This window comes from Odontesthes bonariensis, chromosome 19, assembly GCF_027942865.1.
Source record: "Odontesthes bonariensis isolate fOdoBon6 chromosome 19, fOdoBon6.hap1, whole genome shotgun sequence".
Taxonomy (NCBI): Eukaryota; Metazoa; Chordata; class Actinopteri; order Atheriniformes; family Atherinopsidae; genus Odontesthes; species Odontesthes bonariensis.
The window spans coordinates 14,149,385-14,293,563 of record NC_134524.1 but is presented as its reverse complement, the minus strand read 5'-3'; the positions used below and the strand labels follow the sequence as shown (position 1 = coordinate 14,293,563).

At 39.5% G+C, this 144,179-nt stretch overlaps 2 protein-coding genes across 6 annotated transcripts; both read left to right on the top strand.

The window, feature by feature from the left end:
* The first annotated feature begins 69,695 nt into the window (after window positions 1-69,695).
* col25a1 (collagen type XXV alpha 1 chain) lies at window positions 69,696-133,993 on the top strand. 5 transcript variants are annotated; one of them, XM_075451135.1, is made up of 34 exons: window positions 69,696-69,716; window positions 73,112-73,138; window positions 79,784-79,855; window positions 80,473-80,589; window positions 82,276-82,311; window positions 87,727-87,753; window positions 90,351-90,395; window positions 92,358-92,402; window positions 92,946-92,972; window positions 95,768-95,812; window positions 101,018-101,050; window positions 102,673-102,708; window positions 104,515-104,559; window positions 105,990-106,052; window positions 109,089-109,157; window positions 109,913-109,957; window positions 111,198-111,242; window positions 111,513-111,590; window positions 112,155-112,178; window positions 113,520-113,564; window positions 113,774-113,818; window positions 114,002-114,082; window positions 114,395-114,457; window positions 114,598-114,648; window positions 115,510-115,536; window positions 117,148-117,228; window positions 117,561-117,596; window positions 118,091-118,144; window positions 118,283-118,336; window positions 118,890-118,916; window positions 121,273-121,326; window positions 124,171-124,248; window positions 130,062-130,100; window positions 130,331-133,993. In XM_075451135.1, exons 1-34 carry the CDS (start codon window positions 69,705-69,707, stop codon window positions 130,331-130,333), a joined length of 1,629 nt encoding a protein of 542 aa, XP_075307250.1. In that variant the 5' UTR covers window positions 69,696-69,704; the 3' UTR covers window positions 130,334-133,993. The 5 variants fall into 5 exon arrangements, with proteins under 5 accessions (XP_075307250.1, XP_075307249.1, XP_075307248.1 ...); XM_075451134.1 differs by lacking the exon at window positions 124,171-124,248 and adding an exon at window positions 123,762-123,848; XM_075451133.1 differs by lacking the exons at window positions 79,784-79,855; window positions 124,171-124,248 and adding exons at window positions 78,746-78,805; window positions 123,762-123,848 and having other exon boundaries at window positions 131,012-133,993.
* Window positions 133,994-134,672: 679 nt separating this feature from the next.
* Window positions 134,673-143,263, top strand: etnppl (ethanolamine-phosphate phospho-lyase). The gene is made up of 13 exons (XM_075450843.1): window positions 134,673-134,855; window positions 135,183-135,301; window positions 135,616-135,775; window positions 136,783-136,857; window positions 137,045-137,138; window positions 137,948-138,064; window positions 138,381-138,463; window positions 138,830-139,055; window positions 139,641-139,795; window positions 140,345-140,434; window positions 141,714-141,844; window positions 141,989-142,059; window positions 142,171-143,263. The coding sequence occupies exons 1-13, from the start codon at window positions 134,797-134,799 to the stop codon at window positions 142,279-142,281; spliced, it is 1,491 nt and encodes a 496-aa protein (XP_075306958.1). The 5' UTR covers window positions 134,673-134,796; the 3' UTR covers window positions 142,282-143,263.
* The last annotated feature ends 916 nt before the right edge of the window (window positions 143,264-144,179 follow it).

Here is a 144,179-nt window from a genome sequence, read left to right as displayed (position 1 = left end):
CCAAGTGTCAGTATGAGTATGTGAGAGTTGGGAGTGAGCTGTGTTATGTTGTAAAAGGGTCTTGCTACGGGAAAAGAAAATCCGAACATCCTTTGTTCACTGAATATATTCAGGAAAAAGGATAATTTTGAAAGGAAAATACACCAACAAGCTTTCCCCCATTTACCGCCATCGCCCCTCAGGCCAAGCAGAGAGACTGACTGACAAGCCTTTCAGTTTCAGACCCCTCAAAGCTGTCAACATCAGACCTCAACTGCCAGTTGCTTACCACATTTTCTGACCCTCTTTTGTTGCCCAAACCGCTCTCCATATGGAACTTAGAGGGCTCATCCCATGATGCTTTAAGTCTGACACAGGAGGAGTAGTTTGAGTGCATCCCTTCTCTTAAAAAAATATTTGCCATCTCAGAAAAAAAAAAAAGCCAGTCACAAAACCTCCCGAGTGCTTCATCTTGTTCTAACCACTGTGTTCTAGATTCATAGCAGTTACCCCAACACACAGGACAAGGCGATTACTCACATGTGTCAAAACTGAACCCAGGTCACAAACATGTGTCAACTGAGCATGACACTCTGCCTGGCATCGGGATACTGGAGCGCCTGATCTTTTTCATCACTGCCACTGCTGACAAGAAAGACTACGAGTCCTTAAGAGAATGGCAGCGTTTGATTTATGACAAGCTGATTCTGTTACACTGACTATGTTTGCAGCATGTATTTACTCTTCAAGTGCTGTTGCTGGATCTACATCAGACGGTAGAGTATTGGAATAGATCAGGGAGGATGCTTCGGAGGCTGAGTCAGCAAGTATTTACACCTGTTATTTAGTGCCATATTAAATTCTTTATCCTGTGTACCATCATTACACAAGATTCCAAAGTAAATCCGTGGATGGCTTGGTGATCCTATCGCCTGAAGGACAAATGCCATTAAGGACGTAAAGATTCACATATAGAATTTAATTAGGCCACAGAAATATCTCCTTGAATTTTGCCCCCACATTCTTAATTTGATTATTGATAGGTTGGTGAATGTATGTTTCTTTGTTACACAACAGTGCTTTTATCAGACATTGTGTCCACTGGCACCTGTGAAATTAAGTGGACAGATGGTGAGGTGAGTACAGATGATAGTCAAGGTTTTAATGGGACAGCAATGACATTATGACAGTGACACGTGGGGCTGTACTTTAATTTATGTTTTATGTCTGAAACAACAGCTGACCCAGTGCTCCTGTTTTCTCTGGGTTGAGTGTACATGTCTGGAACACAGCTTCAGCTATATATGTGTGAATGAGGAGAGATGGCTGTTGAAATCTTAAAAACAAAGACAAATTTGACCTGTCATGGACATTGATTTGTGCCCACATTGTCTTTTTTTTCTTTTTTTGGTGATGTATTTGTGGTGATACATGTCATTGTTTCTTCTTTTTGATGCTTTTCTGCACCTAAAACATATCACTGCCTTGATTTATCAGAACTTTATTGTATATTGTCCTGGCTCTTTGATCATTTGATACTGTAGTTGGTTGTCAGTAGAATTTACTGGCAGTTATTTAGATAATTAATCTTAACACTGCAAATTTGATATTTTTTGGTTTGAGGATAATCTGAAGACTCATCCTCTGTTTGGGCTCACATCCACATTCACAGTCGTGACATGTCTCCCACGATACATTCTCTAACTCCAGAAAAATGCTTTTATATCTGAAATTATAAGTGTTGGAAGAGAAATTGGTTATTGAGAAGCATAAATGGTGATTCTCAACTTTGAAGATAGACCTGAAGTGTGCATGGAAAATAAAATGAACCCAATAAAAGTAGAAATGAACGAATCCAGCTGCAGAAATGCAGAAATATCTAGAATACCAGCATACATTTTTCTGCATTTGTACAGTTGAAATAGTTCACTACAATTCCCTTTTGTACAAATGCATTTGAATAAAGCTGAACATTATCAGTTTTTTGTATCTATCAGTTTTTCTGTGCCAGCAAAACTGATAAATGGAAAAGGGAACTTGTTGGCAATCCTTCTTCAAACACACACAAATTCAGTTCAGTTTCCTTGGTGTGACTACCAACGGAGAACATTCTGTTTTTTATATTTTTTCTAATATTTACTGAAAAGCATCGCATGGCCTTGTTTAATTTTGTTCAAAAACTGAAATGTGTTTGCAGCTCAGAAATTTTCAGCAATTTATTCTTTTTGAAAAATAAATGGATAATGCTGCGTGACTAGATGCCCCAAGTTTCTTTGCATCTCAAGGTTACAGATAACTCATTGAGCATGTTACAGGTTTTCTCTGGAATCTCAGTTATTCATAGCTGCTGTAATTCATGCCACTTAAAAGTGAATAGGTCCTTTTTAGCGGCTGTTGCCCTTTATGAACTGCATACTGTTGTTGAACTTTATTGCGTGGCTTGAACAATCTTAGTTTTCCAGTATCTTGGCAAGAAGATTGCAGTATATGCCTCTTTTCCTTCTTGTTTTACAGCTGGTTTTCTTACTGTGACGATCTTTACCCATGTGAAGTCAAAGAAAGTAGACTGAAGTCAGAGTCAGCCAAATGTGTCCTTAAATGAACTGTCCTCATGAAACAGTTTTCCACAGGAGTAGGTTGCAGCTTGTCTCCTTGGATTAACTGTGTTGATTACTGTATAAAAACTAATGTGTGCCAACCAAGTCAAATACAATGGACAAATTTATTGAGTGTGGGCCCTCAGGGAGAGACATAATGATTTTATTATACTGTGTAAATGCTTTGAAGTATACTTATGTTTTAGGACATAATATTGTTGGCTTACCACATCAGGAACAGATAGCTGTTTGCCCTCTAACTGCCACAAAGAGGCCATACTCATATGTTGGTGCCTTAAATGAGGTTGTGGTTCCTCACAAGTCATGTACATGATTTACCAATGTCATAATCACAATCTTTTAAGTACAATTTGAGGTGAGCATGTCCTGTTTATTTAACACAGAAACATATGCAGACATGTTGGTTGAATGGGTGGTAGAGTTATTTAATCACCAACACCTGTGCTGCTGGTGAAGCATGGGTTACATGTCGCCATTCCGACATCCCACCATGGGCCTCCAAATTGTCAGAATTCATTCATTTTCACTTACACTTCATTTTCTATCGAACGTCCCGCCATTCCGACACTTTTTTCCTCCCATTGTTGGAATGATGGTATGTTTTATTTTTATAAATATTCCTTTAATAGCCTATTAAAGCTTTTTTTTTTTTTTTAAAGGAACTCCACAACCTATCAATCCAACTATAATAAATTATTATCAAAATCCCCTGAAATTTCAAATATCAAACATGTAGATATCAAATATCTTTGCTACAAACTGCTAATTTGGCTTAGTTGCTTGATTTGTCTATGTGCTCTTTCATAAGCCACTTTTACTCATGTACTACATTCCTGAATTGTTGTAGAGATGATCCAGACCGATAACATATGCAAATGCAAATTGTCGGCAATATTTGCTTCTTAGCCTACTTCTTGCGGATATTCTCCGCCCAGTCCCTGAGGGAAAATCTCTAGAATATCAGAAGTTGACATGGTGTACAAACATGCTTGTGAGAGATGCTGCTAGTTGCTTTCCACTTGCTACATGTTATTGTGGACACATGCTGTATTGATTTCAACATATCAATGTTCATCAAGGAGCCTCACATGCTGTTTTCAACCAGTTAGAAAGAAAACACAGGAATTTCCACACTTTGTATCACATTTAGCCTCTTCTGGACTCGAGACAGATACTCGCCAGCATCCCCTTCCTTTCATTTCCAGCTATGAGAGAACTTCACAAGCAGAAAAAAATTCCTGCTGTGAAACATGTGTGAACAGCAAAAGACCGGACCAAATTGTCAGCACATTCACCCTAACATATCCGGTGCTCATATGTGAAAACATTTATAATGGGCCAGCAGTATTATAGACATCCATTTTCATGCTGAAAATAGTTGTTCTGACTTGTTCTGACTGAAACCCTGAAGCTTTTTAGCTGAAACAAGCTAGAAGTCGCCACAGACTTGATGTAACTAAGTCAGTATTCACTACAAAAAGTGAGTAACTTCTTTGCACGACATAATTTTCTTTGTCACATATCAAAATACTAACAGTGCAGATCTCTCAAAATGATTTTTAGTCTATGTCCACAAATACACTCATTTTAAAAGATTTATCAAATCGTGTCCTAGCCCTTTTTCAAAACTTGGCCCCCTCTTACATGTCGAAAATCAGATAACGATCCACCGATCAACACCCCTTCAAATGGAAATTGACAGATATTGTTGGAATAATATCTTACTTCCTGTATAGCCTATGTATGGTATGCATTACAGTTGACAACATCGCATACCTCAGAAATGATGAATTTTTGACAGTCGAGGTTGATATTTTAGGTTTTCTTGCTAAAAAAGGTCTTGTGATTGAGTCATGACAATTCAGGGAGGAACACCCAGTGACTAATGTGGGTGTCTCTGTCGTCATTTTGGAAACTCTTAGGTTTCAACATGCTCAGACAAAAACAAAATCCCAGAGTCCCCTAAACTTTGATATGCTCAGAAAGTGTTTCTAAAAGTCTCCATTTTAGCAGTACTAAACGCCAGCAAAGTCTGAATGTTAAAGCGGCACTATGCAACTTTCAGTAATACGGGGTTTGTTTACCATGCAATACACACCCCAAAGCTGTAGGGGGAGCTCCGTAGAAAATAAGGCGACAGTCTAGTCATATTATATATTACTACTCTAGAAGCTAACCACATTCAATTTAGCCGTCGACAGCTAATGGAGAGAGGTGTGTCTTATCAGGCTCCCTGGCTCGGCTCAGAGCCCTTTAGACCTGCCGTGAAGCAGTAGTTCTCGGCTCTCGTGTGTCGCGAGACTTCCAGAGGTAAACAATGCACGCGGCGCCACAGGCAAAGTTGCAAGCGCTGTTTCGGGCTAGGGCCACCAGATGGAGATGGAAATGTCACCGTTTTCATCAGAACAGGTCAGCCAAGGTATCTGATGATTGCCAAGCAATTTTATGACCATGAAAAAGTTGCATAGTGCCGCTTTAATGCGGCAAAAATGATGTGTTAAAAAGAATATATATTCGTGTGGATTTACCTGGTTGTTCTTCATGTTTTAGACACATTATGTGTCTAGACCTTCAGTGTCCTACAATGAATACTCATTCTCTGCTCTGCTGGAAGCTCATTTGTGAGCAGGAAGATGAATAAGTCAGATTTCAACATTCACAATAAGCTCTTAAAAATAAAAACATAAGAAAAAATAGTTACTAAAATCTGCGGGGCTTTCTATTTAAAAGTTGAAGGATGTTTTTTGCCAAATTTGTCTTTCAGTCAATTGTATATATTTTTTTGACCAGATGTCACTGATGGTCACACGATGACAAGCGCAACAGAAAGATAATGAAATAGGAATTCAGAATCATTTCAAAGTGCAGTTTCCTTGCGAGTGCAGAGTATTTCAATTTGTTCTTGGTCACTAATAAAAAATACTCTAAGAATTACGCACAAAGTTTCCTTTTGAGTGTCTCTTTTAAGATGTATTGTTCACAGAATAAATATAGTATATATTTCAAAGGCAACAATATCGTCCCATTTACCATGGTCTCATTTGGTTTTCGATTACCTAAAAAGTCTGTGTGGTTGGAAATATCTGTACTGCTGTGCTTCAGGTCAGCAGCAGGGCAGGAAAACAGCCTTTGCTTACAAGTCATTCTCAACAACAAAGACAGCTGCCAACATCTGGAGGCCTCACTCCGCCTTGATTGATTAGTAAAGGCTATTCAACCACTTGACATAAGGGAGACCAGAATCTTGCAGCACCCTAATATGACAAAAAGGGGCTTTCAAGATGTGTAGACTTTGTTTTTAGACTGTGTAGCTCATTGGAATAAAGATCACCTTAAAATAATTAGAATGAAATATTAATGTGGATGAAAGTATGTATAACCAAAAATTAAAAGCATTAAATCCTTGTATTTTCCATGCACCCAAACATACTCTGTGGGTTGCATGGTGCTACCACAGTATACAACTACAATACAATTCAAAATGGAGACGAGAGACAGTTTCCAAAATCTTGACGACTATGATGTGGATAACTCTATCTACAGCTGTTAAGCTCTTGTATAAACCAATGGAACAATATGATTAGAAACACCATTCTAAAATGTAAACGCTTTTTTCAAGGCAAAAATGTTCCTTTTATTTTTTGGGCTTAGAAAGTTCCCTCTTCCAAAGCAGCCCTTAACAAAAAAAAAATGATTTCAGTGGATGAGAAGACTTAATGATTTAAATGAGCCATGAAGGCGGCAATTTCAAGATAGCAGAAGCAGAAGCTTAGGGAACGTCAGTTGTAAAACTGAAGTGAGATTTATTTATTTATTTTATTTTTTTATTTTTTTGAGAACTGTTCCTGAGTAGCATTGGAAAGAATTAGGAATTTCCAAATTTTCTATTCTGACACTAATTCATTTTGATCATTTTATTCACAGTGTGACCATAGATTATATTTGAATAGCTTTGCTATCCATTGTTCTTTCATCAAGTTTAGTTAAATCTATTCTGTCCGTGTACACACACGTTTCACTTCTTAAATATGTTTATGCCTTCTCCCTCCACACTCATTACTTCTCCTGCACGCGCTTCCTGAGGTTTCTGCCTCATCCGAGATGCATAGAGCCTTTGTATGCACGCTGCAGATGAAAGGTTCGCGGTGAAGTGGCAAACCACTTAGAAACAAAAGGATTCTGTCTCTTGTGCTCACACATTGGAGCAATCTCAAAAACAGCTGTTCCCCTCCCGGGTGTCCCAAACCCTCTGACTTGATGTCTATCCTTTCTATCCCATCCATCTCGCTTAATACTGATTTATGAAAATATCAAAAGGGAAAAGAAAAGGCCCACCAAAGTGGTGCTGAGAATAAGAGACATGTTATCCAGGACATGTTATCCAGTTTACTTCGTCCGTAGCTTCATCCAGTTCAGATAACTGAGATTCTGGAGCAGTGGAGCCATCCAACCACCACAGCGTATGCCCTCCTGTCACAAGTTCCACAACTGATCAGGCTGGATGACTTTTCAGCACCCACATATCTAACCCGTGGTGGGCGGGTCTGTGCGTAAGGAAGGGATGTAAATCAAAGTCGTGCACTGTAGCTGCAGCATGTGGGTTTGTGCTTAAAGGCAGAGGGCACTCCAATTACTGGCTCTGTCACCAAATCATGATGGAAGTCATTTTTGAATGGCGAGTTAGTTGCTCAAACATGATACTCATGCTGCTTCAACCTTGTGTTACAATATTTTCCAGGAAAGGACTGCATTTGAAAGACAGTAATAGGTTTTCATTCATGCATCTTTATTGTATGTCATCACTATCTCAGTGCCTTGCGATGGAGAGGAGGCTGACAGACATGATCAATTCCAAACTCTGCGGTAGTCATCCGCTGCAAAATGCCATAATTAACTCTGCAGCGATTACAGACTATGTGAGACAAATCTGAATTACAATGAGATGAAACAAAGTCGCTTATTGATGTCATATAGTTGTAAATTTTTTTTTAGAAATTCCTGTTATTTTAAACCAAGGCATCTTTTAACATGTCATAAATTCATATCAATCCAAGCTGCTCTTACAGAAATTAAAGAAATGACTACAACCTTTTTAGCAATGCATCATATAGTGTTAGCTTGTGAAGTATAGAAATGATGAGCTGTCACCATGGGAACAATGACAGTGAATGTTAAATTAGCAGCTTTGTTGTGATGGACACAGTAGCCCCTTTCACACTGCGACCCGCTATCTTAGCGGGTCCAAATTGCACCTTCGACCCGCGTCGAGCAATGTGAACGCTTGGGGTGTCGGGGTGACCCGTGTCGCCTGAAGCCGAGTTCAGGGGGCGTTGCCTAGTGGCAGAGCGTCACACGAAACACATAAAATGCTGGGCGTGTACAATGACGTAGGCACAAGCCATGCGCCGGAGGTAGGGTTAAATACACCTGTCTGCATCAAATTTTTCAAACAAACGATGGCGGGACACCTTGAGAACTCGTTTTTGCAATGCAGTTCATGGAGATGTTACTTTACGGTGCGTCTTGCTGCGTGGGAAACCGCGCTCTCCCATCTTTCTCGCCAGCCCTTCCAGCAGAGGTCCATCCTTCACCGTCCCTGACATGTGGCGGTAAATAACGTCCTCTGCTCGGAGGCTGAGGAGCTCGCGGACCTCCTTGTCTCCCCAGTTGGCCATATTAAAAAATGTCTCGAACTTGATGTAGGCTAAAACAGAGTAAAACTTGTCCTCACCTGTCGCTGTTGTTCTGAATCAGCTGTCCATTCTGTCTTTTAAACTCCTCACGTCACGCCCACGTCCGACCCGCGTCGATTGCGTTCACACCAAACTCGGCTCGGCAAAAAGACTAGGGTCCGACGCGGGTCGAAAGGCGAGTCGAGTTGACGCGGCCAGTGTTGCCAAAAAAAAATCACAAGAAGTCGCTATTGGCTCTCTGAAAAGTCGCTAGATGTCGCTAGATTGCGTCATGACGTCATAAGTGACGTAACCACGCCTATAATATATATTTTCGCTCCTGCCTGAGCCGAAATCAGCCGGCCTGAAGCTGATTTCAGCTCTGAACTCTGTAAACTTTAGCAACATTTGAAACTTTTCAGGCCATAAAGTAGTCGTTTAGATCCCCAACGTGTTAAAAACCTGCCAAAATACCGGCTATTTACAATTTTGTTCCGACGAATTCGGCGCTACTAAAGCTAGCCGCAGTGAGCAATGTACTTCCGGTTATTTTCACAAAATAAAATACCCGTTGCCTTTTATCATAGGGAAAGCCATTACGATAAAAAGGTGCTTTTGTTTTGAAAACAGGAAGTGAACATACCCTCGTTGTAGCTAGCTTGAAAGTGACGTTTTGACAGGAAATGACGGTATGCCGGGTTGCCGCCGTCCTGCAGTGCTTCTGTCTCGGCTTGAATGGTGTCGCGGGGCAACTGATTTGTCACTCACAAAACAAGTTAAATTGTCGCTAGATTCAGCCAGATTGAGCCCGAAAGTCGCTAAGTCGCTAGATTATTTTTTTTGTCGCCAGAGATGGCCAAAAGTCGCTAAATCTAGCGACAATGTCGCTAAATTGGCAACACTGGACGCGGCAGCCCGGGTCGGCAGTGTGAACACAACAGCGGACACGCTAAATTCGCGAATTAAACGCGGGTTATTCGGCAGTGTGAAAGGGGCTATTGATTCCCTTGTTCTTCTGAGGTAGTGAAAAGACCGTGAAATAGTTCATCATTATAAGAGTGGGGGGTGGATGCTGTGGGAAAAGCACAAATGTAAAGCTTCTAGTTTCTTTTTTTAAGGAGACTCTGATTAATTTCCTGTGTGAAATCACTATTCTGTTGCCTTATCATTCAGTGTTTGTTGGGCTATAGCTGCATGTGTTTTCAGTTGCTGTCTGGTCAGGTTAAGACACCAACGCTACCTAATTTGGTTTTGAAAAGATCATGATTTATGCAGCTTAACACTACCCAAAAAATCTGCAATTACGTTTTGTGGTTTTGCAAATGATGTATATGTAAATGGTTTCAGGCATTTTCACAGAAGCAATGGTGTTGTCTCCACTGACTGGGGTGAAGGTCATTGCTATGCTAAGTGATCTCACCATGTAATAAAGTTTTAAAAGGTTTTTCTCATTTAATGAATTTCTGCAGAGCCCACTTTCACTACAAATTTTAAAGTGGGAGTTAGTATTTTTTCTCTACAGAAAAGTGATATTTTTATTCGATATATTATCACAATATCTATTTTAACACAAACCATTATGTTTTCCTGATAACAGCGTTTTTAATCCCTCTTAGATATAATGTAACAGTCGTTTTGTGACTATTTCATTCATCTCTCCTTAACTCTGCACTTAATCACTGTATTAGTGTGATTCCTGGATCCCATGCCTCACGAGTAAAGACGAATAATAGGGAAAAAAAAATCAGGTCAAAGTCGAGCTTTGACCCGGCACTTCGCCACAAATAAGCTCTGAACTAAATGGAGACGCAGTGCAGAGCACTTGCACCCTGGAGCTTGGAAATGTGCTGCTTTGGTTGCAGCTCCAGAGCAACCGGGTTTACTAGTCATAAACACAAGAAAATATTAGGAATCCAAACATAGGATTTATGGTGCTTCTTAAAGGTTTTTGGCACACCAGAACTTTATGTGAAATGTGTAAACACTTATGTAAAGCACAAGTAACGGCAGTGAACTGGTCTGTGCTACAGTAAATTGAAATGTCTATGGTTTTTCTTTCACTGTATTTGCCCAGTGGCAGCATAACTCATCTGATCCCCAACCATAGATCAAAACACAGGGTTGGAAGGAGCGGAAACCTGATCTTTTTCTAGTAGTTAGATTAAATACCTGTATATCTTTCTACATCCTTTAAAACCTCCAATACCAAGAATAAATGCTCCAATACTACACAGCTGTTATATTCTGAATATGGTTCACTGAAACCAACTATGAATACTCTGTTACTTACACCAGCAGCAGGATTTAATTTCAGGGAAATTAAAGCTGGTGATGGCAGCTTTTACTAAGAAACTGATGGAATTTATTGCAGTTGGTTATTATTCAATGTATACTCACTGTTAAAAAACTTATTTTTGAATTGATTAGTGAGGTATTCGTAGGATTTGGGGGAGATTTTAAGCCCAAGAAGACAGGAGTTTTGCAAACCCTCCATATTAATGTCTCGACCTGTTAAGCCTGATTTAAGGCTGAGTTATACCTCTTTTAACTGCCCTTGCGCTTGCGTCTTGCGCTTGTGTTAATGGCTCGAGACGTTTATGCTTCATTTTGCTTTGTCGGCGGTTGCCAGGACAGTAGGTGGAGTAGCGGGTTTTTTCAATGACAAGCCTACTACGATGAAAGGAAATTCACCGCCAGGACCTCTTCGGCAAGTCTCTCTTCGACTGGATTCATGCTTCTTCTTCTTCTTCTTGTAAATAGCCGGTATTTTGTTAGATTTTCAACACCTTGGGGGTCTAAACGACTACTTTCTCGCCTGAAAATGTTTCAAATGTTGCTAAAGTTATATATTTACAGAGTTTATAGCTTAAGGGAAATCAGCTTTTCAGGCTGGCTGATTTCGGCTCGGGCAGGAGTGAAGTGTACTGTGTGTAAACGCTCTGCATACTTTCAGATCGATGAGTATGCCGTTTTCAAGTAGTAGGCGGTTTCGAACACAGCCAGTGGCTTGCGCTTGCGTCTTGCGTGAAGTTTAGAAAATTGATTTCCCTTAAGCTATAAACTCTGTAAATATATAACTTTAGCAACATTTGAAACATTTTCAGGCGAGAAAGTAGTCGTTTAGACCCCCAAGGTGTTGAAAATCTAACAAAATACCGGCTATTTACAAGAAGAAGAAGAAGCATGAATCAAGTCGAAGAGAGACTTGCCGAAGAGGTCCTGGCGGTGAATTTCCTTTCATCGTAATAGGCTTGTCATTGAAAAAACCCGCTACTCCACCTACTGTCCTGGCGGTGAATCGCCACGCAGCACACGCAACTGCCGACAAAGCAAAATGAAGCATAAACGTCTCGAGCCATTAACACAAGCGCAAGACGCAAGCGCAAGGGCAGTTAAAAGAAGTATAACTCAGCCTTTAGTGATTTGATTGGATGGCCATTATCGGTTGAGGCTTTGAGAAGTACATACTGCTGCCTTTGCAAAACAGCTATCTGCTGCAGCTTAGCAACTATGAAACTACATAGCGACTAACCCAGTTTTTTGGGAAATCTCAAAGGTGTTTCAAAGTATGACCTGAGACTCCATTTATTTTTTTTAGCATGAACACCTTTGGACAAATTTCAATAAGGACCCTAATCAAACAAAAAATCCGTAAACTTCTGATTTGATACCAAATACCACTATCGGTTGCACTATTTTGAGAAGCTTCCAATCCCTAATTACAAACTGAAAGCTCTATAAGTGGACAGCTTCCCTCTATAGAAAGCTGTAGATTTATTAAAGCACCGCAGCATGAAGATCAATCACTTTGCTCAGTCCAGAGAAAAAACTGCACGTATCTGAGATAATACTGTCTAGATCATTTATTTATTGCAAGCAGACTTTACCGTCTAAAAACATACAAGTATTTGGAATAAGAAGGGTGTAATAAGCAGTAAAAATAAGAATAAATTTACGAGCTTCCTAGCAATCAAAAAACTAGGGAGAAGTTTGTATAGTGAGGATCTGCTGGAGATGCACACACCCATGATATCGATAACGTAAGTCGAATAATGAACAGAAACATACAGTATGCACCAGCTATATTCAGAAAGGAAAAGGCTTTCCTGAGGTGAACAGAAAAATGTTTTTAATCTGGAAAACACTGCTTATGTTCCTCCTATGTTTCTGTCTGGTAGTTATCAAAAAGGATTATGAGGTTGTTTGTGTTTGGTCAATATCCCATGTATTTATATGTGCTGTCAACAGCACAGCTACAAGGCCTTGCCAGCAAGTTAAAAAAAAGTGTCAACAAATCCATCTGGATAGTTTTTGCAGTCAGGTAATATATCCTGAATTTGACACCCCTTCTCTTGCCCCCATCCGCCCTTGAACTGTTTGCATAGAGCTGCAACGAGTGAACCAGATATTTAACTTGGAAGACTCACAGTCCTTATCTGGTATAATGGTGCTCAAAAGACATCAAAATGTGATAAATTATAGGAAAGAAGAAAGGAAATTGTGAACAATGGTCAAAGATGAAGCCATGTTTTTCCCATTAGCTTTGGTGAATCCTCAATTCGTCTCTGGAAAAGGATCTGAGATGATACATGTTTGACTCAAGAGTGTCTTGAGACCAGTCGCTTCAAATATCATGCAGCAGAGGTCCAAAGTGTTCTTAAACATTCTTGAACTGTGTTGACAACTGAGGAATATTGTGTGTATGTTTAACTGACAGTTTGTTGCACACACGCTGATCAGCTTTTAAAGGATGTCAGAGTTGCTTTACCATGAAATAAAAATGGTTTGAGCCTGTGTACTAATTCCAACCTGTTTCTCCTTTTCTCCCTACCCCTCTCTGCTGGAAAACCAACTGCTTTCCTGGATTGCCTTGAATGACTTCAGGTATGTCTCATCACCTTATACTCTTGCTTCTTCAGAAGGAATGTGCTGTATATATTTATATAGATGCATATTTGCAAAAGGAAACAACAAATGAATCGTAAAAGTGTTTAAAATGAGGAACAACAATGTCTAATTTGTGGTTCTTACTCGAAGAAATGGCAGATCACCATCATTTATAAAACTCTGCAGAAAGCTTTGCAAGCATCTTACAGCTTAAAACTATTAAGTACATTTAAATGTGATGCAAATTAACATGTTAATACAGATCGAAGGGCACAAAAGCTCAAAACAGGACAATGGCTGAGGCTTTGAAGCAGTCAGAATGTCACACAGACCTTTGATGTTTTTCCCATGTCAGTGTTAAATACCCCGTACGTTCTCAGTCCTCCTGCTTTCGTTGCAGTCAGCTCTTGTGTTCTGTGTGTCCGCATTGTGTAACCGGCAGTTTGCACTCCACTTTTCAACCAGAGAACAAACAAGTGAAGTGTGCAACCGAACTCTCATTTTGCATCCCCCCACAGTGCAGGAATGTTTTCTTATATAAAAGTCCTGATTTATGCAACAACACAGGGACGTCATGCAGAGACAGTCTCATTTGGATTGGATTCCCTTCAAACTTTGAGTGTATTTCCTTTGCATCGTTTCACTTTACGATGTGATAAGGACGTTAGCAATAAATGTAGGGAAAAGGGAATAATCTTTGCTTCAAAGTCAAGTTGATGACCACAAATAAGCGATGATGGCAATATTTTCTGGGGTAGGGTTTGTTTTGATAATGACGGAAGAGATGAAGGGATCAATTCAAAGGATTTCTAATCCTCGGGACTTAGTTGCTGGACTCCGGCAGCTGTCTGATGCAGCAAATGGCACCAACTCGTACTATCTCATCAATCTGCTTGATATGGTCATTACAATCTGGATTACAATAATGCATGTTATCCCTGTTTGCTGTTGGGTATTTCTTTTCTGCCAACATTATTATGATATGCCCTGATTCAGTTTGGAATACAACAGATGTTGCAGTGAAGAGTTGAAAAGAAAGAGGTTTATTCCTCTAAATGTACAAAACTGCTTGTAGATGGAATTTTTGTGTGGCACATATGTCAAAACAGTGATGAATTGTTGTTTGGTCAGAGTAATGAGCAGTCAAAGCCATCGGCACAAACAGAATGTTTTTTACAGGCTGGTCATTACTAAATGTTTGCCTCTTTTCCTCTCTTCTCCCACAGTCTTAACTCATTTTACCTGTCATTACATCTCAAAATCCCCCATGTTTTTTTTTTTTCCTTTTCTCAACCATCTTCTCCAGTCATTTTCCTATCTTTGCTGTATCTCTCTCTGTTTCTATTAAGATGTCTCTCTTTCTTGTTCCCCGACCTCTTTCTTATCAAGCTCTCTATAAATAATGCCACCTGTTGGGCTGTGGCCTTCATTACACTCCCAAAACTGTAAATAAGTAAGGAAGGCCAATGAGGGTGCCTGGTACAGAGTAAGCTAGTCATACCACTGGCACAGAAAGCTATGCTTGGTACTCACTGACTAATGCATTTGCGAGTGAGGCCAGAGGGAGAAAGGCGCACACAATGAGGCCAAGGTTAAAATGACCTCTGATTCATGCAGAGTGGGGATTTAGATAGAAACTTGAGGGGCTTGATAATGAAGAATGATGCATCGAGTTGTGTTTTGGACCAGACATCCCACATGTGCTCAGTGCTTTTTACAGAGAAAATATGTACTGTATGCAAGTGTGATAAAGCTGTTATCCAATATTGTTTCTTTGAGAGGCTCCTAGTGACGGCGATGATCAGCTGAGGAATTGGGTAATCGATACACACTTCACACTTTAAAGCCAGAGACGGGGCACAGGGGTTTGAAGGTTGAGCAGTTGAAAGCACGCACAGTGGGATGTGATCAGGGTGTGGGTGATGGGGTCAGAGGTCAACTCTCTCAAATAGCCTCAGTGAGTACAACGGGCCATCGGCTCCTTTGGCTTTGAAATGAGAGGCAATGCTGGATGCTCTCGCATGCTGGACCAGCTTTCAGCATACCACAGCCTGCCATCACACGCAGTTGTCGTGTCAGGTGTCTTCATGGGAGTGGTTATTTTTAAAATTATGGAGGAGGGATCTATGTGTCCATTTGATGAGCATGCGCTGTATGTGAAGTGTAATCAGGATATCAACAGTGTTTTAAAGGGCATGGAGGCTGATCTGAGCTTTGCTGCATTATTCTATTCACGCGGTATTTCAATAACCCTATAACCCTAACATATTACCGTCTGTATACTTAATGACGGTTTCCATAAATTAGCAGCTCTTTGCAAGTGACAGATGTGATTGTGGAGGCTGATTAATTATTTGAGTTATGATTGAAGAAGAAAAAACATTTCTGGTGAATGAGCTTCTGCTCCCTATTCAGAAAGGGAAAAAAAAATGCCACCCAGCTCTAAAAGAGAGAAAATCCAGGTTTTTGTTCCACGCATGTGTCTCGAGGAAACGTTTCTTCATCAGCTAATTACTGTTTAATTCATCTGCAAGGAACAAAATGGCTTCCTTTTTCTTTCAAAGCCACTCACCACTTCAGCCTGTTCTGTATGCCAAATCAATTAGCCATCAAAAGTCCCTCGGAGAAGAACAGTTAACCTTTATCTCCATCAATGTTTCATGAGTTTCTGCAAGCATCACGTTTTCTCCCTACTGAATTAGAAGCAAAGCCCTGTGGTGGTTATCATAAATAAGATCATAAATGCAGTCATTAGCATTCCCTCTGTCCTCGAACAGATATATTGTATCAGAGGCTGTTAAGAGGAAAAAAAGTTTTAATTAATTTCTTACACCCATTTGTTGCTTGAATCTTTTTTTGAAAGAAGTTCAACTAAATTAAGTTAATATCAACTCAATATTTTTGACTTGATATTGGCACATGCATATGGTAATAACCTAATATTAATGTTGTAATACAGGAGGTTTTGAAAAATTAAATATTTGGGTCAGAATGTTACCATTATCATTAATATCCTATTACAGAGGTGTAATGTAAAGTGCATCCAGTATCACTGGATGAGTCAATGAAGCAAGATGGCGCCTTTGTTTGGCTTCGCCGCTGCTACCGCTCTCATTTGTTTTGTCCATACCTGTTTTGGCCGTTTGTCGTTTGCATTGTTTCTCTTTTGTTTGGTTTTTGTCAATAACTGTGTCGCGTCTGCTGCGCGGGTTTATGACCGGGATGCGCTGTTGGCGATCAAAGATTCGCTAGCTGTTTATGGCAACACCTGGAGCAGTTCCAAGGGGAGTTGTCCACCTTCGCTTGTTTGCTGCGTACCGGACTATTTACTGCTTTGCCCCAAAAATAAAAAACGGAGAAGGGGTTCTAGAGCCGGAGTCTGGGTTCGGTTGAGACGACTGCGCAGATCTTCGGCTGGTAAATGGGGCCTGCCTTGATATCTGCGGATTGTACCTTACAATTGGGAGTCAGACGCGTCACGAGGAGCCGGACTGCTGGGATCCTTCACCTGCCTGTTTGGCTCGCCTTGCATGGATGGAGACCTCCATGCTCATCGAAGGAGAATTCATCGCTATAGTCGCTCTTCTAACAAGAACAATCTTATCCGCGTCCCGCTGACTATGGATGTAGGAGCTGCAGATCCCTCATCTCTTCGGATGGCCCTCCTCAACGTGCGCTCCATCTCTAACAAGTCTTTCGCTGTGAACAAGCTTTTTACGAAGGAATCGCTTCATTTTATGTTTTTAACTGAAACTTGGCAACAAGGATTGGATTTTATTCATCTGCGGGAACTTTGCCCAGGTAACTGTTCTGTCCTCACAACGCCCCGGGAAGGGCGCCGAGGCGGCGGACTGGCGGCCATGTTTAAAGACAGTTTCTCCTGCAGACTGGTAAATCCTCCACCTTTCTCCACTTTTGAGCTACAAATAATTAAAGTGGGCTCTAGTCATTTATTTTACTGTATTTTAGTTTACAGACCTCCCGGTGCGACCGGAGAGTTTTTATCTGAGTTCACTGAGCTGCTGTCCTCCATCATCAAGCTGGAGAAAGTTTTAATTTTGGGTGATTTTAATTTACACGTTGACGATGTTTCCTGTAAGGCGGCGGCTGACTTCATCTCTATTACTGAGTCCTTCCACTTCACTCAACATGTACAAGCAGCCACTCATTGCAAAGGCCACACTCTGGACCTGGTTTTTTCTTTAGGCCTAAATGTGGAACATGTTTGTGTGGAGGACATATTCTTTAGTGATCACAATTGTATATTTTTCAATGTGTCCTTTAGCCCTGATCCTGCTCCTCCTAGCCGCTTGATCCAAAGAAGGATCATAACTGAGCAAACCGCTGAAGCTTTTATTTCTCTATTCGACCCTGCATCCTTAGATTTTAACTCCATGAATGTGGACTCAGCGGTTGCTTGTTTTAACATATATTGTAGAGACATTCTGGACTCAATTGCACCTTTTAAACAGAGCACTGTTCGTCGCACAAGTAGTCCTTGGATTAATAATGAAATCATGACTTTGAGGAGATTATATCGGAAAACTGAACGTCTATGGAAACGTACTGCTCTGGTGGTTCACAGGCTCCACCTTAAAGACCTGATCAGCTCCTTAAATGATATGATCAAGAATGCACGAGCCAATTACTTTGCGAATCTCATTAAATTAAAAGGTCGAAATCCAAAAATCTTATTTGACACAATTAAGAACATTGTTTCTCCTTTGTGTTTATCTCTGAGTGCTTTTACACTTGCTGATTGTAATCAGTTTTTACACTTTTTTATGGATAAAATTACCAACATAAGAGCCAGTATCTCTCCAATACTTTCTCACTGCCTGGACCTCTGACCTCTGATACGTGGTCTTCGTTTACCCTTGTTTCCATTAATGAGATTACTGATCTTTTAAAACATATGACTCTGTCATCAAGTCCAGTGGATTTCTTCCCAGCATCTCTATTTAAAGACATTTTTAACTACATTGGTCCAAGTGTAGTAAGCTTGATAAATATGTCTCTCGTTTCCGGATCTGTTCCTCAGTGTTTCAAAACTGCTGCGGTCTGTCCCCTCCTAAAAAAGCCTAATTTGGATACCTCTCTACCTGAAAACTACAGACCTATCTCAAAACTTCCTTTTATGTCAAAGATCCTTGAGAAGGTTGTAGCACAACAGCTGACCGCTTTTCTAGAAGAAAATAATCTTATGGATACTTTTCAATCTGGCTTTCGCAGACTCCATTCCACTGAAACAGCTTTACTAAAAGTTTCCACTGATGTGTTGATGGCAGCAGATTCTGGAAACTACACTGTACTTGTTGTATTGGACCTGACTTCTGCTTTTGACACTGTGGATCACACTGTTCTTATCAACAGACTGAGAGATCATTTTGGTATTTCTGGTACTGTTTTAGACTGGTTTAACTCTTATTTATCCGATAGGTCTTTTACTGTTTTTATGAACAATGTTCACTCTGATGCTGCTCAGCTGTCCTGTGGAGTGCCCCAAGGTTCAGTTCTGGGCCCACTGCTTTTTGCATTGTATTTACGCCCTCTAGGTGTTATCATAAATCGTTACAGTAACGTTTCATATCATGTATATGCAGACGATATTCAAATTTATTGTTCCTTTAGACCCTCTGAATCCTATAAATTGACAGAATTAAGTAATTGCCTAGTTGATATTAAAACATGGCTTACTGATAACTATCTTCAGTTAAATGCCAGCAAGACTGAGACTCTTATTGTAGCTCCCGATGACAAAATTTCGGAAATCAGGAAGCATCTTGGGTTTTTAAACCCGTCGGGGAAAAATAGTCTCAGAAATTTGGGTGTTCTGTTTGACAGCTCTTTGTCTCTGGACAATCATTGCAAATCATTAGCTCGTAACTGTTTTTACCATTTAAGGAATATTTCGAAGCTTCGAGCTATTTTATCTCAAAAAGAATTAGAAATGATTGTCCATGCTTTTATCTCTTCTCGCTTAGATTACTGCAACAGCCTTTTAGTAGGTCTGAGCAAATCCTCCTTAGCTTCCCTTCAGTCTGTGCAAAATGCTGCGGCCAGACTTTTAACTAGAAATCATAGAACGGCTCACATTACTCCTGTTCTGGCCTCCCTGCACTGGCTCCCGGTGCATTTTAGGATTAATTTTAAAATCTTGGTTTTAACTTTTAAGGCACTTAATGGTGAGTCTCCAAAATATATACTGGACCTTCTGAAGCCTCTCTGTTCATTTAGGACTCTGAGGTCGTCTAATCAGATGCTGCTGTCGGTTCCCAGAACCCATTTTAAAACTCGTGGTGATAGAGCATTTCAGGTGGTGGCTCCAAGGCTCTGGAACGCCCTCCCTCTGGTGATGCGCTGTTCTGAGTCGACTGACTCTTTTAAAAAAAAAGTCTTAAGACTCATCTGTTTAGACAGGCATTTGGCTAAATTTTTATTCATTTCACATTCATTTATTGCTTCTGTTTTTACTGTTCTTACTGTAATTTGATGTGTGTTCTGTACAGCACTTTGTGATTTTATATCTGTGAAAGGTGCTATATAAATAAAGCTTACTTACTTACTTACTTATCAGAAACAAGAGTTCCAGTTCCTTTTCACTGGAACACTCCCTTTCAGCAACAAAGGGAAGCACTTTGATTAAAAACTTATGTTTAAACTGTGCCAAGTGCAAAGGCATTAAATTGTATGTTTATGATAACGGTTTATTGGTCAGAGTTTCATTGTTGACGGATATGAGAGTGGAATCAATATTTTCATCGAACAAGAAAGTGCAGTTTTGGAGTATTGAAATGTTACACACGCCCTGTTAAAACTTTTGCAAGAACAGTGTTTCTCAAACATTTACTGGTATGCCCATTGTAATGCACCCCCCCCCCCCCCCCCCCCCACACACACACACACACACACACACACTTTAAGCTCATAATTGGATTCCTGAAAATATTTTCCCCGACTCATACAGCTCATTACAAGGTCTGACTGGCTTTTGCACCTCTGTCCCAATCCATTAGAAAGGCGATGACAACAGACACAAGCAACAGCTCCAAAGATGGGTAATAGGACGGCTGCTTTCTTCTTCTTTGTTTCTGTCTGCCACAGACCAGTTGGGATAGGTGGTAGCCAAACAGTCTACAGCTCACTGTGCCTTGGTTGACCTAATCACAACCCCGCTCACCGAGCATTAACACAAGCATGTTCTTATTTTTTCTCATTGGAGTTTTTTCACGTCTGAAACTACTTATAGCTGACATATGACGGGGTAATGTGGGGGAAGCTGAGGTCATTAATTCTGGCACTGTCAGCACCCACACAACCACTAAACCAAGTGAAAGCTGTGGAATAACACTATCAGCCAGGCATAGAAGATCGGTGAAGACATTGCTGTTCATTCTGTGAGAACCTTTAATAATAACGTTAAACGAGAGCCTCTTTTAATAGAAATTGATATCATAATTCTGTTAGTTAAACATTGCTTTCACAAAAAAACGGAACCATGACTTTTAGATGATGAATCTGCATTTGTTTGGGAACATCAGTGCGGAATCTGCAACACTTGAATGTACCTTTTTTTTCTAAATGAAAAATCTTCACCTAATTGGTTTTTCAAAATATACTCTGAATCCACTAATGTTGTGCTCGTGTAGAGTGTCATTGAATTGATTAGTCTTTAATGCAAGATGGCATTAGCACTACATCTATTCCCCTTTCAACTCACAGACTATGTAAAAAAAAAAAAAAGAAAAAAAAAAGTTTTTATTAAAAATTTGTGCAGGTGCTTGTTGTTTTCTGATGATTTTAGAAATGTTTGATCTTGGTTTCAGGCCTGCTCTGACTCATTAGCAGCAACACAGTTTGCCAGACCGAGGCAGTCATGCGGGCGGGCAAAGGTTCAACTGATGGTCTTTGTCAACTCAAATTAATCCCGATGATGGTGATCAGAAGGAATCCGTTGCCCAAAATTCCTAATAATTGGAATGCTCATCAGGATGAGAGAAGCCACTGTCGATAGTCTTTCTTGCTTCCTTCTTTGTTGCTATTGAATTGTATCCAAAGGAAAATTGTTAAGCATTAATAACATGCCAATGGCAGCAATTTTAGAGGCCAGAGTACAGCACAACTGTGGTCTTACACTTGACAAGATTGATCAATTGAATCTCACAGTCATACCCTCAGTGTTATGTAGCAATGATAGCACATCTGCTAGTCAAAGCCAACAGACCCGACGGAGGCTTTGTTCTTTTGTTATATAAATTCTATCAGGCGTCACATCATAAACCCACCAGCTTCCATCGAGATACATAAAAAAGGTTCACTGCCTTTAACATAGTGCAAACTAGTATGTTTTGGACACACTTTTCTGACACTTTTTTGACAAGTAGTGCTCTAAGTCTGTCACAGACTTCTACCCGTTATCACAGCATTTCAAACCTAAGAACATTCACCTACTTCCAAACTTGGAAAACTGTTGTGGAGGATTTTTGTTTTTCATTGTCAGCAAACTGGCCACTTTCAGAACAAAGCCCATCAATTTTGAATGTGTGTTTTTTATTTTTTTTTTACTTTGTGGCATTCTTGTAAAAACATGGCTTCACAGGAGGTTGGCTTCTTTGCTTGGGCATTTTGCACATCTATCAGCAGATTTTTTTTTTCTCAAGTTTGTTTTTGAATAAATCCTGAGAAGTCGGCGGATGCTACAGGGGACGTGCTTGACTGTAGATGTTTGAGTGATTCCCTTTATTACAGAGAAGTTGTCAGTTTTTGTGGTCAATTTATTGCATTCCAAATAAACTGCTTGTCAGGAGGCGTTGTCACGGTTCTGTTGGCAGAGACTTGCGCTGGTAATAATTGCCTCCTGAGAATATTGTTTTAGTGGAACATCGATTTGTAACTGACTTATAATTTATTCAAATGATGCAATGAAGCACAACAGATTTTCATCTTCCTGGAGTGCTTTTTGAGGAAATGCCATTTTAGGGCTGTATTGTCACTGGTTATAAGCGGTTTCTTTGTCTAGACGAGCAAATAAGGAAAGCAGTACTAATATACTGCAATTTTCATGCTGATAACAGAAAGCTACGTGGAAGATAACAGTACAAATATAGGGTGTAAAGTGGTTATGGGAAGAATTGTGAAGAACTGACAGCCTCTCATTTGGGGTTCATGGATGCAGTGTGGTGTATGATCAGTGGTTGGGAGCCATTTCAGTGGGGTGCCATCAAGGACCCATCTGCTCTTTTTTCTAAACCACCTCAAGTGATTCATTGAATGATACTGGTGACCTAAGAAGGTTTGTGGAAGGAAACCCAAACCGCAGGCATTCCCACCACCCATTCCTCTCAAGAGATGAGAAAATCCTCTTGCTGCAGACATGCTTTTGTGGCTTTTCCCATTTTGTTTTCACCCCATGTCCTAAAATTTTGCTCTAATCCAGCGAAAAAGTCACAACTTCCCACAGACATTTCTTCAAAGAACTAAAAAGTTACGGATATTTCGTTATAATTCCAATAAGACGGCGAGAGATGTGTTATTTGTTTCTTATCCAGGGATCGGTTTGTGCTTTTCATTTACCTTTAGAAGTAAATGCTTGTTAAAAACCCCACCAGCAGAGTAGCAAAGCTGCTACTTGTCCCAGACTCTAATCTATTCGTAACCCAATCCCAGCACAGTGCCTTTTGTGTATAAACGAGCCCTCTCTGTCACTTCAGCCCTGGAGCTTGTGGTCTGCATTCCTCCTGTCGTAGACACAAGCTGTCTAAATAAATGCTCGCTGTTGCCTCTTTTCTCTGGTGGCAGCTTGTGTTCGGGGGGCCTCTGGTGCTTTCATGCCAACATCCATGGTTCACACATGCTCTCGAACATCCGCAGACCAAAACAGTGGCATGCTACCATATACAGCACGCAGCAGACACCAGCTGGGGACCTGTTAACAGCCAAATAACATTTGTTTGTCAGTGAACAGCTTGATGCCATGGAGACCTGTTCATTCTTGTGCTGAGCTGCCTGCTTTGGTGCTTATGGCTGGTATCACATGTGCTAAGTGTCAGTTCCAGACCCTTTGGCCTTGTGCATTCTGTTCAGCCCATACAATTAGCCTGGAGGACCAGTCATCCATGTCTGCAGACAGCATCTGCCGGACTCCACAGGGGATAAAGTGGTGCCTTGGCCTATTAATGATAAATTCCATCATATCTAAGGAGGAGTTGGATGCTGCTTGGTCTGCATGCTCTAAGCCCACATGTTTATATTTTGCTAAACAATCCTCTTGTCTCTGCTAATCACCTCGTTCTTCACACTTTCCTGTGTGGTCTTTGAGTATCATCTGAGATTCCACCCGTATTCCAAATGCCAAAAACTTGTCAAAGATGGGAAAGGCATGTAAGAGGAAAGCCTTTAATTTCATCAGGAATAATTACACTGTCTTCAAAAAGAGACCTTCATCCCTTTCATTATGAATTAATGATGGAAAAAAGGAACAAACTGAGCCATCCAATACAATGATGCTCCACAGATGTTCATTTTTGAAGGTGGAGCTGATGATACTTTTCTTCAAAATCTGAAAGCATCAAGGACACTGCCTTTGGTTAGTAAAACCATTTGCCGTATGATGCATAAAAATTATGTTTCCGACACGAAGAGAAGCAGATCTCCTTTGAGGTGAAACGGATGAAAGATGACAAAAGCATGTGAGGATTTCAAACAGGTCGCTTTGTTTTTGCAGCCACTGATGGTCATGTATGAAAGCTAGAAAACCTCCCATGCCAGTCCTCAACAAGTGAGAGAGAAGTCGGTATGTTTATATGACACCAGAAATAGCTCAATAATTGTGTTAATCAAACCAAAATCAGCCTTTTACAATGCATGAAGACATCTTAGTTCAACCGAAATCATGCAAAATTTAGCTCCTCAATACCGGACAAACTCCAATGTGGTTGGTGATCAAATCTCTGCATTCCAAATCTCTGCATGTTTATACTTGAGTTTACTCAAATGGGCCTAGGTACCCTGTATATGCTCTAAAGTTCCATCTTTTTAAGTATTTTTGGAAAACCAGTAAAGCCAGAGTGGATGTTGATACAGCTGAATTCCCAATAAAGCTGCTCTCATTCATGTTTTCTATTTCTTTGTGTCAGAAATTGGTAATTGAAAATCAGCACATTAAGACTATGCTTGAATTTGGGGTCGCTTGAAGCATTTCCAGACTGTTTTCCTGCTTTGTGTTTGTGACTGCACCATCATCTGATGAAATCACAGTTTAAGTATCTTGAAGATGTCTGTGCAGTGAATTCAGTGATACATATGTACATGTGTTTCCAACGAGGAAAGTTCAAAGCAGAATGTTTTGAATGTTTTCTCACACAGTCCGCTGCATCGCAGTGTTGGACATACCTCGGCCAATACCTTTTTCCCTCTGCAGGGCATGAATACGGTGACAAGGACGGTGGTCCAATTGAAGGGCACAGTCGAGCTGTAACTGTAGCTCGACTCAACTGTGCATTGAGCCGTGCTGAGTGTGATTCCACATTTTATATCTGAGGGATATGGTTTCTCTCCAAACATTGTCTGACATATATCCTTCAACAGTACAGTTAGCTCTGCAGATGTCCATGAAATTCTCAACGTCTCCCGCCGGAAAATTATGGAAAAATTATAAACCTCTTGTGTTTTGCCACAACTTTGACTGAGCACAAGTGTGCTAGTATTTTTAATGCTGTATGATGTGGATTTATCTGTGACAGTTCTGGCTCAAGCTACTTAGATTACCAGCTGACATTAAGTATCTTTGACTTTCTTGGTCAGCACAGATACAGGATACGGTGGAAGGAACTTTCTGTGGAACCTTAAGAGTGTGCGATTCTGTTTAAAAAGAGCTGCGAAAACTCTGTTAACTTGGACTCCTCTACATTTCCTCTCCTGCATCAGACCACAGAAGAAGCCAAAGCTTTGGTGAAAAAGAAGAAATTGACCCTGTTCCATCTCTTGTCATTCAGTCTCATTAAAGGCTTGGTTTTTCAGGCCACAGGCATCTGGATTTAAAAATAGGACCTCGGATTGGCTTTTTTTGTATTCGTATTTGGATTGTTTATTTATAACATGTACGCTGATCATTGTGCAAAGCATTTTCTTGGGCGTCTTTGGTTCATTTTAGTTGTTTGCACATTGTTGCACTTTGAAACAAATACCTTGATGAATCAGGCCCAGATGTCGACACTTGAATGCCAGAGGTAGGCCCTGGCAAACAGTGCTTTGGCCACCGCTCAGCCCAGATAAATAGAATGAGCATTGAGCAGGTCAATTATTTCTCCCTCTGTGGCCAGAGTCAACAGCCATGCAGTGGAGTATACAGCAATTACACATCTCGAAATTAATTCTATTATAAATCTTGACGGATGAAATAAAGTGGTAACGGTGCTGGGTTTTAAAAGTGGCTTCTAATGACTTGGATCGGCAACTGCTTTAAGAAGTGTCCCACCCGCAGGCAGCAACATTTCAGCAAGCTGCTTCAGAGGTGCCAATTAAAATTCGGCAAATATTTTTTTTATGGCAATCATTCCTGCAAAGTTGCCACAAGGTCCAGGAAACTCCAGTGATACTGTCATGTTGGCGATGGAAACTTGGATTAGGTTCTTTCTTTTTCTCACAAACGTGTAATATCTTTGGCATACGTTGTAGAACTCAGTGGGCAACAATGTGGGAGTTTTGGGTTAGAACACTGAATGCAATTTGTTTTCTTGTCGAGGTAAAAATGCTGTTATTTCTTAATCTCTGTATTGTGCTACATATTTTTAGGAGTGGAATCGAAGCAGACAATGAACAGACACATAAACTCAAAACGAGAGATTTTTCTCAGTACCTGTTCAATTTCCTCAACCTCTTTGGCTTTTTTTTTTTTTTCAATTCAGCTACTGTGTGTTAGTAGTTATTCTTAAAAAAAAAAATAGTCACATGGTTGAAGAAAGCCACAATATGCGCCTATTGAGTTTAATCCATCTTTAATAGCTCTTTTTTTTTTTTGTCTTTACTGCATCATAAAAATCTAAAACCTTTGAGGTAATGCTTATTTTCCATTCGCGAGAGCAAAGCTAGCTCAGTTTGTCACACTTGTTTTTGCATACAGTGCATTTCTCTATTTTTTACTTTGAATTTGAGTTTGAAGTTGTCAACCCAGACAAGAACCTGCTTTGCAAACCATTTTGGAAGCCCGAAGTTATAAATTTTTGGTGCCTGTGCCGCCACATCTCAGTGGATATCGTTTCATGCATCAGCAGTCTGATTTAAAAAGGGTCAAAGCCTGCTCGCGTTCTATGTCAAACACATTTCTCCAACTCTGCCTGCCTGTCTGATCTGTGCTGCAATTATGCAGTTCAGCATTTCTGCCTATTCTGGTTATTTCCATGGGTGTTCACCCACAGAGTAGCTTCCCCAATTGAATGAAGGATGGATATTATGAACTAAACATAATTCATAGCACGTATCGTCATGGATAGACTTAGAGATTTATGGCAACGAGATGCATCAGACACATATAGAATCCATGCCTTTCCCTCTTGTTCCATATGACCGGCAAATTGAAGGGGCATAATGGTGGAATTGCAGCATGTCAGGGGGTCACAGGGGTCACCACAGAGTTATTTAAGGGTTGCGTACCCATTGTGGCTTCTTGCTGTTAGTGTCAATCAGGTTAACAATAGCCCACTTATATTCAGTATTTGTAGAAAGTGTAACATCCAAAGGTCAAACTAAAGTGTAGGAATGTACATGTGGAGGCTCGGTGCTGTGATACTTACTTTTTAAAGTAAGATAATGTGACAAAGAAATATGTGGATGTTTTTCATTGTTGATCTTTTTTAACATTTGAAGGGGAATATTTTCTTTCTTAATTAACTCACTTTATTGAATTACTATTGATCTGTAAAGTAATAAAAAAAATTTAATTACACTAATATTTGGAATGTAATTAAGTAAGTCTTCATCACCTGTGATGTAAAAGTATTATATATATTGTTGTATTCTACCTTAACATTATATTATATTATATTATTATATTATCACATTTTATGTATCAGATCTTGTAACTCTCCTATTAGACTTGTATATAACATCACTATGTCTCCACATTTATCAGTCCACATTTATCAGTCCACTCACTGTTGCTGGCAGATTTTTTAAATGTGGAGTATAACTTTTTCCACGACCTCTTTTGTTCATATCTAATATCTGGACAGTCGGATATATTCTTGTTTCTTCCCTCCTCTGTCCATAATGATAAATGGTTGCTCAACTAGTACTTTAATGATGTGCAAACTACCCTGAATTTAAAGTAGTCACTCATGTAGTCTCTGGGCCAACAACTGAGTGCTCAAGGGCAATCTGCACTCCAGCAGACCTGTCTGTCGATAATTTCCCAATCCCCTTCTCACTTCGCAGAGTAAACACACGTCTGCTCCCCAATTAACTACTACAGTTCCTTGAGTGTTATTGGAGTGTGAGTAAGTGGGGCCTGCAATTATTCAGTGCACTTCACTGTCCTCCCACAGCCTTGCACTATCATAACATTTTCATTGCAGCAATTATCACTTTGGACCAGTGTGCAAATTTGGACCTTTTTTAATTGTTGGACAATTAACCTTTTTTTGGTTGACATGTAAGGTTCCAAATGCACTGGCAGAACGTATAATGTGCTTTTTGATGGAATGAATAAGCATTCGCCACCAGAAATTTCCACTTACCCGGTTACCTGCGCTACAAAGGTGATAAACTGCTTCAAAACAATCTACGTAGTCTGTATGAAAATTCAAAAAAGGCGGCTGTGGTGTGTTTTTCTGCACTGTCTGCAAAATAGTTGTCGTGGGTTTAAGGGGAAAGAAAGGGGAAATCACTGAAGTAGTGTTTCAGGAAAAGGAAATGCAAGAGGCAACAGGAGGTTGTAATTAGCAAATTAGTTAATGTTTCATAAGGAAATGGTCATTAATGCGGTGCTTTATCAGACCTGCTTCCTCTGCATGCTACCTCTATAGTGCTCTGCCCAGATTTATAGTCCCACTGCTTATTTTTCTCTGGCTCTTTCTTTCTGCTCCCTTTAACTTGGCTTCAGACACAGGAACACAAAGTCAGCCTCGTTATTTTGTTGCTTGCAGCATCACCATGGTGCACACCAGTAAATCACGTACTTGTTTTAGATAAAAAATATAGTTAAAGACTCTTTTACCACTAAAGTTATAAAAGTAAATTGTTTTTTTCACACAAATCTTTGAGCGATCTTTTCCACGTTGCTATGAATGTGTCTTTCAGTTGCGCATAAGACAACACTTGTCTTCCATTTCTGCTTTTTCTTCCCTCATTCCATATGTCTCCATCTCCAGTATCTTGCATGAAGAAGTATGTTGTTATTCTCTTTTGCCAATGAGCGTACCCTCTTTGACCCTCTTGTTTACACATTCCCATCTTTCTGGATGCTGACACGGGGTTGTAATGATTTTTCCCTTCTCAAGCTTCCTTATTCAAATCCCCTATGTCCCGTTTGTTGTGGGTGGCAGGCTCAGCGAGCACTGGAGCTCTTCTATCACATAAACAAACATTTACTGCACCGATAAAGATTTGCCTAACAGTTTTTGGGATTGCGTCATGCTGGTATGGCTATTTTTTAACTTTTTTTTTTTTTTTTTTAAAGCATGTGGTTTTTCAAAACAGAAAAAAAGCACACTTACAAATGCAAAGTTGTTGTTTTTTAAATTAACCAGGAATAATAGTTGTAATTTGAAGCATATGCAGGGCTAGGAACAAAGACAGCTTTGTTCCCCTCAACTGCAATGACTTCCCAATCATCACTGCTAAAGGCACTCTTAATTTTGATGAAAGGCAGGAGCTGCTACTCTAAATGTGAGAAAACGTCTTTGGTGGTTTTCCCTCACTGTAATCGATACTCGTCTGGATTTAATCAAGCTTGTGATATCGGCGTTAAAACAGCAACACTAATTGGCTTCCTGTACAAGAAAGCACAGTCTTAATCTTTACTGGCAATCAAAATTGACCAGAAATTATTGAAATGATTCTTAATATACAGTTTCACAGTTCTGATTTAAGATTACGAGTGTCAAACTGCAAATGTTTTGCAACACTGCTGAGCCTCATGTAACATTTCAAGGTAAGTTCCCCCACAGCCCCTCAGGTCTACTGGTGGCTTAATTCCTCTAAAGGCTCCCAGCTAATGTTGGTGAGTTTCTGAAACCTCATTTTGTTGCTGTTTGTTTGTTATAAACCTACATAACTAATGTGTGGATTTTTGGTCTCCCAATACGTTTTGCAAAGCAGGTTCTCCTCACTGGGGTGGCAAATCCAACCTCAAAAATGGGAAGTAAGAGGGGTCTCAGAGGCAGTAAATAAAGAAGGGATTGGCTTGATTCAGAAAACAGTCTCAATCTGATATTCATCAAGCTAATGTATACAGTTTGTAGCCTTTGTTAAATGTTCGACACCACTTTTCAAATGGAGAACAATAGCTGTTGATTTTAGAGTGAAAATGGTGGAGTAAATCCAGCAGTTTGTATGAGTTCATCATATATCTGACAAAGAAAAAAAAACAAAGGAAAAAAAGAACAAAAATATTTTATTTTCACTGGTTACCAAGGAGTGTAACAATGTAAGCCCCCTATGTTTATCCTTTCCAGTGGTCAATCAAAGAGGAGATCTATTATATTTGTGATTTTAGTTTTTTGTAATTGAATAATTACCTCCTACTTTTGCATTTCAAGTGGATTACTGGATTTAGATGAATCCCTTTTGGTTGATTAAATAGAATATGACCTCCAGCAAGTGAAGTTCATTCGCTGGATACAGACTTCACAGCTAATCCCTCCAGTGAACATATACTGTCCAGAAGAAGATCCCACATATTCTGTCTCATACAATTTGAGGGGAAGTTTAATTGCCATCATTTCTCTGTCTCTTGGTGCTAACCATGGTTCAAGAGAGCAGAAGTGAGATTAGTGCCTGTTTGGCTAAAATCCCGTTTTCACTGTTTACCCCGTGTGAAATATTTGTGTTCAAAATACCCTCAAAATGGCAAGTCTTTGTTGATATGCCCATGATCAATGAGCTGGATGATAAAGCTTTTAGTTGTTGTGCTGAGAAACGGGGTGAGTAGAACACTTAATCTTTATTGTGCTCCACAAAGGGCATTCAGAGCTGCTTCGTGCTCAAGTTTCAGTACACAGCCTTGGTATAATGTCATCTTACATTTTGGTCTCTTTGCTGCATTGAACGGGGTGGATGATTTGGCATGTTATTACCATTATCAGTCAGGAAGGATCATGCCTTATCTCTGCAAAAGCCTGAGACAAAATACAGCAATTACGGTAGAGAATTGAAATGTCAGAGCAGGTTTAGCATTTCCAGCGATAGAAATGGGCTTCCAGGCATACTTCCAAATTTTGATAGAGTAAGGTATTGAAGTCTGCATTCTCCAGGAAAGATGTTTTATGTAACTGTCTCAGGCAAGTTAGTAAATTGTTTCTTAAAGAATTGTTTCTCTAACTGTTTACGGTTAATGCAAAAACTTAAATATTTGCAGGTCATCTAATGCATTGCAGATTATGAGTTGAACCTCCTAATCAGTAAAATTTCTTACCAATCAAACATGGTTATGATAAGAGAAAGGGTCCAAATGAATAGAGATTGATTCATCACTAAGAACTTTGGCTTTTTATAACACTTTCCTTTTATGATATTTTAAGAGCAGCTATAATTACCTTAATAATTGCACCAAGCAATTCTATTTAATTTAGTCATGGTTCAGGAACTGTCTCATTTGAGAACAAAAATGAGTCAGACAGAGCATACTTATTATTTTCCTATGTGTATTTTGAAAAAAAACGATATATGGATCTTTGAAGCAAACTGTGAAGCGATGGGCACAAAAGCTGACCAGCGTTTGTATTGTCTAAGGAAACTTGTTCTTTCTCATTGATCGCACCATAATGACCATGCTTTATCATACTTTATCATACTTTTATTGAATCAATCCTATCTTTTTCTTGTCCTGGTTTAGTTATACATGTTTAAATGTTGAACCAGATTGTTTAACGGTGTAGTCGTCTGATTGGTGAGTCCCAGCTTTACCCAGCGTCCCTGAAAACGAGACAGTTAGAGCCATAAGCTAAACATATTTCAAGTGATGACTCCCATCCTTTGCGCAGTGATTTTCAGCTTCTTCCCTCCAGATGGAGGCTTTCAGTCCCAAAGTGTAGAACAAAGTGCTTCACTTATTTATGTAATAGAAAGTTTTATCAGTGCTTCTGGCTGATATTTTTCTCTTATATGTCCTGATTCAAGGATCTAGAGCGCTTAAATCATTTTATTGTAATCATTTCGGGATTTTAACATGTTTTTTTGTTGATGGGCCATTTGAAGGACAAAGAACACAAGCAAGGCTAAAGATTATCATCACACACACAACGAGGCTACACAGAAGATGATGTTCAGAATTCAGCTGCTGCCACTTGGACACTTGAAACCAAGTAGAAACCCCCTTTGCTGACACGCAGCTGTCACCACCTACAAGAGAATTCAGAAAAGCAGAGTTGTGAAGTCAAAACAGCTTGTGACCTCGTCTGAAACATCTTACCCCTTACAGGTCACCTGTGTTCTGTCTTTTTTTTCTTTTTTCTCTACAACCGGAAGCACCTGTCTCTCCAGCTTCCTATGAATACACTCAGGGTTTCACCCTTCACCGTTAAGATGTAGAGATTCTTTAAAAAGACTCAAGTAGCAGAGAGCTGGGAGAGGTTTGGAACAAAGGGTTGTCAGGGAGAAACATTAAGAGCGAAACGGAAATGTCTCCGGTGTGGGAAATGTCAGATGTCTGACATCTGCTTTTATGAATTTGTCAGAGTCCTTAATGACTGAAAAAAATATGATGAAAATTACGGAATTTCTTTGTTCGGAGTTATATTTGAAATTAATACACCTGCCAGAGAAATTATTTTGTTTTTACAAACATTTTAGACAGTCTCAATTCTTTTTTTTTTTTTCTCTTCAAAGTAAAAGAATAGCCTTCCCAAGAGGTTGCTGCTCTGCAGTGATAAAAGACAGATCCACTTACATCCCCTTCCGTCTCTCCACACCGACTTCAGAGCCCCTGTCTGTGTCACTGGGGTGAGCTTTGAGTGAAGACAGGTTGGAGACTCGTGTACAACTCCAAATTCCCACACCCATCTTCTGCCCGTGCCTCTTTTTCCTTTGCATCATTCGGCTGGCAACTTCACAAACTCAGCACGGCCCGTGATGTAACTCCAACTGCACAAATCACACACAACAACGGGCAAGGGGGCTTTTCATGTCAGGGGGTGTACTGTTACCCTCTGTGGTAAAGTTTCACATGCGCTTTGCTTTCTGGCGACGTCATGCTCATGTCCTACATCTTCTTGTGTGACAGGATAACAACTGAGCCGTTTACTGATTGTACAAAAAACGAACAATCGGACTATTGTCTATGCTTTGGCACAGTTTTTACAGTCAAGGGAGCAACGGACCAACTTTTAGGAGTTTTAGGCTCCCTGTCTTTTCAGTGTTATCCATTAGACTTGTTGGAACAGAGCCAGTAATTTCAAGAAGCGGACACACATATATTTTAAGAGTTACTATTTTCTCCATTTTCCATACTTATTGATAGTTGGCTAAATTGCGTATATGCTGCGGCCAATTAATATGTTAACTTGCCTTCCTTTCGGCCAAGGTGATCCCACATTCCTAAGCGGAAATGTCTGTTCTTTCTTCAGTCATGAATGATATGAGATGGAGTTTATGATTTTGTCTTTTTTGTCTTTTTTTTTTTTCAAAAGTCTGGGTAGTTAGCCCAGTGAACTAGTCAAACGCATTGTTATTGCTGTAGGTTGGGTTAACATTAAACCTGTTCTTCCCGAAGAGGATGATTTGTGATTTAAACTTGGTTAAAGGCATCTCTTCTTTGACTATATTACAAGCAATGTTGAATTTGATATAGTTTCTGACTCCTCACTGCTTTGGCTTGCAGCAGCCCGACACTGCTTTAGGGAGGGAGAGTGCTTTTTTGGTCAGACAGAAGATGTATTTCTTTTAGATTTTGTGTTTTTTCAGTGTTTCAATTCTTAATGTTTAGGCTCCAACAACAAAAGCACGGTTACGTTCGTTCCTTGGGCCGCACGTTTTGCAGTTGGTGGAGTGCATCATATTGGCTTAAGCCATGGATACTGGAGTGTTCAGATTTTCTGAAATGTGTTTATTTTATCTTTTCTTTTTTTCTGTTGGCCCTGCCTCTGAGACCAGAACTGATACTCAGCTATGGTAACTGTTGGTGGTCTTACAAAAGACAAAGGCAACGGATGTTTTCATGAAAAGTCCACTGATTCCGTCTTCTCGTCCAGAGCTTTCAGAGACTGGGTTGGGGACATATGTAACGGGCAGCACGGCGATGACAACGGTCTCTTCATCTTGAGTTACTGGAGGTTAACACGTTTTTACCTGAAGCTAGTATGTGCCACTGACGGAGAAGAGCCAAGCGGCTGCAGTTTCAAAAGCACTCACATTAATGTAGAAAAATCTCTGAGGCAGAGCCAGTCAGAATTGAAGAGTTTAAGGCCTTCTCTGACTTTGATTGACTCTGATCTAGACACTCTCACTGTGAATGACGATGTCTCTGAGTTTGGGGCACACAGAAAGACATACTAGAAAAGAGAAAAAAAATATACCTTCTTTATGCCAACACAAGGTGTATGCTAAACAGCCAGAAATTGGAATACAGTGCTTTCTTTCTGAGAAATAGATGGACAGACTGATCACATCTGCAATTTAAGTACAAAACTACTTTCTGGTTATTATGTACCTATATACTTGCTAGCCTGAAAATATTGGCTTAAAAGACCTTTAGACAAAGCTAGGCAACAGTTTCCCAGTATTTTCAGTGTTTATATTTAGCTAAGCTGAGCAGTGACTGTTGCTCACTTGATCTTTTTAAAAAGTTTGCCATACACATAGACATTGACACAAATCTTACTCTCAGCAAGTAAACAAACTAGCATAAACCATGGGATGAAATTAGATTTTTTGCAAGAAATTTTCACAATATGTAACTTAACGATCAAAGATCCAGTTAAGTTTAAGTAAGCGACACCTTGTGTTGTATTAATAATTTATTCATTTTGTCACATTCAGAATCTTAGAAGTACGGAGTCGCACACAAAGCAATGAGGTAACCTTTGAAAAAGCAGCCAAGAGACACTTGTTTGCCTGGTCCAAACCTAGCCCTTCCCAGAAACACCAATTCAGTCTAAAGTTATGTGGAAACCATTGTTGCAGTATTATTGTAGTGCAGCTGTAAATGCTGTTTAAGGCTCATTATGGAAGGGGCCTCCCTGGCAGAGCGTTGGCACAGGGGAGCTTAAAAAGATGGGGTCTCACCATCTGCAAATGGGGTTGGAGAGAGAAAAAAACACTTGTGCTTCTACTGTGTACCCGTGAACTTTTGTTTTGGTATGAGGCCAAAGCTCAAGAAAGTTTTTATTAAGAATGGTAAAATCTTTGAATATGGTGGAAAGAGCTGCAGAGATAAGTGAAACTGGCAACTGGCACGCTGAGTGAGTCATATGGTGCATCAAGACCAGTTTACCCACAGGGTTGCATAATTTCTTACGTGCCATGATGTGATAAGTGGGAAGTTTTAATCATTGTGGGAAGCAGGAATTTTACTTGTCACCACCTCTATGTTTAAACCGTGACATTGGTTAACGCAACTTGAATTTTCAAATTAGCAAACCAAATTCAGATGAATGAAAATTACTTCCTTAGATCGGACATGTTCCCTCTGGCTTTGTTTAAACTGTATGTGTTATTGCTTCAGCAATGGATTCCGGCCACACAACTGCTGCATGAAAGTTCATGAAGAAACTGTTCGTGTCTGTTAATGCTACCTGCAGGTAAAATGGGAAATAAGGCTCTCTGACGTGCTGCTCTCTGAATATTTTTAAGTTTTTCAAGTCCCTTTGAGGGCCCCTGGGTCCTAACTTGCCCTTTTCTACCTGAATGTTGTGTTAATGAGTTGATCAGAATATTGAGCTTATTAGATGTTGAGTCACAGAGAAGTGCGTATGCCTTTTTTCAGATTAGGCCCATGGAACCTAAAAACAAAAAAAATCACAGGCCTGACTACACTTAATTAACTTGATTGTTTGTTGTCAACCAACAGCTTTTGGCATTATTAGACACTAGGACAAAAACAAGATATGTTTGTCTAGTATTTTGCAGTAGAGAGATGTCTTGCTCCACCAATTTTAATATTGTCCCACTTCAAGTTGACTGACTCAACGCAACACTGTGTTAGTCTTCAAACAAGCCACATTAATTTGATTTGGTGAATAGCTGCACAAAAAGGAAGTAATTAAGGTGTCCATCTGTGTTTAGCTCTTTCCAGCCTCGAATAAGATCCACCTACTAATACCTTCAAAGTTCACTTTTGGTTTCAAATGTTATGATGCTCTTGATTTATGTCCAAAAAAGGGATGAAAATGTCATTTAACACCTTTTGGGTGGCTGGAGATAGATCTCAACACAGGATTATATACAAAATCCAAAATGGAAAAAGTTTAAACACAGTAGCCTATATGGCTAAACTTAAAACATCTCACTCATATATTAGTACATAGACGGGAGCCATTGGCATCAGTAATTTAATGCATTTGGAACACCTTTAGTGTTATTTTCTAACACAAAGCTGACTGCTCTACAGCTGAATCATGCAAGGTGTGCTTTTATGTTTCCATCCAATCCACAAACTGCGCCAGTATTTGAAAATGACAAAAAATGCTTCAAATATCATTCAACAGTTCTCATTCGTTAATCAGCTGCAGGATTGATAAGGAGCAGAGACTCTAAGTGAAGTAGAGTTACGTGACTTAGCAAGACTTGGGAAGGGTATTTTTTTACTTCCTTCTTTTTATTAATTCCTTCTTCAGTTTTGCTTCAAAATACACTATCCTACTATCAAATTTTGAGGGGTCCTACATTTTTTAGGTTACCCCCTCCCCTTCAAGCTTGCACTCAAAAATGAGTTTAATGCTTGAGATTTGGATGTCTATTCACCTCGTCCCTCCAAGGTCCTTACACGGTCTGTTAGTTTTGGATAACCCGGCACAATAAAAAGATGTTTTCCCATCACAGTTTATTTTTTGATGGATGGATGGATGGATCCAATGGTTTACTATTGACGCAGGTTGTGCATCACTTACCATTGTAGGAGAATGACTGGCAACATACAGCTGTAGAGCAGTTCTCTATATGCCTGAAAATGATGATAATGGTGAACCCAAGGTGTTTCGTAATGATATGAGGGGAACTTGGGCATTCAAAAACAATGCAAAGTGCCTCTGAATTACAATCAATGTCACAAGTTGGGAGTAAGAATGATTTTGCTGGAAAAGACCAGGGGGTGATTACAATAAATACTTATGCCATAAGCAAATTAGTGCCCTATTAGTATTGAAAACTCAGCTTGATCTGACACATCACAATGCAGTTTGTAATGTTTTATAAAGATCTGTAATAGAATAAAAAAGTAAGGATTTTATCTACTAATTACATAATTCTGTTTGTCAGTAACATTCTTCAGTTTCAACTAGATTAAAATTTCCATTGCCTGTTTGTGATAATACACATCTGTAAATGTTCAGTGTTTACGTAAATCACAGCCACTTAAGAATGTTTAAAAAATGATCCGTCAAAATTACTGCTGAGCGCCCCTGTTGAATAACTTTCCCAGCAATGACTGATAAATTGGAGCTTGTGGAAAATGCAGACTCTCAAAGTAGGTGTTACCGTTACAACATCACAGACAGTTAACCAAGTGGCACATGCCCACGACATGTTGGACGCCAGAAAGATGCGGCATCCCGCGGTTTCCGAGGTTGATGGATTTCAGAGGGAAATGTCAGGGATGGCTTGGTGCTGAATTTGGAGCAGAACATCTTCACACGCAGCCTTTAAATACAGTAATTGCTTCTTTCTTTAGGAGTACAGTAATGCACTGGCTCTGTTTTCATCTGCTTCCCAAAACTTCACGTTCTCATGGTGCACAGGCAGAAATAAACAGCATAACATGGCGATTGTAATGTGAACCGCATGCTGCCACTTGTATGAGTAATTGACTTCAGCAGACCACAATTTGCAGATATAAAGCCCACTCCATTCCCGTAACAGGGTTCAATATTAGGATGAAGGGTGGCGTGTTTCAGAAAGCCTTCTTAAAGGGAGCGCAATTTGATCTCAAACAACAATAATTCCTTCTGTACATTCAGAATGTATATACTAGTGAATGGATCATTAAAACAGTCAACACAAACCATACATTAGCATCTCTGTAAATGCCTGTAAATGACCATTTGCTTTCTGTGAGTGGGAAGTGTGTGTCAGATGTATGGCCAAAGTGAAGTTCACGTGGTTCCAACTGTAAATAAGGGACCTGCATATGCTGCAAAACATCTACTCCCATTTTCATTAGCATTTTGAAACTGGAACAACAGGAGCCTCAAAGAGGTGCCAGTTACCGGAGTCGTCACTTTATTTGGTCAGAAGATCAAATCTGATCTCCACCCAAAAAAGTTTCCTCAATGTCATTATCTCCGGCCCAGTTCTGTGTTTTAATGAAGCAACCAAAAGCTTTGTAGTTTGATTAAACAGAGACTTTGTGAAAAGTGCCAGCAACATACATTCGACTCTCTTTAGACATAAAAGACTTATTTGGATGAAAAATAATGAAGCACAGCATTAAAAATGCAGCCGCAGTCAAACGAAATAAATTGCTTTGGTGTTTCTTCTTCTTTGGTGTTCTGTTTGAATGGCAACTCATTATGCCACGAGGGTACAGTAATCCACAACAGAATACATTTTTGGGTCATTGTGGACACACAAGCCTTAAATGAGAGTAGATGTTATCGCTGCCCCATCTTGAAACTCACCCGCTGTATTGTTCAAAGAAGGATTTCTAATCTGGCCAGGATTCGAACAAATGGGTGGCCTGAAAATAGCATCCAGCATCCTCTCATAAGCCATTTAACCAAAAAAAGATTTTCTCTACTGCTGGTTTTGTTCAGTGTTTATCTAATAACAATCTTGACTCCTTTCTTTTTCGAATTGGTTATTAGTTTGTTTGCCATTTGACTGGTATTGCCTGCCTTTGTAAATACCTCTCATACTGTGTTCTGGGTTTCCAGTTTGGTGTATAATTTCCGTCCTGCCCAGCTTGAACGGGCAGGACTAATTGAATCTTGCGTGTCTTCTTATGATTTATAGAAGAACAGAATGGATTCAGAGGCTTGATCTCCTATAATCTCGCTCATTACTGTACGGGCGATGTAAGAAGAGATGATTGTCCAGCTTAATTTAAAACGTCTGTAAATTTCTCATAACCTCTTTGATGCTGCTCTGGATCTCAATAACGAACAGCCCAATTTTCTGTACAGCTTCCAGCTGGACTCATTGCCAAATAAGGTGCTCACACCCTTAACTTTACATACACTTTAATTCACATTCTTATTAAAGTGCTGCAGTGAAACAAGGTGGGATTCAGGAGTAATCTGGGACAAAAATAAATTCCATAGAAGATCAAACCATGTGCAAACACGAGTTGATTTTTTATGTTCTGATACACACCTACTGCATGTCAAAATTCACAGTGACTCTTCTTGTTCATCCTGATCTCGCAAATATTTCCCCCTCTTTCTTCAGAAAAACTGGAGTACGAGAATCACCTGAGGGTGCTCATTCCTCTAAATTACCATGCAGGCTTGTTTCCAACATCTTTAAGTCACTTTCCATGTGTACCATGGTTCACCTTTCCTTCCCTGCTAATGTTTTGTTTAAACAGTTTGTATTACAGAAAATTTGTTGGTATAGGTGTACAACTTTTGGAAAGGTCAATTTGTGTCGTTTTTCTCTGCATTTGTCCACATATATATTCAGTCTATGGCAGTTTGTATGGGGCTCATAGAAAATTGACAGCACTCACATCTATCCTGTAAAAATATGCCCACAGCCTTTTGTTAAGCTTAGCTTATTGAACACAAACAGACACACACCCAAAAGCGACCTTTCTATTAGTAATGATGAACTAATTCCCTTTTTTTCTGAAAGTGATTTGAGCCACATATGAAGTTATGGCCTTTTATCATATTCTAAAGACTATAATGTGAAGTTAGGTGACACCACTTTGATTGATTTGAGTCAGCAGCGGCTGAGCAGGCTGACTCTTTGTCAGCAGTAGTCTGCTTTATAGAATCACCCCAAACTGCCCCAGTAAAACCACAGTCCTTTATCAGGCTGCTGGGAAGCTTCACTTAAGCAGTTGGGGGTTAAGTTTTTTGCTCTGGGGAACTTTAAATTTAGTTGGAGAAGGAAGGGATAGTGTTATGCACTTACTTTCACAGCATATACTGTATTTTTTACACACAATCTGGGGATTTACACTCACAGCCTTCTGGTCACAAGACTGTATTTTTATCACTTTTCCCCATTACTCCTTTAAAGCCATGGGAAAGCTCACTTGAATAGTTATAGACTTGTGCTTATAGAAGCACTACATATAACATATTTTACCTTTGATTTATGTCATGTACAAAGGGGAAAAATGTTTATTATTTATTAAAATGTAGCCAATGGCAAGGCTGAGAGCCGAGGAGTTGGCCAGTTGTTAGCATGATGGTATTAAAACCCCGTAGGATCAAACATGTAATAGGAACAATGTGTTCTGATGAAGAACCAGTGCCTCCCCACCAGCTTTGCTGTGGCCCTCTTACCACCTGAAACTACAGGTCTGGATTACAAATCATCCCTAGAGGATGGGCTCCTCCTCACCTACTCCTATAACCTTTGACTTGGTCAGTTTGACTGACACATGGGAAGGAAACATGATGCAGAGGGACTTTGCTTTCACACTTTCAAAACACTCTATGTTATCTTTTCTTTAGAACTTCAAGGGATCATGAAAAGTCTCCATTTATGTCTCACGTGGCATTGTGTTACGGTGACTGGCATTTGTTGGTTTATCACAAAATTAGTTCTCATACCCGTAGGCATCACACAAGACAGACTTTTTTTTTTTTTTTTCAAACGCTTGATGAGCTAATCACTTTGGCATCAAACCATCTTATTTAGTACCAAGCATTTTGCTTAATACAATTACACTAATGCATTTCTTCGTATTATGTTAACCTCTCCAAATATTTTTATTCTATTTGCATGGTGGCGTGTACCCCGCGTCTGTTTCTCAGAGCATGAAAGCAGTGGACGCCATGGTTCATGGTCCATGCCATTGGTTTTACTTAAAGGGATTACAGGCTTTTGGGCCTCTGGTGATGTCACCGTCAAAGCTGGCAAGTAGAAGAAACTTATGGCCTGTTTTGTGAACGCTTTTATTGTGTGAGCCAAAACAAAATGGAGACCTGATTAATCTCATATTGTTGGCCGTGAACAGAGAACTTATTCTGGAGCTGGTTTTTATTTCTTCAACGTTAAAAGTGTACATTTAAAGATTTGTGGAAGTAACTTTTTTGCTTCAATCAGAAAATAGTATTGACAATATCTGTCTTCACACAACCACAGGAAAACCATCTGATGCAACAAGGAAGTAGTCCATATCCTGTCCTATCCGCCTATAGATGGTGGCTCGAGCCTAAATAATTTAATAAAGTTTGGATCTCTAAAAGGTGACTTACAGAACAGCCCAGTTAGGCTATGAGGCAAGAGATTGAGGTTTAGATACTGATGGTGATGAAGGTTTAAACTCTTCGGTTGCAGGATAAATGAGGAGCTGGTGAGTCATGCAGTTGTGGTTTTTAATTCTTAACCTTAAACAATTGTACTGTATTGTGATACCTCATCCTAATTGAATAGTTTGTAATGTGTAAAACAGTAATAAAAACAGCAGAAAACATAGTGGAATGATTAGTATGATATGTGGTAGTAAGAGTCTTTCATTTTGATTTAGTTGTTTTGGGGGTTGTCTTTTAGAAAAGTTGCTGCTCATTGCTGAGTATTGAGAGGGATTTTCTGGGTTTGGGAAAATAAACTCAGAGCAAGCTGACTCTGAGTGTGTTAAGGTCTGACATCTTGATGATGACACTTTATTTTTGTTTCCAATCAGGACTCATTCAGGGCTGAGAGACACTTACAGCTTTCAGCATCCTCCCAGACTTCTTCCGTACCCATGTGTTTATTCATGGTGGTTACGAAAACCATAAAATACTGTAATCCGGTCGTTTTCACCAGTACCCTCTGAGTTATTTGTTACACGTTGATGGATATATCTGATGTGTTGTAGATATGTGTGTGCAGACAGACGCATAAGAATCTCATTGATCTTGCCAACAATATAATCTACTTTGCATGTTGACTATTTCTTTTGATAGGCAAAAGGTCATGTTTTCAAAACCCAGATGCTGGTTCTTGTAACTGCATTTCTGTTCTTTGCTGCAGGAAGCACCCAAAGGTCTGAGATGAAACCTCCTTGCAAGATGGACTGTAAACTTGCAGATAAATTGGCCCTAATTTGACAAACTGTGCTGTAATTTTCTGATTCAGTGGAGTTCTGAATGAAAAAATTACAATGTGCTTTTTGCAGTCTGTGTCTGACACAGCTAAACTGGCACACGTCTTTAGTGGGGTCAGTGGAGCATTTTTACTTTGATGAAATTCTAGTTTGAAACTCTAATTATTATCCCACGCCTTTTTTTTTCAAGTTAAATGATAAAAGGATTTCTTATTTTTGTCATTTAAAGTCCAATATACATTACTGGAATTTAACAACTGAAGCATCAGAGAAGTTTTTATGAGCAATGAATTCAACAACTTCACCCAACAGAGTCAAAAACAATCTGCTCTGGACTTTAGACTTTCCATTTTGCTCTTAAATCTTTCATTACTCAATTCTAGTAAGTAATCACATTTGTAGTCAACCCCTTCTCAGCCTGTCCATCATACATTTTCGTTTGCTGTTGACAAGACAAGCTGTCCTTGACTTAAAAGCCTCATGCTTGCGTGCTCAAACTGTTGCAAGAACAGTCCAGCAAAGTTCAGCCAACCCGCAAGTAAACACCATGTACAGACCATCAAAGCTGGTTGATAAGTTAAAAAACAGTCAAGGTGCAACTCCCCTGAAGCTGAAGGGATAAAACACTGTAAAGTCCTTAAAGCTCACAACTGAAGGGCAGGTCCAGGGGGGTGGAAAGTATCTGTATTGCTGGTTTAAAGACCAGGATAAAAGAATGACATAATGTTCGTTAAGATCAGGTCCTTTTAACCAAAATCCATGTGAATAAAAGCAAAAAAGTATTGAATTACAGGTTACACATAGCTTTATATTTGTTCAGCAAACTACAATTTTAAGCCTGGAGTCAGTGAATATTCAAAATTTTTCGAATTATTTCTGTGCAGTTTTTTTCGATCTAGCTCTAATCATGAACAACTGCGTCACTCGTATTTTTAAAAACTCATTGTATTGGCTCATCCAGCTGGTCTCCATTGGGTCTATTCTTTACTGATGTTCTCTTTGAAAATGGACAGGATATTGTCAAACTGATGTAGACTCGCACAAAAATATGAATGAAATTTGTCCTCAGAAGACAACGGCTCTTTTCAGAAGAATAACAGATTCTCCCGCCTTTTCTTGCCTGTGTTGAATTCTGTGAACCCACACCCTTCTGGTTTTCTTTGGCATCACGGTTTACAGATTGTTATCGCTCAGCAGTATGCTCACGCTCACATTATTATTGCTATTGTTGTAGGGATTGGTTTCAATGTGGATGGTCTTAAATAGGCTTTGTCAGCACATTATTATGATATATATAGTGAAACGTAACGGAAATGGAGAGTCATTGAAGGATATGCTGTATAATCTGGTATACCTATTTACACCTCCTAAAATCTCCATATGTGCTCTAAAGACAGCACGTGTAATTGAAAGTTCCTATGAAATCAGATGGTATTTGTTATGCCTGATGCCAAAAACGTACCAGATGTACAGCTAAAACGAGAGTTTGAAAAGCCTTTGTTTGAATTTGTTCAACCAACTGTGTTGTCAGTGGGTAGTTGTTTAGACTGAGAATAATATATTCCAGTCCATTAAAATAGCTAAGGATTGTAATAACATTGTTGGCTTTGGTGTATTTGGCTTTTATGCAGTGATTTCGTCTTTGTAGAAGAGTTGCAATGACTGTCCTTGGGCAGTCTGAGTCCCTGTGGTCCATATTTCGCAGCTCTGCATCTCTAAGTCCACCCGCTTTCACACCACAGACACATATGCATGTTGTGCATGTTGGCTCACACATCACTGGCGTTGATAAGGTCAGCCAGCAGTCACTTCATCTGTTTGCAGCAGGTATAGTATTACACATGATTTCAATGTGATATCCAGTTACCACAGAAGTCTTAAACAAAGGCAAAGTATTTCATTTGAAATTGAGCAAGAGACAGATCATTTAATGCTGATCATGCACCCATTTGCAGAAATGCTTTTGCAACTATTCTAGCAACTCAAGCACTATGCGATACTCTGTGTGTTGCAATCAAATGGCTTGGTACTGCATTCAGCAAATACAGCTTTGTTAAGGTTCAGAGACATCTTCGGGCTGTCCTCACCAATTTTAGTGTTCATTGGATGTCAATTAGTTGCATTTCAAAAGGATATATCAAGAGTCCACCACCCTGAATCATCAAATCAGTTCATGTGGTAACAAATGAATGGAGGAACAATGTTTATTTGCTTGTGTCTGCGCCTCAGAATTTTACAGTCTAATGAGTGATATTGATTCACGTTCAGATGGTACTCTCATCAGAAGCTTAAATCAGTCACTGAATGTAGCCAATCAATGGTTGTGAGGCAAGGCTGAGGTTGCTTCTCTCTCCGACTGCAGATGCTGAGTTATTTAATTAACTTAATATGTGATGCGCCAGCGCAAGATTTAAGGTACATTGAAGTTAGTTATTTCTCATGTCTCTGTTTAAGCCTCTCTTAAAAATGCTGAAAGCACCTTTTTGAAGAGCACAGGTGGAACATGATAGTTTTATGTGAACAGACTGGACTGTTGCCTTTAGACCACAAATTATTGTGAAATTCAATGAAGCTTCGTTTATCTGGTGGATGGCAAAGCTGCGGTACAATCCATGGAGGGGGTTTGCCAAGATATAACTTGGTTAACACTCAAAAGAAGCCGTTTATTTCCACTGCGGATTACATGTCAGCCTGGCCAAGCTAGACTCATCCTGGTGTTTCCCATTTTTCTTCTTTAGGACATCAAATTGTGAAACTGCATAGCTAACGATTGTAAAGCTACTCAGAGTTACATTCCCTTTCTTGCAAGTGTAGGTAATGTTACTGTCTGTCCTCAGGATACAGTCTAGCTTTTTGATAGAACTGCCAGGATGGCCGCCTGTGCCAATTTAACTTGCAGAATAAACTGATGGGACTTGGCTGATCGATCAGCTTATTACTGACCTCCCCTCATCAGTGAGTGTGTTCTGCTTCCATCGCGACCACAGTCAGTACTGCGGGGAGGATATTTGCAGTGTGCAGCAAACGGGGTGGGCCTCAAGTATCACAGTCCTCAGCCTGTTGCCAGAGGAAAACACATTGATCTCTGAAGGTGATGAAAAGGCTCTCTCAAAGGCCCGCTTCCTCCTCAGGAGTCTTCCAGCCTTGACACTGAACCGGAGCAAAAACATTGATGATGATGCATGCCTGCCAGCCATACTCGTATTCATGTAATTTGTCTTCTCCGAGTATGAGAGTTTGAGAAAGAATTGGGGACGAGCTACTTGTTCTGTAATGATTTTCACTCCCTGAAAGTGTTTATTAAGGGCTTGTCTTTGTTTCGAGGTTATGTGTAAAAGACTGCTGCAGGGCTGTTGTAATTGTGACTGTTCAATCAATGAAGAGTGCAAAAAACAGTTTGTCCTCAATTAGCTTAAGACCGTGAGGCAACTTCATTCTTTCAGTGCAGGGAGAGAAAGATGCATTTTTAATACGAGCTTCAGACTGCTTGCCGCACTGTTAATGGAGTCTGCAGCGACAGACAATTCCTCACATCTTAATGGATTGACTTGTGGTTTAATGAACTGGCATCTAGACAAACACAGCGCAGAACCCAAGCTCTCACACACAGGCACAAAATTGCTTGACTCCTCAGGGATGAATGGAGAAATGAATTCATTTCGAGTTAATGGTTCAGGTTTTCTGACCACTCCCGAGTGTACACACAGAGATGCTCTCAGAAAGCATGCATCATTAACTTAAGAAATCATTTTCTGCTCTCTGCGTCGTAATGAATCCCGCCTATTGTAATCACTTTCAGATTCCTGTGGGGTGATGTCCAGGGATTTTTATTTTTTTGTCTGTTTTGTTTTTCCAATAACAAGTACCCTGTTGGTTCAGAAAATTAGCTTTAACTTAAACAAAATGATAAGATCCCTGACATGTACTCCCGGCTTTCTTTATGTTCATAATAGAAAACGACAGAACCGAATGTTTGTGAAGCAGGCGTCATTGGCCATTTCTCTTCATGACTGCTCATTAGATTTAATTTGAGCCCTAATCAGTGAGATGTCTTGGTTTACTGTAAATTTCCAGCAAACTAATCATACTGTCTTGAGTAGCTATGTAAACACATCTCTTTCTACTTACAACAATACATTTATTATAGAGAACTACACACATGTTCTTTGTAAAATTTGTTGATTGGAGCTGCAGTAGTCTGAAGCATGATAAGCATTTAAACTGGATAAATAACTGCAATGAACTTGTGTGTGTGCGTGTGTGCGTGTGTGTGTGTGTGTGTGTGCCTCATATTGAAGAATTGATGTGGTGGCAAAATCATTGGACCAAAAAAGGACAATGAGTAAATGCGAAAATCAGACACAATGGTCTCTTTTCTGGGCAACAAATTAGATATAATTGCAAATAAGTATTTAGGAAATGGCTATAATCATCATATTTACTCAGGAAATTGTTGCATTGGGTTAAGTATAGTTTGAAATAAGGATAATGAAGATGTATGCCACAGAATCAGAGAATGATGTTAAATATCCTGTAGAACATTGTTTTTCTCGGTCGGTTTGGGATTCAAATGTGGATCTTGGGGAAAATTAAAGTCGGGCCCCAAATTCTTTTGCAAGAATTTCTGTTTACATTGCGCTGCCAAAAACCCTTTAGAGGCTGTTATGACAAAGAATCAGAGTTTGGCACTAAAAGATGAAGGCCTGGCACTCTATGGAAAAAAAAAAAGTCTTACACCTGCCTGTATTGCAATCACCAGCCTAAGTTTAACCTGCAAGAAAAATATAGATGAATCCAAAGTGCATGGCTCCCTTTTGGAGACAGTTGAAGAACCACTGCTGTTAAATAAGGCTGATAATAGGGTTGCTCTTGAAAATAGCCACAACTTTACACATTAACCATGCTGCAGTCAACTTCTTGTAACAGATTGCAAGACTTAGGAAGCTGACTTCTAATTTCCACTACTTGAACTTCCAGTCAAGGTTATATAAATCACAAAAATATTTGATCAAATACAAACCCCTCTTAAGGGGGGAATAAGAAAAATCAACATAGATATATAACCCCAATTAAAAATAAATAAATGAAACGCTGTGTACATTTTTTAACTTTAACAGTGACTGCTGACATGTTCTTCTCAAATTTATTTATTTAGTCATTTATTATTATTATTATTAGTAGTAGTAGTATTTTTATTAGTAACATTATTGTTGTTGTTGATATACAATCATTGTAAATATTTATAATTTTTTTGAGCTACTTGACTAATTTGAATTTCCCCCATTGGGGGATGAATAAAGTAATTTTTCTATTCAATTTATATTCTATTTTTATTCTATTTCAAATATAAACAGGATGTAATTAATTGCAAATCTCATAAAACTAATATTGAAGTCACAATAGAACATAGGCTATGCTGAATTTGATGGCAGCCACACATCTAAAAAAAGTTGGGACAGAGCCGTGTTCACTGCTGTGTAGCAAGTATGTGGCAAAGCAACAAAAAGCAGGACAGCAAGTGCTAGAAAGAAACAGCTGGAGAAACATTTTGCAACTAATTAGGTGAATTGGTGACTCGTCAGTAACATGACTGGAAATGAAAAGAGCACCTTAGAGAGGCAGAGTGTCTCAGAAGTAAAGATGGGCAGAGGTTCAGCAAAAGATTCTGGAGACATCTCATTGTACGAGGAACACTGCCAAAAAACAATATTGGATGCTCATCATCTTCGGGTTCCCATTGCACAGCATGAAAAACAGACATGATTCTGTCATGGAAGTCACTACATGGGCTTAGGAAGACTTCCACAAATCATCATCTGTGAGCACAGTTCCACGAATTCAGGTTAAAGCTCTGTCATGCAAAGAAGAAGGCATATGTGGACATGATCCTGAAACGCTGTCGCCTTCTCTGGCTGACATTCCTGCAGTTCAGATCTCTCACAATCTAAAACCATATGGAGCTGAGAAGGCCCAGGTAGAATCCTGTTTCAAACAAGAATGGAACAACATTCCTCTCCAGCAACTGGTGTCCTCTGTTCCTAGGCTATTGTTAAAAGAATAGCAGATGCTACACAGTGGTAAACACGGCCATGTCCCACGTTTTTTGAGATGTTGCTGCCATCAAATTCAAGATGAGCTAATGTTTAAAAAAGTCAAATTTTACATGTTTTCTATGTTCTATTATGAATAAGATGATGCTTTGTGCAGTTTGTGGATTTACATTCTGTTTTAATTGACATTTAATGTAGTTTATGTCGACTTTTTAAATTCGAGGTTGTAATTGCTGTTATGTCATTGCAACATCGGAGTGCTTTTTTAAGTATTTAGACTATCTTTAGTTTTAAATTCCTTAAAAAAAATTGTCTGCTTTTCTTTTAGTTAAGCAGCCACATACAGCCTTATAAGGTCAGGTGAGCTAAGTTTAGACCAGCACGGTCCACTGGTCATGCTATAAACATTTCAAGAGTAATATGGCAATGTAAGTTCAGACATTTAAAGTCATGGATCCTGTCACAGCCTTACAAGTTTCTTGTCCTTTGTGATGAAACTCTTTGTTCAGTGTTCTGACTCTTCATCTTTTTTAATTTGTAAGCATTTGAGGAAGCTTAGAGATTGGTAAAACTAGTTGAGGTCAGTCAGAGTGTAAGGGCTTGTCTTCAGGGGGCCAGTTTTGTAGGTCACAAGAGGAGTGGGACTTTAACATGTCACTCAACAATACACATGACTGATGACACCAAGAAGAGTCTGAAAGTGGTGGAGATGCAGTCCAGATCTTCGTCTGGTTGTATCGTTATCTGATAACTTCCTAAAGATTAATTTGGATGTTTTTCTCACAGAAAAATGGATGCACTTTATGCTTTACTGCATCTATAACCTTATAGACATCGTCCCCAATCTTATCTGTTGGGTTTTACACTCAAGTCTTTTATTATTGAGGAGAGTAAATTTGCAGACCTGGTAGTCTTCGGAAATGTGCACTTATTACATAATTCTTCTGCTGGCAAGGCGTTCTCTGTTAGCTGTTACATTTTTACATTTTTTTAGTTTCTATTTCTGATAATTCACATCCTTCTAAAGCGGAAGAGAGCAGGGACATTCATGGACTAGACTAACTTTAAAATTGTGGTTAAATCTCCATAGTTTTCCTTAGACACTGGACTCAGCGGTCCATGAATTAGCATTTTTTACATTGATTTATTCGTTGTCATGCAGAGCAGTAATGATCTTGGATTGAAATGGTTCCCAGTTGCCAGAAATCTCCGCAAAAATGTACTTATAAAGTAACAAATGATTGTACTGGACACTAGAAAGCCAGCTTTTGTGCAGCTTTAGTTCCGTTGACCTGGATACCCAAGTGTTGCCAGATTTAATAAACTCAGCCATCCATGTTGTGGGAATAAATGGGGTATATTAAAGTCTGTTTTGACAAAATCTTCCTAAATCCCTGGAATGCTTGTAAAGACATTGATCATCATCGAGTTTTTTGAGAAATATTCTTAACATTTCAAATATACCTCAAGATCCAAGTTTTAAGGCTGCTTTGAGCCAGTTTGAGATTTTCCAGTACCTTCTACTGTATGTTGGCATAGCTAATCATGTAATTCTCCTTTTCTTGATGCAGAGAGTGATACTGTAGTGCTGTATACTAGGAAATGAAACGGTGCCCATTCAGACCCTCGAATTTTCTTCAAGATTATTTTTTGGTTTTGCGGAAGGAAGCTTTGGATGTAAAATTAATTCAGACTGACTCAAATGCAACAGTTTCTTGCAGGTTTCTGAAAACATTGCAGTGTTTTGCCACTGTAATATTCCTGCCAAACTTTAGACTGGATATTGTGTTTTTATGACTCAAATGTAAATGGTAAGATCAGAGTGAATTACTCAAAAGTAGATTTTCTTTTTCTCTTCTGTCTGCAATAAGAGAAAACACAGCGAGTGATACAGTAAAATGAAAACTGGAAAAGATGGTTAACTATAGCATTGGCTTCTGCAATTTACATACATGTGTATATTGCAGAGGGGAATTTGCATTCTCTGAGAAGTCTAAAGCTAATTCTCTTCAAACGTGATTAGCTTTTGGGCTTGGAGTGGGTTCCCAGTTTGCTATTTTTGGCAAAAGTTTGACTTTTATTCTGAGGAATGGCTGTGTTACTTTGTGAGAGCAGTTTTAAGTGGTTTGATTATGTGCATTAAGCTCCGAGACATAGCTGGTAGTGTAAATCAGTCCACCCAGAGCTGGTTCACTTCAAACTGATTGATTTGAAAGAAAAGGAGAAATAGAGGCGCTGCCCTAGGCTACTCAATGTTTTATGGATGATGGACATTGGTTAAAAGCAGTTGTGTCTCAGTTGCATGAAGTATAAACAAAAGCTTTATCGTGTCAAGGAATGCACAACTTTGAAGTAATATAATGAACAATATGGGCAGAATGGTGAAATAAAACCCGACTGTGGCTTCTTGCTACACGTTTCACTGTGCTGCCAGTTACATGGGATTCCTTTGTGCCAAATAGCTTTCAAATGACTACTGCTATCACTTCTTTGGAGCAGAGGCATGCTGTGGGATGTAAAAATCCAATGTTGTGTGACTATTTCTGAAAAGGCAGCGTGAAAACAAGACTTTTTTTGCTGATAGTTTTATGCTGCTCTTGCAGCACACTTAGGACCATTGATAGCATGTAACCATCGGATTAACACCATCATAATATATCATCATACATCATTTTTTATATTTGAGTTGTGTGTTAAGTTTATGCAATAATATACCACTGCCAAGGAGTTAAGAGGTGGAACCCAATATGCAGACACACTGAGTCGTATAGCAGCTTTATGTTTATTGCAAATGATGGAATAAGATTAGGGGGGAAGAACCAGAGCTTGGACCGAGGCCAAGAGAGTTTCAAGTTGTCCAAATTGAGCCGCACAGGAATGTCCAGAGGAACTGAGACGGGTGGTGGCGCGTCGTCGGGTCAGTGGGATCTGAAGTACAGGAAAAGAGGGATTAGACTAGGTCAGGTTTAGAGACAGAGAGAAATTTACAGTCTGGAATGAGGCTAACAGTAGTTGTGTCTACAATCTGATGGTGAATGCAGACTGAATGCCAGCATAAATAGCAGCGTAGATTGGAGATGGATAGCAGGTGAAGCCAGATACCAGCATACCAGGACCACATGTGTGATTATAAGAAAAAGGGGAGTCGGGGAGAGAGCAGGTCAAGGGGAAAGAAGAGGCAGTGGAGATCACAACCACTAGACATGAATATTTGACCATTTTAAACCGGCTGTAATTCAATCTGCTGTTATGTTTAACAGTGTCCTATTATCCACATAGAAATGCAATTTATAAATTTGGCTGTAGCCAGTGCTTTTAATTGTTTTCGAGTAATAGTCATTCAATACCTGCAACTTCCAAAACGTGTATGATGTGTATGATGCCTTTAATTTGCTGAAAGCTGTGGTGAACTTTTGAGATTTACTGAGTCTCTTTGTGGACTTCTTACTTGATGTAAACTTGCAATTAAAATTTTTCTAAATCCCGACCAGAGTTGTCACAATATCTGATTTTAATTACACTTACATTGTGGTCATAGCATTCACAATAACAATATTGTCATGATATCCATCGTAGACCTGAAGAAAAAAAGATAGAAAATTAGATTAGACTCAAAAAAGAAGGTAAGGATTTCTTATAAATTTTACAAACAAGAAACAACAATTTAGATTTTTTTTTATCAGCTGTCAAATCATCAAATGTACATTGATACATGTAAACTGTCAACTAGATATCGATATTTAATTCAGTTAACATCACTTATTGATCACTTTATTGACAATACGCATATATAGCGACATCCCATTCCAGACTTATAATCAGCAATGAAATATAGCTATACATGTAACTAATGAGGCAGCATAAAGGCAAAAGATTTTGTTGTTGCTAACAACATCTACAAAAGGTAATGCGCTGCAGTTTAGCAGGTGCTTCTACTTAAAGTTTTAGACGAAACGAAAAATATTCTTTGCTTCTAGATTTATTGAAAAGTTTAGGGATCGACAAAGTAGTGATTCATTCTGTGTGGGAAATCAACACTCATTTCTATGAAAGCATCTTGCTTTAACACAGTTCTGTCACACTCATGGCGATGCAAGAGGAAATGTTGAGTATCACTCGAGTTATTCGGTCAAACTGTCAAGAACCATGACTGTCTCAAAGAAATTTCTGGGAAGTTCATTCCGTATTTGTGGAGTCGTTTCAGTCTGGCACAAAGTGAGGGACCGACTGACATTGTTTTCCATTCTACCACCCTGCTAGCATAGCTGAAAACTAAGCCGGCCCACACTTTTATTGACGCCTTTTCTCACTGGTTCTGGATTTATAAGAGTTGTTCTCTGCTACTCACTTTCCGAAAAGCAAAAGCCACTAAACAACACAAAACAAAATACACACCACCACAGGATCTACTTTATGTGTGACCAAAAAATCTTTGTCTGACCAAGCATTTCAAAGAAGTCCCCTTTGATTTATGTTGGTGTTCAACTCTAAAGCTGTTTAAAAGGTTTTAACAGATTGTTCATAGTTGCTGACCCTCATCATGAAATTCCATGCCGCACTTTTTTTTATCAGAAATCATTGTTCCATGACTGCTCGTGGGAAACTGTGAGAAAACAGTCGGCTATAAATGTTTTCTTGAGCAAGAGTGATTTTATTTGTGACAGAAGGTCCTGGTCAGTCTTTTTAAATGCATCTGAAAATCTGTTTTACTGACTTTATAGATATGAAATTACTATTTTTTCTTTCATAAGATTAAATATTATTGTTGGCATACAGTAGTCTCTATCAAGTCAGTCTGTTACCAGTATAATATGGGTTTTATGGGGATCTATTCTGTCCACAGTGTAAAATCAGAATGAAAAGTATTGTGATGAATTTTGTGAACCATGATGGTATCTCTGAGTAATGTAAGGTATTTTGTCTGGACCACTGGCTCTCATGTGGGGGATGTTTTCTTAGCAGCTGTCAAAAATATACCTCCAAAATCAGAAGGATGTTGTATCGTTGTACAAAATATTCCTCTCAGAGGTGTCAAATATCATTTCAAAGTGAGCAATAATAAAGTGACTGCCAAGTGCAGTAAACCCCTTCTGTTTCTTTTAAAACCTTAAAAAACAAACCTATGGAGAAACCAGGGTTGATGTGAACCATTGTAAAGTGAGAGTCAAACTCCACCTGTGGTTACATTAAATTGAGCCTGGACCCTTCACTGGCAGGGCCTGACATCTTGGAAACTCCTCAAAAGGAGCAAAGTTGGAAGCTGAAGCTGAGCCAAACAGTGGGATCAAATTGAGGACTTAGCATCAAACAAGGAGTTTGCAATATAATCCTGCATTTTGCACCCTACTAACACATCTGCACTGCCATAAATCAGCCAAACAAAAAATAAAGCGGATTATTATTTTTATTTGGTTTTTACTTTACTTTTATTCCCCTTTACTTACACAGGGATATATGCACACTGATGTAGCAAAAGAAGACCAGTGTTACTATGTCTGGAGCACCTTTTGACACCCAGTCAATGGATGTAGAGCAGTGCAGTCTGTTCAGGAATGCTTACCAATGCCATTACCTGACCATGATTATCTTGAACATGAGAAATGAATGCAAATCTATTTCTGGAGGGGAGCATGAAATTGGATCTAGATATATTCTGTGATGCAGATCCAGACAAAGAGCTTTGCTGCTCTCAGTTATGTTGATTTACGATCTTTTTAATCCAGAGAGCTCCTTAAAACAGTCAATCCATCAATTTTCAAAGGACCTTCTTGTGTCAAATGCTAGTTATAATATTTGAAAGTGTCTATATGATCTGTTTGTTCATTTGGTTCCAGATGATACTTTTTTTCCTTACAGTCCGGCCATTGACCTGCCTCCACAGAAGCCCCTTTTTCTTACTATTTAGTAGGAGTTGTTTGGGATATGTACAGTAATGTAGTTTACAAAGCATTCTACAATAAATGCACTTCTGTGCATTCTTGCTATTATGGGATTTAGGACAAGCAATGTCACCTTTCTACTACATAGACCATGAGATAACTCACTTTCCTGCCCAATGCACAATGTTGTGGGAAAAAAACCGATAACATCAAGCAACATAACAGTTATCAGAAGGTTAGTTACTAACCTAGGTGTACCACTCTGAGGTCATTTAGAGAGACAAGCTCTTTCCCAACCTTTCTTTTTCTATCTGAGGGCAACTTGTCTACCATACAACCCAGTCAAGTCTGCAGCATGTAAAACCTGGCAAAGCGTGTAATTGTTACACTCATGCAGCTGAGCTCTAGCAGCATGATATCGTTGTCAGGGGAAAATAGCAAAAAACAAACAGTATTTGTCGAGTTGTTTCAGAGACAAAGTTGAGAAATACAAATCAAAAATAAAGTCATCTGTGCTGAAAAGAAAACCAGGAAACAAAGAGAAAGAAAGTAGAAATGACAACTGGAAGTGCACCTCTTTGTTTGTGTGTTAGTCTCCTTCCACCTTAGCTCATGTCTTAGTGAAATCTAATTCAGATTACAAGTGTGTTTAAGTTCAAAATGCGATACTTTCCATTAGTTCCTTCTCATCCTGAAGGAGGGTATTTTGACTGTGAGAATAGATGAAGAACACAAATCTTTTACCATATTAAAACAATCAAATTGCTGACTAAAATTGATTATTTTTCTCTTTGTTGCAGGACCTCCGGGTAAGCGCGGAAGACGAGGTCGTGATGGAGAACCTGGTATGTGCATTTGTAATTTGGATCAGAGATGCTAGTTTTCTGAATCCAGAGACATTTAAGGATTAATTCAGTTGAACATCAGCAAGTCATCCCGCTCTTACAATCATGTAAAAGTACACTGTTTATCTTTAGAGGCCAAAATAGGTTATAGATGTGTAATTTGTGGTCTGGTGGTTTCAGCGTACAATTGGATTGTTTGAGCTTCAGTTGCCATGGAGACACCAAGAAGACGCTCACAAAGCTGAGAGACAGTGCAGTTTGACAAATCTCATTCAAGCTGATGATGTCTTTGTCTACATTTTTTGAGAAACTCACGTCTCCAGAGCTGATCTTAAACACGATGTGCTTGTGTTCAGCTCGGTATATAAAATGATCCACTCTTGTTTGACCTCCCACAAACTCGGCAAGAAGTTTCCCCTGTCTCCTCTCACCCGCACGCTGCCATGAGCGGAGTTGAGAAACTTGGCCCAGCCCACGCCTCGGATATCAAGAAAATGGACGTGTTCGGCAGCGACACTCCCGCAGTCAAAGTGTTGCCACAAATTGAATTTACAGCGAGAACATGTACTTGGCAGGAGGCAGCATCCACACTGTGTTCACCTGATAGCAAAGTGATAATGGGCTCCGGAGTGTGACGGCTTTCTGCACTCAGAGCACAGTGCAGCAGAGCGCAGCAAATGTTTTAGAACAAAAGTACTGCCCTTGTAAAAAGAAATTAGAGAAATGGGGCAAAGGGGAGTAATAAGGGGGCAGTGTGGTTTAACAGCCTGACAAACAAACACTGTATCTTTGAGAGGAAAAAAAAAAACACTGCTGGCTTTATCACCAAATCAAGACTGTTTTTTTTTTAGAGAGAAATGAAAGAGTTCTGTTATTTGATTATCATGGATTTTATTACTTCCTTCAGTTTGATGTAGCCAAATTAATTCATGATCCTGTTTGAGGCCATTTTCTGCATTTTGGGAATCAGTGTGATGTGGCTCTCTGTTTACTTAATAAAAATACTTTCAAGTCTATAACTTGAGAGCCAGAGAAAATGAAAATTGGGAAATGAAATGACAGACAGACACTTTAATGTTACAGTTGGCTGCAAATCGGAAATACTGCCAGCCTTTGTTGACGTGGAACGTTACTCTCAAATAAGCATCTGTCATGCCAGTGTATTCTAAATGGTACCATAGCAAATAGACTTTTTTTTTTTTGCTCTCTGTTCAGCCAGAGCAAATGTGGAGAAAGTGAATAACTTCCTCTTGACAAATCAGTTGGAAACAAGCAAACAATCATACCCACTTATGATGTCTGGACTGTAGAGGTAGTGTTAAGGACAGACAATAGGTAACAACTGAGATGTTAAACTTGTGTGTAATCGCCCAAATTATATTACTAACTGGGGTGAAGTATGTTGACGAAAGACAAATTGAAGCTTTGTGCACTCCAACTTTTTTATCTACACGTTGACTTTGCTTAACAAATGTCAGTTTTAGCAAACATTATATGCTCTGTTTGTGATACAGTCGTAGCAGGTGATTAAAACTCAGTCATTCCTGCCAGGATTTGTTTGCATGCTTGAAAAGTGGAAGAGATTTAGTCAATAATCTAAATACAGCTAATTTAATGGCAGCACACTCTTTTGTTGGAAAACAGTGTCAAGTTGAGTGTAGCATTTAAAAGGTAAAAAAGCTCAAAGATATTTAGGACTTGCTACTTATCTGACTGAAGAATTCAGTCCTTGATGGGCACAGACGTTCTGAATTCTGCACTGTAAGCATTCTGCAAATCCAATTTCCCTCTTTTAAGTCCTGAACACTTTTAGAATGCTGAAGGAAAGCATATTTAATTCATGATTCACTCTAACCAGAAGGAACTAAGCTGCTGTAAGGTTCCCACTAATTAATGTTGAGGTGTTTGGCGTCTACAAAGACAGGAGGAAGCTTTCAACCAGATTTTGCTGGAACTGACAGAAAGAACAAATAGGAAAAAGACACAGTGATATTTACCTATGCGTTAAAAATGAATGGAATATTTCATTAGGATCACTTGTTTGCTTACTGGGGACATATGGAAAGGAAAGGAAAACTGTGGCATTACGGTTTAGGATGAAAAAGGCTTTGGAGAAGTGAAAGCCACAGTCTCAAACTCTTCTAGCAGGTGGTCATCATGGCTGGAAAGTGTCAGAAGTTTCCTCACATATTTTCCCTCTATGTGAATAATCGAGACTTGTTACTCAGGTACCTGCACTCAAAAGAAGGAATTGAGGCTCAAACTGGGCAAACTGAGCGATTTAATCTTACAGTGGTGCACTGGAGTCAAATCAAGAGAAGCAGCTTTTCTTCATAATAAATCTTTTGGAAATAAAAGTATTTTTAAATCCAAATTGTGGCTACTTCATTACATTTATGTCCTAATAAAATATGACTACTTTCACCATTATATGCGCAGTTAAATTCCCCATCAAATGCCTGTATCAATGAGTTCAGTCACCGAGGCAGAAAAGAAAGCTGAACAACTGAACTACATGTCGCACTTTGAGAAATTTTTTTGTTTAGTTGTTCTATTCACCGTCTATTCACAAGTTAAAGTTAGGGTGTCAAGAATTTGTAAGAGTTTGAACCCCTCAAACCTTTAATGGGCCTGTAATGTGCTTTGTAGCAAATTATACCCTTTTATAACATTTTCTCTTTGATTTTTTTTTCCCATAATTGCTGGTTGAGAACTAGTACCAAACCATTTGACACAGCAAGGGCTGTCACAAAAACACACTAGAACAGGTTTATTAAAACCTAAGTGGTCTACTTTAACTCAACCATCCATAAAAATACGCCATGGAAGTGAAGCCCACTGAGCCTCAAACATGCAGCTCCACTCCAGCTGTAGGAGCGATTTGGTCATGAAGAAGAACGGTTCAAGGACATAGGACTTGTAAAGAACAAAACCCTCCTCTCTCAGAGTTAAAGCAGCTGGGTACCTTTTTTAATAAGAACCTAAAGACCTTAAATTATTTGCTGGGTTCTTGGGAGCCCCGAAGTGTGCTGGCAGAGTCCTTTTAGCAGCGGTAATTGGGAAAAAGACGGGTGTCACCTCACAAAACCATTGGGAGATTTTTTTTTTTCAGTCTTTACAAGCATGCAACGCCTTGTAGTAATGAAATCAGAGCCACTTACAAATGTAAAATGTGATTGCCAGGTCTGGTGGTCATTGTTGGATCAACTGGATGGAAAAGAGATATGAAGCTTCTGACATAATGCTATTGTTCTGTGCCTTTGTGGATTTTTAGTTGTACTGTACTGAAATTGATTGTTTGTGAGTGTATCATGCTCAGACAGATTTTTGTGAAATATTCCCTCCCTTCCCTTTGAAATAATTCTCAGCAAGCGGTGGATATCCCTTAGCTATTTGAAATGTGGTTTGAATGGAATATTGAGGGTCTCTGTGTGATTGCTGATTGAAGAAACACTAACCGTATTTATTTTTTCCTTTCTCTTTCAGGACCTCCTGTAAGTATATGAGCCTCACATCTTCATCCATGTTACCAAATGAAGGTAAAACATAATCCTCTAATACATAAGCATACTCTACAAGATGGATAGGCCTAGTTATGCATCAGTAGGGATCAAGAACTTGAGAATAAAAGAAAAAGAAATGGCAAGTCATTAGGTCACATGTAAGAACAATTTGGCTTTTGAGGAAATGACTGAAGTGACTGATGTTTTAGCTTAGGATTGATAAGCATGTTCATGTCTGTGTATATATATTACGTTGAGTTTTGTTGACACTTTGATGTCTCCAGGCAACTAGTGGAGGCTCAGGAAAGTCAAGAAATAGCCCTGCACATAGTCATTGTCAAACCTCAAAAGCATACTAGTCAGGATATTCCTAAAGAGCAGCATGTAACTCATACAAATGTAACACCAGTGACCCAGAGACACTGCCCTGACCTCTTCCTACTTTCTTCTTACCATGCTGGTTTTTCGATTGTTTTAGTCCAGAAACTGCACAGCAAGCATACAGCTGTTAGCCAGTTACATTTTGTAGGGGTGTGCAGAAGTGCTTATTTTTGCTTTAGAAAGTAACAACTATTAAAAAGTTGTCAAAGGAATTTTTAACAATACATTGTTCTGCATGGAAAAGCTACATCCTGGCATTCAGATGGATGCCACTTATATCTGTGCTGTCTATCAAACATTTTTGATATTTTTGATACATTTTGATTGAGGTGCTCATACCATGCACCTTTATTTCTTATTTATATGCCCAGTGTTTTTGTCATAAAACCCACAACACTACCATAGCACTGTTAGCAATAGCTGCTAAAACAGCTATCCATCTGTCTTTTTTTGTTCATCTTGACAAATGTTTGCTGACATGTATGTGAGCTAAAAGTCATCCACAAATTTACTACGATAGCCTCCTTATCAGAATAGTTTGTGTGCATTAATCGAATCTCCCAAGTCGTCTCACAAATGGGATGCTTTCTGTTCTTGTTGAAACAAATCACTCACAAATAGATAGCTAGTGGACATGCACACCAGAGGGCAACTGAGCTCACATGAGGTCAGATGCAAGGTACTGGTAACTATAATTGTAAACTGTTAAAACTGTTGAGTCGGAATTGAAGAATGTGGTTGGCAATGTGAATATAGCCATTCTGATAGGCAAATTTACCACATAGACCTAAAAGTGTAGTAATGTACCACTAGCACATAAAACTATGTTGTGTGTATGAAAACTAATTATGACCCGTTTGCTGGGATAAATATCAGCAGTGTGACTTTATCAACAAGGTAACCTCCTCTTTACTGCCTTCTTCTAATAGGGAGCCCCTGTGGCTGCCATTTTGGCAGTCTGCTTTGTAATATTCTTCCTACCAGCATCCATCCTTGCCAGCTCCTTGAACCTGAAGAGATTATGTCACGTCATTACACTGCCTGGTCATCACAGATTCACTCCTCAGAACAGATGGAAAACTTCAGAGTTTCCCCAAAGATGAAGAGAAATGCATGCATATATAAGCACCGGGGTTGTGACAGTTTGTTTTATAACCAGGTCAAGCGGGCACTCCGTGTGTGCATATAGCCTATGTGTGCATGCCGTTATATTTTTTTTATAGTCTAGAGGCAAGTGTGATTGAATAGGTATAATAGCGTGCGCCGACTGAGCTGTAAAAGTTGTAAGTTAATCCTTTGAGCCTTCTCAGACACTCGCTCCTGGGGTTCTGGGATATAAGTGAGTGCAGGTGGTCTGGCTTCTTAGCTTCTCTCACCAGGCCTTATAGCTGACAAATAAAATCATTCTGTGAGATGTCTCGAAAGTGGACTGAAATCCAAGAGGTGTCTCTGAAATGTTTGCATGGTAGGAGAAGATGGATTTGCCTGTTAATGTACAGGATACCTGTTTTGTAGGCACCTGTGGAATTAGTGCTTTGAGTAAAGCTATAAATCACATGCACAGAAGTATCTGGCAATATCCCAGCTGTGACTAGCAGGTTACTGTCTGATGAAGTCATTATAGGTAGCACAAAGTGCAAAGAACTGAATTTACAGTTTATGCCTAACAAACTGCCATGGTGACAAGATTTTAGAAACAGATTTTCAGAAATTGAGCAATGACTCACCCATATAGCTCACCAAATCTGAAAATAAAAAGAGACAATGTAGAAAGTGATCTCATGTGGTTTTTCATTTGATATGCCCACCCGAGGGATGTCAGGGGACACATCGCTATGAATATTCAACAGCTCCCACTGTAACATTGAGAACAGAGTATAAATTGTACACAGCCCTCAGAGCCAAACAAACCAACCACCACAGAGGACGTCATTACAGATCTGTATGATTCAATTGTTACTTTACCAATGATGAATGAACTGGGGCTCATGGTTATTGGTCGCTCGTGGTGGCCATTTAGAAGTTGGAAAGTGATTTGCTTTGTTGACATTTTTGTTCTTTTCTTACTGCCCAAGCTCTAAAGTCAGTTTTGCATCACAGAGTTAGTTGTCAAATAATATTATGTTGGATATCTCTTGTTGTTCTCCAGATATACTGGAAATATAAGTGGCATGTTACAGATAGGGGCTAAGGAAGCATTTATATGAAGATAATTGTGCCTTTTCGCTACTGAGTAATACCTTTTATTTTATAACTGCACGTAAAGTTTTGTAAAAGTCTGTGAAATAGCGACTGAGGCACAGTTATCATGTCTACTAGTGTCATTTTTTTATCTTAGTTTCTCGTTTTTTGGAACTATAAGGGCGATTTATGTCAAAACATCAACCCCACCACTGTGTGCGCACACCATTTAGTACCAATCAAGCATAAAACACCATCCCAGAGGCAGCCCTCGAGTACCCACTAACACCGCTGAACTTTTTTTTTAAAAACACAGCCTGAAATGCCTTACTGAATTAAAATTATACAGACAGAAAGAGTAACTGGCAAGCTTTGCGATCTGGTGAGAAGAAAGGAGAAATATTTGAAAATGATACATGGCTGGAAATATCAAACTCTTTTCAGCCCACTATGGATGTGTCTGTACCACTCCTGATTCTCAGAGCAAGTCTGTTATGGTACAGCAGCTTTTGCACAGTTAGCAATGAGTTAAATAAAGCTTGTTGTGCCTGTATCTGTATTGGACAAGTTGTTTCTACCTCCTTGCTTCATCAGCTGAGATTGCTGTGACACAGTTTGAGGCTGATCTGTCACATTATATGAATTATGCAGCTGCAGCACAGCGATGAGAGGAAGTGTGGGGGTGAAGCAGGGAAGCACAAGCACCTTCAACCCTTCATCCCTCATCTGATATGCACCACAGCTCTACACCTGTTAATAAAACATATTCCAGCTGGACTTTGATCATTTCTGCCCTACTGAGGAGGAGAAGGTACCGGTTTCTCTTACCCCTTGCTAGAATGAGGAAGGCTCGGCATTCTCTGCTTTACACTTTTTTCTGTTTAAGATGAAACAGAGATTCCCCAATAAAAGACACAAAATAACATTAGAGGTTTGCACAGGAGTACAGAGGCACTAAGACTTCGACACTGACAAGACCCTGCCCAGAGCAGACATGACAGCATGGATCTGTAGTCAGGGACAACGGTGCCTGAGGAAGCCTACTGGCACTGGATGTTACGACATTAGGAGCTTGACCTTTTAGATTTGAGTCACCTGCTCACGCCAAGCCCATACGCAGCATATGTTTGTCAGCAAATGGCGATAGGCAGCGCTCAGGCTGAACCTGATGTTTACTCACTGAGATGTGAAGCAATCAGTAGCATGCTCTGGCTGCATACTCACAGAGAGAACTGACAGTTACTACTTGAACATGATAGGTGAATTAGAACTGTTTGAGTGTGTTCCTGGTAGTTTATGAAAAAAGCTTGACAGCTATCTGATTGGAAGGAATTTTCCTCGAGCTTACATCAAATGATGAGAAATGCAGAGCAGCCAATATGTGGTTCTAATCAAATGAACAGAAGAAGTGAACAAAATGCTTTTCCAACTGGAACATTGTCCATTTTTCAACATTTCATATCCACAACAAGAATTTTGTGCGTCAGAATTTTGCTTACATATTACACAGGGAGAAATTTGGCTTAGATGTTTGGCCTTTTCTGCCTACAATTAGTGTTTAAAGCTGTTTAAAGTCTCCCCCTCCCCACCTGAAAATTAGCATCATGACGTTGTCCAATACTTACATAAGATGCAGATCTAAGCAGTTACAGTTTCAGTTTGCTCATTTCACAGAGTCTCTTCTCCCACAACAACATCCAACACATAACAACAAGCAGACACACTCACAAACACATCCACACATATTAAAGTCATTTTATGCTAGCTAATTGTGATACACTGTGGATATGGGAACCAGATGCCATTCCCATGTCATTTTTCCAGTGTGGTTTTCCTATCCCTGCCTAACCTCTGCGTCCAGATTCCCCCGACGAGCACCAGCCACTTGTGGTTGTCCATTCCTGCCCATTCTGCTCTGATTACTTACATCCCTGTCCTCCATTAGTTTCCCGCGTTGAAGAAAAGTTCCCCTGGGGCCCAGGGTAATATGATTGAGGGTTCTCATGCAGAACTAACAGATGGAGGTGTGCATATAGATATGTGGATATCCTTTTCTCCATTGCAGGTTTATTCTCGTTTGACTAAATATGCACTTTGCCAAAGCCATCACAGTACAGTATTTCCACTTTTGCATGCATGCTTTTGACATTTCAACTTTGAAATAAGAGACAAAATGAGAAATGAAGTGAGAGCATTGGATGCTTCATTCAGAAACCCAATGTCATACAAATGAATAAAGAACACATAACATTGTTCCATTTCCCCATTAATTATTATTATTATTTTTTTATTAAGGCCGTGTTTGCATCAGTTGCTCTGGTTAGTTTTTAAACTAATCAGTTTTCTAAAAAACCCAAAATGATTGGAAAAGAATGATTGGTTAAAGTGAGTAAAATATTGTGAGGCGAACTAGACATTAGCTGGAAAATGACTAACTAAATGAACGAGACACACCTTTTCCTAGAAGCAGTAGTCTAGTCACAATAATCCTGGGAAGAATTCATCACTCTGGAAACTCATCAGGCTGGTTTGACTTATATAAGTGCATGGATCAGGACTTTATAACACATTGTAGTCAGTGTAGATGGAGCTTGTCACTTGTCCCGTCACTGGCACATAATTTTAACACATTTCGTGCTTCTATCGCATTAGGCTGTGTTTTGAAGAGGTGTTAATTTCCATCCCAGTCTGTCTCCAAAACCTCTAATTACTGTTTGTCCATAGCCCAAAAATGTAGTATTGTCATGATACATGCTCAAAAATAGTGAGATTGTTACATTTTCTGTTTCTTTTCTTTGTAGAGTATAGAGTCACATCACGGTGAACGCCTGTATTTTTTAATCTCTAAGCTTAAGTGTATTTTTGATACCTAAACCTAACTGATTGAGAGTGACAGGAAGTTGAAAAGAGAAAGAGGTTTAGAAGACACGCGAAAGCTACAGTGACTAATTGTAGCATATCTGCTGAACTCGCTTTCTAAATAGGCATGTTGTAAAACGTAAACTGCTGATGTGTTTGCAAAGTAGCACATTTCCCAGGACACAGAATTTCTGTTAAGGCTGCCAAGTTACACTTGATTCAGACTGTTGTGAGACCTAGGACTTGTTTTAGCTTCACTGTATGACAAACATGATGCATCATTTAACCATCTGAAGTGTGTCAGTCAGGATGTAGTCCTTTCAAACCTTTACTTTGGCCCTCCTCCTACTTGGCGGTGAGTGGCCCTCCTCACCTGCCCCCTCTTCACTTCACTTACTCATTCCCTGTCAACACTTGGTGCCTGGAGGATTGCTTTGCTTAACTTCCTGTGTACACACATGCTTATTAATATTGTGTAGCTGTGTTAGAGAACCATATGCCTGTAAAGAGAAGGTTGTAAAAGGCGAAAGTTGTTGGCCTGCTCTCTCAGAGATGCCAGTGCTTCAGGGTGAGATGATTGGATCCATGTGGCCAGCAGTTCAGGCTACAGCATCTGCTGCCAGCCCATTTGGCCCACTTTCTACAAAGAGGATTCAAGCTCTGTTTGATAGAATGATTTTCTGGACCTCGATAAGTTTAACAGGTCACTGTGATAAAAACCAATACATTTGAGTCCAGACAGAGGTTACTTGTAGATCCCCATTCCTGACTTGGTGTGGATTGCTTCACAAAAACTGTACAAGCAGCTCGCAGCCAAACCTGATGGAATTATTTTACTCATGTCAACAACAGTTAAATCCATGGACATGAGCCAACCCCTCGTCTTGTGTTGCACCATCAGACAGGCACTGTCAAGCTTTCACTCATCATGTATTCAGTTCAATATAGAAGAAAAGCAATGTGAAGAGTTAGGTATCGGGTGTCTCAGCTTCCATTCGAGACAATAGCACTAAGTGAAGATATTTAGTTTATTGATTGCAGAGCCAGGATTAAAAATAATTACTCTGCAAGTGATGGACATGCGGAATTGATCAATTCAATATGTCACAGAATTCGTTGTCTGTGTTCAGGCCCATATTTATAATGATGTAGTTAAACTAGTTTTGCAGATATTGGACATAAGAAACAGAAACTATTAAATGGAGCAAATAAAAATCCAATTTGAGCTTAGCGTTAGCGACAACCGCAACAAGTAAATTGAGTTTCACTACTTTTCTACCACCATTTTATCATTTTAAACATTTGTAAACAACTTTTTATATTTCAATGATGAGAGAATCTCTCATGCAAGCCTCGACATGACGGGTTTATTGCTAAAGCACAATTGTCTCAGGACAATCAGCATCCAGTACTGGCAGCTACAGACTGTTTTTAGGTGTAGCAACACTCAATAGCAATAGCTTCTGAGGAGTTTAGCGAACTAACCAATGCACCATTCCTAACGATATAATGTGTGCATTTTATGTTCGTTGGATCACTTGTACATCTCAATGTTTCTTAACCAAAGAGCTTAGTGACACATGTCTAAAAGGGTGTCATGGAACAATGTTAAAACAGTCATGAAACAATAAACTTTGCATTTGTGTAGATGGACACATATTGTGTCTCCTCAGCCAATAATCTAGAAAAAGGATTATTTTTTGGTGCAGTACATTGTTACAGAGTCTGTTTAAACGCAAGCCCTCACGTTTTTCTAATGTTAACCGATTACTTTTTAAAGGCTAAACATCATCTAGTAATTTTGATATCCAAAACCACAAAACAAACAACACTCAAAAACCCAAAATGACATTTCATTGTGGAATTTCCAGTTTGGACAGCAGTCAGACTCAGTTCTTCAGCTCGACAGTCGTTTGCATAGCTCCATCATCTACTCCTTTAAACCTCAAAGTATGTATAAACCTCAATCTGTTTGTGACTTTGAGTTTTTTGATTGAGTTTTCATGTTAGTTTAAGCAAGTTTGTTTCCTAAACCTAACAAAAACTGACACTGAGGAGAACAGACTCCAAGAGTGTTAAGAAGCCCATCATAAAAAAGATCTAGTTCTGTGAAATAGTCTCTTCTTAGTAACTAGTCTTGCAGAAGGCACATAAGAAATGTATCTCAGTGCCAGGATCATTTTATTGAGCATCATCTCAACTTCCTAATATGAAATTTTTTAAGTGACATTTTGAGATCTGAATAAAAATGTTCATGTTCTTTGTGGGTTTGGCACATGTTCACTATGCCTTTTCATATTTCTCCCACGGTCTATTTAAAAGGTGACAGGGTTTTCCTCTTTTTTTTTTTTTTTCATACAAAGAGCTCGTTCAGGCCTTTCGCAGGAGACCATGGTCAAAGTTGGGTTTGGAATGAGAAGCTATGTGTCTCGGGAAAAACAAGCTAAAGTCTGATCCAGTGGTCCACCATAAACTTGACAACATCAGGGACACAAAATGTTCTGTAACAAATCTATAGTTTCTATAGAAATAGAACCATTTCACACACAGTAATTCAAGTATTACTCAAGGAAGCTGGTACTCTTGGCTTAACAAGAGTGTTAAGTACGCCAAGCAAAATAGTAAGAAATTAGGGTAATGATTGATCGTATCCAGAGAAGATTATCTCACTGAACATGAGCCCCTAACATTTTGAGTTTTAGCTAAATCAATCAGTAACAAAGTTGAGGGAACAGATGTATGATTGTGGGCTGCACAGGAAAAATCTATCATTGAGCAGTACTCTGCGCTTAGCTGTTACATTAACTACCACTTGCCTGTTTTACAGTTTCATCACTTTTCACAAGATGTGTCATATTGAGACGATTCAACCTTACATTTGGGCTCTTAAAGGTCTGCTAATGCCGCTAAACATGAAGTTCCTTGTGAGCTATATTAATCTGCAACAGATAAGGTAGATGCATCAGAGCGATGGCAATTGCAGCCCCTCAAACGTGACACTGGCTGAAAAAGAGTTCACAACAACGGGGACTGTCAATATTGCTCCCTTTGTCCAGAGTGAGGTTGCCTGGAGGCTCACAGAAATAAACCATTTCTCAGTGGTCTGTTTAAACAGGTTGGAAAAAGGCCATAGATATGCAACAACTGGGTAGTGATATGTCTTTTGGAAAGCGCATGAAGAGAGGATGGGTCCATGGAGGCACAGAGGTCCCAGTGTAAAGGCTGTTAATATGCCACCCAGGTGCTTTTAGTCTGTCAGTCTTAGATAGCCTTTACCCTGGGTGCATTCAAACAATAAATGAGTCCACTTAAAAGTATAGCACTGCTGCTGCTCATATTATATGAATAAAGTCACTGACCTCTCAAGTTGATCCATTACTTTTGGCAACCACATCTTCCTTTTTATAGTTTTTTCACATGTTCCTTGCTCATATTTGCTGAAGATTATTATGCCAATAAAACTTCATGTTTCCAAGAACCCTTAAATTGGACTAGATTCTCCTTTAGATGAATCATCGAAGATGAGTGCTGTTTGTAGTTTGTGGTAAGTTATAGTATGTTATTTTTATAATTAAATTGGGCTTTTTTCATATTCTACTATGTCACTGCTGAAAAAAGACATGACATTCTGCCTTATTGTAGATTTTATGCTATCGAATCAGTGAGAAACATCTTTGCAAAACATTATACATAGATTCCAGCTTTTGAGTTTCATATGGTTATTCAGCAATCTCTTATCTAAAAGGTGTTGATGACGCTACAGAGGGTTAATCGGTTTCATAAAAGTAACTTGCTCGTGCAGAGAGAGCAAGTTTGATCAAAATCAAACAGAAGCAGCCTTCTGAGCATCAGAGCACCTGCTGGAGGGCTGATTATGAAGAGGCTCCAGAGCAGAAGCAGTGAAAAGATGTGAAAAGCATACACAGGTGCTGAACAGAAACCGTCCTTGGGGCGGCCCGAAACCACAAAGCAACAGAAACGGTTCGACAAGTAGACACCCAACGATCATCTCAGTAAGAGAGCTGTTTAATAGTCTCTATAAAAGACCTTCAGTGTAAACCTTTTGGAAACGCTCCAGTAGATGTTGCGTCTGCAAGTGATGAGCAAATGAAGGGCCATATAATGAACAAGTGTGCACTGTGTAGAAAAATCTTTTCCACGTGCTTTATGAGCTCATGGAGAAGCAAAATGGAGTTCTGCCAGTAAATGCAGCTATTTATCCTGTTTTTAATTGGTACATTTCAAAAGTTTTGATTCCAAACATATTTTAAGATAACAGAGTTGCAAAACTTGAGTGGCGTAGTTTGATATTAACTCATTCTGGAAGGTCAACGTGGATTAGATTCATTATGTTGCTGCACTTATTGTGAAACAGTCCAAATTTATTATAATTCTACATCATTTTGATGCAGTTTTCTACACCAGCTTTCGTGCCTTGCCATTTGCTCTTGTAATTTAGTGTTCAACTACAGTTTTCAGTGCCAAACACAGTGCATTACACAGGCTTGTGTAAAAAAACTGTGGTGGCTATATTTATGTATTTCTCTGTTGCATCCATTTATCGGTTTGCAGTAACAGCCTGTCAATAGCCTCTTATTGTCCAACTAAAAGCTTGCACTACTTCTATTCTGAGGAACGTACTGGAAACTTATATAGCTCCTCTGGAATGCATTCACATCATTATAAATGTAAAAGTAACATTTGATTCCAATGTGTTGCCTGTGTTATTTCTGCCCAGGGAACCGCAATCGGAAACATTGTTTTCATGATAACGCATTTTGTTTTTACAAGTGTGTTGTGGCTCTTTGTATTGCTGGTCAAGTACCAAGCAGCAGGACCACCTCTTTGAATGCATGTGTAATAAAGCTGAGTTTCTACTGGCCTGCCTGAGCTTTTTTAAGGCCAACACAGTTGCGTCACATTTAAATTCATGTGATGATGCACTGCACAAGATTGCTGTGCAGGTTCACAACCTCATGGCCACGGCACATTAGGCCTCAGGCACATCCAGTTGAGAACATAAATACTTCTATGGATAGACGGAGAGCTACAGATAGTTAACCAAGTGTCAAAAATAATGTCTAGTGGCAGCGAGCTTGCTAAAAACCTGGCTAGAAATCTCATCCCCCTTGAGCAGTCCTATTAGGAAAACTGCTGAACTTCCTTTGGAGCATTTCAGTTTTAGTCCTGCAAATATGTGCCAGTGCAGTTGAAGCCTGTCAGTATCTGTAAGACTAAAGTTATAGGTCACTTATTCATAGACTCATAGGAACACGTCCAAACACAAGACCTTTAATAATGTCATCTGTCTCTGGATTAGTCTGAGTTGGACCAGTATTGGTCTGGAAAAGTAACCTGTGCAAGGCCACTGATTGCAACTGATCAGCTTGTTCCATTTACTTTTGGACACTTTGTAAATTTTAGAGCATTCGGGTATGTTTTCACACACTAATGCAGATAGCTTTTCATGTGAAATACAGTTGAGCTTTGGTACAATTTTCTCTCTCGGGTCCAAGGGTTTAAGAACTTTGTTAAAATGGATAGTCACTGAGTCACTCTACAACACTGTCACTGTATAATACAAAAGCAACATTTTTTTCCTCTGAATGCCCAACTTCACTTCAAGCCCAAAGCCCAAAGGACTCGGTTCAACTTGAAAGTTACAGGTACTGCTTTGAGTACCTATCCATATGGATGCGCACCTCATTGTCAAATCTTCTGCTTCACCCGCAGTCTTTTACAGAGGCCACCCTGGAGCTGCTGCCTGCTGACTGACACACTGGATGCAAAGCTGGCTCACAAAAACTGCTGTGCACAATGAAAAAAAAAAAAAGTTATCCTCCTGTTCGGGGCACATTTCACAATGTGCTTGCCAGTTCTTGGTTAGAGTTTGCTGGATTTGATCCTCTTGGTAAACATGGACTTGATTTGGGTCTGTTTTATGTTTTAATTGTATGTTTTTATAAGCCCTGCTGTCTACAGTGCATAAGGTGCTGTTTGCCAGTCTGTGACACGATATTTTAATCAAATCCTGAAAGAGATTTCAGCAAGTACACATAGCTTCATCAAAACCCTGTCTCTCTTTCTCTTCGTTAGTTACTTTCAAGTCTTGTTTGTCTCTTGGTTGACATAACTGGTCGTCCTGATTTTTAACACTTTGTTGCAATTCATCTCCACAATGATTGAAAATAATTCACATGGACCTGTTGTTTTCTTCCTATCTGTTTTGTAACATTTTGATTTATCTTTTCTTTTGTTCTCATAGGGTCCTCCAGGTCCAATGGGTGAAAAGGTAAGTGTTTTCTTAGGTATTTTTAATTAATATAGCCTTGATATATTGGACATTTCTTTAAACTTCTTAAAGAAATGCTACGACAGTTACAAATACTTGTCCTTACTTGTTTTCTAGTTGTTTGTAAAAAAATATCTTCTTCCACTCACAAGTCAGCATGCTAAGCCAGCAGCTGTTGGTTTTATCTAAAGCTGAGGCAGAGGGAATCAGTTAAAGTAGATCCCTCTAAATGAGGCAAAATACACCCTGCAAGGCAAGCTGCTTCCTATTTTTAAGACTCAGGGCTGAGCAAAGATTACAGCAAACGAATATAGTAATGTAAAAAAGAAAGTATGCCCTCTTTCAATTCTAACCCTTAAACATGTAAGGACATAATTAAAAAATAATAATATGACTCTCACAAGGTCTTAGAGGGAAGAACAGACAAGTAAGAACAAAACTAAGACAAAGTTTTTGTTAAATAACAAAAGGAATGTGTGAAAAACTAAGTACACCACATTGATCGATGGTTTGTGGAACCATCTTTAGGTGGGACATGTGAGTGGCCAACTCTTCTATACAGCATTGCTTAGGTCATTGAGGTTTGTGGCCATTTGTTCATGCACAACTTTCTTAAGTCCCCACCATGGTATTTCAATCAGGTTGAGGTCTGGACTTTCACTGGACCATTCCAACACCTTTATTCTTTTCTTTTTCAGCCTCAGATTCAGTTTTGCTGCTGTGCTTGGGATCATTGTCCTGTTGAATGACCCAATTACAGCCAAGCTTTAGCTCTCAGATGGATGACCTTGTGTTTGTCTCTAGAATACTTTGGTATACAGAGTAGTTCATGGTCGACTCTTTGACTGAAATATGACCAGGTCCTGTGGTACCGAAACAAGCCCAAACACCCTTCCATCATCTTGCTCGACAGTTGGTGTGTGGTGTTTGTGCTGATGTACTGTGTTTGTTTTTAATCGGATGTATTGCGGTGCATTTTCACCAGACCTCTCCACTTTGGTCTCATTTGTCCAAAGGACATTGTCCCAGAAGTCTTGTGGGTTGTTCAGACGTGACTTTACAAACCAAACTAGTGCTACAGTATTCTTTTGAGAGGCAAGAAGCTTTCTCATGAAAAACCTTTCAAACAAGCCATACTTGTTCGAACTTTTTCTAATTGTACTGTTATTAACGTTAACATGTAAAATGCTCACTAAGGCCTGTAGAGTCTGAGAATATAACTCACTGCACAGTATTTAACAATCTTCTCTAAAGTGAACTTGCTGGAGCGTCCAGTCTAGGGAATTTTTCCACTTATAAATAATCTTTCTCACTGTAGCATGATGGACATGATGGGATAATGGAAATTATTTTGGAAATGGCCTTATAACCCTTCTCAATTCGATGGGCAGAAACAGTTGCTTCTCTAACATCACTGCTGATGTAATTTCGACTTTGCATTTAGTTAACGCTCATCTGAATGCTCCAGACCAGCAAACTGCCAAAAGTTCTGCTTTTATAGAGGTGCTTACACCGGCTGATGATCACTGAATTAAGTAACAGCACCTGGCTGCTACTTACGCTCTTAATTCCTGTGGAAATAGTAAGGGTCGACTTTTTCATACACCATTTTGGAATTTCAATCTCGTCTGTGGTCCAATCGTCATTATTTTCCATCAAAACAACTGAATTTTCTTTTTATGCTCATCTTGCTGTTAATTTGTTCATAGAGGGTGTGATTTTACATCTGCCGCTTTAATTGGAATTCAAGTAGCCCTGACCATAAGTCTGAATATTTAAATTCTTTTGCCCTTTAAAAATCCACAGCAAATAGCCTAAAAAGCCGCAGCCCTGGGTAGAAACCCTGAAAAGCCTCGCTGAGCAACCTTCCATAAAACAGCAGCAGAGCATGCAAAGTAACCACGCTGTCTCTTTACAAGTCCTCAGAACAAGGGGACGAAATGCATGCCTGTAGAACCTCACTAAAGCTGATGAAGTCCTTTCAATAAATGATGAACACAGGTTGCTGTTGGGAGAATATAAAGTGCAATCTTTAAGTGCTGCTGTGAGTAATTAATTAAGATTTTTACAGACCATCTGTGAAAAAATTAAAAATTAACTATTTGTGTTTATATTTTATGTGATTTTGGTTGCAACTTCAGAATTAAAGCAATACCATTAAACAGATTATTGTGCAGTAAAGTACAGGAAATTAAATAAAATGGTGTGGGAGTACTAACCAGAGCTGATGTCAAACAGGGAAACAGATGATCACAGTTGTCTGTGCCAAGTGTCACTGTTTGGAAACTAATTATTTCTTGTAATTTGGGGTTTGGAATGATGCTAGTTGTTGTCGCTGAATAATGTCATAAATCAACATTGGGATTTCTTTTTCATACATTCTATAGAAAACGCAAACAAAAACCCAAAAGCCTGACTTACATAAGCAGATTTATATGACTGTCAAACATTCGTTATGATAACACGGTCCTGTTGATTAGATTCATGTCCATGCCTCTCATGTGAACTACTACATCTGCAGTATAATGAAATCAAAAACAACTGTGTGCATTCCCACCCAGGACGAATAAAGCATTCATCAGAGTGGCCATTCACAACTGTTTCCCTATTAAATTTGGTTTTGGCACTATGGCCCAATGAAAAATTACAAAAATTCCAAGAGCCGTTTTATTTGAAATTACACAGACATTACATTGAAGCATGTTTGAGCAAAATTCCCATCCATGTGTGATAGGTTGTTCGGCTCATTATACGCTGTGGCTAAACTGTAACCCAGCCAGCAGGAAAGAAAAGCACATCAATTGAGATAGTTTGAGGATGTTCACTTATCCGATTCTACACAGATTAAGGTTGTAATTTTCTTTCTAACATTTGGTCTTCCTTCACTTATTTCGAACAAAAGTGTGCTTTTGTTTGGGGTTCACACTAATGTGATAAAGCCGCAGCCTTCTCCTTGCAGGTTGATTTGAAACCAAATGTTTTCTCCTTCAGGATTGTGCTCTTTCCACAGAGATTTACACTAAGAAAAGGCAAAAAGCCAATGATCTCTGGGGCATAAAATCTGGCCTTGCATTGCAGTTTACCCACACTCAGTTCCCAGCCCCCCCTCACCACCACCTCACCAAAACCTCACACCACTGCTCCTTTTCTTTCTCTTCTTCTTTTTCTCATACCAGATTCATGTCAGGCCATGTTATCATAAGTTATTTCACTTTTAACCACAATGAATAGTTGAGGGTTCCTGCATTATTTTTCTTTATCAGTATGTTCTGAATTATGCCTCAGTGATTTTGATGTGAGCCTATGATTGTTACAAACACTGTATTTGTACACGTGTTTAATTGTGTGTTTGACCCTTACATTTGGAGACAAATTCTTTTTCTTTCCTTCCGCAGGGGGATCAAGGCGACCAGGGACCTCGGGTATGTGGTTTACTCTGATTTTTGTGATTAGCAGATGAATGTGACTATGTGTGTCTCCCCCAGCAGAATTGTGGGTAAAAGGTTTGAAATGCATGAAATTCCAGGGATACTGTTCTTCCGATGTGTCCAAATATAACAAGCATCTCAGCACTGCTTATTTCTACATCAAGACTAGACAGGCAAACGTGCAAGATTCTTGAGGGGGTTCACTTTTCAAAATATGAAAACCTATTTTTTCACCTTTGTCTTCAAATGTAATATGCATTCATTCTTTTTCACATCAGCAAAAAGAGCTCTGTTAAGTCTCAGAAGTGATCAAAAGCTTACTGGTTCTGTCTCTAAGATTACTTGTGATTGACTTCAGTCCTCAATATGACATGGCGTATTCACAACTTTAATCATTTCCTGGCATTTCTATAAGAGGGCAGCATCTAAATGATGCTAATGTGAGTGCTTTTCCATGCTTGACAGACTCTGAAATGAATTAGTCTATCTTCGCTTTGCAGTGAGTGTAGCTCTCATTTTTCACAAATAGTGGTTAAAAATGAGCGCTCTTTGAAAAGCAGACTGCACAGGTTTGTTTAAAGTAGACTGCATTAACCCAGGTCATGTGTACGCATGCATACGCACACTTTCACTTCCTCTGTATCTGCTGTTCATAAAGGGTAGATTGTGCGTAAGTCAAAGTCACTTTGAATGCTTACAATTGATTTCTATGAGGGCAAAGAGCATGCAGGGGTTGGCACAAGTGGAAAAGGGAACTCAGAAACACAGTTTGTCTTGTCACTTGAACAACAGCCATCTCTCAAGTGGATCTAGGGGTGCGCGATCTGACAATATAAAATCGTGACTGGCGAGGAAGAGTGGAGAATCGCAGGCAATCTACCAAATTAGAGAAACCGTATAGATCGCCTTTGCCAATCAGCGCAATGATTTATTTATTTTTTTTAATGCTGGTTCCCGCCGATTCGGCAGACGTAGGGCGTCCTTAACCTAACCGACCAATCATAGCGAACTGTGCGTCGTGACACTTTCTTACACGCCTCCATGTTGTGTTTGTAAAAACTTAGAAAACGCATGGACAGCCATGGCTGAAAGCCAAGCCGACGAGCTGGTGAAGAAGAGGAAATCCACCTCTGTAATTTGGAATTGGTTCGGGTTTTCTTCTACCCTAACCCACTGCTGCTGGTCCACATCAGGAATGGGAACAGCAGCAGCGGCACCATCCACAGCACATCCATAGCGGCGCACGGGAGAAACTCACGGCCAGCAGCAGCACTCTCGGGTCGGATGAGGAAACCGCTAGCTTGTGAGCTAACTACGGTGCAAGAGAAAAGGGATGCACCGCGACCGTGACAAACATTACACAGTTGAAAAGTATTCTTTTAGGGCGCTCTGTTGATGGCAGTGCGTGACTGTGGCTGCAGTAAATGAACATGCAGCGTTGCTCATCTGTTGCTAAATGGCATCATGAGGTGGAGTCAAGTCGTCATCAGTGGTTTGTTTTTCTATTTCCGGTTGCTTCACTCTCACTGTGTCAGATGTCATTAATTAGATCATTATTTTTCATCTTGAATTGGGTTACAGTTGAATTACAATGTGTTGATTGCCAAATTCTTTCTTTTACTCCTTAGCTCTTCTGTGGTTCAGCATGTCGACTTAACTCTACTGTAATTGGTCTTTTTTTTTTTTTTTTGGATGGACGATCGTGATAAAAAATCGAAATCGTGATTTTATGCAAAAAAATCGTGATACAACATTTTTTCCATATCGCCCACCCCTAAGTGGATCTGATCCCAATTCAGTGCTGGTGCCCACCCAGACGTTAGTAGTTTGCCGATGAACTCTGTCAGCTCTCCTCCGGGCTTGTTTCGCCTGGTTTTCCTATGATTTGAAAGTCTGTACAAATGACCCTTTCTGTGGAATTCAATTAGTGGTTTCCAAGTGACACATCTAATGTTACACATAGGCACGCTTCAAATTACAGCCAGCTTCAGGGATTGTGTTTCCCTGGGTAATTTCCCTCTTTCACAACATCTACAAACACATTTTCAACTCTGATGTCCTTAGTTCATTTTCATTTATGTAGAGATAATGATTACAGTTGCAAGAACTGCACCAGTGAAACTGCTTCAAGAGAAATAGCCTTACTGGGATAAATCATGTCTATTAGGACAGAAATTTTTGGTGATTATTTGTGCCCTTTTAAATGGAGTCATCATTCTCTATTTATACAAGGAAAACAGCACTTTGGTGGACAGTTTTAACAAGGACTAGCAGGTCCTATTTGTCTTACAGAGTAAATAAATGACCCAGTTCAAGATAGTATTTAATTAGCTTCTTGTTACAGCAAAATTGTCCACTAAAAGGTACAAATTAACACACAGTGTTGCTGTCACATATGAAAAACTACAGGCATGAAAGCAGTCTAGGTCACCACTAAATTATATTACCTTTTCACAACGGCATATTGACTATGCATATTAGATTAGTGAGTTAATGGAGTTGAGCTGTATTCGAAAGATTTCCTTAATAAATGAAGGCATAGCAGGACAAGTCCTTACTGACCTTCAGTCTGTCTGTTGGGGTTGAATTGAAGCTCATTTCATGCTTAGTATTGACTCTTTGCTTGGAGTTGATTGGACCCATATGGAGAGGCATTTAAACAACAGAGAATGTCTAGATCATGTCCTCTATCCACCAAACAGTTTTCATTTTCGAATTTAAAGAACAGATCTTTTACCAAAGGGTCAGTTTAGAACCCCAGCTTTTGTGGCCAAAGATGGTGTGAGAATCGTTACATGGGACACTTCCTCTGTCTGCTGCCCACATGTCAGGGTCAGCCATTTATGTGAACTAAAGGTCGGGGGTCACATCCAAATATCAGGGGTTAACCAAGCAACAAATAATAAATTGGCCAGTTTTGACAAACAAATGAATGGCCACCAGTGGAGCTTCACTTGTGGATATAATTACCAAGAGCTGCAGGCTATGTATACCACAGAGATAAGTGTGTGGTCCTTTTTGAGGGATAGCACTAGCTGCATCTGTCATGCAAAGGCTGGAGAATTCCTGCGTTGGTGTGAGGAAAAATTCCTGGGATTTTACCTAACAAATGCCATAGTTTGTCCAGTCCTTCTCATAACATGGGAGTTGGCAGTCTGAAATGTTCCTCCCGGAAAAAGATGAAGAAAAATGATCATGGTTATATAATTTACAGGATTTGAATTCGCAGCAGTGAACAGTTTTTTATATAAAACCAAATTAATTTCACTGAGATAAGTTTTATTTTTCAGATTAAAGCCATGTCTGGGGTTTCAAATTGATGTATTGGTCCGCACTTAAATTCAAACCATCTGAGTTCAGAACTTGAAATCCATTCCACAAATAGATATTCGGAAAACGCCAAAGTCTGTAGTTCCTTGACTCGTTTTGTATGTGTGGTGTACATGTAGAGATGCTGGATTTGGCTGACGTGCTGTTGAGGCTAATGCTGATTGGCCACATATCTGGCTTTTTGCTTTCTGCAGATCGAGTCACTTTGCTGCAGGCAAATCCATAGCAATAGAGCTCCCCGCCAGATATCCAACATCCGCTTTGAGAGAAAAGCAAACAAAAGCAGTCTGTAAATGCTCAGGATCCTCTGTTTACTACCATGTTATTACCGTTCTCACACGTGGACATCAATGTTGAAGCAGCATGCAGAATGAACACGTTAACTTCTCTCATATGACAAACATACACCGGTCGGTGAGGTTGTCAGCATTATGTCGACCTGGGCACTGCTTCTCTACAGTGTTTCTGCTTGCATATATGTCAAAAGGACTATAGAAGAATTTTTTTTTTTTAAAAACGCTCCAGCTTGCAAATGCTCTGCACTGCATCTCATGCCTGGAGTCTCTGACCGCTCTCCCCACTCATCATCCAGTGCTTGTTTTCCTTCTTTGTCCTCAAAATGTTTGAGGTTGTAAATAACTGGAGAAATACTTGTGCTTCAGTCCCAGTCGCACACAGCACGGCCATTGTCTGCAGTGTAAGTGTATCCATTGCTCTGTTCTGCTGCAGGCCTGAATCAAAACAGCCTGGCTTGAAAGCCATATTCCTAATGAGCCATGCTTTTTGAATTATCTTTGGAAAACCAAAGGGATGGCACAAAAGCCATGTTTGGATAGGCCAGATTTTTATCTTGAGTTGACTTTAGATGAAGATTAATTGATTTCTCACGGTGAATGTTTATGCTAGGGTGCAAGTCTTGAAGAATGGCTTTGATCAGTTCATTCAGGTTGTTTTTTTTGTGGTGGAGCAGGACCTGCTACAAAAAGAAGAACTAGAAAATGTGCAATCATTGCACATCAAGCATGGGGAAATCATTTTCTGTTGATCTACACTCTTACTGTGCCACTAGAATACTTGGATCAATGTTAGATCAGAATTTTTTTTTTTTTTTTAAACATAACCAGTCATGTTCCCAAGATTTTAGGTCAAAGAGAAATGTTTCTGGTTGGCAAACACTTCCAGGTAATGCTTTCAAGGATTGTGTAACTTCCAAAAAGTGCTGCTTTGCAATATGTAAATCTTCATTCAAGATCAACTTTCTTTTAAACAGTAAGGAAACTATACACCTGAAAAAACTCATGTAATTAGTCAGTTACATGCTTTGGAAAGAAGTCCGTGACAGCTAAGTGAAGTAAGGCAGTGAGCAGAATATAATAATGATTCAGAGCAAACGCCGCCTTCCTGTTTGGGGCGTGGCAAACAGTCAATTCATTTTTTTGTTGGAAACATGTGATTTTGTGACTTGTCTTGATTGAAGATTGTATTTCATAGCTAGAAAGTGCAATGAAATCAAAATACATATATTGTCTTTGCACAATATATTCCCTCAAAACAATAAAAACATAATTTGATGCATTTATTTGACTACGACATTCGAAAAACCCTGTCCAGCTTACTAAATGTCCTCATTTCTGGATTCAGATTAAAGTTAATATGCAGCTGTAAACCATTGTTTCCTTTCAGCAAGGAGAAGGCCTGATGCTTTCTTCTTTTATTCATTTTTCATGAGTGGATCACATATGTCATTAACTTTTTTGGAAAACCATTTCTCTGAATTTTCATCAAACATCTCAATCTCTTGATGTTCCTTGAAGCTCAATGAGCAATACCACTCTTCAATTTACCAGCATGTCCAAATTCAGAGTGTATTGTATGATAATCCTTTCAAAACTCTCTTTCTGTATAGCTGCAAGAAAACAGGATAAAAGGGTTACGGACTGTTCTTATCATTGTAGCCTACACATTATGGCTTTATTGTCAACACGGTTTCACTGAGGACAGCAAACTTAAACTTTACACTTAAGTTTAAAAAGTAAGTGCGTAAAATGGAATTATGGTTTAGAACTGAACAGAAATGCCTGGTCTTCAACTCTTCTATCATTAAGTTTGATGTGGCTATATATACGTCACAGAAGTTCACAATGATGCTATTTATCAAAAACATTTGTACAAATATGATGCTTATCCTCTTCTTCTTTAACTGTTTTTGGTCACCCAGTGTTTAAATGTCATGTGTGCGTTGTGCCATGTGTTTGCTGTTTGTCCCTTTAGGGATTGCCTGGTCTCCCTACGCTGGCTGCTTTGCACAGCAATCAGATCCTGACTGTCAAGGTTTGTCGTTGGTGGCGCTGCCAAGCTGCTCAGTCCGACCTGTCTGCAGCACACACTGGGAGTTAATGAATCACTGTCAGCTGATTTTCTTAAAGCCTGATGAGAGAGTATGGACAGGAAAACCCTGTCTAATTAATCACAGCCAGTCACTCGCTGTCCTCTTCTCCAAAGTGCTGCTACCAGTCTTTGACTCGAGAGGTTTCTGTTCCATTATACATGCCAGGTCTTCCACTAAAAAGCAAAGGTGGCCTTTTACAACCTTGTAATATGTAGCTAACTGGAACAAGAATCAGTACCCTGAGACTAAGACATGGTCTGGCTTTTGTCCATTGATGCTGGAATGAATGGAAGAAGCTTAAAGGGGAATACTCAACTAGGAAGCAGAATGGCAAAATGTTTTTTTTACAGTTCATGCCCATGGTTCACCGCAAATCTTTAAAACCACCAATTTGGCCCTCAGAATTGTTTCAATAATGGCGGAAGCTGCTTAATGCCAGTGGGTGCTTGCAGCATAAAGTATGCATTGAAAGACAGAATGTTAGAAATCAACCTTAACACAGAAGGTTGACCATGTTTTCGGTGTGTGCAGCTCCCAGGGTCTGACTGAGCAGCAGGCACAGTGATGATGACAGTGCTTTCACAGACGAGGAGTAATTCCCATTTTTTCCAGGGGGACTGTTAGGCCACTGTGGCACATTCACACCCCAGAGGTGGTAATTATGGGCCCAAGTTCCAGAAAATAAGCCTAGACTTCCGAAGCAAACCGCCTCAGTGCAGGAAAAGTGTGGATTCCACCCTCCCATCTGTGAAGGCACTGGACTGGGGTTTCATGAAAACAGGCCTTTCTAACAAAATCTGTTTCTTTTTGCATTTGCCTTCCTCCTTCTCCTCCTCCTTCTTCTTCTTCTGGGACCTCATCCTTCTTCAACCTTCTCTCACCTCTGACCTACGACTTCTTGACCTCACACACCTGCTCAGATGGTCTTCCCTAAGATCAATCATGGCTTTCTTTCCGCTGACCAGCAGCTCATAAAGCGACGGCTCATTAAGGTAGTGGGTGTGTCCTCATTCGTCTCTGTCCCCTGTGTCAAGTCTCACCGAATCACTTCACTCTGGCCAATGCATGCAACTTTTAGATAGACCTGTCATATGCACTCTTACACTCATTCATTTATTGTTAAAAGGAAATATGGAAAAGTCTTAAGAAGAAGTTTCATTAAAGTAAAATGAATTACTGTCTTGGCACTTATCAAAGAATTTTCCCTGGAAGTTGAATTGCTGAATATTTTTTCTGAATTTCTTGTAATCCAGTATAGTAATAGACCACACATTTTCAGTAATTCTTCCTGACTATTGCACCACTCCACTGACAAATATGACATTTTTTTTAGTCTTTGCTTAATGCACAGTCCATTTAGGATTGCATGCATTTTAAAGGATTAATATTTCAGCTATAAATCATGACATTACAGCCTCTCTCCATCATTGTATGCTAACTCCAAAATGCAAACTCTCCTCTTAGTTATGAATGGAGGCAGGCCATAGCCACCCATGAGATCATTCCACCACCCTCTCTTTATCATCATTTGACTGTAGTGGCTCCAGTCTCAGTAGATCCAACAATATCACACCATAATGATGCAGAAATGTGTTCTCTTGCCATACAGGGAGATCAGGGCCAAGCTGGACCACCGGGGCCACCGGGGCCACCAGGTCCACCTGGACCAAGGGGACCTCCAGGGGACACTGGAAAGGATGGACCCAGAGGTGTTCCAGGTCTCCCGGTTAGTATTGGTTTTCACTTGACATCTGGGGAAGTTTGATATAGTGGAATGAATAGTTTCCTTTGCACTCTGTGCTGTTAAAATGCCACTGAATCATCAAAATTCTGGGGATGCATCCTTAGAAAATACTACACGTTTTTCCATTCATTTCAGCTCAGTATGTTCTCAATTTCAATTTGATTGACTTGTTGCTTGAAGGGTTTATTCCAATGAAAACTTGTCTAATGAAGATGACACAAACTATTTTGCAGTTCATTACCCTGATGTCTTTTTAGCAAAGAATAAATGTGCCCAAAAGAATGTTTAACAGTATAGATTTACTTTTACTTGGTTGTTTTTCATTTTAGCGTAATATTTTCCATGTCTTAAAGCCTATCACTGACATCCTGCTAATTTATGTGGAATCTGAGAGAAAGAATAAAACAGAAAAGGCCTGTCAGTTATTTGCAGCTATAAAACCTTCTGTAGGCTCCAGCTGATCTTTATTGTCTTGGCAGAGGACACAGTAGAAGTGTAAATATATATTAACTGTTGTTTGGGTGGTTCTTTCCAAGTATTTTAAGATTAACATTTCAGTTACTCCTGTTGAAGTTGCAAAAACTGTTCAATTTTTCTAATAAATTACACATCTCTTTACAAGTTGTTTGATTTCTTTTTTTGATTTATATCTCCTGCGCTGGATAACTTAAAGGATAAGACCGGTTTTTTGACATTGGGCCCTTGATTTCACATTATAGCATGATGTTCTACTCACCCCTGCTTGTTGTTTGTCATTTGGAGCTGTTCCGAAGATATTCGCGAGGCGTCTGGCTGCTCTCTTGAGATATTCGGCCATGAAACGGTTTCCTATGGGCAAGCTCATACAGGCACAAACTATGCTGTTTATAATTTATTAATTACTCTACACTAGCACTGATAACGTGGAGGTGCGTCGCTTACTTAAAAAAATCCGGGTTATTGTAATTTTGATTTTTTTGTCGTAAAGTGGGTGTTACTGACGTCATCGTCGTGCTACTGCCACAGACAGCCCACAGACCTGCTGCCTATTTATTCATTCGGCTAAAATTCAAAATTAGTAACCCGGATTTTTTTAAGTAAGCGACGCACCTCCACGTTATCAGTGCTGGTGTAGAGTAATTAATAAATTATAAACAGCATAGTTTGTACCTGTATAAGCTTGCCCATAGGAAACCGTTTCATGGCCGAATATCTCAAGAGAGCAGCCGGACGCCTCACGAATATCTTCGGAACAGCTCCAAATGACCAACAACAAGCAGGGGTGAGTAGAACATCATGTTATAATGTGAAATCAAGGGCCCAATGTCAAAAAACCGGTCTTATCCTTTAAGAGGAGGGGAAAAAAATGGAAATATCAAAAAGATGTGAAAATATAATGTTAAAGCTTTGAATCTGAACTCGCTGCCGAGATCCGTGCTGACCTGAACCAAAAGCAGATATTAAAACAGGCTTTAGGGACAGAGACAATGGAGGGCAGAGGTGGCACAACTTGATAAATGGTCTTCAGACACCACAACATGGAAACAGTTCTCAGCTCCTCTTGGCTACCTGGCCACTGTGCAAATTTTTAACCCAGGTGTTTTGACTGATAATATTTAAACTTCATGGATATTCTCATCTCATCTTCTTTTAATTGTGTTTTTTCCTCTCTTTCTTTCTTTCTCATAGGGTGATCCAGGGCTGTTGGGAGAAACAGGACCCATGGTGAGGGCTAAATTTACCTTTTGAAATCAAATTTTGATTGGAGATTGGATTCTGATTTTGGTTCCTTATTAACATTTATGAATAGTTTAAAATGTAGTCTAAAAGAAGCACAGTTCACTGTCGTTAATTTTAAAGAAACTGAAAGACATTTTGGGGAATGTTCTAAATGAACCATAATGACAAGATTTTTAACGATGCATCTGTTGTAATCCATCTCAACACATATGTAATGAACGTAGGCTATAGCACCAGTTAATGTTTGAACACAGCAACTCATTTGAGGGTATTTTAAAGGGAGATTCTACAACAAAAAAACAACACTGAATCTATCAAACTTGTGAAATAACTACTAGAATTATGCTGTGAGTACAGTATACAGAGAAAAAATTAATTGATATTTAAACCTTTAACCATTTGTTCATGACTATACGGTATTTTGTTTTAAAAAGTTTGAAAGCAAATCTGCCTGGGTCATCTTTATGACTTGGTTTAGCTAGATAAAGATAGAACTGTGTGTATTTTTATATGTTTACCATGAGGCAAAATCTTAACAAAAAAATATTTATTTATATAATTGGTGCCTCAAGGAGGGAAAAAAGTGGGAGGAAAAAACATCCTTTTTTCATTAAAGTTGTCCATGTTGTCTTAATGACAGCTTTCCATTGGAATTCTACATGGGACTCGTGACATATTTATAATATGCTTTCCAGATACTATATAACAGTGAATATAAATGACACATTTCATAATAAGCAGCATAAAATGTTTTTTGGGTTTCTTTCTAACAAACCCTTTAATATCAGGCTGTTTCAGTTAACAGCAAGTGAATACAGCTTGCGGTATTCAGCAAATAAAGCATTTGATTAAAGTTTCCTTGTAAACGCTACTTCGAAAAGGTCAAAACAAATTCCAGAGAATGCAAGGAAACAAATGACACATAAGCACACGGCGCTGCCAGATTTCACAAGTGAAAGCTGATATAGAAGGTACGATCAAGTGCTTTCATCTCTGATTGTTTCTCCTCTGACCTTTCCATGTTTTGAAGGAAACTGGTGTATTGTGCATCAATGGGCACTGAAAAAAAATGAAGGCTTGAGTTGTGAAAAAAACACTTAATGAAAAACTAAAGTTGCCCATTTTTAGATCACCTAATAGGATACCATCTGTAGAGTGTACCTATTCGTTCTGCTTTTATGTTGCCAATTTTTGTTGGTTGTATCCCTCTTTTTGCTCATAAAGCAGCTGTGAAGGTAGAAAAGTTTGGTTTAAGTGTTCACTGTGTCATGAATAAGAAATCTACCGTGGTCCCAGGTGTTCTCCTATACGTCTGTAGGGCTTTCACAACCACTCATGACAGCTCCAGCTGGAGCATTTCTCAAAAAGATGAATGAATAATCCAATTCGTAATGAACTCGAACTCCTCATGCAGAGCTTTGAATAAAAATAATCACTGTTCACCGTAAATCTTGATATAAATTACTCTTTTTCTTGAGTGTATATACACTGCGTGACACTGATCTACTTTTAACAAGGAGTGTTGCCATCATCTGGAATTCAAGCCCCCATGTAAATCAGCATGAGATAAGCAGAACCCAGTGGTTCTAAAAATGTGTCACTGTACATTTAAAATGTCAGAGCCTCAGTTTTCAGCCAAAAGTCAATTGTTTAAAACTCAATAAGCAAAGATGATATATTGGATTCGAGAGTGGGGTCTCTAGCTGATTATTTGGGCTGTTTAATCTCCATTGAGGAAGTAAAAAGAGGCTCTCCGCTCAGAAACGCACCAGCAACTCACACCCTATCCTTCTTAAAAAAAATATAAGAAAATAGATGCGTATAGAAACTATTAATCTCCACTTGAGCTTCAGATGACAAGGATAATTCATGATTGACACATTTTAAATTTTCACATTTAGCTCAAAGCAGGGACTCGGGTCACAACTGAATCCACATTTGCCTCGCTCACAGTGCCCTAGGAACTAGCGCCCACTTGACGCAGCTCACCGTTTTTAATGTAGAGGCTATTGTTAAAGAGGCAAAAGTAGATTCCAGAGTTTTCCAGCAGCTTTCCAGGACATGTGGTGCTGGTTAGAAGGATTAAACTCTTGTGGAGCAGAAACAAGGAGGGGGAGGTGGAGAGACGACAAAGAAGAAAAGGAAATATTTTCAGGACTTAGTTCAAAACTATCAGTGCCATAAGGTCTCTCTGGGGTAAATTAAGGGGGTCTTCAGCTTCCTAAAGGTGGCTCACAGCCTTGTGCACAGTTTTCATTTGGAACTTGATTTGCGCTCAAAAGACCAAATAAGTCTAAATATGTTCCATCCATCACTGAAAAACCTTTTCCATCTGTATTTCGGTGTTATTTCCAGTTATGCTGCAGAGTTTCACTCATCCTCCTTTACATCCTATTCATTCCAACACTACCCACAATGCACATGTGACTCACCTTAGACTTTTTTAAATTCACACCAGGCATGCATGAAGGAATCCAATTTTCCTAATATGCCTTTATGATGAGGATACACTTAGTACTTTATGGTGTCCTTGACTACATTGTCTCGTAATTTTAAGCCAAAACACGAGGAACAAAATGTGTGATTGGCTTTGGACATTGTCCGTGGAATCAACCTGTGTATTGGCAATGTGTTTATTCTTGTTTTGTTTTTTTAACAGCACTGGGTCATTTTTTTTAAGTGCCCAACAATCCTGGCCATAGCCAGACATCAAGATTCAGTGTATGTCATGTTTACCTGCCCAGGCCCTGTCCACACAATGTTACGAGCTGCAAAAGTTGACCTAAGCATCTGTTTTACTTTATAACCTCCAGCTCTGCATATAAATATGAAATGTAAATGAAAATTCAGATTTTTCAGTTGCCTGAAGAGACATTTTTAAAGCAAAAAGGGGAATTTCTAAGATATTTCACATAAATTTGATAGACCCATCCAAAAAAATGCAGTGTGTTTGTAATTATGTACTTTCCTAAACATAATTTAACATCGCAGGTTATGCTAAATATACATAACTGGCCCCAGTTAATGACGTTCCTTATGAGTAGGTCAATATTATATACTCAGCACACATCATAACTGAAAAGTACACAAGTACTTGAACTCATCGTCTATTAAGACCCAGAGCTGCAAATTTTCTTAACACAACACAGGTGGTTTCTTGAAGCTAAGAATTAAGTCAGTGGCTAAACTGTATTAAACAAGCCATCCATTTTACAGGTCATTTGCATCACAAAAAATTCTTCTAGATTCAATTTTCTCTGTAGGTTTAGGATGACCTTTATACCATTTTCCTGACAGCTGCAGTTTTGTTAATAGAAGTCCTACCGGTAAAGCAAGTGTTATTAAAAGGTCTTAAAAAATTGAACAGCATGCACACAGTTCAAGTAAAACACACATGTCCAGAGTCACCATCACAATGTTATGCTAACCTCTAGCTGCATTTCTGAGACATTAAAAAAAGACTCAGCCTGTCAAAATGACTAATATCCTTTAAAGTTGTAAGCGCCATAATTTAATGTCAACAGAATAATATTTCAGAACAGAAACAGAAACTTTGGAGAGAAGCTCCAAGCCTGCGTCCCAAAGCTCAAACATGGAGCTCTTCTGTGCTTTGATCAGCCCAAACATATTTTCCTGTAAATGCAGAGCTGAAGGTTCAAGTGCTGCAGTCTGAGTGTGGGAAGTGACCTGGCAACTGCCTCATTGTTTGTCATTTCCGAGTCACGAATGAAAGTACCAAACATTTGGTGCTTTGTATCTGTACTGGGATGCTTGACTTCAATGGGCATCCTGTTGATATTGTACATTTGTGGGATCATTCTCTTTATGAATAGAGTGAGATGCAACATGTTGAGCATGCGCTGCAATGATTATTTTAGTTGAAAAAAATCTTTCTTTTAAAAGTAAATTTTTAGATAGTTCTCAGTTTTAATTTTCTAGCAATGTTAGGGCACAACATTGAAAACAAGAGAGCCTGTACTTCCTCAAGGGCTCTTGAATCTCTAAAAAAAAATTCTCCTTTTCAGCAAGTAGCTCCTGAGTGCTCTCAGATGTAGCCAAGTTAATTAGCACTCAGGCGAGTGGCACATGCTCTCACATACCTGGTGGGTCATAAAGATGTTTACCAAACCCTACTGAGGATAGCTAACAAAGGCTTTTAAAGGCAAGTGGGAGGAAAACCTTTCTCTTGGCTAGCTGGGATAATGAAAGTTCTTCATTGAGGTTTTTTGTTATAAGTGCAGATGGAATGCACTATAAATGAGCTGCAACTGTGCGGGCCATGTTTGTAAATGTGAGAACTCGGCTTTAAAAGACTAATTTTACAAAAATGGGAGTTGAAAATGAGAATGCTTGGTGCTTGAGTTACGTGGCAATCGCCTTGATTTATAAAAAAAAACTAAACAAGATATGATCCAACAAACAATTTATACCCAGAAAACTAATCACTGTTAAGTCATAGGTTGGCCACCACCAAACTATGCTTCTTCTTTCAGAAATTTGAACTGGCAGTCGAACTTTTCAACTTGCGTTTGTCCTCATTGGCTGCTTTTTCCAATACAGGCACACAAACATTTTACACTCAACAGGGGACCGTATCTTTTTGACAGTTATACTGCATCAACACGTATAAAACTGCAAAAATGCTGTTGGAAAGGGCTTGTGGGGCATAATGTCTGCTTGGCCATCACCCAACTGCAAGTGAGTAGCCAAATGGCTGTTGATCTTGAGCCTACAGTTAGACAAATGCTGGCCAAGTGTACAGGTGTTGATTAACTTCTTTTATGCTGCTGTTTGTAATTTGTTTAGCACAATTGAATTCACAAAGCAGAAGAATGCTGTCAATCCAACATGGTCTCCAGTTCATCTGTGGTATCCAGCATGCTTTAGAATATAAACTTTTCTTCCAGACACATTCATCACTGGTGCAAATCTCAGAAGTGTGGCGCCTTTTTAGCCCTCACTTACTTATTGTCTTTGTAAGGCTTCCCAAATATTGTCCCATTTAGGTAATGAACTTCTCCATGTATTGGAGTGTACACTTGGTTTGCAGCACAGCCAAACGCGACACATTTCACACTCACACAAATGAGATCATCATAAAAAGACAAAACCAAACAATTTTTTGCTATCCGCAGTCTCATTAGAGATTCATGTTTATGTTACAGTTCAGTGAAAGAAGGCTCAAAGTGAGAAGATTTTCAGGCTTTGCTGAAGAATAAAACAAGGGATTGATTGTGATTTGGTTCTGCCTGAAGGATGTGTGCTCACTGCATAAAATCCTACCACAAGCTTTGCCAGTCTCTCTGTTGGCTATGGAGACTATTATTTCAACTGACATGGACTCTTTTTGCTGTATTTCACCTTTCCTCAATTTCCCTCTGTCTCTCTTTGCATTTATAGGGACCTGAGGGGCCACATGGGGTAAAGGTAAGTTATAGAGAATCAATCACTTGTTTAACTTGCGTTTCTTATTAATCTTAAATTGAATTAAACAAGTTCTCCTGTCTGAGTTGTCTACCGATTACATTTAAGGTCATGTCACTCTGAAAGGGTAATCTCTTTGTCTGTCTCTGCTAGCTTTTTATTTGAATTCTCAGATAAACTTAAAGGTCTTAGCATAATGTTTTGGATTTGATCATAATGAGGATATGATGGATGCTAGATATGTTTACCTGGAGATTAGAGATGGAGAGCCACAGTAAGGGCAAGTAAACATGAGGGGAAAAAACGAGCGACAGAGACGGAGAGTGATGGAGAACAGACAACCTGGAGTTAAGTGCTGCGATACAAGCTGATGTGAGGAACAGATGTAAGCCATATCCAGCCATTAGGTAGCTGCCAGTGTTTGTTCAGTGGAACCCAATCAGACATTTCCTGTCTGCGCTGTCATCTGTCGGCAAGGCCCCCTGTGGCATGGAAGGGGTTTTGTGTATGTGGAGGGGTCAATGATGACACACCTCTGTGTTGATGACTCATAAGCCAGGCCCTGAGGCTGCTCAATTAAATCTGCTTTGGGTGGACTGCTGTGTGTTGCACAGGGCCCACGTCCGAGTTGTTCAAGTTTCATCACCTTGGTGACGGATTGGTTGCCATTACATGATAAATTGTACAGCTTGAATCACTTTCAATCAGTCCTTCTAGAAAAGACCCATACTGATAAAGAAAAGACCCGATTGTACTATTGCACCACTCTCTCAGACATCTTCATTACATGTGACCATGGCAACAGTATGTCACTGTTATCGTTAAATAGCACAAATAGCCAACATAAGCAAACCACTTAGACGAGAATGGAATTTCGTTAAACCATGCATCATATTGTTGTGTCAGTACATGTAAAACAATCTTCCTCTCAATCTCAATTGCAGAAAAAAGCAGTCTAACAGAACTAATAATGCACTTACATTTCTACCTTTTATGTTTTATTAAAGCAAATTGAACAGTCGTTGACACAAAGGAGACTGGAAAATGTAATTGATTTTGTTGGAAACTCTCTCAGACGTTTCCTGTTACTGCTGATGGGACTCACACAATGATGAGGAGGAATTTTGAATTGTTGCTGCCTACAAATCAGTTTCAGCTCATTAATATTTCTGGGATGTATTGATTGAATGCCTTCCTCTCTTCATACCACAAAGCATCTCAACTGGGTTAAGATCATGACTTGGCAGCTTCAACCATACTTTTCTTTGAAGTTACAGTTACAGTTGTAGCATTTTAAGAAAAATATGATCTTTGTAACCATGTTTTCAAACATATAGATTGATGTGGAAGTAGGAATCTTTGCATTTTCCCAACCTCAAAATCAGCTTTTTGTAACAAGCAGGTCCTCTTCTGCTGGCTTTTCAGTTGGTAGTAATTGGTTAACTTGTTAACAAGCTGTCACTAAAACCTGCACGTTGGTCCTGTAATTGCTTGCATGCTTTGGGCCATTGTATTGATTCACCCAACCTCTCGGCGTGATACTGCTGAACTGCCATTCTCCTAAAATTTATGGGGAAAAAAATCCAAGTTATTGTTTTTAGTCCAACTAAAATCGACTGAATATTTGAAGAGATCCAGGCAGGCCCTGAGGTAGCAAAGTAGTCCCAAACCATGATAATGGTCTTTGTAAGCATGTCAGAAAAAGTTTTCAGTATCTTTCATAAGGTTCTCTCACAGAAACCATTATTACCAATTTGTTTTTCTTGAATTAAGTGTATAAACTAAGATTGCAGACTAACTTAATTCAGTAAGGTTGTAAATTTCATCCCCTGCATGAAAGGTACTACCTCCTGTAGGGGTCCTTAGGCAAGACCCCCTTACCCTACCTGCCTACCTGGAAGTCGCTTTGGATAAAAGCGTCTGCCAAATGCATAAACATAAACATATCTTTGGGCCCTTTTCCCCTCTTTTAGAATTGTACTTCTCTTAAAGTACATTTTACAGGGGAATAGCTCCTGAGGAGTGTAACAACAGTTCCTCCATTTGTAGACAGTTCTTATTAGGTCTGAACACTTGTGGCTGTTGAAATTCTTTATACTTCTCTATCATGCTTCCACTAAGGGAAAGTGTTGTGATCAAGTGGTGTTTTATATGAGCTCTTCTGTTTTGAAATTATTTATCTCCACGACCCACATTTACAATCTTACCTACTTAATTCAAACATGTGACTCCTCGTAGCTTTTGGAGAAGTTGTTCTCCTACCTTTTCCATGCATGGACTGGGGATGATAAAGGCATAGAAAGGACAACTGATTGAGTGTTATTACTTCTGTCAGATTTGCTTCAGCCAATATTTGTAACTGAGATGAAGATCAGGTCACTTTTTATAAGCAATAAACACGGAAACTGGAAATTCCAATGAAATAACGCATTTTCCTTTTCTTGTAATAGATACAGATATTGATTATGCAAACTTTATTTAATTACTAAATATTTTCCTTTATTTTGTCGATTACAGTAACTCTGCAATATGTTTGTGTAAAAGAGAGACAAAATGCAGTGGTGAAATGACATCTAAAGGCCTTTGTTTTTATTTACCAGGGTTCTCTTGGGCCTCCTGGCGTCCCCGGTGTTGATGGACTGAAGGTGAGCTATTTAAATAGACAATACAGTGAATTATAATTCATATTGTGTTGACTAACTTAATTCAGTAATGTTGTAAAATTAGGTTTCTTAACAAATCCTTTTGATCCTTTTATCCTATGTATAAAATAATTTGGGATTTTTTTTTTTGCCATCACACATGTAAACCAATAAAATCTCAATTTTTTTCAGCTGTTTTATTTTAACAATTATCATTTTGTATTGCCAAAGATATTTCCAACTGTCCCCTTTATCCATTAGAATTTTATCCAGACATGTGCAGCTCTGCACATGATGTTTTGTAAGCTCATTTCCATCCAAATCTGATACTATTTCATCTTGAAAAGATGACAGGAGTTGTCATAACTCTGTTTTGCCACGTGTAGCACTTTTCATATTAGAAGAATTCCGACATGCATTCTTACCACTTCAAATCATAATTATATTTATGGGAATAGCCTTGGGCTGCATCTTCAAGTTTTAACCACAAAGTATGGTTTTGGCTGCCCGTGAATCTGTTCACACTCATGAGCAAATTTCTGCAGTTCACTCTCAAACTGAATAAAGAAGACACAGTGCAGGTGTTTCACAATGGGGGGGGGGGGGGTAGGAAAGCATTTTCATTCCAGAACAAATCACGGTTTAAGTGATGAAAAATGAATGAGAAGGTCATTTGAACAGCGCATTCTCTTTAATCTCAGGCATATATTTGTTAAGAAATTAGAACTGATGCAAGTATGGCTGTAATAGGAACCAGAGTGAGGAAGCTTCTCTGCAGAGTGAAAGCCATACTAAGTCTGGAAGCAGCTAAAGCTGAACGATTTCTTTCATACTCATGAAGGGAGAAGGGTTTGCCAGCACCCATGAAATAGAACTCCAATCTGTGCAATCCAGTTTTTAAAACTGAGCTTGAAATGGTATGTAACTCTCATTCATGCAGAAAGTTTAACTCTGAAGCTGTTAAAGCTGCTCGGACAGCAGCAGCAGCTTGACTGGCAGACATCATATTGATCTGACATGGGTATCCACAGAAAGAGGGACAATCACGGATACAAACCTTATCAGCCAAAGTTTAGCAGCTTTTAATCAGACTCCATCATCGTTGTGGCGATATAGCATAGCCATTATGTCAATGACTCCCATATGTGGTCTGATGACTGATACAAGGTCCCAGCATTGGTGGGAAGATCATACAAGCTGATTCTCACTTGAAAACAAGGCAGCGCTCTAAAAATAAGAAATAACAATTTATTTATTTTTTTGTAAAATGAAATCGAGCTATGTACAATATCTTGTTTTTTCTTGCAATATGGCCAGTGATGAGCTTCCCATTGATGGACATTTTGATCAAAATAATGAATTCCTGTATTTTCCATCAAAGCTAGATTAATCAGTGTCATCTGGTTAGAGTTGTCTGTCCAGGCTGAAGTACAGCTACTTACTATTACTAAGGGTAATGATGTGGTAGCTTTGCACAGGTCAGGAGGTTAATTGCTTTTGGCTGCAGATGCACTGAGGTTGGTTTCTTTCTTCAAACCGCAGAGAGATTGAGCGTCACACTAACAGCAAACCGGCATTCACCACATGGACTTGGCTTTCCTATCTCAGCCAGATACAGAACCAAAGCACGGATTATTCATCTTTTAATCAGCTTGTTTATCCTCTGTACTTTCAGATATAGTTTGTGGTTTTAATCATTTTACATAGCTGAATTCTTTTGTGGAATTTTGTAAAATTTGTTATACACTGCTATAGCACATGATCTCCTTTTCTCTGACTCCATTATCAACTGCCCTGCAAACGCATAACACCTGTCTGTTATCCACACAGTCTTCACCTCGGATTAAAGGTTATCTTCATCCTGGAGATTTTTTTTTTCTGAATCGCTTGACCTTAAAGTTCAGTTCAACTTGCACAAATAGCACACTGAATGCTGCCACTGTGTGTATGTTGTGCTGTCAATAGGGGGATGTTGGCATCCCAGGTCTGGACGGTGTCCCAGGGGCTAAGGTCTGGTGCCCACATTTTCTGTGTGCTGTTATTTTTCTTAATTCACAACAATCCCTTTTTATTTTTGTTCATAGCCCCTTACAATTTTTGTTTTACGTTTTTGTTTTTTTTAAGTATCCATTTTTTTGTCACTTCCATCCCACTTTTTGAACAACAAACTTTGCTCTTTTTGTTTATATGGGCTGTTTCATTCCTATTTTATAAAAGGCACATGCGTCTGTAATTACTGTCTGGTTTTTTTTTTTCATCATTGGTGTATGCGAATAAATGTTATAGTTGTTAATGTAGGTTGTAATTAATAAGATGTAACAGAGATGGAAATTACAACTTTAATGATCATGCAGTGGTAATTTAGAATTTAAAAAGAAATACTCAAGGGTGTGACTGGAGGAAGAGGAGCTGTAATACAAGAGTATTTCTGTAATCTAGCATGAATTTAACCCTAGATACAATCTGACCCAATGTGGCTGCAGTAATTGAACAGCTTAAAGCAACTCGCCCTGAGCTGTCCTGTGTTTAATACTCTGCTTTCTTTCTCAACAGGGTGAAATGGGAGAACGAGGTGAAAAGGTAAAGTGTTAATTCAGAGCTCCAAACTTTATTGTTAGCATCCCACTATGACAGAGCGACAGTAGCTCTGTCTTTACATCTCACAACTCCAGTTCATTTTATTTTCAAAGGTAACTCCATCTGAGATCTGCCCATCAGTGAGTCAGTTATTAAATGAGTCACAAAACTGCACCCAACTGTTCCCATTCCAGGCAATAACCTCTTCTGTTCCTTACAACAGCCTCCCAGAGGAATAGAAACTTTATTTTCTTCATTCCTTATTTTTAATGGTGCTCTAACTTGAAGACTAGTGGGTGGGAGGTGTGAACACTGACCTAGCCGACAGTGCCGGGGAGGGTAGTGATGATTCACTGTGCTTCATCGACCACAAAATTGGCCATCAGTTTAAGTCAAATCAGATCTATTTTCTGTTTCCAACATACCTGGTACACTGTAATAATATAGCTCTGTGGAAACGATCTCCTAGCAGCCACTGCATATGGCATTATGCAGCTGGATGCAAAGAACAGTTTAATGTACAGTTACTGAAACCACAGCCAGCAGATTGTAATGATGCAAGATCATGTCATTTCATGAAAGTTGTAAGCATAACTTAATGGTCTGAGAAGTTAAATGGTTTCCAGTATTTCAGTGGGTGGTAGAATGAAGCTAGTGTCCAGGCCTACCTGCACACAATACACCACTCATGCAGTCTTGATAGTAGAAAACACGTTTACTTGTGACTCTTGTCATTTCCAATCACGATAGAAGAACCTGAACACCACTCTTGCTCTCCATCTCTTAGTTTTTGCAGAATATTGTTGACCAGTTTTTCTGAGCAGTGGTGTTCCTTTCTCAGATTGTGTAATTTGTTTTTAGAAACATGAAAATGGTAGCTATCTGCAAGAGAACTTTTACAGTGATTTATTTGTGCAGCAGAATGTAATTTTTGTTAATTTCCAGACCTTTCAGACCCCTTACATGCTCCCAACCTCCAAGTTAAATAATTTCTTCTTTGATGTAAGGCCAGTTTTGTCAGTGTAAATCGTCTTTTTTGGTTTTGTTCTCCTCCTAAAGAGCCAGCAAGCAGATTCAGGAAAGCAAATAGTAATGGTGCTGACTCCAAGCTACTAGTCATTTTAACTTCTAACAAATAGATTTCTAGATGGATAAAAACACACAGCAGTGTAAATCACATAGATGTTCTTTTCAAGTTCTTTTGCAATAAAATCCACTTGGACACAAGCTTTGTTTTATATCCTTGGAACTTGTAGTTGTTGTATGATTCACAATCTAATTTTGATAGAAAATCATGTGGATTTATTAAAAGTAAAATCAGTTTACTGCCAGACAGCTTAAAAACTTGGCCCAAAGTGTGATAAGCATTTATTTTGAGGAAAGCCAGAGGTGTCAACATAAACTGTTGCTTTTGGCTTAGATTGAAAACCAATTAACCAGCAGGCAAATTCAAGAAAACGTTGTTAGCCCTTAACAGTCTAAAACTGAGAAGCACAGAACCATGTGGAATATTTTCTAAACTCAGTGTCTTAAAATACGAAATTGCAAGGGTAATATCTTCCACAGAAAGATCACCTATCGTTTTGAATTCTTGAGTTTGTGACACAATAGTGAAATACATTTCATCATTCATACATTTCAAATCAATACATGTTTACCCTCCCTCTGGTGTATTCAGAATTTCAGCAGAGAACTACAGTGCAGGGAGACATTTTATTATAAAAACAGTATTTATCTAATTTTTCTTACAAACTGGTGTCTTAATATCCCCATTCACCATATCGCCATTCTAGGCCCAACAGCAAAGAGTTGGTGTTAGCATTGCACTGATTTTTTTTTTCGGGGCTGGAACCAATGCTTTATTGGTTAAACCAGTAAGAACTAGTTCTAAGTTTGGCTATGGCCCCAAAGCATCACTGGAACTGGTTTAGTGGGGGAAAAAAACCTCTTTGAGACACTTTAGTCTCAGAAGTTCTTTTAGCCAAATGCTAACACGCTTAAATTCAGCAGTGCTTTCATTTTCATCAGCTGGATTTAGCAAATTTAGCATACTATCAACTGCAGAATAGACTAGTACTGGGAATGTATTTAGAATAACATGTAGAGACCGGACTGGACTGTGCAAAACAGTCACATGTCATCTCAGTAACATCACCTACAGGTTTGTCGATATTTAGAATTTTTGTTGGCCTGACTGAAAACCATAGAGACAATGCACAACCTAAAGCACAGCCTAGTTCATCATTGATTTTAAATTGTAAATTTAAGTAACCAGCAGTCAACCCCCACAACTCGTAAGGAAATGTTGCTGAGGTGAATAAGTAGGTTACTCTCATTGACTTCTGTACAGTCATCCCCTACGGGAAATTAGATAAAGTGTAGGCCAAAAGTACATCCACATTGGCAAGAGAAGTCCGGAGATTGCCAGTAATTAACATGAATCATCTGGAAAACATTAAGATTTCTACAAAAACCATCCAATTGGTTATTTGAAGAGAGATTTCCATTTTGATCAAAATCAGTCATACTTGAAACACATGTGATGAGTCAGCGGCCAAAGTGAAAATGAAATGCCATCACTGTACAAGTACATGGCAATGTTACTTCATTTTAGCTGCACTGTACCTCTTTTCAAGCATCCATTAACTAGTTTACAGTCAGTTACAGGAAGAGATGTCCGACTGTGTGCTATGTCTGTTGAAGCAATCAAACTTTGTTTTACATTCTAAGTTTTTTAGCATTGATTCATTCTTGCATCCAACAGACTGAATATGATTACATGTGATCTCATCTCATAGGGTGATATGGGTGAAGAGGGACCGAAAGGTGACATGGGAGAGAAGGTATGTACATTCTTTTACTTTTCTTCTCTTTGTTTATATATTGGAACCTGCACAGAGAAACAGTAGACGTCCTGGCTACAGCCAGAAAACATTACAAAAAGTTAATGTTATCCATCTGAGACGAGATCTGCAGAGAGCAGCAGCTGAGGCCAAGTGCCATAGGCTGTACTGTTGTCAAGGCTGCACAACAGAAATCATCCTGGCACTCGATGTGTCCTTTGCATTTAATGTGAACTTAATTGCAATGCTACGCTGATGCCACATTTTCTGGTTGGATGGCTCCTGCATTGATTTGGGATTATTTTTCAACAAGGCAGCTCGTCAAGTTGAGATCCACTCTCAACAAAACGGAGAGTTGTGCTTTGCTGGACATAAACTTCTGAACTAATAAATGAATGGTTCTGCCCACACTGACATAATATTTAGCCTTTGCCTTTGGTGTTATTGTTATGTTCAGGCCACATTCATGAAACAGACTAAAGCTTTATTTGTATTCAGTGGCATCATTATGAAATTTAGACCTCTTTTCCTTTCACAAATTGATGTAAATGTTTTCAGAAAACAAAACGGTCATAAATTTGAATGAACTATTCTTTGAAAAGGTTTATTCTGATTCTTACACCTCTTGCAAAAGATAAATATTCTTCACAGGGTTGCTAAATAGCATTAGTTTTGCTAGAATACTGAGTTAAATATAAAAACAAAATGCAATTCATAAGCCGGCAGCTGAGTGGAAGCAGTGTACTCAAAATGTCACTGCCAATTTATTGCTGTTCAGTGGAGAACAACTTTGATAACCTCTCGCTTTATGGATGCTGTGGTTTTTAAAAGACTGCTAAACTCGCCAGCCAAGAAGGACACAATTCGAGAGAAACAGATGCAGGATATCATCTGTGGAAAATGAATGAACAACAGAGGGGGGGGGGGGTGATAAAACTTTGTAGCTTGAGCAGTGCTTTGATGTAGTCTACCTTAGTGCTATAAAAGGAGAAAATGTGATGGATATTGCTGCAGGAGTGAAAAATAAAAAGTGGAATTGAATACCATGGGAATTCAGACTTCTATAGCAAGTCACCCGCCATTCATTCTTCTCAAGTGCATACGCATAAGTTTTGCAATAAAAAGAAAGAGAAGGTTGTGTAAAGAGCTAGAAATGGATAAGATTTTAGGTTAAGATGGATAAGATTACCTCATCTCAGACTGTCAACATCGGGTCAAAAAAAAGTGAGGGCTTTCTTCAGCATTGTGCACAACATATGGAAGGAATATTTTTAATCAAGATACGTTCAGATGAGTTTAACATATGTCAGAAACACCATGGAGAAGAAAATGTATGCTCAAGCAGAACCCCCGTCATCAGAGTTTTGTGTCTGATCAATTGCTCTTCCACGATATTATTGTTGTTTCACTGGTGGAAGAGGAAACCAGAGAACAGAGGGACATGGGAGGGTAGGGGAGGGGGGCATTTTGGCTGAGGATGCCAAAGTTAACAATACACAGCACGCACTGCAGGGAAAATGTGGTAACACGAGGTGAGAGGTGAGGCAGGGAAAGCTTCGGTATGGTGAGCAGACAGACTTGACGGGGTGCAGACAGGGAGAGAAATGGCAGAGTAAGCAGTCGATCTGAGCTTTGCATGATAGTGAGGGAGGCTGTTTTAATGGTGGAGGGATCTTTGATGTCTTAAAGACGCTAAATTTATGCTCACACTTACAGACAAGATTAAATGGGGACATGCTTGAATATATTTACATTATAGAAAAAGACTGACCTGCTAAATCCTTTAAGACAAAGTTTTGATGGAAATTATGTATATTTACAGTGAAGTCAGTAAAGCACTTTATCATAAGTTAAAGTTTCAACCAAAGATATAAAATTTTGTGCATATTGTCGGCAGTGTGAGAATCAAATGAAAGTCCCCATTACGCATATTATTCCAGTATCATTCTTGTTTATTCCTTCTTTTATTGTGGCTGCACTGTTTACCGACGGGGAGATTAATTTTTGACCACGCGATGATAAACGGCTCTAAGTTAGCTTAGCCTGGTTCAAAGACTGAAAAAGGGAAAACTTCAAGTTTATTACTGTTTGTCCCTTCATGTGCAGCTTAGTGAACATCAAAGGGTGAAACTATTACATTAGATACCACAAACATAATCAGTCGGAAGCATAAAAAAACATACAGTACGTTAATTAGCTTCAAGTTTAGCTCTGAAAAAAAATGCAGAAAATCCATCCCAGTAGAACCTCTACAGCACTTCTGTTAACAATTAACTCTTAATTAGTATATTCTCTTCAAAAGACAAATTGTAAAGATGACTGTTTGTCACTGGGGATAGTACAGTATATAGCCAACAACAATCATTTTCCACACAAACTGTTGGGTAATACGTTTTCTGACATATTATTGTAGATATTCAGTCATGACCTGTAAAGTCACCTAAATTGTATCTGTCAAATAAGTGTGGGAAGAGTAAAGACTATGAAGCAACAAGCAATAACTACATTTATTGTACTTAGGACCAGTATTTGGCTGATTATTCTCCTTTTTCTCAACTGTTAGTATTCTGCATTAATGTAGCATATTACCTGCTGTGTTGCTTTCATAAGCCATCATCAACTGTAAAGAGAGCTGTTTCTAACTACTCCTGCATGTCAGTCTCTGGCCTCATTTAAAACAAATCATTACCACAGTTAAAGGCTTTAGTTCTAAACCATTTGCTGCCAAAGTATTTAAGTAGGTGTGAAATTAACAATGACTCTTTGTTGAAAAAGTTGAACCATTCAGATAGAAAAATTTCTTTGAAGATTTAAAAAAAAAAAAAGATGAACCCAAGTAAACTCTTGCTTTGGTTTTGGGAAGTTCCACGCCAGGTTTTTGAGTGCTTGGCCTCGATTAGTGTGGCACAGTGGTTGGTATAATTTTTTTTTTTAATCATGTGATCTGCTCCAAGCTCTTGTGAACTGACCACATATCAATTGCTGGCAGGGCCTTTCTGCCCTGCGAGCCAATCATAATTTGTGTTGCCTCGAATTTATTGTAACTCGGTGACAGAGGTCGATATTTAACTCAAGCCGCGGAATTTGGTCATCTCTGCTAATGGCCGTAATGTAGAATGAGAGCCATGTTTTGAGGACTGCAGAGGTATTAAATGGTGACATTTTGTCACAAGTCTGCCCTAGCTTTACTGCTTGCAGATTAATTTCCTCCATCTCATTCGCACATCTCATTCCCAAGCAAACAGCTGGAAAATGGCCTGATTACTAAGCATATATTATGAAACCTTCAGGCTATTATCTTTAAATGCCAATATGCAGCGACAGGTCTGGGAGCCTATAATGAAGTAGAGTTGTGGTGACAGCTCTTCGTCTCACTCTGCTCTGTGGTTAAATCACAGGCTGCAGCCTCACCATGGTAATTGGCCCAGATGGGACATTTCAGCACTCCGTGCCACACCTCAGCTCACCTCCCAACTCCACCACTTTTTCCATCTCATACGACTACATTTGGAAGAGATTAAACTATGGTCAAAGTCTCACTTGGCTCTCGAGCTCGGTGTCGCATGTGTGAGATGTGTCATGACAGAAAGCATTAGTGAGGTTTCAACTTCAGCAGCAGGGGAGTGAAGTGTTAATTGCCTATGCAGCATCCTCTCAAACTTCCTTCTATACAAGTCATACTGTTTCTTATTTTTTTTAAATGCTTTTTCATTTTAATTAAAACTGTGTAAACTGTGCTTCAAAACGTTTTTCACATTCCACACGTTTTTCACATTCGTGATCCTGCTGTGAATAATTCTGGAGGAAACATTATTCATGCTTTCTTACAGTGCAGTCATAGCCTGATTATTTGCTTAACAAGGTGAGATCTTCTGTAGTTTATTCTTTGTACAAGATGTAGAAATTAAGTGCAGATGTTCGGCATGTTCACACCCTGCCAAAAAGCAACAGGTGTAAACCAGCTCTGATTTGGATGTTTGTTTTGAATTCAATGAGGACACAACAATTTCAGGCAAATGGGCCTTCCTATAAACTTGGCTTTTTATTATAATTTTTAGAGCAACCACAACATGGAAAACACGTTGTCTCTAAAGTATTTGGCCAAAAACATCTCTGCTTCATCATGTAAAATTATGTGCAAGCCTTTTTTCTGCCATAAAATGTAATATAAGTAGCCTGTTTTTTCAGCTTACTGTAAAAGTTCATCTCCTTAGATCTTTTATCCTCAATAAAATCTAAAATAACTTGTGAAAATGCCTATATAACAATGGAATGATAAGTTTTAAGATAGGGATTGAGGCACTCTGAGTGTGCAACAAAGCCCAGCTGTAAACAGTAAGACACTTTATTGTCTGCAACGGAAAAAAAATGCTGCAATTAAACATTGCCTTGTGTGCTGTGCATCATAATGATTCCCATAAAAAGCTGAGGGCAAGAGGCATTCCTCCGACGACTTCTGAGCGTGAGGCGTATGTGTAGTGAAACCGCAGAGTCCACACCAGAGCTAAAGACCCAGTCTCCTCCTCTCTGCTCCTTTTTCCCACCAACCGCCCATAATTACACTTATTGGCCCCTTGTTTTATGTCTGCTTTTACTGTACACTGCAGTAGTAATGCGATGCATAGGAGAGGGCCTGGATTTCTGGATGTCTGGACAGCTTCTTGGGAAAAATGTGATATAAGTAGCTCTGTCTCCATCTTGTTCAATACGTTACCTGATCACATGTAATGAAAGGGGCATTTGAATGGTTACAGAACATCTATCAAGCCTCTTAGCTCCTTTACTCCTGTGGATTTCCTCTATTACAGTGTAAAATTTCACCCTCCTCATGTCATCACCACTACACAGCTGTACTCTGATATTGTAAAAACAATGTAATGATTCCCGGCACTGTAGTCTTATGAATGTTGTCTAAGACTTTTTGACAAGTTACATTGAGGGTTCACAGTGTTTAGAATAGCAAACAATCTTCTTTCTAATTGGATTTCCCCACAATTTTTATCCACAAAAATGCAGATGTTGCAAAACTTTAGTCAGCATTGTTCAGTAAATTGGCTTCTTACGTAAAACCTCATTTTTGTAACTAAGTTTATTCTTAAACTCATTCCTGTTGTGACCTTAACAAGAGCCCCATCTAGTCTTGAAAAAAGCCTCTGTTACATTTGGTATTTCGTGTCCTAATGTTTTCCTTTTGATTGACTTAAGGGTGACGCGGGCTCCTCTGCAGCAGGTATCAAGGTGAGTGCTAAGCTAATGCTCATGTTTATGGAGGAAATACAAATGTTGTCACACAAACCAAGAAGTTATTAGATCAAATGATAACATTTAACATCAACATTTAATATCTATACCGTAACTTAAAGTCATAACTAAAATAACCACATGTCCATGACCATAAGTAAAAAAGTACATGATGTCATACTTGATCAAATTGCTGTTTGATAGCGACATAAATATTTGTGAATTTACTTATCCTCAAAAACCTCATACAGTAAATGTTAAATTCACATTCCAAAGCTTTAGCGTACATGCCCAAATAACATCAGGTTAAAACTTAGTTTAGCTAACTTTCTAGCAGTAGCATTTCTATTTGAAGTAGAGATAAAGCATAGATTAATTTGCATTCTGAGTTTGTCTGTTTGAAAAAAGATTTTATTGACATGCTGGGGACCAGCTTAAATAACCATGTTAATGGGGCAAGCAGAGCAGAGTTCATTAAACTCAACCAGACTTTGCACATGTGAAAGCCTAAATGTACGCAGTATTTGACATTTGATGTTATGTTCAAGTTTTGGACTAACTTACCAGCATTGTTGGCTGCAATGGTGCAAAGCAACCAACATTAACATAACGAGATGTCCTGCCGCAATACAAAGTCTTGGCCAATGTAGTGGCAGAGGGCGTGAGTCAGTTATTCCAAGATGAATTGGTGGCAGTGATGCATTTGGTCATTCCAGTTGTCTCTGGTGAAAGTTTGTAAAACTACCAGGTGAAAAATAGGGCAGGTGTTGTGATGATCTTCAACCCTCTTATCATTGTGACAAAATCAATCAACTAAGCGTTCACTAACAACAGGGACTCCTCCAAGTTTGGTCCTCTGAGTTTGTTTGTAGCCCTCTTACCTCTATGGGAAGGTGCTGGCTCTTTACAGTATCAATTGAGGTTGTGTGTTACTTCAGCAAGTACTTGTTCACAAAATCCCCTAACAGAGTTCAAGAATTTTAACTTGGCCTTTTCAACATTTCAGGCATAAATCTGATTCTCTGAGCTTGTTTCTAGCCCCTCCTACTTCTATGGATTAATCTAGCTCGTCCCAAATTGTATCTAGTTCTTCTCCTTCTCTTTATTTCTCAATACTTTAAAGTAAGCAGCCTAAGTTCTGCAAATTGACATCCAGGAAAGATGTATTTAATTTGATAAGATGTAAGAGTTAACTGGCTTGTTATTAGATATACAGCCAGGTTGCAAATGTTGGCTAATTTAAGGTTAATGTATCATGATAGGCCTTCTTTTACATGACATTATAGTATCAGGGGCAAGGTTGGGTTGGATTTAAAACGGAACATAGGTCAACGTAGCCTCAGTATTTTGACACTTTTCAAGAAACTATTAACTATAACTTTTGCGATCTGTTACATTCCGCAGCAACTGGAAAGCTACTGTAGTCCATTAAATGGTGTGAGTGCCGTACCAGCAGCATTGAAGGAAGATATTTTCATATATATTTGTATGAATTAGATTTTACAATTCTAAACAGCCTGTTCAAATTGGCTGTAAGGATTGTATGTACATTTTGTAGTAAAAGCAACCCAATCTTGAAATGAGGCAGCTGAGAGGAAAACTCTTTGTATGTGTTGCAGGGCGAACCTGGAGAACCTGGACGAAGTGGACACAAGGTAATCATAGTAATTCACCACACAAACCTTTTTGAGAAAAAGTGGGCAGTTGAAAAAAATGTATATACACTTATATATATATATATATATATACATTTACACACATTTAGCTGTCATGGCCTAATTTGGCTGAAATTATATTATCATTATTCTTATTATTCTTATTTATATGTGTTTCTGATTATGGAAACAAAATATTCAGCCTTGTCAAAACATAGAAATCTGCAACATTCATTAACATATTAATGTACCTGTTATCTGGAGGATAAATGCAAAAGGTGAAGCTTTCGTCTATAGTCAGAGAGCATAGGTGAAGATTGCATATTAAAGCCTGTTGAGCCTGTAGTGTAGTAATGCTTGATGTGCCTGTAGTACAGGCAGATGTACCTTTGGGGCATTACAGTGCTCCAACTCATTTTACATTTACTTTGCTGTGATACTGGATTATATTAATCTTTTCATGGTGGTCTAAGTTTAGCCATTTTTTGCTACTGTAACCTCTCTCCCAACCAACTTTGTTTTAAGCTTTTCAAGGCAACAAAGGAAATCAGGACAATACTCCTGAAGAAACATCTACTGATGAGAAACTAACAAAACAATCGCACAGCAGAGGAGGGGCTTTGCTCCGGAAAAATGACAGCTTTTACTTGACCAGAATGCCGCTGAGATTGCACCAGTGCTTCATCTAATTAAATTTTTTAATCCCATGTTTTGCACCCCATTCATTTTCCTTCTCCCTTCTCTGTTTGGACAAACTAGTTCCAGACAGACAAGCTTTTCCAAAGTATATTTTACTGCTGCTGTGCTGCAAAGAAAACGTGTGTGGGCTAACTAATTTTTTTGACTGCCTAATCTGCTCCTTCGTTTTCCATTCATTCTGCTTTTGCTGACACATTTCCAAATTGTATTTCTTATTAAAATGGAAATCACAAGATTGAGTTGTTATTTCCATTTAGATATTTAACATTGGATGGTATTCAACAAGTGTTGGTGAAGTAGTAGTCCACAAGAAGGACTTCTATTCATTAATTTTACAATGCTTTCAAAAGCCACAATGTGAATTTACAGCCTCCTCTATGATCCCCTGAGTGTCGTTAAAGTTGATCATTCTTGTGCAGCACTAATCAGTTCTTTTCAAAACCCATAAATACAATGGTCCTAATTGAGCATTGAATTATTCCATGTCAGAATTTTTATATTGGAAGTCCCTTAGAGGCTTCACAAGGGACCTGACCTCTGATTTTTTTTTTTTCCAAATGACTAAGTGTTTCTCACTCTTGCCGGTGATGGAGTTTTCAACTTGACAATGACCCGATCTTGCTTACAGCAAAATAGGCCAACTCCCAATTTCACACACTGCCAAACTCCAATGATCTTAAATCCATTGCAGCTCTCTCAAGCAGTCTTTGGAAATTTTAATCCACAATAACTGAGAGTTTTCAAGAAACTAGAACTTTTCACACTTACCCAAACTAATATAATGACAAAAATAAAACTCCTTTTGTGCTCTTCTTGAAGGATCGAGTGTTATAGCAAGCACTAATCACAGCGTCAAACCATGGCTGCATGAGTTGGTATGAAAATGCATGTGCAGTTTCTCCTGTTAATGCTTACCACATGCATATCACAGTAGACGTACTCCTGTGGACTGTAGGCCTCTTTTAAGAATTAAAGCAGCTTGATAGCTAGAGAAAATGTAAATAGATTATAATTAATTAAGCCAATTGAACCCCAAAGAGCCTTCAAATGAGGCTTGACTCAGCTTAGCTTGGCTTGGCTGTAACATGTCACACTCTTCCTGTGTAGGGAGAGCCAGGACTTCCAGGGCTGCCTGGACTCCCAGGGATAAAGGTAATTGCTTCGCTGTTTTTATCTCCAGTCATTCCCCCAGTCTTGTCCCTGTCCATCCGCTTCAGCCCATCTGAGAGCTTAGAGCAACACTCATCTGACCTATCGTCATGGCTCATATATGACACTAAGGTCTGATAATCTTGCCTTTGCTGCTGTTAGGGATTTGCGACAACCGTAGACTTTAATGTTCCATCTGCATCAGTAGCAGAAGAACAAATGCGAATACGAAGACTTTGGTGCTTTTGATCCGAGCACGTCAGAAGTCAGCAGGATAATTGTCTCGTTAAAATTTGTGAATTGGATCCATGTTAAAAATTTTAGCCTCTTTCCTGACATTTGCATTAAAAAGACTCAGACTCAGTGCAAAATGTGTCAAGACTACTGCTTGTTAAGAGGAGGAAGTTTGATTTTTTTTATTTGATTATTAGAATCTTTTCAAAGTTTTTTTTTTTTTCGCTGAACTTTTTCTTTCTTTTTTTCTTAATTCTTTTTAAAGCTATATCAGGAACATAAACTAAATGCACAACAGCACACAATAAGTCACTTTTTAAAGAATAGTTACAACACTAACCTATTTCAGGACCATTTGCTTGAAAAATAACTTGTGAATGCAAGGAATGCTTAAGAAGACATGATGTTGATGCTTGTCACTGTTTTGGTTTTGTTTTTCTCTCTGTATGCCTGTAATGTGCCGGCCTTGTAAAAATTCCTTTCATGTTATAGTTTGTGTACTCCTGTTTTTAGTTGTATGCCTGTATGCTTAATTGATTCTAACAAATTTTGCTAATGTAGCACTCACAGATTCTAAGCCCGGCTTGTACTTTATTCTCTGCCAAATTATATGCTGTTTATCCAATCAGTGCCTTAAGGTTTTAGAGCCAAATATCCATTATCCCTAAGGGGCTTCCTGAGTGCCTAATGTACTGTCGTGGGGTTTTGGTTGCAGATGGTGTAATGATATATTTGAGCGAAGTTGGTTCACAATCAAATGTAATGCAAGAATCACACCTCATTCCTGGAGCTCACTCCTCATAAGTGAAAGTGCAAATGTAAGAATGTTAAAGCTTCTTCATAAGTGGCACCAACTTTGGTTTTTGCACACTCTTCATCAGAACACTTCTGATGATTATCTAATAAGGTCAGTCGTTTCGTCTGTTCAGGCTCTAGAGACAGATAGTTGTTGACATATGTGAAACCAGGGGGTAGATGAACACACTGCTGATGGCAAGTCTGTTTGTGTGATTTGTGCATGCATCCCTTGATGTGTTTGTGTGCTTGTGAGAGTGTATGGGCAGTAGGTGCATGCTTGTCATTATGAATATATTTGTCCATGCATCTTGTGTATGTTTTTCTAGCTCTCATTCGAAGTGCTACACCAAAAATGCCCAGTGGAAAGTGAGCGATAGTTAGTTATTGTTTTGCTTTTTCAGGGTGAGCCTGGATTCCTTGGTCCCCAGGGAGAACCAGGACTTCCAGGACTCCCAGGAACGAAGGTGGGAGACCTTAGGATTCCTCAGTTATGTTGTTTATTTCGATCTGGGTGGAAATGTCAGCTCAGAGTGGCACCATTCATATTTATAGTTACCAATCCAAGAGAGGCAATGGCTTTGATGTGTTTTCATCCCATCCTGTCTTTGTGATTATCATTTAAATCGCAAATTCTTTATCTTAGTGTCCATTAATTTCACTTTACCAACGTGATGAGACCTCTCGAATGGTCCCATAGAAGCAGTCAGAATGAGCTAACCCTTTGTTAGTTGCATTGAGTCATGACATTGTCACACTGTGGAGCCAGCGGTGATAATCCAAACACATAGAAATTATGCTCACATTGTCCTTTTGCATTAGACTGTTTGCAGTGCTTTGACAATCAGGATGCTTTGGCTGTTTTTAAGTTCCATTATGTAGTATAAAGGCAGAAGCCCAAGGTGGTATTAGTATGTATGTTTTTAGTTTGGTGAAATCGCATAAAAATAAGAAAATAAATGTTTCTCCAGCATATTTCAACAGTAGCCATGAACAGACAAACCAAACACAGCCTTCAAAAAGGGCCTAGATTTTTATTTTAACCAAATGATGTCTTTTTTTGAGCAACTTTCTTTGACCTTGTTGTAAAGCACGAGTTCAAGAAAAGTTGGTTGGACTAATTTGTAAGAACTTTTTTGGAAAAGAAAACCATGCTCAAGGAGAACCCTACAACGCTTTCATTAAGATGTGATGTCTACGGTCGTGAAATTACAGCTATTCAAAAGGTATTCCGCAAAAATCACATTACCCATATTACTTTATTATCAAGGTTGATCATTTAAAAAAGAAAAGAGAAGCGAAGCGAAAAGGTCACAAAATTGAAAAGTTATTGTCATAGGTTGCTCATTGTTCCTGTTTTCATATTTATTCACATAAATCCAAGTTTGTACAACTCAATGCAAAAAAAAATAAAAGAAGCGTCACTTCGAAAGTCACGAACTGCATGGTAATATCTTCTTACTTTTTAAAATAGGATGGTCCAGTCTTTCCTTTCCTAAAGGAGGCTCTCAAGCTTTCAAGTTTGCTTGGAGTGAGTTTCAGGCGGGGCAGGGGCCGGGCTGTGTGCGCGCGCGGGGGGGGGGGGGGGGTATCCCATCGCCATAAACTAGCTACTTAAAGAACAAAGAAATTGTTTTATTTATACCAAAATCACAAATCTTCACTTTTACACTAAATTCTGCTATATTTTAAAATAAATTGTTTTAGGTATGCAAAGTCTTAACAAACAAAACTTTTTTATGAGTGTTGTTGTAAGTGTTTGTGGCAGATTTTGATGCTTGATGACTGATATTGGGGCTCTCATTTAAAGCACAGCCATTTTCACAGTCATGATGGATGACAGAGTTCCATTCAGAGCCAACGTGTTCCTGGTCTTGTTTTTATTGAGCCCCACCATGGAAAAAACCCTCTCTGCATCAGCATTTCAGTGCGGCAGAACTAATACCAGTTTGGCAATTGTAGATAGCCTTGGGAATCTGCTCATACCAGTCACCTTTGAAAAAAATTAACCACGGAAGCCTAATTACACTCCTACATATTTTTCATTTTTCATTAAGTTGCTCATGTCAAAGGGTGTGTGCTGAATATTTAGGCCTACTACTCCAACGAACACTTTAATCGGCAGGTATTGGTCTTTTACAAAGAGTAGGAAAACTATAGTAACTAATAAAAGATTAAAATAAATGAAGATATGACCTGCTGATGATCCTGACGGTCCTCTTCCACCTCCAGCTCGTCTACAACTTCTGCACGCGTGCTTGCAGCTGAAAGCTATTTCAGACCTCACCCGGCAACAAGAAATTCTGTTTTCTGATTGGCTGAGATATTCTATTTTATGATTTGCCGATGGGTTGCTAAATCAAGACAGCTGTACCAGAGCTATAGTTCTGAGCTGTACGAGCGCACAGTAACCTGCCATTGACTCGTTTATAGTATAGGCCATTAGAATTCCTGTGCGACGAAGTTGATCATTTCTCAGCGTGAGAAATGGCATGTGTGGCGTGTGAGCGTGTGAACTTGTTGAAATGCGTGTGTTTCACGCTCATTGCGTGAGACTTGAGAGCCCTGCATTAAAGCTACTTTTCATTTGCATTTAAGAGGATTTTACCAGCTCTTATCATGACTGCCACTTAGATCCCTTTAGGTCATTTCACTCAGTTACGAACCTTCTGTGAAGAAAAAAAAAAGGACTATGAGAACAAACTGGGTATAAACTATGAATTTAGTTGGTTGCAATTTGCAACTGAACCACTAGATGTCACTAAATCTTACACACTGGATATTAAGTGCAATGTGAGGGCATTGCAAAAAAACACATTTTTGCCCTATGAATTTACACTTTCGACAAAACCAGGGCTTATTGCTCATTTTTCAGGGTAAACTACTCATAATGACACATTTATAACTTTACCATCAGAAAATAGATTTTCAATCGGTTCTCTGACTATATAGTGTGTTATCAAGACCTATGTGAAAACTCTAACTCTGTCAACATGGCTGAAAAATAGTTGTAAGCAATAGACTGATTGAGTTTCACCACATCCCCCATATTGGCTGTTTTAGATATCTCCCCCTTGTGAAAAAATTCTCATGACTACAGAAGCAGCAATATGCACTTGTGTTTGGGGTTTCAACCTGAAGGACATGGAAAGTCAAATCATTTAAATTTGGGGTTTTTCTTAAGAATGAACTCAATCATGCTCGAGGTCCTATCTGCCAGAGAATACGTTGTGCTGCCTCAGCATGAGCGTCCACAGTTCACAATGTAAATCTGTTGAGTAAGCACACCCATGAGGATGATTCAGGTTCTTTAGTGATGTCGATACCACATAACAGGAAGAGAACTGAAGGCCGTGCTTGATGTACAGAAGATGCACTACAGCTCTTCTGCTGGCAATAAAGTAAAGTGAGCCTTGATCAGCAGTTCTGAGAGGCACTGCAGGCCGAAGGAGAACAGTGGAAGCTTTTTTCTGTTATTGAACAGTTTTTTTTCTTTTGAAAAGGGTGAGAGAGGTGACCACGGACCACCAGGAAAGGGTGAACGGGGAGAAATCGGACCTGTTGGGCCAAAGGTCAGTAACTTAAGTAGACGTGCATTCTTGTCCATATCTATGGTATGAATTAAATTAAAACTTGAACCTTCAGCAAAAATTCTCGGAGCATCCTGCTTGTTTCTCTGCTGCCATCTAGAGGTATTTAATGTACATTATACAGCACAATTTCCAGGGGTGTGCATTGGATTAACGGAAATCCATTCTCTTGTCAAAGAATAATTAATTAATTGAAGAAAAGCACTTGTGTGAATAAAAAGATTGGCAAAACCATTATAGTCAGTAATAAGTTCATGGCTTTCCTTTGAGTCTTCTTAAAGTAAACTAAATATTAATGAGTTTACCACTGTTTAGGTCTGCCACTGACTCTACAGGTAGCTCGAGCTCCAGTCTAAACTTAGACAGCTTAGAGCTCTGGTTCACATCCTTTCAGAAGCCCCACAAGTGAAACCCTGCCTTTTTCACTGACAGAGTTCAAATAAACACTTGAACACTCAATGTTCAGCAGTTACGTCATATTAAAAGCTGGTTATTTCAGTGGAGCTGACTGTGTTGATCCCCAAGGAGGAGTTAGAGAGGTCGGTGGTATTTTCCCAGTAAAATGCGCATTTGAAATATATAGAATTTTTCATGATGCATTTGTAGTGATCCCATGAGGAGATGTGTTTTATATTCTTCAATGATATGACTGTATCTGAAGTATTTGACTTCTCCAGTCTTTATTTACCATAAAACCGTGATACTTCTCACCATCTATGTTTTCTTACTCATGGCAGGGTTCACAAGGAGAGGCTGGTACTCCTGGCCTCAAAGGGTCAAAGGTGAGGTTGGCACAAATGTTTTCTTTAATTTTGTGAACAGCAGTGTAATTAGCTGATGCCTGGGCAAAAGACCCAGCTGGATATATTTAGCCGAGATGGTGGATTTTCACAGTTAATCAGTGCTCATTCTGATGTCTTTAACTCATGCACTTGTGGGAATGGTAATCATCAAGGATTTAATCATTCTTGTTGAGCGTGAAACATGATGTGAAGCTAATAACCTGCAGACAAAGAGTTAACAGGTATAAACCATCATGTCTTCACATCTGTAAGTAGCATTCAGTGTTGAGGGAGTCTTAAGCCCTATTCGGACGGGACTAGTTCAATGGGGGGACGTATGGTAATGTTGGTTAACCAGACGACGCCAGGGAGAAGAAATGACCAATTCGGACGGGACAAGAAATCCCTGTAATATTCATCTAACATGGGAGGAGTTTTCTTGAATATAAAGCATTCTGCTCCAAAATTATTGTATACAAACGCAGAAGACTTTTTTGTTTGTTTACCTGAATGATAAGTATTACTAAAACGTATTGTACAGTATAACAGAACAGAAGATTTATTCATTTTTTACCTTAATGTAAAGTACTGTTCACCAAAAGTTTTGCTCAGGATACTTATTTTACCTGAATGTAAAGTATAGTTTAAAAAAAGGATTGCACAACGAAACTTAAGTGTCATTTTCTATTTTACACCTAATTGTTTCTCTCTTTAAAAGGATGTGACGATATATTCCGTACTTATTACCGAAGGTCGCATTCGCACGGGATTAGTATTACCTATGGTAGATACTCCGGACCGTTTCACAGGAGGTAGAATTCTCGGCAAAGTTTACCGACATACTCCGCTATCTTTACTGACATGGCGCGTTCGGACGGGACTAGATTTCCCGGTTATTATTACTTTACCCCAGGTCCCCCCATTAAACTAGTCCCGTCCGAATAGGGCTTTAGATAAAGCTATCCCTGACAGAAGTAGTATTTTTATGGTCGTGTTGTTCTAAAATCTAAATAGAAATAAAGTTACATTCAGTTCTGTACTTACACATACATTTGTAGCATATGCAGTATTATGTGATGAAAATATGAGCAAGTTGCACAAAAGTGAGGTATGACATGACAGTTTTAGTCCAAAATATATAGATTGATTTGACTTTCAAGACATTGAAAGACATTATCTTCCCACAAATAAGAATATAGCCGCACACTGTTGACCAATTTTGTTTCTCTCTTCACATTAGGGGGAGGGTGGAGATAAAGGAGACTTGGGGTCTGCTGGCCCAAGGGTAAGCAACCGTGTTCCAAATAAGTGCCTTTGTTCTACCCTGCGTTTAATAATTTCATGATGTGACGGGCTGATTAATACACACAATTTAAATTTGCATTGGTTTACTACAGCGCAGGCAGTCATTTTTAATGCAACCTGACACAATTTACCACCAGAGGGCAGCAGTAAGCTCTTAGCAAGCTGCAGATAGACCCTAAAAATGGTGCTACATTTCACTGATATTATGTGTAAATCAGATGTATGAAATGCATTTCTTGGTGTCATGCAGGGCCCTCCTGGGCAGAAGGGAGACCAAGGAGCCACTGAAATCATCGACTACAATGGAAACATTCAAGAGGCTTTACAGGTCACTTATCACTTAACGCAGCACATTTCACTCTTTTATTTCTTCTATATCTTCAAGAGTACAGGGTACAATGAAACATGACTTTTGTTTGACTTGGCCACGCTCTAATGAATAATTGAACCTCTGCCAGGATATACTCACCGTCAGCCAAGGTTTTCCACTACATTTGTCAAACTGCCTCTCAAGTTGCCTTCATATATATACAAAAATAAATCACTATCTGTCATGAATGTGCAGTAAAATGAGGATAGTGGAGAAGCAGTGGATGCTTTTATTGACTGAAATGGGCCAAATACATGCACAACATAAAGTAAAAATAAAGTATGATACCTCACATTTTTACATGATCTAAAGAATTTCTATGATAACCGCTTATTACAAACATGCAAGTAAGGTGCAATGCCTTAACACTGTTCATGTCATGTTATCAGATAAATAAAGCAAATACTATTTTAATTAGAGTTTTACCTGCAGAAATGTGCTGACAAAACGATTTTCCCATATGTGACCTCTGCAATCTTATCTCTCATCCCTTCCCATTTCCACTTCTTCTATCTACTACAGAAGATTACCACTATTACAGTCACGGTAAATAGGCTCTCCGTATTCTGTGTATTGTGTCATCTCCACAAGTAATTCATCTTTGTCCTAGCATGGGCCCAACCCAGTACCAACACTGGTGTGCACTTCCCTGTTGCATTTGTACTCCTGACCCAGCAACACGTTTGCTTGACAGTGAATGAAACCGATTCGGTGTCTGTGTGACCGACCTTACAAGCTGCCTGAGTTGCTGGTTCACCTCTTGAATGTCTACAAAACATTGTTTTAAAACATTTCAAAATAATCATACTAATAGAATTGATTTATCTTTGTTTGTTTTGAAAAAGGGAGAAAAAAAAGTTACCATTATCATAATTTTTTAAGCTGTAGTGGGTCGATGGTTATGACCTAAGTGTTAGACTGTCTTGAAGAATATCCCGCTTCTAGTAAATGTTGCATGTGGTGAAATTAATCACTAATAAATAGTAATTACCTATAAAATAATCCCCAGATAGGTTTTTAAGCGTTTAAGCTAAGCTTGAATTAGAAATGAAAGGTGCCCTGACAAAGGTGAATTGGGAAACTGATATATATCTCTGCTTTGCTCTGTGATGATCGCACTTTGGCTTGGATTCCAGAGCAGTAGAACAAACCAGCATGTTTAGTTTGTTAGAAATTTAACTTTTTTGATACCAGTCATAATGATCTACATTCTCAATGGAAAAACAATCCTTATTTCTCCAAACCAAGCAGGAATTAGAGGATTTAGAGTCATGCATTCTGGTGCCATTGTGGTATTTTGGCCTTCAGTTTAACTACAGTATAAATGATTGTCCTTACCAAAATACATTTACGATTGATTGAAATTCATTGAAATAACAAGTTACCTCAGTTTTTAGATCTGTTCTTCATTTATGTTGGGTCATAATTACGTAGAAGTAATTTTTTTCCCCATAATATCAAACACAATATGTTTGCACATTATGTTGGTTGACATTATTGAAAATTAGCATGTTTGGCTTTGCACTGAAACCTCTTTGAGTCTCTTCATTGCTTACCGAAACTGAATCTGCACATTTGCAGCATTTAGAAGCAAGTCATTGAGTCTTGATGGGGCGACTGTCCTCCTTTTGCCTCTAAAATGTTGCTCTAAATGTCCCTGAATTGAAGGCTTAATTGCTCACATCCTAACATCACAACATGTAATTCTGTCAGTGGTAATAGTTATTCATTCAAGTGTTCTCGCTGCTATGACCCCTGCATGCGTCTTTCAGTGAAGCATCCTGATCATAGTTTATAACTGACTGATCATAAAGTGAGCTGATCATATGGACTCGTGCAGAGCTATAGTTTCATTTTGTATATCCCTCTGTCATTCTTTCTGTCCAGGGTCCTCCAGGGCCGCCTGGACCAATTGGACCACAGGGCATAAAGGTAAAAATCATACTCTGGATATTGCGTCATTTGTTGCAAATCCTGCTTCCCTTCAAATGAAGCATTAAAGATTGTTTCCTTATGTGTGTGGATATCACATCAACACCACCTGTTAGAAGTCATAACAAACTGTGTAATTACCAAGCAATTTCTGAATTAATTGATGATTTGATTGATAGTTTTGTAAGAGATCAACTTTGTGTTCGCAGGGAGATCGCGGTATGCCTGGTCTCCCTGGACTCGATGGAGAAAGAGTGAGTTGATCAGTTCAATTTGGAATAGGTTTATCACTCATGTTGATTTGACTATTCTGTGCCATTTAAACACCTCTAAGTCTCTAAGCTTATCAATATGATACAAAATACAATCGCATAAAGGGTGACAGTGTGATAAGTTCGAATGGATCATATTTGTTTACCTTTGTGCACCTCTCGCAGGGCTATAAAGGTTCCAAAGGAGATATGGGAATGCCTGGGGCTTCAGGGGAGAAAGGAGCAACTGGTTTACCTGGCTTACCTGTGAGAATCACACACATTCGCTCACAGATAAACATTCCAATATCTTTGTCTCTGTAGTCTTCAAACAAAACATCTCAGGAGGGTTTTCCTAAGAGCTTGATTGAAGGCAACTGGACTTCTCTTCTTGGTTCTTGAGGACATTTCACCTCTCGCTTAAAGAACTTCTTCAGTTTGAACCTTTTGATGGGAAGGTTACAGGCCTATGAAATTATATACTCCCCACCAGCTGGTTGCCTTTGTTCAAGTTCTTAGGATTACCATGACCTGGATGGCAAAGAATCTACATAAACTATTGAAGCATTTGTTCCATAGGGTGTCAATGGGGTAAAAGGGGACAAAGGAGATCCAGGCCTACATGGTCCTCAAGGTCCATCTGTAAGTAACATTTAAATTTACATGTCAAAAAATTTTCTCAGTTTTACAGATTCAGTTCTTAGAAAACTACACTGCAAAATGCAGACAAAATACAATACCCCTTGTCTTATCGTAATTTGGTCATTTATATATATTTTCAGATTATTGGCCCCCCAGGGCCACCGGGGCCTCATGGGCTCCCAGGACCTATGGTGAGTATCTAATCCTAAAGAGATTTCTGTCCCATCAGTGGACAACAAGATGTACTCAATGCAGACAAATTCTAGGACACACTAATTCTCAAGAACAGATTAGCATGCATAGAGGTGCAGCACAACATAATGTTCATCCTCCCTGCTCTCGAGGTAGCCCAACCCATTTATCCTCGGGTGTGTTTGATTTTTTCATTAAGTTGCTCATGTCAAAGGGTGTGTGCTGAATATTTAGGCCTACTACTCCAACAAACACTTTAATCGGCAGGTATTGGTCTTTTACAAAGAGTAGGAAAACTATAGTAACTAATAAAAGATTAAAATAAATGAAGATATGACCTGCTGATGATCCTGACGGTTCTCTTCCACCTCCAGCTCGTCTACAACTTCTGCATACGTGCTTGCAGCTGAAAGCTATTTCAGACCTCACCCGGCAACAAGAAATTCTGTTTTCTGATTGATGTAACACTTTCAAAGCATTCACTGAAGTGCTTTGTTTCATGTCGCAGCAGGTTTAAACTACATAAAACAAGTCACTGTAAAAGATAAGCAATGAGCTTTCACTCCATAATTACTGGATTACTTAGTTTCTGGATCCTGGTTTTTCAGTTTGACTTCTGTGTAATTTCACATCAGTGCTTGACTGAACCAAAATGAAAACAAAACTCAGGGTGGAAAACTTGATAATGCTCTCCTGTAGGAAGTTTCACAGTGCTGCACTCTCTCATCTTATTGCCTTGAGTCCACACAGCACCCAGAGAAACCTATTTACCATGGTTACAGAAATGCAGGCTGTTCATCTGTTATAGGCCTCCAAGGTAGTGCAAAAATTAATACTTGTCACTTTTGAATGTTTTTCAGGGACCCCATGGCTTCCCTGGGCCAAAGGTAAAGAAAGTGAACGTGTATACTCCACATATGTGACACTGCGTCATTGTCAAAACTCATGTGTTAAAAGTTGGGGTAGAAAGTGCTTATCCCTGTACTTTTTTTCTTTTTTGCATATATGCACTAAATGCTCAATACAAATTAAAAATCTTTAGCTTGTTTTCACACACACGAAAAGTACTGTGCAGAAGTATAGAGCGACTCTAATTTCTTTATATTTAGCTTCTAAGACGCTAAACTGTCTTGTAACCGACTAAAGTGGTGTTGAGCAATCACAAGTCTTTCTGAAGGTTGTTGAAAGTTGTTCTTTGAACATTGGCGGTTTTTCTTTAAATTTTTTATTTTTTTATTTTTAATAATTTTCAGAAATGTGCTTGTTTGTTTGTTAAGACTTTTAACACTGATCTATGAATCATTCTTAGGGAAGGGAAGGGGAACAGGGAATATGGGTAAAGGTATGCCAAATGACACAAGGACTGGACTGAAAATCAGTGACAACAGGTGTTGAGGAGTGATGAATCCTCCCCAGAGCACAGTTCTCAACATTATTGATGGAGTGAGGGATGATCCTTACAAGGAACTGCACAAAAGGCAGCCAACATCCAAAAGAGAGCTTTGAAATATTCTTCAAGGAGCCTGGATAACTATTTTCTACTCAAATAAATTTCAATAAAGAGAGATCAAATAAAAGGTTGACACAGATTTATTCAATAAGTTTGGCGGTTAGATTCTTGTGCTGCATCAAGTTGCAATGTGACATGATGGGTGATCGGTAGGCCCAGAGTCTAAACTAGAGGGCTTCTGTAGAGACTCCACTAGTGGGTAAGTGGAGAAGATGCAGTTGGGGTGGAGGAGGGATGTGTGACGCACGGTTGAGATGGAGAATTTAATGGAGAATTTAAAAAGAATGGAAAAGAGACCGATTGGCTTGGTTAGAAGGGTAGTAGGAAGACCATTGGACTAAAGCAGTGCCGTCCTAATTAATTTGGAAGGTTTTGACAGCACGGAAAAGAAGGGGCCGGGAAGCAGAGGTAAAGCGAAAGATCCTAAATGGATCAGATCTCCCTTATTGTACTTTTGAGAAAGCTTTATTAAAAGAAATCTTGTCAAAGAGGGTTTATAGTGTAGATCACAACACTATTTTCTTTTTTTATGGTAATATACAAAGAAATGAGGTTTGTATGGCTCAAGACTTTTGCTCTGTGCCATGTGTTTTTAAGGTAACATGACAATACAACTTGCTTGATTTGTTTTTATACTACCAGAGCTTTTTTACCACATCTAATGGTATTCCTCTTAGTACCAACTTCCTCCGTTGTTATGGAGATCTGTGAGCTGAATAAAATAAGTTACTAAGCTGTTGTTTCCATGTTCTAGAGTACCTTTATTAATCTTTTAATATAACATTTTAGAGAACTGAAAATTTTTATTAACATGTTAATTGGTACGCATTTATCATACTTATGGAACAGATGATAACAACTGCAGAAGTTAGAGTTAATTGAAGGCTTCAAGAAATTGTCCGAAACCTGGCAGAATAGGGGGCTCGACTGACAGCCACAGATGCAATTACAGATACATTATCTCCTCCTGCTTCTCTTGTTTCCCTAGGGTGAGCCTGGTTTGCATGGTGTGAAGGGTATGAGAGGCGAACTCGGACACAAAGGGGACCGTGGACCATTGGGTCTCCCTGTAAGTTGTGCACACTGCCCTTTCTTTTATCTCTCAAACTCTAAAAAAATAAGAATAATTCCTTTCACAGCCCAGTCCGATTCCTTGTTGTGCATTAGTGTGCACTTTAGAGTATGTGTTTTTGTGTGTGTTTACATGCGTGTGTCTATAATGCCTTCTCCATTTTCTGTCTTCATTTTCATTTGCCTGGGCTGACTACTTTGCCAAGCTCCCTGTAACACACAGTGTAATTTAGTTGTTGTAAACCCTGCCATCGACCTGTCCTAATAACAGTGTTCATCTGGTACTAATCCCGCCTTGTTCATGTCACTCATACCTCCATAACCGCACAGGGAGCCTCCGGCTTGGACGGCAAGCCCGGAATTAGGGTGAGTCATGTGATCAAGAGGCTTCACCACCCCATTAATGTCTACCCTTCTTCCCCTCCATACAGTCCCCTTTCCCTCATTTTGTTTAGCCATGTCATCTCAGTCTATGTACCACACTGACACAAAAAAAGTAATGAGTAATGCTGCTTATACTTTACATATTAGTAGCCTGAATGAAGCCACACTGACTTTATTTCACAGGATAGCAATCATACAAAAAGCTGTTACAGGAAACATTTCAAGGCTCTTTTGTTGTCCCGTGCTGCATTAACTGATCATTAACACACACTCATACATTAACTGCGTCAGCAAGTGTTGTTAAGTGTCCTTTTGGCCAATGCACGTCTGCTAGTTCTGTGTGCTGGTTGTAGTTCAAACCATGAAGGAATATTGTACAATTGTGGAGGTGTTATTTGCTTTGGAAACGACTCAAAAAAGATGTTTGCTGTTAGTCTCAAGATGTAAATTCACCATGACATTGCTACTATTTGCAGGGCACCGATGGGCCTCCAGGTCCTGCTGGTCCAGCCGGGCCAAAGGGTGACATAGTAAGACTGACACTGCATTCTTTTCATATGTCTGATTGATGGCGTAGAGCATTTTGACTGTAAATTTTGTGGGTTTTTTTCCAAGAAAATCTTATTTTTACAGTTTTAGCTAATGAATAATTGATGTATTTGTGTTAGGGTGAGGGAGGAGCACCAGGCGAGCCAGGACCACGAGGACCTTATGGACTACCTGTAAGCATGATACTGATATTATATTCAGGGAGGTTTACATATGCATTTTTTTTCTGGCTTTTAAAAAGTCCCTCTGAATATACAATCCAAATACACTTGATGATATGGTGTTGTAGGTATCTGTAATCATATGAAATATAAAAAATATCTTCCCATTGGAGATGTTCTCCTTGTCCTGCTTCTGAGAAATCAGTTATTTGGTTGCACCTGTTCTTGGTGATAATGCCAGTTGACAATATTTGCTTTCTTTGAAGATAAAAGCAATTACACCGTGTAGTATTATACTTTACTAGTTTGTTAGGTTATACTTTTTTTCTGTTTTGTATAAATAAAGAGCGCAGCCAAGTAATTATGTTACATATTTTAACTTCAAACTATCAGTGATTCACTTGGTAAACAGTTAAATTTGTGTTCCACTTACATTTCTGCCATGTTTTTTATATTGTTTAACACTTTGTGTATACCCATTGTATTGACAGAGTAATGGATGTAAATGTTAGAATTCATGATGGTCAGTAGTGGATGATGATGAAGCTTATTTTCTTTATTTCAGGGAGCTGCTGGAACACCAGGTTTGGATGTAAGTCTGTCTTTTTTTTCTCTTGTTTATGTGGGAGCAGTAGGAAAAGTAGGTTTACCTAAGAACGGGTCTGATTATTGTCAGCTGTGCACAACCATTAGATATACATACAAAAAATACAACATTCATCAATAAAATCCCATGACATCAGTTTGTACATATTTTCCATTATGTAAGAAAAGTTCCAGGTTTACACAATATATCCACAAATTAAATATAGAGATGATGATTTAAGTTTCCACAATCCATTGAACTTAGTCACTTGAGTGAATCACAAAATAATCTCAGGCCTGGGGTCCGTTTCACGTAGCAGGTTCAACCAACTCTGAGTCTATTCCTGATCTCTGAGTTGATCTACTCTGAGATAGAAAACCCTGAGTTTTCGGTTCCAGAAACGCTGATTTGAGTGAGGTTAATCAACTCTGAGTAAGTTCACCTTGAGTTTAGCGCGTGCACCACAACTTTAAAAAGCCAGCATCAATGGAGCCCCGATTCGACGAGTCACCTTGGCAACGGGGAAGAGGAGGGGCTACGTTTTTAACCAACCTCGAATTGGAAATCTGAATGCTCATACGACGAGTTTCAATACGTTTTTATAAATAAGTGCAACACCGTTGCAGCAGCAAAAGTGTAAGTTTAAATGTAGTCCTTTGCAATCACAATAATATTACAGGGAAACTGCTTGAATGGTAGCCCATTCATTTATTTCATTTAGGTGCAATCCCGCAGGGGAGAAGCGCTCTTGGCAGCAGTTTAAGATGAAATATAAAAACATTGTTCAAACAGGTGAGACCTCGGCATGGAGGTACCTCATTTTGATCATGTTTTACACTGTAAAATAAATATTAAGTGGCTATTTGACTGTGCAGTTATTTTATTCCCAACATAATGCTGTTTTCACACACATAAACTATGTCTTCTCATCTATATCATCCATCCATCCATTATCTATACCGCTGAATCCGTCAGTCGGGTCGCGGGGGGGCTGGAGCCTATCCCAGCGGTCAATGGGCAAGAGGCGGGGTACACCCTGGACAGGCCGCCAGTCCATCGCAGGGCCACATAGAGACAAACGAGACAAACAACCATACACACTCACAGTCACTCCGAAGGACAATTTAGAGTCATCATCTATATCATGTTCTGTTAAATAATTAAGCCTATTTAAACTAACACAGACTTCTACTGAGCCAACAGAAAGAAGGCAGATGCCCGTAAAACGGGTGGTGGCCACCACCTCTAACGGGAGGGCAGTGGCTGAGGGAATCCCCGGAGGGAATCCACCCCCAAGACACGAGTGCCTTTATAAAATATAATAGGCCTATATATGTCTTTTTTAAGCCTATTCATACAAATATTTATTTGTCTTTTATGTCTTTTTTTTCTTTTGTCCCAACACATTCTGATGGTGCCGCTCAAAAAGATAATTGTCTGTAAATGCAAAAATCTATGCGCGGTCTGATATCCATCTCCGACGAATATTTATTTCTCTGCGCAATAATGCTGCACCTTCATCCACGGGATCGTTGTCAAAAGGACATGTTCGTGAAAAAAGTTGCCTCCTACTGTGCCTAATGACTTATAGAAGTAGAAGAACTCGCTCTGCTGACTGAATAAATGAGGAAATCAAATGGCGTGTGTGGCTGAAAGAGGGCGGAGACAGAAAGAAACTCAAGGTTTCTTGAATAAAACCTGGTCCCGACCAGGTTAGGTTCAGAGAGTCTGTTACTCCGGTAACTGACCGTGAGGTTAAGTTACCTCTCTTTGTGAAACAGGCTAGAGTTACCCCTCTTTCTCGGGGTTGAGTTACCTCCCTTTGTGAAACGGAAAACTCAGAGTTTCCCTCATTTCAGGGTTAACCTACTCAGAGTTTTCACTAAACCTGCTACGTGAAACGGACCTCTGCTCTTTGTATCATCCATATAATGTATATTTGGCACAGATGAAAGAGCTTCCTCTCTGGCTTGTAAATGCTGGTGCACACCTGATGCTAATCAGGAGAGGAGAACAGTTTTATTTTGTACATCTGTACAAAATAAAACTGCAAATAAAACGCTCGACTCTACAGAGTTGCTGTATTCTTCTGTTCATGAGTTTCGAAAGCCAACTTGATGTCATCAAACAGAATAATCACTTCTTACATACCAGCGTCAGTCGTTTAAAACAGCTCTTTCTTGGTGGACATCTGTCAAATTTTTTTGTGGTCCCAGTTTATTTTGATTTTCATCTTTCACCTTCAGATTTATTTTCTGTTTGATCCTGATTTGGTGTGTTTCGCTGTGTACGGACAACAAACCCCCTCTCCTGTCTTTGTTCTGTAAAGCCAGTGTTATTAAGTGGAGTTATACTTTTACAGGGGTTGCCAGGCTTAAGGGGAGAGAAAGGCGACGTTGGGGAAAGAGGAGAAAAGGTAGATGTAGATATGCTGTAATGACTTGTTAACACCACTAACATTACAGAGGGCTGATGTCAATGGACAGTGTAGGTGTAGGTATTGGATAATTATTTTGTAACTGTATGGTTATAACACACTTTAGTTTGTGGTACGCAGTGGCTAACTACGATACACTGTCGCTGAAAAACAAAATTGTTTTCATTTCCATCATCATCATATTGAATTTCATTCATTTTTCCAGATACTGCGTCTCTTCCTTAACAGCTGTGCCCTCTCTATTGATAAACCAGTGAATCGATTGGATGATAGTTCTATACCATGGAATCCAGCCTTTGCATAAAATGTCATTCCCAGTCCTCTCAAACCAGCTTTTGTTCTTCACTTTTTAATGGTTTACCATCTTTTTTTTTTCTTTTTTTTTAAAGTCCAATCTCATTCTGAGGCATCTAAAAGAGATTTCAGCATATTAGCCCAAACGAGTCCATTGACAACAGGCTCTTTAAAATCATATTTTCTTTAATTTTCTGTGTAACCCATGCTTGAACATAAGCGTAACACATTTCACTTCCCTTAGTTCTGAGCCTGTTGATAATCCTCCCTCTTGTTTATTTTTACAACATCTTATGTCTTTCACTGCTTACTGTGTACGTCTCTGTAACCTTGACTGTGAGGTATAATGTGGTTCTTAGATGTTAAGAAACTGCATCCTGTTCTTTAGTATATAAAGATACTTTACACTTGGTGTGTTCTGTGAATGTATGTTTAAAACATATTTCTAACAGAGAACAGATCCTAGCACAACCTCTCTTTCAGGTACTTACAGCTCAGAATCTGAGGTTGATACATTCATACACCTGTCATGGACACAAATAATGTGCCAGAGCTGGACTTACTGTTATATTTTTGAACTGTTCCTTTTTCTGTGGCAAAATGATTGTTCATCATTGTTTCTTGACTCAAGCCCATTTCAAACAACAAGATTAGCGAAAGTGCAGTACAGTTGGATAAAGTGAATAACTAAGAACAACAAAAAAGTACAATAAAACTAGCTAAAACTGATACTCATTAATAACTACAATGATAATAACAATATAACATAACATAATACACAGTAGTAAAAGACAATAAACAAAATAAAAGCAGAGCACAGCAAGCATTTAAAAAGATTTCCTACTGGAGCCAAATGCCAAGGAGAAGAGATGTGTCTTCAGCAGTGACTTAAAAGTCATTAATGACCAAGTCAGTTTAATAGTGTCACACGCTTAGCCATTGTGGGCACACAAGTCAATCTTATTTACATCTGTGGCAGGATCTTTCCACCAAAAGGATTTTTCTTTGTCCATGTGGTCAGCTGCAAACTTTAGTCATCTTTAGTGCACTGGCAGCCTGGAGGGCAGCCTGGAGGGCATCCTGGAGGGCAGCCTGGAGGGCAGCCTGGAGGGCAGCCTGGAGGGCAGCCTGGAGGGCAGCCTGGAGGGCAGCCTGGAGGGCAGCTCGTCAGTGCGTGGTAACTGACTTGAGACCATGAAACTGGTGTTTTAAGAGCAACACACTGTGTTGTAATGATTCTTTTTTCTTTCTTTTTTTTTCCGACCTTGACCGTCAAAATCAATTTCTTCTCAGCTGATAATGTATAGGTGCTACAACACCAGTATTATTGTTTGAACTGATGATCTTGGAATTTAAATGGCTCCTGACTTGTGAGGATCATTCTTCCTCACTGAGACTAAAGAGAAATCTGCTATGCAAACTTAAACGGCATGTTGAAAAATTCGGACTATGTGTTGATGTCAGAAAACCCCAAAATGGATGACCTTCTTCCTGTATTTCTGTACATTCATTTTGCAACAGAAAAAGAAATGTTTGAGAGCCCAATATTACCATGATGTTGATGTCCATGAATCACGTATGTAAACCTGTGTCATTGTGATCATTTTCCAAAAAATTTTTCTACATTACAATGGCACTTTGAATATTTTTTGTACAGTAATGGAATCTCATTTTGAGATTAGTAAGATATTAGTTAGATATTAGTAAGATATTGTAGACTTTACATGGTACTGTTAAACTATGGAGAGATTATTCTTCCTTATAATGATTTGAAAAGATAATATTTTTAAGGGATGCAGTTTGGACTTTTTCATTGTGTTGTAGATTTGATTCTGTCTCTCTGGAGGTTTTTTCCCTGCTAGTCTTTCTCATCCTTTGTGCCCTTGACACCACTTTGGTGATGAAGTGTTTTCCACTCCTTCCTACCTGTTCCCCTTTTATGTCCTCTTCCTGTCCTAAGGAATGCTTTTCAAATACCCAGTACTGCCTGGTACCCCCTCCTATCTAACCACATCTCTTTACCCTTTGTGGGCCATGGCCTCCCCTCTATAATTCCCCTTTACAGTAGTCCTAATTGTTGAAAAAATGACTTTAACTTGATCAAACCATTGTATCCACAGGGGGAGAAGGGAAAGAAGGGCAAAAAAGGGCCTAAGGGCGAGAAAGGAGAACAGGGTGCCCCAGGATTAGATGCACCCTGCCCATTGGTATGTTTCAACTGTGAGCTGGAAGTTGCCTTCCAGCCATGTAGAGCAGCTGTCGCAAACAAGGATGAGCTTCCTGTGGGTACTCTGACACCCAGCTTCCTGCCTTTACTGTAGGAAAATCACGAAAATAACTTTAAATGCAAAGTATTACTTTGCCATTAAATGATGAAAACATCTCATTGGGTTGGACTGTGGAATCGGCAAGCTCACAGGGCAGCTCCTCCTTCACCCTCCCCTTGTGTCTGTCATAACGGACAGATGCAGCGGATAAGGGTCGCCCACCTCTCTCCCAGTAACACTCCTAGGTCATCTTTGCAAACAGGGTTTCCGGGGATTTAAGGGTGAAAAGGGGGAACCAGGGCAGCCAGGTCTGGACGGGCTGGATGCCCCTTGCCAATTGGTACAGTATTTCTCTTTTTCCTAAACCTCTCACCCATGCATGCCAATCACCTTCAGTCCATTACTAAAACAAAACTATGCATGATATGAGAGTTTGACAAGCATGAACACACCTTATTTTGATTACAGTCACACTTTCCATTTCTTAATTATTTGAGAAGATTGACGAGCACAAACATATGCGCCACTAACATCTTGACTGCAAGCAGCCTCTTTTAGATGAGTCGCATAATTTCAAATGAAATACAAAGATAAATAATTCTTGATACTTAAATGTATCCCCCTGACTTAACCTTTCCTTCCCTCAATTAAAACTGGAGGTAAAAAGTTAAATTCCCTGCTGATTCCTCATTGGACCTTTTAACTCTATGCTAACATGGACCCTTTACTGATTGTTAGCCATGCTTCAGGTGCATGGATCCCTCCTTCAGTCTGTTAACTCCCCTTCCTTTTTTGTACCAATTGGACCAGACCGTGATAAGAAGATTTAATAAAGAATTGAGTCGGATACCACTACAGACGAACAGTATCCAATTGGATGTTTATCAATGCTTTTCAGGATGCTTTCTTATGCGAGTGATGCATGGGCATTCTGAAATCCAGGGTAGAAAGATTATATGGGGAATTAATTTCAAGATGCTATAGAGATTGAGTGTGTATACACCGAAAGGAATGTGCCATGGTAAGTAAGATATCACTCACATATCACAAATTACACCTGCATTAACTTTATTTCAAGTGAAAATGATTTTGTTATACTGTCCTCAAATCCCATTATTTTGTCCCAGCTCAGGGCTGTTTTGAAATACATTTGTGGGGCAGCTATAATAAAACCGAACTGTAGAATCATCATGATGATTTGCATGAGCTATATTTTGCTGTGTATTATGTGCATGAATGACAGGACTTTAATTTTAAGTTGTCCTTACATGTATTGTGTTTTGTTTTCGAAAAAGTCAAAATGTAACAGTTGAAATGCTGTTGTATGGAGACCGTCTACAGCCTTTTTATTAATTACTCTGGTATCAGTTTTGAAACTTCAGATGATTCAGTAGTTACTGGAGTTTCTTGTCGTAAAGACATTCCTTTGAAAAACACCCAGTGCAAAAATTTTTGTTTGCAGCCTGACCCTTTCTATATCAGTCACTGTGTCGTCAACTATTCGAACATAGCTGCGATTATGCAAACAGTTTAGGGATCTACTTAAGCTCTGAGAATTTCTTTAAACCCTCACCAGAAAAAAAAAAATCTTCAAATTCAATCAGTTAAAACTGAGAAGACAAACTGAACAACCTTGCCTCTGTGGAGAAGTGACCCTTGAGACTAATCTGAGGCTGAGTACAAAATCACAGATACGCAACTTCATGCATTTGTCTCATGCCTGATGTTAAAAGGAAAAACAAACTGGTAAATTTATACTGTTTAGAGACTGATAAAAGCATAAATATCTTAAACATTTAAGCAGAAAGCTACATTTGTATGACAGGTTTTTGGGCTCCTGCAGCTCTCTTTTTAATTCAGGTTAGAGCACTGTGGTCAGTATGGTGATTATACACTATTTTTAACTATTTTATTTATATTTATATTTTATACTTTGAGTTAACTCCCCCTTGAGCTGTCACCTTATCGTGGTGGGGGGGTTTGCGTGCCCCAATGAGTCTGGGAGCTATGTTGTCTGGGGCTTTAAGCCCCTGGTAGGGTCACCCATGGCAAACAGATCCTAGATGAGGGACCAGACAAAGAACAGCTCACAAGACCCCTATGATGAATAATATTTATGGACACCGTGTTCCCTTGCCCGGACGCGGGTCACCGGGGCCTCCCCCTGGAGCCAGGCCCAGGGGTGGGGCCCGCCGGCGAGCGCCTGGTGGCCGGGTCTGTGTCCGTGGGGCTCGGTCGGGCACAGCCCGAAGAAACGACACGGGTCCCCCTTCCTACGGGCTCACCACCCGTGGGAGGGGCCATGGGGGTCGGGTGCAATGTGAGCTGGGCGGCAGCCGAAGGCGGGGACCTTGGCGGTCTGATCCTCGGCTACTGAAGCTGGCTCTTGGGACGTGGAACGTCACCTCTCTGCTGGGGAAGGAGCCTGAGCTGGTGCGCGAGGCTGAGCGGTTCCGGCTAGATATAGTCGGACTCACCTCGACGCATGGCTTGGGCTCCGGAACCAGCCTCCTCGAGAGGGGTTGGACTCTCTTCCACTCTGGAGTTGCCCGCGGTGAGAGGCGTAAAGCAGGTGTGGGCATACTTATCGCCCCCCAGCTGTGCGCCTGTACATTGGGGTTTACCCCGGTAGACGAGAGGGTAGCCTCCCTCCGCCTTAGGGTGGGGGGACGGGTCCTGACTGTTGTTTGTGCTTATGCACCGAACGGCAGTTCAGAGTACCCACCCTTTTTGGAGTCCCTGGAGGAGGCACTAGAGAGTGCTCCTCCGGGAGACTCCCTCGTCCTGCTGGGGGACTTCAATGCTCACGTGGGCAATGACAGTGAGACCTGGAGGGGCGTGATTGGGAGGAACGGCCCCCCCGATCTGAATCAGAGTGGTGTTTTTTTGTTGGACTTCTGTGCTCGTCACGGATTGTCCATAACGAACACCATGTTCAGGCATAAGGGTGTCCATATGTGCACTTGGCACCAGGACACCCTAGGCCGCAGCTCGATGATCGACTTTGTGGTCGTATCATCGGACTTGCGGCCGTATGTCCTGGACACTCGGGTGAAGAGAGGGGCGGAGCTGTCAACTGATCACCACCTGGTGGTGAGTTGGCTCCGCTGGTGGGGGAGGAAGCCGGTCAGACCTGGCAGGCCCAAACGTATTGTGAGGGTCTGCTGGGAACGGCTGGCGGAATCCCCTGTAAGGAGGAGTTTCAACTCCCACCTCCGGCAGAGCTTCAACCATGTCCCGGGGGAGGTGGGGGACATTGAGCCCGAATGGGCCATGTTCCGTGCCTCCATTGTTGAGGCGGCCGACCGGAGCTGTGGCCACAAGGTGGTCGGTGCCTGTCGTGGCGGCAATCCCCGAACCCGCTGGTGGACCCCAGTGGTGAGGGAGGCCGTCAAGCTGAAGAAGGAGTCCTATCGGGCCTTTTTGGCCAGTGGGACTCTGGAAGCAGCTGATGGGTACCGACAGGCCAAGCGGAACGCAGCCTCGGCGGTTGCTGAGGCAAAAACTCGGGCTTGGGAGGAGTTCGGGGAGGCCATGGAGAACGATTTCCGGACGGCCTCGAGGAGATTCTGGTCCACCATCCGGCGGCTCAGGGGGGGGAAGCGGTGCATCGTCAACACCGTGTATGGTGAGGGCGGGGCTCTGCTGACTTCAACTAGGGACGTCGTGAGTCGGTGGGGGGAGTACTTCGAGGGCCTCCTCAATCCTACCGACACGCCTTCCGATGAGGAAGCAGAGTTGGGGAGCTCGGACGTGGGACCTCCCATTTCTGGGGCTGAGGTTGCCGAGGTGGTCAAAAAACTCCTCGGTGGCAAGGCCCCGGGGGTGGATGAGGTCCGTCCTGAGTTCCTCAAGGCTCTGGATGTTGTGGGGCTGTCTTGGTTGACACGCCTCTGCAGCATCGCGTGGACATCGGGGGCAGTGCCTCTGGACTGGCAGATCGGGGTGGTGGTCCCCCTCTTTAAAAAGGGGGACCGGAGGGTGTGTTCCAACTATAGGGGGATCACACTCCTCAGCCTCCCTGGTAAGGTCTTTTCGGGGGTACTGGAGAGGAGGATCCGCCGGATAGTCGAATCTCGGATTCAGGAGGTGCAGTGTGGTTTTCGTCCTGGCCGTGGAACAGTGGACCAGCTCTATACCCTCCGCAGGATCCTGGAGGGTGCATGGGAGTTCGCCCAACCGGTCTACATGTGTTTTGTGGACTTGGAGAAGGCGTTCGACCGTGTCCCTCGGGGACTCTTGTGGGGGGTGCTCCGGGAGTATGGAGTGCCGGACTCCTTGATATGGGCTGTTCGGTCTCTGTATGACCGGTGTCAGAGTTTGGTCCGCATTGCCGGCAGTAAGTCGGACATGTTTCCTGTGAGGGTTGGACTCCGTCAGGGCTGCCCTTTGTCACCGATTCTGTTCATAATTTTTATGGACAGAATTTCTAGGCGCAGCCAGGGCGTTGAGGGGGTCCGGTTTGGCGACCTCAGAATCGGGTCTCTGCTTTTTGCGGACGATTTGGTTCTGTTGGCGTCGTCAGGCCGTGACCTTCAGCTCTCACTGGAGCGGTTCGCAGCCGAGTGTGAAGCGGCTGGGATGACCATCAGCACCTCCAAATCTGAGACCATGGTCTTCAGCCGGAAAAGGGTGGAATGCTCTCTTCGGGTCGGGAATGAGATCCTTCCCCAAGTGGAGGAGTTCAAGTATCTCGGGGTCTTGTTCACGAGTGAGGGACGAATGGAACAGGAGATTGACAGACGGATTGGTGCGGCGTCTGCAGTGATGCGGGCTCTGCACCGGCCCGTCGTGGTGAAGAAGGAGCTGAGCCAGAAGGCGAAGCTCTCGATTTACCGGTCAATCTATGTTCCTACCCTCACCTATGGTCACGAGCTGTGGGTAGTGACCGAAAGAACGAGATCGCGAATACAAGCGGCCGAAATGAGTTTCCTCCGCAGGGTGTCTGGGCTCTCCCTTAGAGATAGGGTGAGAAGCTCGGTCATCCGGGAGGGGCTCGGAGTAGAACCGCTGCTCCTCCGCATCGAGAGGAGTCAGATGAGGTGGCTCGGGCATCTGGTGAGAATGCCTCCTGGACGCCTCCCCGGTGAGGTGTTCCGGGCCCGTCCCACTGGGAGGAGGCCCCGGGGAAGACCCAGGACACGTTGGAGAGACTATGTCTCTCGGCTGGCCTGGGAACGCCTCGGGGTCCCCCCAGAAGAGCTGGAGGAAGTGGCCGGGGACAGGGACGTCTGGGTCTCTTTGCTCAAGCTGCTGCCCCCGCGACCCGATCCCCGGACCAGCGGAAGATAATGGATGGATGGATGGATGGAGTTTACAATATAGTGTATACACAATCTCACTATACATTCAGACAGCTCTACAATATGGCAGTTTCACTATGTAAACTAATATTCTAACTCTAATATTCTATAAAACCTATATAGTGAGTGGTGGGTTGATTTTGAACACAGCCCAAGTCTCCTTATCACCAGGCCAAATCGAGATTAATAAAAAAAACTATCAAACTGATATTTTTACCCTGTGCAAAATCAAAACTGTAACTTAGGATGTAAATGACAGCCTTATGGCCATAGCTAACGATGCTATATGTTATTAAACATGTTCTGCATGTTCCAACAGAACACCCAAATGCCTCATTTATTTAGTTAACAGCAGTACTACACCACCTCTTGATTCTGAATGGGCCACGCTTCCAAATTTAAAAACATGACATTGGTTATGTGTTTATACAAATAGGCTCCAGCCGGACAATGAGGACTTAAATACCTTGAAATACCACTCATTCCTTTGAAAGCAAATCCTATGAGACAACAGCAAACTACACAAGCTGCTCATGTTTTCCTTTTCTTGGAACAATAACCAAAAAGATTATACATGTGCATGGATTGGTCCAGCATGCTACAGTTTTAAAGCAAATTTTTATCTTGCCCCATTTTTTGTAAAGGAGCAGCTTTGATCTCAAACATAGCGTAGGAGTTTGTGTTAATGTCTACTTTGAGATTTGTGCTATTAACTGGGTGCATTTTTCTAAGAATATTTGATCTCTGATATTTGTTTGGTGTTGCCAATAAGCCTGTTATTTAAGACGCTTGTAATCTCTGTATCACAACAAACCTGTTTCAGTTCTCATTGTCACTTTTCTCTAAACAGGGTCCAGATGGATTACCAATGCCTGGCTGCTGGCAGAAGGTAAATTCCTCATATTTTGCTCAGTCTGTTCCAGTTTATCGTGTTTTTCATGTAGCTTTCAGCTTCTCTATGTCTGCATGAGTTTCCCGTGGAATTAGCTGTAAGAGTGTTTGACTGCTGTGTGGAAAGAAACATGTAAACCTGCAACTCAAAGTCATGAAACAAGCAAACAAAATCCCCATCTTTCAGTCTCCAATCTCGTCATTCTCTCTTTTGTGTTTTTCTTGCAGTGATCGCTCTAACCTGAAACGCATGGAGTTTTGTAAATAATGCTTCTTTTATGGTATTTATAGTTTTTTAATGGAAAACAAGTCAAAAAGAAAAAGAAGTCTATGTGTACAATGATACAAAAAATTGATAACCGTCCTGAGTTTCACGCCCTAAGCTGCTTCTACTCACATCGCCGTGTGGAAATAAAGCGTGTGTCTGCTGTCTCACATCCACGTTGTGGTGGAGTTCAGATCCTCGGCTGGTGGCAGAACTTGTGTCTTTAGTCTTTGCATGGCTCAGACTGGAGAATCGCACCCCGGCCAGATTTACGGCAGGAGGGTTGAGAGGAGGAGGAGGAGGAAAAGGAGGAAGTGGAGGAGAGGGGGGGATCTGGACTGGCTCCCTAACACCAAACGCAAGGTGTTGTGTGTTGTTTCGTCTCAACAAGCTCACCACCCATTCATGTGGCACCATTTTCTCAAAGACTAAAAAAGAAATTAGACTGTGCCAAGCTGAACATTGCTCCCCCGACCCCTGAAAAAGCATGAGTAGTGTACTGTATTTAAATGTATTGTACATACATGTCACTGTTATGTGGTTGTGTCATGGCTTCTGCAAAAAAAAAAAAAAACCCAAAACTAACAACAAAAAACCCCAGAGTTCTGAAATGGTAATTTTCGCTTTCCTTTAATTTTCCTAAGGGAGTCACACCATGGCTGGTAGCTTGAGTATCACCAGAAAGTAGAGCTGTTGGTAATTGTTGCTTTATTGTGGTGATGCCTGCTGGGTGTACAGTCTCAGCAGGTTTTCACCGTTGCACTCATGAGGCTCAGCATCATCAGTGTGGTGCCTGCAGCGGCCACACATCTCTGGACGGGAGTGGAGAGCTTGGTAGGCTCACTGCACTGAGAGGAAATCTAATCAGGCTCACAAAGATTTGAGTCTGGACAGGCATGCTTTTGGGAACCCCTCCGAACACGAGAATGGCCTCTGCAGTCGCTAAGAGTCTCATCGATCTCCATCGAGATCAGCAGGAGCTTCTCTTCTGAAAGGCAACGCTTCAAGGTTTACTGAGAGCGTTGACAGAATGCAATTATGTTTGTTCTTTATTCATTTTTTTTTTCTTTTTGATCTCGTTCTTTTACATAATTTGTATTTTGTGTCTGATAGCCTTTGGTGCCTCAAGCTTTTATTCATTCCTTTATCAGAAATGTACAAATTTATATAATACTTTTAACCATTTGAATGGTGTGTAGTTTGGAAAAGGAAGTTGTTTTTTTTCTTTTTCTTTTGGTAAGTTCTGAGAGGGCTGAAAAAACATTGCGCACTGTTTTTCATTTGAATTGTTTTCACAGTATGTTGAGATGGCATGTGAGCGACCCCTTCACCTGAATATACATCCCTCTTTATTGTAATGGTTAAAAAAAAGACCTTGTTTGTTAAAGAAAAACAAACAAACATCCACCATTGCCGCAAATAAGCTACTATTTCATTAAAAACTCGTATAGGATATTTGAAGTGTTGTCAGTTTGCTGCATGAACACAGTGTAGTATATGAGGATAAACATTCATTTTCGAAGTTTTTTTTCGCGGCTTCAGTTTCTGAATAATCAGATTAATCTGAACACACTGTTACTGGAATTTAAGATGTCGGCAAACTTCAGGCGCAATATGTTTAACATAACAGTCTAATTTAATCCACACTGCTCTCTTACACTTCATATATTGTCTTAAGTAAATAGAAAACATGTTGCTCGAACTGCTAAATTTCACCAACACCATAACACACCATAATCTAACTGGTGGCCAGTTACGTCACATTCCTTATCAGATGGAGCAAAAATAAATGGAGCTTCGGAATCGTTTCACCACAGTTTGTTCATCTTTTCATGCTTCAAATACTCAAATTACCTTTTTGACATAGTAAGTGCTATGCAAGGTGATGCCGTATTTTCTTTTTGGTCAACATTAAAAATATGCATGAATAATTTTACTGTATTTGATGTGAGGTAGCGGCAACCGCCGGTGGATCTGAGAGGATTTCCTTCTGTATCGTTTCTGTTTGATTGTACAGTTCATCTCATCATGATAAAGAGTGGATGCACATCTTTGTAGACTATGATGGTGCTATCTGATAGTAGGTAACAGTTCAGCTGATGTGCTCTACCAGTGGCATGAACTACACAACAGGTTTCTTTATTGCTGTTGGAGTTTTATGATGAAACAGTTTAGAGTTTTTTTGTGCATATATTTGTGTATTTGTCTCACTATTTTAAGTGGTACATTATTTATTTTTCTATAATTTCTTAAATGAAGGCATTTTGGTTCTGAACAGCATTCCTTTCAGCCTCTGATGTCAGTTTTGCGTTGACATGAAGAACTCTGGGTCGTGCTAAGGCATTGTGAAACACTCCTGCATACGGTACAGTGGGAAGAAAGTCGGTCATTTACATATTGCAGACCAGTGTGTACTCACTTTGCATTTTCTTCAGCGTAAGCCTTACCGTGACATGTGTGCATTTGCTTTTATTTGGTTTTATATATATCATTTTGTGTGTTAAAAAGCTAACTATGACAACAAAGTACTGATGGCTTGAATGTTGACAGGCCCAGCCAATGCAACCACACAGTTAAATATGACAGCCTTGTTTCACGCTTTCTCTTTTCTCTCTCTCTCTTTGCATTGAATGTAGTTTGATATATGTATAGTGGATTATTAATGTACTGTTGACATGTGTGCTCATTTGACATAAAGTGCAATTTACTTTGGTTCATGTGTGTAGCATCAAATGCAGCTTATATATCACGTCAGTGATCTTTACAGCTCCATTTGTTCAGTCATGCTACCTTGTATACCACTACCTGGAGAGAATATGTTTATTTACCAGGAGACTAAGAAGCATATGTAAACGTGGACTTTAGTTCAATCTTAATTTACATGAGTTTTGATTCAAGTCTTTGATTCATCCTCTCACTTACATTTTACAGTGTTATTTCCATTTGATTTTTTACTCAGTTTTTGCAAGGTCTTCAATTTGTGTTTTGATTTCCAGCCTTTGTTACAGTTATTTGTTCTCACAAGGTGCTGTATCTTTAGCATATGCAGCTAATTTTTTTAAGTTTTTTTTTATTATTATTTGATTAATCGTTTGTTTGATTTTTGTGTTAAAAGTTTCAAATGTAGTTCATTTAGCTCTTAGCAGAAGTGCCAAAACTATGAGTTTGCATGTCAGTGTTAACAGAGCTGCTGAGGAGATGCATAATAAGCGATAATGAGATGTCCCACATCCAGAGAGTTTTTCTCTCAGGACGCAGTAGAATACACCCTTGAGATCAACTTATCCAAACCTTTCAAAATATAAATCCGATGTAGGATGATAAAGCCACATTCAAAGTGGTCTTCCACATTCATGTAAAAGGCACTTTCCTTACTAAAATTACAATTTTGCCACAGAGGCTCCAAAACAAAAATGCAGACTCTATCAATAAAATAAAGCAAATTCCACCTCCTAACTTTTTGGAATTATTTTTTCATATTTTGATTGTGACATAATGTTTCAGTTTAATTTGTATCTCTTATTTTCTGCCCACTTGATCCTATCACATTTCTTTGTCGACCTTAATGTCTACTTTCTTTATTTCAAGTTGACATTTCATATGACTGTACTTTTGGAGCCAAATAAACAGTCTTTCAAAAACACCAAATGTCTGACTTTATTGTTTTTTGGGGGTTTTTTTGTTGAGTCTCCTGAAATCACAACATACTATTAAAGAAACTCATTTCATTTCCCTGCAGACAGTGGAAAAGCAAGATTATTCACATTTTGTCTCAACTATCTTTTACTTGTCTATTTTTTTCACCAGCTTGTAATGTTTCCATTCCGTCCCATAACCCTTGAAATGTTTTTTTGTGGCATGGAGGATATCCTAGAGATATTTTGTCTGATTCTTCCTGCAAACACAGTAATGCAGTAATACGGGGACACCGTCATTACATTGTCCCTGTTTAAATTATCCACACAATCTCTCAGTCTCAGTCAGGACTGCAGGCAGGCCAGTCAAGTATTCATACCCTCTTCTTCCTCAGCCAAATTGATCTCCCACAGACACAATTAGAAGCAGCAGAATGTTACACATTACAAATATATAAATGTTCTTTATAAACAGCAACTGAAAAATAAGATAACGAGCAACAATTTAATCTTTGTTTTGTTTTCCATTTGAAAAGTACATATGGAAAAGAGCACTGCAAGGTGGTCTGCATTGGTGGTCCCAATACTCTTAGGTCGGTAACTTTTTGACGACCTCAAGCAGGCTATTTTTTTTTTCTCTTTGGCCACTTCGGTTTTCCATACAGTGCTGCGGCGCTAGAGGGCTGCGCGAGCTGCACTCTGCACTGTTGTGCTCTCTCGCGCGCTTATATAGCCGGTCTAATTTCGCGTGGAGCAGATGCGCGTCAAGAGTTTTTCAGCTGGACGGCATTAAGATGTCCGTTGAAGCATTTGAGAAAGAGAAGACGATAGACTTACGGAAGAGGCACGTTGGGTAAGATGACTGACTGTGTTCGACTGATTTCAGCCTTCCCACAGACTTCATCTGGTACAGCAACAAATATGAAGTTGTTTACATTGAATTTGAAACTGATAACGAGTTAAGTTATATTTGCCATGAATTCCCTTTAATTTGATATAGTCTGTAAATAAAGTAACCAGCACGCAGTACCTTACCGCAGATACGTTTTTGTGAACTATTACATACCACAGCTTATTGTAACCTATGTCATGATATCTTAATAGCTTTTATTAATTAAAAAAGAAATGTCTAATCAGAGTTAGGACACTGTGGCAGTGACCATTTTTTGCTCCTCTGCAGACCATCTTGTAAGATTTTCTTCAGCCATGACCCTATCAAGATTGTGCAAGCCAAAGGCCAGTACATGTATGATGAAAAAGGACAGCGCTACTTGGATTGCATCAACAATGTGGCTCATGGTGAGCACACAGTGCTAAATCCACAACATTAAATCAGGTTCAGGTTCAAATTGAATCAAACTAAAGAGCAAAGAAATAAGAGGAGTTTATCAGATAATCCATACAATGTGCACATCATGTGCAATAACTCAATCTGAATGACCTGCAGACAGGGATGTGAAAATAAAAAACTTATCAACCACATTCAAGGATGTTATTTTAGCCTTCAATTATATGCATTTATTGAATTTATTCAAAAGAATAGTTCATATATTTTTTTCTTTTTGGGTGAGGAATTCTAATTTTGTGTACCCTTTCTTTTCTTTTATTCGCAGTGGGCCACTCTCATCCAGATGTGGTGAAGGCAGGAGCTCAGCAGATGGAACTACTCAACACCAACACACGTTTCTTACACGACAACCTTGTGATGTACGCCCAGAAGCTGCAGGCAACGCTGCCTGACAAGCTGTCTGTGTGCTACTTCGTCAACTCTGGGTATATTTGGGTGTATTTGCATTTCAAAAGCAAGCTAAAAAAAACAGTATCAGATTAGTCAGACCTGTTTATCCTTAGGTGTGTATTAGTGGACTTGGTGAACGTGCTGTACAGATAACGTACAGCGTACAGTATGCTTTGTCTCAAAGCCACTGTGATTACTTGTCTCTGAGGTGGACTAACCACAAGAAGAACTATAATGCTCAGCAAATAATTAGCTCTGAAACGCAAATATTGACTTATTTTTTAGAAAAATAGCTCATGTTGCAGAGAAAGGGTAACTTAATCCAAGTGTATCATATTTCATCATTTTTGTTTTTGCATCAGCTTTCCTGGAGCGTGAATAGACTTCCAAACAAAGGATGAATTATATGATGCATATTCAGCATTGATAGCTTCCTAAAAGTCCTGTTTTATATTATCAAACTGCTCCACAAAAACATGGTTACTTATTTACACCACTTTCTACAGTACTGCAGTGTGAGCCGGAATTATCTGGAAGAGGGTGGTTATGTTGTAGATAATGATCCGTGCACACTCAATACCAGACAGCTTATTTATCTGGCCCGTTATGAACTTGATTAAAAAGAGGCATCGTTAGGGTCAGTACAACTGTGTGAAAGTGCAATTTGAGTTCAAGCAGGCAGATTGTGAGTTGAAGACCAGAGTGCAAGATGCACTATGGAGCAAAAAGTATCAGCACATTGTCGTCCAGATACTTGTATATTTTTAAATCTGTGGAAGTTTTCTGGTTAGTGTTAGTTCCTGCAGTTTATTTACAGAGAAACAAATACAGGAAACACTTATTTTGAGTGTTAAACTGCATTACTAAGTATTTCATTTACAGCTAAGTCTCAACTTTTGATTTAATTTCCATAAGAGGATACATATTAGCCTTGTCTGCCCTTACAGTGAGAATTGAACCAACAAACTGTCTATGACGTCCATGGCTTCACCTGTGTATTTTGTGGTGACTGAGTAACTCAATGTAACCCTTGCCCTTTCAGCTCTGAAGCCAACGACCTGGCCCTCCGACTAGCATGGCAGTATACGGGCAACAAAGATATCATCACGCTGGAAAAGTAAGAGCTTCCTTACATCAGTGGTACTGAGCAGCAAAAGTCTTAAATTCAGTAATATTTGTATAAAAATCATACTGTACAATAAAGATGGCTCTCTAGTGTTGTAATGCCTGCACACCCCACATGATTTTCTTATTGAGGAAAGTAACTATTTCCCTCTGCTGGCCTGTGTTTTCATTGTTTGCAGTGCTTACCACGGACACGTTTCGTCACTAATTGACATCAGTCCTTATAAGTTCCACCAGCTGTCAGATGCTGAGCAGAATCAATTTGTCCACGTGGTGAGTGCTTTTTCTCCTTGCCTGACTGCATGCACACTATTAAAACGCCATGACTCAACTTGCTCTGCTGAGTTTTGGCAGACTGCTGAGAGGTCAGCATACACGTGTGGATCAGACAAGAACAGTCCGAGACGGAAGACTGAAATGCAGCACTTTTCTATTCAAATTCAACCTGGCAAAATTAGCAAAGTACTTTCATAGAGAAGCATTCTGCTGTTGGTGCTCACGTTAATCACAGATAGAGAGGACACATGAGACACATGAGAAGAAAGTAATTATTGACCAAACAGCTCACTCCTTTAATGTTGTGTAGGAGCATGTCAGAATAATTTATTCTAAGTTTGAGAGAAAACAAAAATATATATAAAATATGTATACAGTATATAAAGATACTTAAAGATGTTTTCCAAAGTGGCAAAACAGGTTGATTATTACCTGAATACACTACTTTAAATGTGTAACCATTATGTGGCCATTGAGTCTGCAGAGGCTTGGCTTACTTTTCAGTGTATTTAAGTAATTGATGGATGTCGGGCTGCAAGTTGATTATGTAATATTGTGTGAGTGTCTTGCTTGGTCTACATAAACAATAAGAAAAGGCATAGTTTTGTACACCCAAAAAAGACATATCTGGGAAATGCATCCCAGTAGATGTGACTTGAGGATAAGATTGCTTAATGTAAAATTGGAAAATAGATTTTCTTACAAAAAGTAAGAGATTGTCTCTCTCTCTCTTTTTTTTAACCACTTTTTCTTTTTAAAATTCTGAACCTGCTTTAGTAACTATGATAACTTTGGATCCCCTACAGGCTCCAAGCCCAGATGTGTACAGAGGCAAATACCGTGCGGATCACCCTGATCCAGCCACCGCATATGCAGATGAAGTCAAAGATATAATAGACAAAGCCCACAAGAAAGAAAGAAAGGTAGAGATTGTGCGATAATGGGATCACAGGGCACAGTTTAATTGTACCTATATGTATTTCATGAAATATTGTACACTGGTCATATCAAACACACTGCCTTATATCTTTTTCTAGTGCACTGTCACAAAATGTTCTATTTTACCTCCAGTAACTGATTCAGCATTCTACGATTGCCTCACTCTTGTTCCGCCCCATCAAAGTAAAATAACATGCTGACGAAAGCGGGAGATATGCAGGTCAAAGATGCGGGGACACCTCAGGATATCAGTCTAGTTATAGATTTATGGACCTGATATGTTTTTTTTTTCATGTTCAGATTGCTGCTTTTATTGCGGAGTCATTGCAGAGCTGTGGCGGACAGGTCATCCCTCCAGTGGGTTACTTCCAGCAAGTAGCCGAGTATGTACCCAGAAGGCTTGCACATAATCACAGTGAACGTTACGGTTGCCAGTAGCAAACACATACACATACACAAACAAAAGCAAGTTCTTTTAAAGAGTGAAACAGAAAATCTGATATTTTACGCAACACAGCAACACTTCGTAAAACACTACTGAACAGAAAAACATGCAGGAAATAGTTGTAAAAAAAAACAAGATAATGTACAAACAAATGCTTATATCCAATAAGACAAGATGTCAGTCTTAATGAAGTCAAATCCTGCATCTTATTTATGTGAGAGTTTGTCTGGTTGACTGACAGTACATGAGTACATGAGTCTACCTGAAGTCTCGTGAATTTATCTGCCTACCTGCCCCTTAACAGGCATGTCCATAAGGCAGGGGGTATTGTCATAGCTGATGAGGTCCAGGTGGGCTTCGGCCGCATCGGCTCTCACTTCTGGGCCTTCCAGCTTCAGGGAGAGGACTTTGTTCCTGACATTGTCACAATGGGAAAGCCCATTGGCAACGGGCACCCGATGTCATGTGTGGTCACAACCAGAGAAGTGGCAGAAGCGTTTATGTCCTCTGGAATGGAGTACTTTAATACGGTAAGAGTAATGTGAAATAAAGAAGAATAGTCAATATAATACACAACAACTGTCAGTTTTTTTTCAGAACTATTCTGTAGAAATTAATAACATCTTTTTTTTGTTTTTTGGTAAATTCTAAACGCAGATTGCGGAGAACACATGATTACTTTTTGTTACCCTTCTCGACAAGAAACAGAATTTGCCTAAATTCATCCTTGACATGATGTTCTTGTTTCACATTTAGTGAGCATATCCACACATCTGTTTTCCACATTACAGAGAAAGATATTTCCTGCTCAAGCTTGCTTTTTTTTCGTTGACACACTCTGATTGCAGTTATTTCCTGTATGAAAAATTGTTCTTCTTTTGTAACATTTAATGTATTTTCAGTGGTGTTGCAGTCAGCTACTGGGCTGAGAGTGTTAAAGAAATTATTCAGTTCAGTCATAAAAATGATTATTGTGACTCTTTCTGAGTCTGTTATGTGTATGAGAGTTCAAACTTTTCATCGACCTGCACTCAAAGCTGCAGATTCCTTGTGATGACTTGTAAACCTAATCCAGTTGTAATCTTCCTTGTGTGTTTTGCATTTGAATGTCTCAGTTTGGAGGTAACCCAGTGTCGTGTGCTATCGGTCTGGCTGTCCTAGACGTGATTGTTAAAGAGGACCTGCAGGGTAACGCGCTGCGAGTGGGCCGATACCTCACCAGTCTGCTGGAGAAGCAGAAACAGAAGCATTCGCTGATTGGAGACATCAGGTGAGCAAACACATCAAACCCTTCCAGTTACAGTATGTCTACATCCTGTGAAGCTGATCCACAGTTTTTAACACCATATTGTCTGTTTAAATCACAGCGTGACTTAAACAATGAAACATTCCCTTGCATGTTCTTGTATTGAGGCATTTGTTGTGTACATCAAAGTGTCAGTTAAGCTCTTTAGTTAAGTTAATTCTGTGTAATCGTTGCTGTTTGACCCCGCATAAAAAACTGCCTCAGATGTTGTTAGATATAGTGTCAGAGCTGAAAAGTAAAACTCTTGCATTACAAAGCAGCTTGATTTTCGGGTTATTTTAGTTATCAATTTGTGGCTGAAATACAAAAGTGACCAAATAATGTCTCATACTGGCAGCAGTGAGCGGGTTTGAGATGTGTCAACAATGCAGGGTTTTTATTCAGTGACAGACTCAGCTTGGAAAGGAAAAATCGTTGACATGGTTTTCTGGATGTGCACATTGTTTATGCAAAATGTGTTAAGAAGTTTTGTGCATCAGAGATGATTAAACCAAGTGGCGTTACATTTTCCAGGGGTCGTGGTCTCTTTGTGGGGATGGAGCTTGTGAGGGACAAGGTGAAGCTCTCTCCAGCTACAGCAGAGGCCCAGGAAGTCATATATAAGTAAGTTTCAATGCACCAACTCAGATCAAACTGTTATGTCAGCATTGTGACCTTATGCAACATTACATTTCATCAAGCTCATTACAGCCACTCCCTGTAGCTCTATTAGTGCTTTTTTGTTTAACGTTGTGGAAAAGAGAATAAATCCTCTTTGAATTTAAGGGATTCACATATCAGAACATCAAAAAACAAATCATCCAGACTTTAACAGGTCTTAAATTAAGGTAAATAAAACCAATACAATTATAAACCAACCAATAATAATTCATGATTGAACAAAAGCAAAGCCAAAATGGAAGAGGAGTGTGTGCAAAAACGTCCAGCCTTCTTGCTTCCACAGGAATTAGGAGGGTTAGGAGCAACCAGGTGTTGGCAATGAAATGCACTTGATTAACTGATCATCAGCAAGTGTGAGCAGAAAAAGATCAAGAAAAAAATCCTAGAAAGCAATCTATAGGGTTATAAGACCATTTCCATCATTCAAGACAATCTTCCCATCTGTGAAAATCCCAGCAAGTTCACTCCAAGGCCAGACCATGCAATGTTCAGAAAAAAATGGAAAAAAACAACAGCATGTTAAATGTAAAGGTTCATGACAGCAGTACCATTAGAAAAAGACTGTATTATGTTTATAGTTTTTGTAAAATAATAATGACACAATAAATAACTAAATTGAAAGATGGTGTACGTTCTTCTTCATGTGGCTGCATATGCATCTCTTGGCATCAATGTGTTGCACATTATGTCTTTTGTAACTCTTAACATGAGAGTCAGAGTACACTCATGCTACACTTAACTTAATAGTTAATATTTAGGTGATCGGTTGATTTAAACTGTGTTTATTAATGCAGCCCCAACAATTTAATGTCATATTAATATAAACATATATCTGTCAGCCTCCATGGCACATTACTCAATCCTGTGTTTCATGCATTTAAAGAAGGCACAAAGAATTACCAGAAGATGTAAAGAACTCACATACGATTATGGATCATGTTGATTTATCAACAATAACTGATTTTGGGCTGTTTTTGAGCACACATTTTGACTGAGTTTGTTCCAAAAGGAAACGGGTGTAATTAATAACACTAATTAAGCCTGCCCATGATGCCACAGCTTTACTAAACTTTTGATTAGTTCCACCTGTGCTGTGGACAAGTCAAAATGTCTTCTGTATAAAAAAATATATATTAAAAAAACGCATGTTGGTTACTCAACTACCACATTCAAACGTGTCGATGAACAGAGAATGCAAAGTAAAACCTTTTTTTCGTCACAGGCTGAAGGAGCAGCACATCCTTCTTAGTGCTGACGGACCTCATCGCAACGTGTTAAAATTCAAACCCCCACTCTGCTTCACCACAGAGGACGCTGACCTGGTGGTGGAGAAAATCGACCTCATCCTTACAGGTACTTGTTCTCCGTCTTTGAGGTGCTGTGATAGATGGCAGTGCAGAATAACACCATTATCTGCCTGACTGATGAATAATGAAATGGTTAAATATTATAAATAAAAGAGCTCCGAGTCATGTGTTTTATTGTGTCTGTTTCCAGAGCTGGAGGGAGCGTTGGGCTTGAACGTGCACAGCACCCTAAATGCAGCGAGTGAAAGCAGTAAAAGAAAGGTATAAATAAAATGCAACCTTTTTTTTTTTTTTTTACATGTATATCTATTTTTTTATTTTTTTTAAACTGACTTTAATTTTTCTTTTGTGTCTTCACAACTTTATCTCAAGATGCCGACTGATGAAAATGGACACCAGAATCAGAGTGGTTTAGTACACAGCAAAGGAAGCAGTCGAGGAGTTCCTCAACCAATCAAACAAAACAAACGCCTCAAGACATAAAGATGCCTGTGAACAAACAATAAATCTTTAACACAAAGAAGAAACTGATTTTAGATTTAGGTGTGAATTACTAATACACTGCAAACCAATGAGGTTTCAGTGTATTCCTTTTTTTTAAATGTATAATTACAATTAAGTTACTTTTAAGCAGAAAAACCTGATTCGGTGTTTATAGGTATGTTGGAAAAAAATTAGACTTAATTATGCCGCATAGCCTTGTGATGAACTGGTGACATGTTCAGGGTGTACGCTTCTTCTCAGCTGATGGTAGAGCATGGACTATGCAGTGATTTGCATTAAGCTAAGGAATTTTTGTCAATATTTACTTGATTTTCATCAAATTCCTCTTTTATTTAACCAAAGTTGTCTGTATCTAAAGAAAAATTTACAATGGTGTCTCAATGTGAATTTAGCCTTAAATACCACTTTTATAACAGGATTATTTGGAATACATTTATAGACTATTAAATTTTTTGTGGTGAATAAATGGCAATAAATAAAATCGTGTTTGCAAAGGGAATTTCTGAACCTGACCTTTATCTTCTGGGGGCAATCCTCCTTTACTCAAATACCATATGTTTAACGTTGTCACTCGTATGTTATCAGCAAGTGAACCTACATCGAGTGACCATTTTTCTGTTGTGCAAAGAAATGTAAATGTCATCAGAAAGGATGAAGATGTTCTCTGCATCTCAGTAGAAAGCCCCACAGTTTTCTTCATAATGTAGACAGAAGACGAAAGGTTGAGGATCCACTCAACTAAACAGTTTGTGTGTTCTGAGTGGGTCAGCTTGCACTCATTGAGCCTGTGGCGACTGCAGTATTTAGTAGTATTTAGAAATTATCCTTCACCCTCTCAGGTGTTGTGTTGCAGGTTCTCATCACGATGTCTATCTTGATGGTTATGGAGCATTTATCACTTCTGATGCTGTATGTAAATCAGTTTTATGCATTACTGATTTTTTTGATCAGTTTGAATTTATAAATACACAAACCTAAACAAGCAGTGACCCAGAAAAAGGTTTGCTGACCTAAAGCATAGTTCTATCAATAAATATAACGTACCAAAGATTTTGAGTGGACCTCTGTGCAATACTACCAACATGTCAGATGATTCAAAACTCCTCTGCAGCTCCTCTCAGTAAGTGTATTATTTTAGATGTGTATTTTCTTGTTGATAATTCGAAACACAGACACTCTAGGAAGACTTTATTGAAAATTCAAAGAACCAATGAAACGCTCCGAGACCGCACCTGTTATCACTGACACAGAAGGCTGAAACACTGATCCTTTCCATAAGTTTACCTGTGATTTCCAACAAGCATAGCTGCAGGAACATACATTTTCTTTACATTTCCGCAGTTCTAACAGCACATCAGTTCATTTTATTTTCATTAAATACGTTTCCTTAATACACTGCAACAGTATAATTTGGATTTTGGAATGACATGTCTCTCAATTATATTTTAGCCTGTAAAAACCAGAATCTTCTTTGTTTTGGACCCATTTACTTTGTAAATCTGCCTCTTTGGTCCAGGGAGAAAAGAAATAGCAGTGGAATTAAAAAATCTGGGTTGTTGTGGGACTTTACAAAGATGGAAAAGAACACAAGATGATCGGTGATTGGCTGAAAATCAGTTGGGGAAAATAATTTTGGCTGCAGTCACAATCTATAAAGCAAACTACAACACCATTAATCAGACCTGCAGTGTGCTACTTTGACCCTGTAGCTCTAAGAAAAAGGGGAGGGCTGAAGATTTTGCACAATATGATATATAATATCAGCTTTTATAAACACTTTTTGCACAAACTGAAGAACAAATTTTGCTCAAGAATACAAAAAGAAGCTTGATGAGCACTGAGAGCCAATTCTTTTGTCAGATTAACCCAAAGAGAGT

What these genes read in the sequence shown, in the direction of transcription:
- etnppl (XM_075450843.1), top strand. Translation starts at nt 134,797, where the DNA reads ATGTCCGTTGAAGCATTTGAGAAAGAGAAGACGATAGACTTACGGAAG. An exon ending in CATCAACAATGTGGCTCATG is followed by an intron (nt 135,302 to 135,615) that starts GTGAGCACACAG and finishes TTTTATTCGCAG; the next exon opens with TGGGCCACTCTCATCCAGAT. An exon ending in AATCGACCTCATCCTTACAG is followed by an intron (nt 141,845 to 141,988) that starts GTACTTGTTCTC and finishes GTCTGTTTCCAG; the next exon opens with AGCTGGAGGGAGCGTTGGGC.
- col25a1 (XM_075451133.1), top strand. An exon ending in ACGGCAAGCCCGGAATTAGG is followed by an intron (nt 117,597 to 118,090) that starts GTGAGTCATGTG and finishes TACTATTTGCAG; the next exon opens with GGCACCGATGGGCCTCCAGG. An exon ending in TGCCTGGCTGCTGGCAGAAG is followed by an intron (nt 130,101 to 131,011) that starts GTAAATTCCTCA and finishes AATTTTCCTAAG; the next exon opens with GGAGTCACACCATGGCTGGT.